This window comes from Mus caroli, unplaced genomic scaffold (assembly GCF_978045245.1).
Source record: "Mus caroli unplaced genomic scaffold, Mus_caroli_1 scaffold_13, whole genome shotgun sequence".
In the NCBI taxonomy this organism is placed as follows: domain Eukaryota; kingdom Metazoa; phylum Chordata; class Mammalia; order Rodentia; family Muridae; genus Mus; species Mus caroli.
Genome location: NW_028227268.1, coordinates 57,725,672 through 57,847,567, shown reverse-complemented (window position 1 = coordinate 57,847,567; position 121,896 = coordinate 57,725,672). Strand labels below are relative to the sequence as shown.

Here is a 121,896-nt window from a genome sequence, read left to right as displayed (position 1 = left end):
GGGGTGGATACAGAAGGGTCAGGGAGATGAGTGACACTGAGGTGCATGAATGGGAAATTCACAAAGAATCAATACAAAGTCTGTAAGAATTCCACCCTCCTCTCTTAATCCATGAGATTCAGGTGACCCCACTTTTTAGCTTGGGGGACCTAGGACGTGAGAATGAACTTGTGCATGCTTCTCCAGAGCTCTGAGAAGCTCATTCACTGACAGCCAACAGTGGGGTTTCTGCTGAGACCCTTAGGAGTGAATTCACTTGTGTTGGAATGGTGACATTTTACTGATGTTATCCATGACTTTGTAATTATGCATGAGTTGAACAACAGCCCCCAATGTACGGGAAGAACAATGTGAGAGAAGGCAGAGCCACCCCACAGAGAAAAAGCAGTTCTCATCTGAACCAGGTTTGGGGACCTCTGTCTGGTCCAAAGATCATCCATTAGCACCATAGCTCCTCCGTGGGATCACACATTCTCCAATGGGGAAAAAAAAAAAAAAGACAGATGGAAATATCCTTGAGTGAGAAAAGCAGACATGAAAATCTATGCCTTAGGGATGCTGTGTACGTCTGACAGGCCACCTTAATCCCCAATTTACTCCACGCATTCTTCAGTTGGAACTGTTGCCAGACTGATGAATACAGAAGCTGGAAAGGGAAGCACACCTGTATGTGCCTGTGTGTATTTCAATAGGGATGTTAATGAAGTTTGTGTGTCTATATCACAAAGTGTTCATTGTGTGCACAGGCAGCGGCTTTGGAGGTGGGTAAGTCAAAGTCTGATACTGGGCTCTGCTAGTTTATAAGTTACGTCACCCTTGACAATTTACTCAGCCTCTCTCAGCCTCAGTTTCTTCATCTGCAAGATGGGGATCACAGTGGTAACCCCTTCTCCAGCTGCTGAAAGGAGAACAGGAAGTGACATGTATAAAGAACATCACACCCAGGCATATTATCTGGTCAAGGAAAAAAATGTTTACATCTCGTTAAAATAAACATTTTATTTAAAAATATATGCATTTTTTTTTTAAAAAAAGACACATGCCAACTTTGGTATTTCAGCCATTGCTCCTTTGCTCTCCCAGTGAGCCACATTTCTCTCAGATTATACTGAGCAAAGGAGACCAATATGAAAACACCACCACGCAGAGGCTGAGAGAACCATGCTTGTTTCCCTGTTCTTCCCAGAACACTGCTTCGTGTTCCAGTGAGAGTTGCTCTTTCAGAAGCCCTTTGCCCTTGGCCCTTTTGACAAGGTCTTTGGAACAGAGAGCCCTTGGAGCAGTGTGGGGTTTGCTCCTTTGGAAAACTTTTAAAAGAGTGTTTCTGGATCCCCTTGCTGTGCACCTTTGCACGTGAGGCCATCTAAACCATTCAGGGGAAGCGTGGCCTCCTGATGCCCATCATGGGACCCAGAGCCCTGCAGGGGGTTACTTGTGGGGGAACCATCGATTCCTTATGATCAGAAGGGAGCTCGTTCATGCTCATCGAATCCAGGGGATCCTAGAACAATATCCCTGCCAGGCAGCAACAAAGGTCTTCTCAAATTCCTTCCTGTCTTGAACCCATTTCCTTACAGATTCTCCTCTCCTAGTGAGAGCCTCTGGACACACCTGACCATGTCCTCAGCACAATGGGACTGTCTCTTCCATGTCTGTTGACGTCTTCTGTCTAGAAGTCTCAGAAGCATCTGCCTCTGAACCTACACTACTGTCCTGTGACCCTGGGAGAAGAGACAAGTTTGTATGCTAGTAGCTTTACATGGAAAAAAAAAAAAAAAGCAAAACCAAAAACTCCAGTTTCTGGAAAAATCAAGAGCCCTTTATCACTGCTAAGACAATTTGAGGGCAAAGAGCCAAGAGAGTCTCAGAGGGTCTCAGCATTCTTGCTTAGAGGAGCTGCAATCCCTCAGATGGTCAGGTGCTCTGTGGCACTCACCAAGGGGCCAAGCCCTGGGTAGTACAGGTCACGTGGGAGTTTTCGGCTTTATTAGCTCTAGGAAAGCTGATTGAACATAAAATAGATAGCTTTGGAGAAGAATTGTTTTAAAAGCTTGGGGTAGATTTTAGTTGTTCTTGTCCCCAGCTAATATTTGTGAAAGGCACAGGCTGCAGGTCTATAGGACTCTTTCGCTAGAGGATGTGTTGAGGCTCCTGATTGAAGAGGGAATCACTCCATTGCTCAGAATGGCTGCTGTCTTCCACTCTTGTCTTTTATGTTTTGCACTATGGCGTCATAGCTGAACCAAGAGTTTCATGGGTCAAGAAGTTGGGTCATGATTTTCTTTTCTCCTTCCTTTGCTTCCCTGCCTCCTTCCTTTCTCCTTCTCTCTCTCCTTCATTCCCTCTCTCTTCCTTCCTTGCTTCTTTCCTTCCTCTGTCCCCTCCTTCTCCTCCTCTCCCATCTGCTTACTCCCTCCTCTTCCCTCCCTCCTTCTCCTCCTTTCTTCTTCACTTTTCCCCCTCAATCCCATTGTCTTGATAACACTGTTAGGACACAGGCATAATTACTGAACCCTAGTTTACTAGAAGAACTTGCATGGGGAGAATTTTAGCTCCTTTAGATCTAGAAGGACCTGTTGTCCTGAAGCTACAGTAGGAATGGCTGCCAAAACTGAGCTTACCATGGGGATATTACAGACCTCCTAACTATGTGGTAACTTGAGGCTCTAGAAACATTGCTAAACCCAAGGGTGACCATCTCTGCACACCTCTTAGCTTGTCACATTGTCACCACAAGAGGACTTGACTGATTAATAAAAAGAACTTAACAACCACAATAGGAGACAGCTGAAGGCACGTATTTGATCGGTCTTCATCAATCTTCTCACAGCTATCTCCAATCTGCTACCTGTGCTGTGAAGACAGGGTATATGCACATGGCCTGGGGAGATTGCAGGAGCAAGCTGAGGCCAAGTATCCAGGGACCCATTCTAGCTGTACTGGCTTGCACTAGCAAACCAGAGCCATCTTCCCTTTCGTCTAGTGTGAAGTGTGTGTGTGTCAGTTTGAATACTATTTTAAAAAGTTCCCCACAGTCTAACTAAAAAACAGAGCTGTCTAACCAATCTCCCAGACAGGGATACCCAAAGGGAAAATTATCAGCACTCAGATGAGGGTCTCAGAGGCAGGACACTGTGTGGATTTGTTTTCCAAAGAAGCAAGAAGGGGATAACATACATGGTTCAGCCAAAGCCTAAAAAAAAAAAAAAAAAATGTACAGAGCAGGAAGCTTCATCCAGACTTAAATGCAACATCAGCATCGGAGGTCAAACCAGTGTTTGGAATGTGGCAATAAGGTTCCTCCCCCAGCTTCATCTTCATGCTAAGCTTTATCTCTGGATCTGTGGTTCTGATTGCATACAAACACGAGGGAAAGTGTATCACACAGAGCCTTTAAAGCACAATGCAGATCAAGGAATGTCAGAACAAAGTTCATACTCCCTTTAGACTCTTCTGTAAGAGAAGGCCCTAGCCTTGGCAGCCACGGGATGGTAAAGCCACTCTGTCCCATCACATGCGAACTCATTGCCAGGCTTTGTCCTCTCAAATCCATACTCATTGTCAGGAGGAGCTTGTTCCCCTGCAGCACGTGGCTGTGAGCATTGAGTTGGAGTCCTAAGTCCTATACAGAGAGGCAACATGGAGTCTGGTTGATCAATCAGCAACTCATAGTGAGAAAAGGCTACGCATCATTCACAGCGGACTGAGGGTCAGAGGCCCTCTGAATGCCACCTTTCAGATATGTGCGCACACACATAGTTGTACACATATGTGTATGTGTGTATATACATACTCCATACGCACATGTATAGAACTACATGTGTGTACACATCTGTGTTTCCTTCCTAAGATCTGGTGGCTTCCAGAGGAGCAGTCACCAAAAACACTCAGTGTTCAAACTTTTTTTTTTTTACAAGTTGACAATGGAATGATTTCTAAATCTTTGGTTTATCAAAAAAAAAAAAAAAGTCTTCTCAAAAATTCACAACATTGTTGATTATTTTCTCTATAAGTGCACAGTGAACTTTTTTTTTTTTTTTTACAAAAGAATAAAACAGTGCCTTGGTGACTTAAATTAAAACAAAACAAAACAAAACAACAGCAACAGCTACTTTCTACAGCATGCAACATTGTAATACTTGAATTGGCGCCACAGCAAGCCTCTGAGAGACTTGGCCAATCTGTGTTGTCTTCCTCAGTCCCCAACGCCTTCACCAAACACAGGGCAACAAGAACTCCTCAAGACTGTGGTCCTTCATGCTCCTGTTGTTTACAGTGCGCAATTGTGTTCTCGTTCGGAAAACTACTGAAACATTCTCTACTATACATGGCGCCCTGATTTATCTTCACTCTGTAATGATTTCCAATTTCTCCAGAGCAACACAAACCAAAGATTGACCATAAATCAAACAAGAATTAAAACAAAAACAAAAACAAAAAAACTTTGTGACCAATGGGCCACATCCCCAGTTTCTTCCTAAAGAAATTCTTGTAAATTCTGTTTTCAGCCAATGCACATGTGAAGAAAGAGTTTGGCAAGAGAATTTGGACTTTTAATGTTCTTAAAAAAATGGCTTTTATGGGAGTATGGTAGCTTGTTAGAACTGAAACCTCTCCTTTGAGAGAGAGAGAGAGAGAATTAAAAACAAAAGAGTCATAAAGGATTGATATCTTGAAAGAAAAGTACTGAGAGAAAGATGAACTGAGGTGAATTCCCTCTACCTACAATAAGAAAAGAAAAATAAAAAAAGAAGAAAAAGAAGTTGGCCCTGTGTGTTACTCCTGTAATAGCAATTCATGGTTCTTTCTTTCCCGGAATGTTAAATGACATTGTTCTCTAATTCTAACTTGTCCCAGTACGGCTCCCTGGGCCTCCAGTTGCCTTTCTGATCATCTAGCTCTAGTCTCTGGAACTAGAGGTAGTAGTATTTGAGAGCCTCAGGAGTCTCCATCCATGGCATGAAGTTTCTGTGGTTCAAGTTCTCACCTGCTATGCTTTGCTGATGCACATAGAGGTGGCAGAGAAAAACTGGACTACTGGCTAAAAAGCACCGTGTTCTGGGTGGATTCTCTGGACAAAACTAGTTAGTTGTCGCCAGTGATCACCAGTCCAGTGGGACCATTTGGGAGTCGAGGGACATTGAGTTGCTTTTGCTTTCCTGGGAATTGATTGGTCTGTCCCTCTGACCTTTCTGATTATTCTGTCTTAAGGACTCTATTGGGTGAGACAGGCCCTGATCTTCTGAATGACAGACGATGAACACACGGGAGGCTGCCTCAAGCACAGGATGGCTATCCCGCACCCCCGGCAGAGGCTCTGTTCACCTTCCACAGAACATTTAGTAAATTCATAACAAAAGCTAATGGGGTCAGCCTCTGTCCCAGTATTGCCTGAGACAAACTGTGAGCAAAAAGAAAACCAAATAACAAAAATAACCCCCCCCAAAACTGGTATGAGATAAGGCAGCGAAAAAACACTTTTGGCATTCTTATTCTGACAAAGCACATTTTTTGAATGCATCGCTGAAGTTATTAACAGTTACTGAATGCTGGTAGATATTACATTAGACATATTTTAATAGCTGACTTCTGTTTGTTTTGGTTAGTTGTCACAAAAACCTCCATTGCTGTTTTTTTTTCCTCCCCATTTTCCCCCCTTCATCTTTTGGAACACACATTTCTGGTAGTGTGCTTTCCTCCTTGGAATTCCCGCTGAGCTCTCGTAGCTCTTGTACCTCGGGTGTTTACCACTGCTGTAAGTGGAGATCCATAGGGGAATTCAGATTGAGATCTGTAACATCCAGAAAATCGATGTTGAAAATGCTGGGCCCACTGGAGGTGAGGTTGCTGAAGCCTGGCGTGGAACTAGGTGGAGTGAGGTCCAGCCATTCCATTGTTTCCCAAGGAGATTCCGTGAAGCTCAGCTGCAGACCACTGCTGTCCACGGAAGGAGGTGACAACTGTGCATGCATCGGGGATAGGGGCCCAGGCAAGAGCTCGTGAGCACTGAAGAGATCTTCCGCAGCCTTCCCTGGGAAGCCATCCATGATGCTGTCAAAAGGAGGCTCCTCGCTTCCGATTTTGAGGAGGGTAACATCGCTCACCTTTCCGATGGGGCTGTGAGAATTCAATAAGACTTCCAGGTGTTCGTCACTGTCGTTGGCGTAGTGATCAAAGGCCATCTGGCCTCCCGAAGATGCCTGCTCAAAGGAAGCCGAGGGCTTCGGGGGGATGGCAGTTGGGCTGCAGGAAGGCCCAGGGATCTTTGGAATTTTCTGAAGACATGAATGATCTTCCCTGGCATCAGCTGGCATTTCTGTTGGCAAAGCACAGTGTGAATTGTGAAGTCACCTGAAACTGACCCTACATGATGGAATAAATGAGTTGCTCGAAGGAAAGCAGAGAAGATGATCATACGTCCCTGCTCAGCACTTAGCCCTGGGCTTGCCCCTACCTGCTCTTTCTCTCCATTTCCTTTCCTAAGGTTTCCCAAAATACCCCGTGCCTTGGGACCTCTACTTTGTTATTTTCAAACTCTTCTCAGCTGGCTTCTTGGCTCCATTCCCTTCCACTAGCTGTCATTGGAGGGCCTTGTATCTCTGGCATACTCTCTGTTGGGCAGTAAATGAAGGATGAGTGTCATCTCACAACTATTTTCCTATTGATACACCCTTCTCATCACTCCTTGGTGATTTTTTAGGACAGCCTGTCCCCCTACTTTAGGCCTGCTGATCACACTTCCGCTGCTTCTGGAAACAGTCCCCCAGCTCACAGCCACTCTGCCAGGTCAGTGTTTCTTACTTCTTTAAGACCATAGCATCCTTAAAAAATCACACATTACTCATGCTGGCTTCTCAGTTCCCTGTCCTTCCCATCTCCTCCAGTGATGCCAGCATCTCTGCTCTGTGGTATACTGTGAGCCTTGTCTTTGCATAGCACATCCTTCTAAGAGCTCTGTCATAAGCAGAATGTCCCATTTTCTGTCCTTCCCCTTTCTCCTCTCTAGATCATGTATGGAGTATTTCAGGGCAATTATTTCTAAGGTATTCTTAGACATCTCACCCACTGGCTGTTGATTGATCATTGCATCTCAGTATCTCCCACATCACTTCTTTCTTGCTCTGGATCATATTCTCTGATCTGCTGTTGCAGTTATTTCTACCTTTTGCCCTTCCCTTCTAGATTAACAACACTCTCCACCCTGATAAGCTCCCATCTACTTTATCTTAGCCTACCCCAATTGCATTTAATTGGTCTAATTGAATTTAATTCTACCTTACAAACTTGCATTTCTCTAGAAAACTCAACTCATTCATGACTAACTCATGGCTCTTCTTTCCTAAACTCCCCCACAGACCCTTCTGTGTCCTCACTATTTGGCATCCTTGCCTCATTCTCAGCAGAAAAGGAGGAGGAGCATCAGGTATGAACAGTCATCTTCCATGATAAAATTTAAATACACACCTGCACCTGTACCCTTCCCTTTTACCCTCCTTTATGTTAAGGTAAGAAACACCCATTCTCTCGGTCACTGTCTGTCTTGATGAACACACTACACTCCAGAGAAATGAGGAGTTATCTGGTGGAGAACTGAGCTCAACATGATGCCTGGCATTCCATCTATGTTAAACTTCAAATGCTGTTGATTAAGGGTTCAGCCCCGGGTTCTCATTTGACCTTCACACATGCTCCCTCGGATTCACATATGAGGCACACATTCCGTAATGTTTCTTAAATAAATAAATGACTGGGTTTAGGAACACACTGGTCGCTTTTATTTCTAAGTTGAGGAACATTTAAGCGTGAATGGAGTATCCAGAGGGAGAGATGGCTGATTGAGTTTGAGTAGCGGGCACAATCCTTTCACTATCTTCTTGTTTGTTTCCTTTTCTTTTTGTGGAATTAGAAGAGCAGAAAAATGATGTAGGGACAGAGCACACTTTCGGGGAGGCAGGAATGGGTTGAAAGGAAACATGCAGAGCATCCTCAGGATAAAGGTGGCAAGGAAGCATCCTCTGTGCTTCTCCCCTCTGCTAACAAAGCACACCTGAAGCCCAGAGGAACTGGTGCTACTAGCAGACCACCTGGTGTACCTGACCCAGTGTGCCCCTGACCTTGGTCATAAGAGGCCATGTTCTAGAGCATGCATGAGTGTGGACAATAGGCAAGGCAGTCGCTCACCTCCACTTTCAATGAGGACATCCAGGAGTTCGTCCATCTGCTGACTCCGAGTCATTTGCTATTGCAAATTAGCCAAAAAGAGAGCAGAGAGGTTAGAAGGCAATGCTTACTTCTGGGTGGAGACACTAGAAGCAGCCCTGCTTGCTTAAAGATTCAAAACACTTGCTTAAAGGCCCTAGAAACAGAATTAGGCTTGCTTAAGGATTCAACGCAGCAGAGTAAAATTGAGCATAACATAAAACCCTGTAAACTTACTCTTTTAAAGTATATGTTCACCTGTTAACACAATCGTCAACGCTATGTATCCACAGAGCTCTTTTAATATGAGGAACTAAACTCTACACCCATTAAACAATACCCTTCAATACCCTTCTGCCAACACCAGCAGTCACGATTCTCCTTCATGCCTCTATGAATTTGACTCTTCTTGGTCTTGGAGCAAATGGTAGTCAAGTGTGTGAATCTACCACATTTGGATTTTCATTTACCTGTTGGACACTTGGGATGTTTCTACTTCTGGCTGAAGTGGATAATATTGCTATGAGATTAGTTAGACTGGCTAAAGGACTTTGGTCTGTGTTGACCCAATCTGTGTTTGATTAAATTGCACACAGACAATCCACTGAGCTAGATAACCCAACCCATCAAACGAGAGTGAGAAGAACAAAACAGTGATTCTCGTCTCATGATTCAGGTCAGGTGGCTGGAAGTCTCCATCCCAGGACCAGGCATCTTGATACACACCATAGAACCCTTTCTCACTTTGGAAGCAACCCGTGTCTACCTCTGTTTGGCTACCATGGATGTGGCCCAGGAAGTGGGCTTCAATATTCTTGGTTCCTCTTGCATAATCTGTGAGTCTGCCCTCACCTCTACTCATCTGAACTGTCAAGCATAGTCAACATCTCCTGAGCTTTTCAGAAGTGAGAAAGCCTACATGGAATGGCATCTTTTTATACCAAAGGAGACCTTATTGCCTTGGTTTTGATTTCAGGAGACCAGATATGAGGCAGTACCTGACACAGATGCTCTTTTCTGAGTTGGGTACATAGCTAAGGTTATTTGATATCACATGGAAGCTCAAACTTCTTGAACTACTCATCTTTCAGTATCTTTAGGGGCTTATGTCCAGGAGCCCTCACCCTTGGGTTCCAAAATCTTCAGGTGCTTGTCTATTCTCTAAAATGATTTAGTAATCACATAAAACCTACATATGTCTCCATGCCTTGCACATTGTCTCTGGAGTTTGCTACCTAGTACAATGTAAATACTATGGAAGTAGCTACTGCCATGTGTGGCTTGGGGATCAGGGACAAGAAGAAGGGAGGTATGCTCAATACAGATGGAACAGTCACATGCCTAACATAGTATGTGAGACTTGACTCCTGCTGCTCTAATACACATACTGGAGAGACAGAAGATCTGTGAAATGATCAGAGGTAGATTCAAGACAAGACAGACAGTCCTTTCATCTAGATGGGTTCCACACCACTTTGGGCATGCAGCCAGTTCAAGGCTTGCTTGTGGAAACTTTCAGGACGTATTTCTCTAATATGTGCAAGCCATAGCTGGTAGGATGCAGATGCAGAGGGCTGACTATATAAAAACACTCATGTTTTTCTTTCTCTTACATTTTAAAATTCTAAAGTTTTTTAAGCACAAATATAAGTGTTGGAGTCAGTGAACCTCCTTGAATCTACTACTCAGACTCAACAGCCATCAACATCTTGCCAAGGTCATCGAGTTTTAAAGCTAAGGAGATGAGAACATAGAATATTGAGAACTGCTCTCATAGTTGAGCACCTATCGTGACCAAACATTGAGGTAAATACTAGATTACCCATAATCCTCACAGAGTAAATACCTTTCTTTTCTTGAAGAGAAGTTCAGTGTATATGCAACCTTAGTGACAGTGGCAGGTGACAAAGTTGGCACTAAGGCCAGGCCTTGTGAATGTCTGCTCTGCCTATTTTCCCTATATTGCTCAGCTGTTCCAAGAGTCCCTCAGCTTACCATGGAGTTTCAGCCAGATAAAGACACCCTAAACTAATACACACATAACCCACTCCCCATCCTAGTTCAGCAACACAGCCTGCCGCAGAGCACCTGCTTCTCTTGTGATTGGTCCATCAATTAGGAACTGTGGCACACTGTGCCTTGGTCAACACACACAACACTGTCCCATGCACAATGAGCTCACAATAAAGCCCAAGTTCAAAATACAATTTGGACTGAATGTACCCCATTTTATAATAAATATCATGAAGTAGAAAAGTCATTATGAGAGCCATCCCAACTTGGAATTATTTGCACATGCATACAACACTCATATGGACCCATTTAGCTAACTCTATTTGGGAGGCACCCAGCTCAATCGATATCAGAATCCACAAAACATAACAAATGCTCAGTACTATGGAGTTCTTTCCACTGAGTCCATTTATTGAACCAGATAGAACGAACCACGTGGTTACCTGCTTCACTGCATCTTCATAGGATGGGGGCTGGGTGATCTCTGAAACTGCTGAACTTGACTTAGAAAAAGTTGGAGATGGAATTGAAAACGTTGGCCCCACCTTGTCAGAAGATTGTAAACCAGTCATCTGCAAGTGGATACAATTCAGAGGACAACATTCAATCTATAGGCCCTAAGGGACAATGCTTGTTATAGAGACCACATGCTACATTAAGACAAATGCCAAGGTCTAATAATGTAAGCCTGAGATGAGAAAATAACAAGCAACACTAATAGGTCAACACCAGTTCATGCCACTGTGAATTTATCGTTTATGGAATTTTAGCATGGAACTCAGAGATTTATTTTCTTCTCTAAGGTGTACCCTCTTAATTTCTGTTCTCTCTCTCTCTCTCTCTCTCTCTCTCTCTCTCTCTCTCTCTCTCTCTTCTTTCTTTCTTTCTTTCTTTCTTTCTTAAACTTTGATTTGATTTGATTTGATTTGATTTGATTTGAGATAGGGTCTCACCATGTAACTCTGGCTGTTCTAGAACTCACTATGTAGACCAGATTGGCCTTAAAGCCTCCCAGAGACCTACCTGCCTTTGCCTCCTGGGTGCTGAGATTGAAGGTGTGTGCCTCTGCACCTAGCAGATGCATCCTTTCCGGATGAAGAAGGGGCAAACTCAGGCATTTTCAGACTAGTTAATTCCTTGGGCCAATTCATTCCAAACTGGCTCATTTTTCAACAATTACCATGAGGGTGGTCTTCCTTGGGTGCCCAGTCTGTGAGAGCTTTTACCCCTTTTCTGACTCCAGGCACATGGCTCAGTTACACCTTGTCTACATTTTGCCTTTCACTCTTTGCTTTGGGAACTCCCCACATCCTGACTCTAATCCTTTCACCAGCTTATGAACACCAACTTTTATATCCTCTATGGAGACTCAGCTCTGGACCCCAGATTCTCATTTCTTTACATGAATCTATCATGTACTCACCTCTGTCTCCAACACTATTCTCTCCCCAGCCCCTGTTTCAATCCATACCCTCACAGAAACCGGTTTATTGTCAACTTCTCGGGCACTGACCTTTGGATGAATACCTGGGCTTTTGGGACAAGGGTTGAGCCCAGCACTGTGACTGCTGTCTGCTTGGGTACCAGAGAAAGGCTGATGGAGGCTGGAAGCTGGGGTAGAGAAGCTAGAAGAATGGCCTTCGTGTGCCCCTGAGTTCTGTAGAAAGGAACATGTAACAAATTAAAGAGCCAGCAGCATACTTGAATGTGGCTTTAGCTGACACCTCTGGCCTCTGTCTTTGCCCCCAAGTTTCTGATATTTACAAAGCAGATTCTATTAGCAGATGACCTATCTAATATATCATCTATGGGTTACAAACTTCTTATAGCTCTCACGTATTCACAGCATAGACTCTGCACATCTCACCTGTGTAAGCGTTCAAGGCCCTCTACGACTATAGACATTACCTAGTTCTAGGAACCTAAATTCTCCTCTTGTAACCATGCCTTCTGCAGTCTGCCTACTTATGTTTGTTCACATGGAATGCCTGTTCTCTATTTAGATTCCTAAGACTCCTCAGCTTCATGAACAAAAGACAAGTCTACTAAAATCTTGACACAGCCTTCTCCTTTGTTGTACTACTTGTGAAGTGCAAGCTGTTCACAAAGCCTTCTAGGACCCTATTGGCTCTATCCCATCAATCTCTCTCCTACCCATGTATTTTATGTTGTGCGATGTCATGACATATATCAGTCATGTTATTTGTTCCTCATGAAATTGCTATTGTCCTATAGAGCCTTTGTAAACATGAAATTACTGCATGATCTTATTCTTCCTCAACAGCACTGATATTCTCAAAATGGAAAATCATGGCCCAAGCCATGTCCCAAGGGCTATTTTTACCTTTGTTGCCTAGGACACCGTGAATGCAATAGATGTTTGTGAATGGTGTTGATAGCTATTTTAGTCCCCATTCCTCCCAGTATGTCTTCATGGGAGTGGGCACCACTGGTGCGAATGTTGTTGTTCAGGTAGGTTTGTGAAAGTGTGTTCTTATTACCTCTAGTCAGGCTTCACACTCTCTAGGGTAGAAACATTTTATTATGGACTTTAAAGTCAACAAATCCTGGGATTCTAAGCAGCAAGTTCAGTCTTCCTGGATCTCACTTTTCTCCATGGCAAATAAGAACACTAACCTGGAGCCATAGGATTGCTGTGAGCGTGGACAAGACAGTTTCTGTTCATGACTCTTTTTTTAAAAAAAATAATTATTATTAATTTTATGTATGTAAATACACTGTAGCTGTCTTCAGACATGCCAGTAGAGGGCACCCCATCCTATTACAGATGGTTGTGAGGCACGATGTGGTTGCTGGGAACTGAACTCAGGACCTCTGGAAGAGCAGTTAGTGCCCTTAACTGCTGAGCCATTTCTCTGACCCCTGTTCGTGACTATTAATACTTGGTACTTGGCACGTCCTTAATGTGGATTGTCTTAGATTTTATAGTCTTTGACAATGTGGTTTTCTTCTTCGAATTGTCATCTATATACTTTCTTAATAACCCATTGGTTTTGTGAACAAAGGGGGAGTCTTAGCTGGTCATGTTGGGTGTAGTCTTTGACCTGTTATCCTCACCTGTCTCCTGAAGCACTTCCCTTATTCTGTCCCAGCCACTCACTGCCTTTTACTTGGATCCTTCTGTATCCTACATGTTCTAACCCTGGGACCTTTCACTGATGCCTTCCCCATGCCACCATCCCAAATACTAACAATGTTTCCTCTATCTTTTTCAAGGTTTCACTTCAATATTCCTGAGCCCATTAGTGGAGACTGTAAACTTCCAGCCTTCTCACACAAACCAGCCCCTCTCTGCCCTCACCACAAAATGGATCATCTATTTCCTCGACACTTGTCACCTGTTCTCCCCCAGGAGTATAGAGTGGCTAGAGTGTGGCACACATTAGGTCTTAATAAACATTTGAGAAGAATGTAAGAGAATGACAAGAACTTTCCCACACACAGTCTGTCTCTCCACTCCCCTAAATGTGATGTTAGGATACAGCTTAATTAGCCTCAAACTCATAGCAATCCCCTGCCTCAGCTTCCAGAATGCTGAAATTCCAAGCCAGTACCATTAACTTCCTTTTGGCTTTCTTGATAGAATGATTTGGGCTGTGACAAGAATTGATATCAATTAGTGGTCCAAACAATAGCAGATCATTGCTTGGGGCCTGATAAAGTTTATATTGGAAAGTTATACATTGTTGCAAGCTTTATGTTACAAGAGTAAAGTTGAGGCGTTTGGCACAGAAGCTATGATTTCCAGACAGACATTTGCCTTCCAAGCCTTTTATAGAGTAAGTTTGCCAACTGGTGATGCAAAGGCTGGCAGTGAAGGCTCAAGGTCAGTAGAGTCAGTGAGATGCTGCCTAGGTTCTCTACACCCTACCTAGCTCTTTAGTGGTGGGAATTAATCCTCTGCCTCCTGAAAGAGGCACTGCTGGGTGAGGCTATAGGAGCTTACCTGTGCGCACCCTTGGCTGCTGCTGGGTGAAGAGACCCCATGGTTGTCTCTCTGAGCTCCCGACGAGGAAGCCAGGAAGTAATGGTTGTTGGGTGATGGAGGCAGGCTGATGTGCTGTGGGCTCTTCAGGGCCCCCAGGGGCGAGTGCTGAGGGGAGCACTGGGGGCTGAGAAACGTGGACGAGAGTACATGGGTTTGACCTGAGGACTCCACACAGTGAGGCAGCAGCTGAGCGGTCTCACAAGCCGGAGGGGGACTGTCAGAGCTGTGGCCCTGTCCCTTCCCAGACGCCTGCTGGGCTGCGAAGGGGCAGCTGGAGACATCTTCCTGTTTGATGGTGGTGGCCAAGAAGGGCAGTGGCTTCTGGTCGCTGCAGCTGCTCTTCTGCTTCTGCAGTTGCATTCTCAGCTCTTCCACCTGCCGCTGCTCTTGCCGCAGCTTCCAGGTGAGCTGGTTGATCACTTTCTGCTTCTCCACCAGCATCTTGTCCTTCTCAGAGTCTAGCCCGTCAGGCTCGGAGGGGCCCGAGCCCCCATTCAGGCTGCTCAGCAGACTCTCGTCCGTGCAGGCGGGCACCGGAGATGCGTGCAGGCCGAAGCCAGGTGACGCATCGGTGAAGGTGTCTGGCAGGGACCCTGCAGCGGACAAGTCAGATGAGGCAGGGGAGATAGGGGGGCTGGAGCTTGTGCTGCCAAAGTGGTAGAAGCCTGTCGGGGAGGACTGATAACTGGGCAAGGTGTTGGGCGTGACAGGAAAGGTGACAGTTGTGATGTCCCCAAAGTTGGGCACAGGGTTGCCAGCACAGTCCTGGAAGGGACGAAGCCGGTCCACCAGCGCCGTCTTGGTGCCTGACACTGGCAAGCCCCGGATTCGAAGCTGTTGTCTTAACTCTGACACCTACAGGAATGAGGGGTCCGTTAGTGTCCTGAGCTGTGACACTGTATTTATATCTGTTATTCAGGGAGCTTTGAGACACACTTATGGAACTTAACAATATGCATCTACTTCTCTTTTAATAGTTCTATGTAATTTCTCTCCTGCCTTTGATTTAAACCAATTTTACACAATTTTAACAACTCTTAAAAAGAAAAAACTTTATCACCTCATAAGTCCATCATAACGTAAAAATATCATGAATTCAAAAACACAGGAAAAACACCTAACTTGTGGAACAAGCCAGCTGAGCTTTGAGGCCTGCCCAGGGCACCAGCCATCCCCAGAGGCCATTCCTGCTGCCCAACAGAAAAACCAACAGCTATCATTAGTTCACGAGTCAAAAATCAGTACAAATATGATGTGTACGCAACATACATCATTTCACAACACTGTACATAGAAAATAAACACACGCAGAGCCACTGTAGTGAAGACCATCTGTGCCTGGTTTTTCATGACCACAGTCAAGGGACAGGCTTTTCTTAACCTAATGGTCAGGTCCCCTAACCCACAGCTCTCCAGCCCCATCGCAGCCTGCTTCAGGCCTGCAGGAGAATGGTGTCTTCCTGGGTCTAGATATATAAGTCTAACAGTAATCTACAACAATTAGCAGGCATTCTGGCTTCTTCTACCTCATGTTCCTCCCCAAATCTAAACGCATAGCTGCTCACTGAAGGGCTTGATAGAAAACAGATTGTGGACCTTTCTGGAGTTTGGCTGCAGTAGGTCTGGGATGGAGACCAGGATCTTCCATTTATACAAATCCCAGGGAGACTTTTATGTCACTGGTCTCAGACCAGACTTTGGGAGCAAGACTTTATATGAGGAAGGGGGGCATGAGGAAAATTATGCACATGTATATGCAAATGTGTATCTGTTCAGGAGATGAAACCCAGGGCCTTGCCAACGGTAGACCAGTTGTCTACTCTTGAGTTATCCTCCAATTCCTCTGCTTCTGGGGTTTGGGTTTTGTCTTCATTTTATCTGGCTGGTCTCTGACTCTCAGTCCTCTGGCCCCACCTCCTCAGTAATGGGGGTTAAAGATGTACCTCACCATTTTGTATGGTAGATATATGTTGGGTCCATTAATCTTCATGACAGGGTGGATAGAAATTGCATATTCCTGCTCTTAGCTTCATGATCCTCCATGCTCTCTCTTTGAAGTGGGATATTAATCCCTGCCTTATACATTTTTGCAAGGACATATACAGACTTATAAAAGCACTTGGAATAGTGCCTGAAGAATGGTTGTGCAACATAAGGCCATTATTATTATACTGACACACATGTAGTTAATTAATTGCCACATTTTTATGATGTCCACAAGTTGTAAACTATGAAATATACACAAGCATGTGAACTGGTTAAATAAAAATTACTGCAAACGATGAGGTGTCAAAGATCCACTAAAATTAAAGCTATGAAAGTTTGTTGACCTTTTGTGAAGAATAATTGTATATAGTTTATTGTTAACTGAAAGAACAACATTTGAGATGATACTATTTTAAATAAATTAAATAATGCATGCATACATTTAAACTTATATTGCCTTATAAAATTATCTAGTGACTATATGTTAGAATGTTGGCTAGTGCATTATTTATTGAATTTCCTAAATAGTCCATATAGACACATTACTTCTATGATTAAGGCAGGAAACATATTAAACACCTAAGCTCCAATGATTCCATAAAGCAGAAGAATACATAGGGAAAACTTCCTATAGAGACAGAGCTCTTGAGCATAGAAAGCAAATGAAGTAATCATAAAAATATCCACAACCAAAATTTAAACCAAAATAAAAAAGCAAACCAAAATGCAAATTCTAATAGCAATCCTTGGAAAGAAATCCATGGCAGCATAAAGAATAAGTTGCCAAAAATGAGAACACATCAAGTGTGCCTATAATTATAAAGGGGGTGGTGCTGGAAGAGTGACTCAGCATGTTAGAACACGAGTTGCTTTTGCAGAGCGCCCAGGTTTGATTCCCAGCACCCACATGGCAGTTCAAAACCACCCATAACTCGAGTGTCAGGGGATCAGACACTCTCTTCTGATCTCTGTGTTCACCTAGCATGCACATGGTACACAGATATGAACGAGGGTGAAACATTCATACAAATAAAACAAACAAAAACAAACAAAACGTATCAACAACAAAAAGCTGAGAAAAAAATAGGTAAGGCATCTGACCCAGCTCTTTATAAACAAAACACAGTTTTTAAAAGTCCCATATTACATGTGCATGGTCATTAGTATTGTAAGGAATAATGCAATTAAAATAAAAGATATTTTTTGATTCACCCAATAACAGGTAAATGAGTTGGAGGGTTTGTGTGCAAGCGAATCAGCAATGAGATAAACTTGCAATAAGTGAACTGAGGGACTTAACTGTACTCCTGTTTAAGGTAAGTCTTTGCAAACAGCAGCCCAGCAAGGTCTGCGAGCTGGTGAGAAGTGCACTCTCTCTCCTCCTGTGTCACTGAGCTGGGGGGGCTGCCTCTCAATGTGCACTGGGACACACGTGGGCAGGTTCACTTTGGAGTGGAGCTGCTTTAACACGTGGTTCTACAGCAGATTGTTCAGGAGGGAGAAATTTGGCCACATCCTTCAAGATCTGTAAGTAATATTAATATGGTGGGGGGCTTGGTGTTTTTGTTTTGTTTTGTTTTTAAGACAGCGTTTCTCTATGGAGCTCTGGCTGTCCTGGTACTTGATTTTTAGACCATGTTGGCCTTCAACTTACTTAGACCTGCCTGCTTCTGCTTCCTGTGTGCTGGGACTAAGGGCAAGCAACACCACGTCTGGCTTAAAAAAATATTAGTGTTTTTTTTTTTTAAATCAGAAATTTAACGAGTGTATAGCTATTTGAGAGAAATAATCAGAGAGGATAATAGATGTATGTACAGAGTCCACTGATACCCTATCCTGAATAGAAACACATTTGGCAGCAAGTTCCATGTCCAGGAGTGGAATGTTAGATAGGCGATAGGGTGACTTGCTGTTATTAAAAATATAACTTTTATTGAATATTAAAAGTTTTGGAAAATATTCATGGTGTGTTAGTAAAGCATGTCAGAAATTTATGGGCAGCATAATTATTTAAAAGTAGTTGTTGTCAAGCAAAATGTGTTCACATGCATTTCAGACTGGAAGAAACATAACGTCATATTTTCTCTGGCTCTTGTCTACTAAAATGCCATTTACATTGCTATACAGGATCACGTTTCAACTTAAAAATGTCACTTTCCAACAACAAGGAGGTCTGAGGAAGCACCACAGCCGCTCTTGCTGGCAGCCAGCGTGCTGCCTCTCTGCAGAGTCTGGCTGGACAATTTTTTTTTCTTCCTTTCAAATTTCCTGGTTTGAAAAGTGCAAGATAGCAACTCATTATTGTTTTAATTTTGAGTTACTTAAAATTAATGAGTTCTACACTTATTTTTAGAATCTGTTCTTTGCACCGAATAATTTAGGCTACATTATTAAATAATGCAGATCACAGTCTAAAATAAAATGAATACTTGTTGAGTTCAATTCCCTTACAATGTCAGATCACTAGGCCATGTGGACTTGCTTAAGATGAAGGCTTGTGCACACCTCTCCTCTGCACTCACTAGTGGTCTAATTATTGATAGCTTTAAGATCAATTATTATGGAAGAATTCTAATATACTCAAAAGGAGATAGAAAACCACAAACAACCTTTATATCGTCAAACAACCTCAGTAATTGTCAACTGATGCTGATCTTTCTTCCTTTTCTACTTCTCTTAAATTGTTTTGAGGCCAATTATATGATTTAATTGGTACACAGCTTTGTATCTACTTCCAAAAGAAAGGGACTCTTAAACACAGAAACAATAGCACTATATACCTCACCATAGAATGGACAGTTTCTTTTCCTTTTCCTTTTCCTTTTCCTTTTCCTTTTCCTTTTCCTTTTCCTTTTCCTTTTCCTTTTCCTTTTCCTTTTCCTTTTCCTTTTCCTTTTCCTTTTCCTTTTCCTTTTCCTTTCCCTTTCCCTTTCCCTTTTCCCTTTCCCTTTCCCTTTCCCTTTCCCTTTCCCTTTCCCTTTCCCTTTCCCTTTCCCTTTCCCTTTCCCTTTCCCTTTCCCTTTCCCTTTCCCTTTCCCTTTCCCTTTCCTTTCCTTTCCTTTCCTTTCCTTTCCTTTCCTTTCCTTTCCTTTCCTTTCCTTTTCTTTTCCCTTCTTTTCTTTTCTTTCTTTTTATTTTGAGTAGCCTTGGCTGTCCTGGAACTCACTCTGTAGACCAGGTTGGTCTTGAACTCAGAGATCTGCCTGCCTCTGCCTCCCAAGTGCTGGGATTAAAGGCATGTGCCACCACTGCCCGGCTTCTTAATTTTCATCAAATACTTTCCCCAGTTTTCAAAATTCTTGGTTCCTTCCCCTACTCTCCCTCACATTCAATCATTTAGAAATAGAATTTTTAAAAGTCATTGTTCTACAATATGAACCAACCAGTACCCCCAGAGCTCATGTCTCTAGCTGCACATGTAGCCGAGGATGGCCTAATAGGCCATCAATGGGAGGAGAGGCCCTTGGTTTTCTGAAGATTCTATGCTCCAGTATAAGGGAATGCCAGGTCCAGGAAGCAGGAGTGGGTGGGTTGGGAAGCAGTGGGTGGGGGGAGGGTATAGGAGCCTATCAGAGAGGAAACTAGGAAAGGGGATAGCATTTGAAATGTAAATGAAGAAAATATCTAATTAAAAAAGATTATTGTTCTATGAAATCTCTCATTCTCTCTCTCTCTCTCTCTCTCTCTCTCTCTCTCTCTCTCTCTCTCTCTCTCTCTCTGTATGCTGGAGGCAACCTCAAAGATGTTTTTCTTGTCTGTCTGTCTGTCTGTCTGTCTCTCCCCTCTCTGAGGCAGGGTCTGTCATTGTCCTGGAGATCACACAATTGGGTTAGACTTGTTGGCCAGAGAGCACCAGAGATCCCTCTGTGTCTGCCTCCCTGGTGCTGGGGTCACTGGTGGTCCTGGGGATCAAACTCAGGTCCTGGTGCTTCTGTGGCAAGCACTTTATCCACAAGGCTATAATCTCCCCAATTCTGATATCTCCGTAAGGAGAAACCCAATTTCTCTCAGTGCTCTTCACTTTTACACTGTGAAACATTTACTAGAGAACCACCATCTCTCCTGTATTGCCTTCCTGATCATTTCAAGGGAGGATCACCTTCGTAAATCCCCCATTCCATCCTTCCACAGAGGCGAGTGCACCTTTATTCTCTGTCTCACCTCCTCCCACTTCTTTCCTTCCCATGCATTTGTTTTTCTCTCCTGCGATCTCATTCACTTTCCTAGTGTCGGCTTTGCTCACTTTGCCAAGGATTCTAGTTCCTGACCCCACAGCCTGCAGCATAGCTGACCTGAGTGAGGTTAATGTGTTTCGTATCCTAGAAAGGGGCTAGGTTTGCTCTTGGTAGATGTTCAGTATCCCCAACCAGAATAAACCTGTCTCTGATCCTTCTTCAACCCTGCAATTCTGCTCTTGGTATAACATTCCCGGGATTCAGAGCCATGTCTTCTCACACACCAACTGAGAGGCCTCATCCGGTCAAGCTTCCTCCCTTCAGCCTTTCTTTCTCTTCTCATCTTTCACAGTAATGGCAAAGCCTTTGCCATCGGCCACTTAAACTAGAGCCCCATTCATCATTTATAAATTGACTAACTTGCTTGTCATTGCACCTCTTCAAGTCTCTGACTTTTAATTTTTAATTTTTAAAAACTAAGCTGATAAGATTAACCTTACCAGATAGAAATATGCATTGAGTGGCTAGTTTTTAAAAAAATGCTAGCTACCTTCACTAAGACCACCATGTTCTTGACCTGTCCTAATTATGAGATTGCTACCAATCAATGATTCTGATTTTGGGCACACAGAGGGAGCCAGCTTTGGGAACTCTCCTTTGCTTAATGGCATCAGAAGTTCTAGACTGTGTTTTCTCTGGTGCTTTTCAGCTGTTAAACAAGTACTTTCTATGGTCCTTCTGGGATGGTCCTGATAACTTCTATTCTGGCTCTATGCCTATTCAAGTGTGAGTTAAGACAAGTCATTAGGTATCTGAGCCATCTCAGCTGGCTTATTTCACTTAGTATAATGCTTTCAAGATAAAATGTCATCTTTTATCTCTGTAGATTTATGACTCGGGGAATGGAAGGACTGACCTCATTGCTCCAAAGGGTATTTTTTTTTTTTTATAAATTTGGCATCTTTGTGTAGGTGTTTAGATGCCAGACAAAAACAAGCCTCGCGGGACCTGTAGAAGAAATAGAGGAACTTTTGATATCAGACTTATCTCATTGGTTCTTGGCAGCCATGGAATATTCTTCAATTTGGAATAACTGCTATCCCCTACCCCACAAAAATCAAATTAAGGGTGGGATATAGAAATGGGGGGTAATAGTGAAGACTGATACTGGAGAAATGGCCAGGATTGGCTCAGTGAAGCCTATGAGGATCTTTAAGGATACATGATTTTAAAGAAAAAAGGTTACAAGATGGTTTTTGGAGAGCAGTAGGTAGTGTGGGAACCAGACAAACAAGGGCCATCTGATGAGTGTGTGGAGAAGGTTCATACACGGCAGAGACCGTATCCATCCCGCTCTGTCTCCATACGGACACTGGGCAGAAGGGGAACATGTCGATCGATCTTGAGGAGTGCTTTGAAACATACCAGGTTCAAGTAGAAACCCAGTGTCATTTGAGTGAATATAGATCCCTGTGATCTGTAATAAGTTGCTGGCGTGTATATTCCATCTAATAAGCTGTTACATCAGGGCAGAAGTTCCCAGATTTGGGGACAGAGGAGGAAATTGTTTAAAACTATATTGACAGGGGGTTGCTAGCATTGTTTCTTATTCAGCGAGGAGCAAGATACTCATGTAACAATTGGATAAGAGAATGCAAACCACTCAACTTCCCTCAGTACAGTCAGCACTTCCTCACGGGAAGCTGACTTTAAAACTAAAAAATGTTAGGAAGAAATATAGGCACATTAGCTATATGGATTGTTCTGTGGTACATGAAAAGCAATCCCCATGGTTTCTGGTTTGCCCTGTTTCACCGGAGGTTGCCAACAATTCACCAAGAAATTTACCATTGCTTTCGGACATTCTGGAAGCTTTATAAGCTGCACACCTTCCCTCTGTGTTAAGCTCTACTCCAACTTAATCCATTTATGCTAATGAGAAATCTCAGGTGCAGCAGAAAAGAACAGATGGCTCAATCAGCCTGGGGAGGCCGAGGCAGGACCTGTAGGTTTGAGTTTGGCCATTGCGCTGTAAATTCTGTGACACCCATGGGTCTTTCTCACACCTTCTCCCTCGTCTATGTTTTACTCAAGAAAATTAAGTCACATTGTTTACCTTGAGATCATCCAGGTTGGGTGGGAGGGGGCCTGGCTTGAGAGAAGAAACACCAGTTTGTCCAGAAATGCTATTTTTGACAGGGGAAAGAGGGGTATTGCTCAGTGGTGTTGAGGAAGGATTCGGATTTCTGGCCATCTGTTCATTTGGTTCTCTGAAAAACAAAAGGCACATGCAATACAATACAATACAATACAATACAATACAATACAATACAACACAACACAACACAACACAATACAATACAATCCGACCTATGTGGGTGGAGCTTGGGACAAGTCACAGAGTAATTGCCTACAGGGGTCAGTGAGGTAACAAATCAGTAGAAGAGGACAGGAGATCTAGACAGTGATCTAGACAGAATATGCAGAAAATTCCCAGCTTCCTTCCCAGGACACTGATTGGTGTGATGGAGTCTGAGGCTTCGGGAAGCATGCAGGTCCACCCATGACCTAGCTGAAGTGAAGGCAGGTGAAATAATTCTTGTGTTAACTGTATGGGTGAGGATGCCAATCATGTAGAATATGAATAGGGACTGGCAATACAGGCACACAGCTGGGTTCAGGGGCCAGTCTCAAAAGCTGACACGTAGCTCTTTAGCAGTGACCTCAAACTGCCAGCAAAGTCAATTCTGTATTCTTAGACATTCTACAGTTTAGTTTGGGAACACTATGAGTTTCCCTTTCCTCTAAAGAACATTGATTTATTTGCTTCCTCTCAGCCTGCCTTTACTTCAGCTAGGTCATGGATGGACCTGCATGCGTCCCTAGGCGTCAGACTCCATCATGCCATTCAGTGTCCTGCGAAGGAAGCTGCATATGCTGTCTAGATCATGTTATTGATTTCCCTCTCCCATCCTCTTCTACTGATTTGTTACCTCACTGACCCCTGTAGGCAATTACTCTGTGACTTGTCCCAAGCTCCACCCACATAGGTCGGATTGTATTGTATTGTATTGTATTGTATTGTATTGTGTTGTGTTGTGTTGTGTTGTGTTGTGTTGTGTTGTATTGTATTGTATTGTATTGTGTTGTGTTGTGTTGTGTTGTATTGTATTGTGTTGTGTTGTGTTGTGTTGTGTTGTATTGTATTGTATTGTATTGTATTGTGTTGTGTTGTATTGTATTGTATTGTGTTGTGTTGTGTTGTGTTGTATTGTATTGTATTGTATTGTATTGTGTTGTGTTGTGTTGTATTGTGTTGTGTTGTGTTGTGTTGTATTGTATTGTGTTGTGTTGTGTTGTATTGTATTGTGTTGTGTTGTGTTGTATTGTATTGTATTGTATTGTATTGTATTGTATTGCATTGCATTGCATTGCATTGCATTGCATTGCGTTGCGTTGCGTTGCGTTGCGTTGCGTTGCGTTGCGTTGCGTTGCGTTGCGTTGCGTTGCGTTGCGTTGCGTTGCGTTGCGTTGCATTGCATTGTATTGTATTGTATTGTATTGTATTGTATTGTATTGTATTGTGTTGCATGCATGGTTTCTAAAGGGAGTCAGAGGCCAAACAGAAGGACATGATGTAACACAGGACACACTGGTCCCAAGCATCTGACCTCTCAGACCTTAGACAGAGACGTCATCCTCTGCCTCTGTCCAGAAGTCCTGACCCCAGCTCAAGGCACTCACTTGAGGTGTGTTTGGTGCATCCCAGGGTAGCTGAACCGCTGCTGCTGCTGCTGCTGTTGCTGCTGTTGCTGCTGCTGTTGCTGCTGCTGGCTGAGGATCTGTAGCTGCAGGAATAGCTGCTGTTGCTGGAGGAGCCGAGCATAGGCAGAGTCCATGGGTGGGGGAGACTTCTCTGCCTTCTGGTCTGGGGGGATGTACTGATGGTATTTGAGCTTTTTCACCTTTGGTTTGGGGTCTTTGGGCTTTTTGTGACGGTTCTTACTGTCACCCAAAGACTTGGACTGCAAAGAGAAGGGAGAGATGGCCTGTGTTGTAGGTGATGGTTAGAAGATTTTTTTTCTCAAATTCTGGGAATACAGTAAGGCACAGCACTCATGTATCAGATGGACAGATGTTACAAATCACCACCCTCACGGCACATAGGCACCTTACACCTTACTGGGATCTTGGAGCTTTCCTGGAGTGGAGTTCAATAGAAGCTTATGTTTCAGTAGCTTATATAAAAACCTATAGATATCTTAGCACTCTGGTGTGGGGGTCACTCATGAGAGTGTATGTAAGCAAGCACTTCAAGTTAAACATATGGTAAGTTGACTTGCTAACCAGGAGAACTTAGATAAAATTAACATTTGTATCTGCAGACCCAGAATATGGTTCTCAAACTGAAATACACCTGGAGATTTGCCTTCACTCACATTCAAAACTACCCATATCTAGCAGGAAGTCACACCCTCTGAAATACTGATTCCTTACTGTGGGGAGGGCTACCTACACCCCACACCCTTTCCAGGAGTCACTAACCATTATACTATCATCTGCATACCATGAGGGAGTAAGGGCACAACTCTGGGAAATTAAGATAAGTGTTTGAATATCAATATGATATAAGTTTACTATATATAAGTTTCATCCCATACAAGATGAAAAAATTTGTTTGCATCTTAGTGTTCAGCATAAAGATCATAAAAAGGTGTAGGCTTAGGGGATAAGAGCACTTGCTGCCAAGCCTTGAGTGAACAGCTGACTTTCATTAGTTGTCTTTTAGCCCCCACACATATGCTGTGAAATGCATGCATGTGCTGTCGTATGTGTATACTTCCATGTACACACACACACACTTTTTTTTTTTAAGATCATAAAAGTAACAAGGGTCCTTTAGAAGGATAATTCTATACATAAACTTCTCTGGGAATCAAAGGGCCCTTATATATGAAGAAACTATAAGTCAATTGTCATGGAGTAGTAAAATAAAATCCAAATCAGATTTTATCAAAGGTGGTTCAAAGGAAGAGCATGGGCATCAAATTGGAAGGAAAGCGCAGTACCACCATTGTACGGAAGAGGGAGCTCCCGAATAACTGGCAGGCACCGTCTCCAGGGCAGCCTCCAGACTACAACTTCAAGAGCACTTTTGGGTGTGACCTCCAGCACTCCAGCATTCCGTCTTTACTGACTTGGGCACCTTGTAAGCTGCAGGAGCGTTTGTTTTCTGAATCTTCCTCTCTGAGACTAATGAGTAATGGTTGGGAATATTTCTGTGAGCATGGTGGTTTTATTTCATTCTACTCATTAATCGATTGGCCTTCTGGTTAATTACTCATACTTCTGTCTTGGGTGAGTTTCTGCAGGGTCTGGTGATAGGTAGGGACTGTTGCTGACTCAAGGGTGCTGAAGATGCCTTTGTTCCCCTATATTGCCTTAGTGCAGGCACCAGGAACATTCCAGGAGATAGTGTGTAACAAAGGTTATTGACATGACACACCTGTACGGTTTCACTCTTTTTGTGAGCACAGGGGATACTTGCTCTCTATTTGCATGTTTTTTTTCTCTTTACAACTCACAGGACATAGAAGATGCACACATGCATTTTCCTAAGGGTGGACCAGGGATGGATCCACTGTGGCATTGAAGTCCCAGGCTGTAGGACTCATCAGCTGGAAAAAGGAATGGGGGAATCCTATGCCTAGAAACTCCAAGACTTTCGAATGCAGCACTGATTCAAATCTGTACACACACACACACACACACACACACACACACACACACACGCACACACACACACACACACCTACCTTTACCAAATTACAGGAGATAAGTTCTTTATCACAGTATCCAGGTCTCTTAACCACCTACACAACCTCCTGCTCCCTTCTCAAGCTTGCTGCTGCCGGCAACAATGTTGCTGTCTGACTCCAGTTCACTTTCAAAGCTGGTTCCATCTTGGGAAGTTTGTATGCCCTCCTTACTCAACATGTTAAGGGTGCAGGGCAGTGGTCACATCCCTAATGATGGAGTGAGGAACAGCGGAATCTAATCTCCAATTCCCCTGCCTAAGCAGGAGAGCCTCTTTTATTATTGATGTAAAATGCAAGGGGCATTTTTGTACTTTCACACTTTTGTGTGAACATTATCTTCTATCCAGTCCCATAAAATCCCCACTGTTCCCAAGGGAATGCCTTGCCACCAAGCAATCACTTCCCACTTTCCCCTCTTCATAGCTGCCAATCTTGTAAAACATGCTTATTATGGACATTTGTATCCATGAAACCCTGTTGAATGTATTTTGGACATTTGTATACATGAAACCAAGTTGAACATATTCTGTGTCTGTCTTCTCAAACTTGACATGATGTTTTCAAGGTTAGTTCATGTTGTGGCAGTGTCAATACGGCATTACATTAATGGCAGGAGTCAATATGGCATCCCTTTTTTTCTATGACTAAATAATATTCAGTGACCTAGCTCCACCATGACTTTATTCATCCATCAGTTGGTGGGCATTTGGGTTGGTTTGAACTTGGAAATATGGCAAATAGTGTTGCTGTGAAGACTTTGTGGAGAATTATTAGTTCTTTCAGGTGTCTAGCTAGGAGTGGAGTTGCTGGACCACATGGTAAATCTATTCTTAATTCACTGAGGAGATGACAAACCTTTCCACAGCAGTTTGAACATTTCACATTCAGACCTGCAGTGTGTGGGGCTTCCAACTTTCTTACATCTTTTTAGGCATTTGTTGTTGCCATGTTTTGATGGATAATATTCTAGTGCACATGAAATGATATTTCATTGGACTTTAACTTTGCACCTACCCAACGACTAACCACAGTAAGATTGTTTTCATGTGCTTCTTGGAAACTCCTATATTTCTAGAGGGATATCTGTCCAAACCTTTGCACATCTTTCATACTTACATAAGACACTGTGATGGTTCATGATGGTCTGAAAACCCAGCTAGACTATAGAGGGTGCGATGATGTTCTTCCTGGCTTATGCATGACCTCTGGGAGATTTTTAGGTATTTTCCTCTTCTATAGGATTTTTATGGCTTCTGAGAATAATCTGTGAAGTCTCTCTTCAGCCTTATAAAAATCATATTGTGCCAATTGGGTTGAGTGGTTCTATTCAACTCAGCAGTTTCCTTCTAAGAAGCCTTCTAGATCAGTGATTCTCAACCTGTGTGATGTGCCCCTTTGGGGGTCCAGTGTCATATCCTGCATATCAGATGTTTACATTATAATTTGTAACAGTAGAGAAATTAAAGGTATGAAGTGGCAATGAAATAATTTTATGATTGAGGTAATCACAACATGAGGAACTGAATTTAAGGCTCTCAGTACTGGGAAGGTTGAGAACCACTGCTAGATGAACATAAAGTGTTGCATCTTCAACAGCTGGGGTTTAGGTAGTGATCATTCAGAGGCTCTGGGCAGTCACCTATAAACAAGCAGCTCAGTGGACCAGTGGAGTTTGTATGGGTATGAATTTTTCAACTGTCTGTCATTCTGTTCTTCCTTCGGGATCCTAGCACATCTTTGTGGTATGGGGAGGTTGACAGCTTTACTAATTTAAATTATGCAAAACTTAAGTATTCAATTAGCAGAGCTACTATAATTCTGCTTTAGAGACATCTTTACCAATAATGGGAACCTTCTCCATCCAATGTGCATCTAATAGATGATAAAACTATTATCATGTCATTGACTATTACTTTAATTTATGACCTAAAAAATTCCCAGAAGAACTGTGTCACCAGGTACTAAAGGTAGCAAAAGAATTGAAAAGAAAAGTGTTCCTAACTGAATCCAATAGATGTTAGCTAGTGCAGAGTAATATAATAAAGCCAAATGACTGCAATGTCTAATTAGGAGACAGTTCTCTGCGAATGGCTGGATGTAATGCTGGGAAAATTAAGTATGAAATACAGTAGTCACTGCTGGCTGTCTCCTGTGGGCATAACTCCTCCCACGCTCCTTTCCCCCATTGCATTAGAGCTCTTGCAATACCCACAGCTTCAGTCTTGCTCCTGTCACATAAATACAACTGCTCTGGATGTGTTTTATGATCCTTACAAGTCCCATGCGCATTGCAGCCAGCTGTATCTTTCTTCACGGTGAACCTGGAAAATCTTCATTTTTCTATTTTGTGTGGTGTAGCCCAGACTGACCACGAACTCACTGACTTCTATTTTTTCCCTTCTGGGTGCTAGGATGACAGGCATGTACCACCTTGTCAGGCTCATGAAATCCAAGCCACAGTCATGCTGGCTGAGTTATATTCCCAATATCGACAGGCTTCCCTGGTACTGAGAGTATGTGCATGGATGACACGTGCCACTTTGTGGCTTTTCTAGTTGCCTGAACCTGTGTCTGCTTTCATGTAAGTCTCCTCATGCCAACAGAACCACCTGGAAAAGCTCTGCTTCGAATGGCTTCAGGGAGCCTAGCCTCAGACACAGGTTGGGGCCTAGACCAGTCCATACCTTTACAGCAGTGTGCACAGGAATCGGGGTGCTGAGGGGGCCGAGAACCTGCTTCCCAGAGTCCGGCTGGTTGCCTGTCTGGGAGGCTGCATCATTCTTGTCACTTTCTGAGCCAGGAGTGAGATCCTAAAATGCAAATTGTAGTGTTACCAAGGCACAAGAATAGAGCTGCTGCATCATTCAGCTGAAGCCCTCTTACGTTCACACCAGCTTCCTGTCCTGGTATTATCAGGGGCTCCCTATAGGAGGGCATTCCAATATGTCACCCACTTCAGGGCAACCTCTGAGAAATAAAGCGAAAATGTCAGTACCAATTCCAGAAGATGGAATGTACTTCTGGTTTGATCTGAGCAAATTAGGACATCTGGTCACCCTGAAGGGGAGCTCTACATAATAATCGAGAAAGAAAGGAAATGGGGAGAGTGGGAGCAGAAGTTCTGAGAAAAAAAAGAGAACAAGCAAAATGAGGGGAAAGGGCATGTGTGCACAAGTATGAATAATGCCTGTGGAGGTGTTCTAGTGTATGTGTAAAGAGAGAACTACATGTGTCTCATTGTGTAGGAGTGTTTGTATGTGTGCATGTGTGTATATGGATAGAACTATGAATATGAGTGTCAGAGTGTAGGAATATGTGTGAGTATATGCATGTGTATTTGTAAACATTCATGCTTCTTTGTTGACCATATATGTGAGTATGCATGTGCACACATGTTTGTGTATATATGCATGTACATGCCTTTGTTAATATACACAGTGACATATATATGCATATATATGTGTATATATATATGCAGTAATAAGTATGAGTACCTTCCTGGGCATGTGCACACATGTATGTGTACATGTATGTTGATTATATGTGTATACATGCATTTCATACATGTACATGTATATGTGTATGTATGTGTCAGTTATATATGTTTATGAATGTTCACACTGGTACATATACATGTTAGAATATGTGTATATGAGTACATACCTTATGTAAATGTGTCCCTATGCATATATGTTTATATGCATCTTTATATCAGTGTATATGTATAGAAGGTATATATAAAAGGAGAAGAAGTGCCAGAATACAGGAACAAAATAGTATGTGTGTTTTACATGTGTATTAGATTCATGTATTTGCACATGTAGGGTCACATATGTCTTTATGAGAGGTAGGCTTCTGTCTGCTGAGGGTTCCATGAAAAGAATAATTCTCTTCTTTTCCTTTCCTACATTTCTATGCTATGACTCAATAAAAGGGCAGGGGTCCTCACACCCCTCCTGGGGGGGCCAGAACTGAGCTTCACAGTTCTCCTCTGAACCCCTAAACCCCACCATCTATCACAAACCTATGGGTTTGTGAAAGCTGCTCGTCTCTCAGAGCCTCAGTGTTCTAGCCTTTCAGACACAATTGCTGAGAGAAAAGACAAAAAGCAGCCCCTGCATTTGCAGTGCTTGGCCCCTTCTTCCCCCTCTGCTTGGGTTAAGCAGAAAAGAACTTGTCTTTTCCTCACAACCATTCTTAAACCAGAAGCCAAGGGGTTTGCTGTCAGAAGAATATGTGCAAGTGGTCTGACAGCCCGTTTGATGTTATCAAAGATGTCTGACTGCAAAGCTCAGCATGGGTGTGCAAGGGAAGAGAGATGCTTTGATTAGGGACTCCTGCAGGAGGAGTGCACATTCAGCCTGCTCTCACGCCTGCCTCCTCCTCCCACTTCACATTTCCTTCTTGGCAGCTTGAAGTGTGCTGTGATGGGGTAGAGATAGGGATGACAGTGACCAGTAACCATCATGGTTCCAGGAAACTGGACCTTGAATAAACATCACTGTAGCTTCCTCTCATCTGGATGGATGTTCCAGTAGGAAAATAATTTCAAATACAAGTTGAGCATCCATAATCCAATATTCCAACATCCGAAATTCAAAACTTTTTGAGTCTGATAAGAAGCCATGAGAAGAAAAGGCCACAGCACAGAACTTAGCTTCATACACACACACACACCACACACATATATAAAACATTACATTTAGGCTATGAGTATATATGCATATCTAAGATACAAGCGAATTCTGTGTTTTGATGTGGATTCTATCCTCAAAACATATGCATCATGAATAGATTCAAATACGCTCTAAATCTAAACACTTCTGGTCCCCAGAAGTAGATATTTTATTCCACTGTCTGTGGGACAATCTCTTGGTGGTCAGGAAGACTGAAGTCTTCCAGAAGAGAAGGGAGTGGCCTAGAGGCTTCCTTCTAGAGAAGAGTGTTGCAAAACCAGGGTGGAAAGCACTTCCATATCATTATTCCTCCTTTTCCCACTCTGTGCACTGACATCTCTTAGGGATCTTATGTTGCCATCTTGTGGCTTTGGGAGATAGAGATAGTGACATTCTGTGTGATCCTAGAATTCACCCAGACATTTAGACTCATAAAGTGATAGCTTTTTCTCCATGGTCCTCAGCTTCAGTGGTACTTACTCTGCAGGACCAGGGAATCTCGGGGGAGGTGTGAAGTGTATAATGTAGCTCGGGGTCCAGTGTGAGCATCAGGACAGTGTGAGCATCAGGGCAGTGTGAGCATCCAGGCAGTGTGAGCATCCAGGCAGTGTGAGCATCCAGGCAGTGTGAGCATCAGGGCAGTGTGAGCATCAGGACAGTGTGAGCATCCAGGCAGTGTGAGCATCAGGGCAGGTGAGCATCAGGGAAGTGTGAGCATCATGGCAGTGTGAGCATCCAGGCAGTGTGAGCATCAGGACAGTGTGATCATCAGGGCAGTGTGAGCATCATGGCAGTGTGAGCATCCAGGCAGTGTGAGCATCAGGGCAGTGTGAGCATCAGGACAGTGTGAGCATCCAGGCAGTGTGAGCATCAGGGCAGTGTGAGCATCAGGACAGTGTGAGCATCCAGGCAGTGTGAGCATCAGGGCAGTGTGAGCATCAGGACAGTGTGAGCATCATGGCAGTGTGAGCATCCAGGCAGTGTGAGCATCAGGACAGTGTGAGCGTCAGGGCAGTGTGAGCATCCAGGCAGTGTGAGCATCCAGGCAGTGTGAGCATCAGGGCAGTGTGAGCATCAGGGCAGGGTGAGCATCCAGGCAGTATGAGCATCCAGGCAGTGTGAGCATCAGGACAGTGTGAGCATCATGGCAGTGTGAGCATCCAGGCAGTGTGAGCATCAGGGCAGTGTGAGTGTCAGGGCAGTGTGAGCATTGGGGCAGTGTGAGCATGGGGCAATCTGAGTATCAGGGCAGTGTGAGCATCAGGGCAGTGTGAGCATCAGGGCAGTGTGAGCATCAGGGCAGTGTGAGCATCAGGGCAGTGTGAGCATCAGGACAGGAGATGTGGTTTATTAAACTCATCATTATTCTTTATAAGTCTGCTTCATAATTTTAGTATCAATTCCTTGCTTTCATATACATGTAGCTTTTTTTTAGAAGGAATGAGGACTAAGCTGTAGTTGTACTGTGTGCTAGCTTTGGGCCAACGTGGTAGATACCTGTTAAAGATGGAAGTAACAGTTGCCTCCTGCTTTACTGAGAGCACCTCTTTCTCCCACCCTCACCCCAGGCCCTCTGATGAGTTTGAGATCAGTCCTGCCAGGAAAGTCTTGGCTAAGTGTGGGATCTCACTGAGTCAACTTACCTTATTCCTGAGACAGAGGCATATCTACTTGCTCACAAGGTAACTGGAAAGCTAACATTGTGAGGAGTTTTCAATGTTTCTAAGACCCACAAGTCCCTGTGCTGAATAGGTTGAGAAGAGACACCAAGAAACTACATCACCAGGTAAGCTGTTGGTGGTGGCATACACTGTAAACCCATCACTCAGCCTGAGCCAAGGGTTGAGCTTGAGACCAGGCTATTCTATATAGTGAGACACAGTCTCATGGTAAAACCAGCAGCAGACAGAGTGAGGGGCTGTAAGCAACACCAGCTACAGCAGTGACGATGTGAAATGTAAGACGGTCAGGCAGGCCAGTCTGTTTTACCTGGATTGTGTCCAGAGGACCAGCCAGAGGAGCCTCAGTGGATTTGATGTCTGGGGTGGATCCTGTAGAGCCCTGGGGGTCCTCGCTCCGAGCCTGATCTGGAGAGAGCCCATCTCTACTACTGTCATCCTCAAAGGCGAATGCATCTGCTGCTTTGGAGAGGCTCACCTCAGTACCTGAGTGAGAGAAAACCAAGGTGGAATCAATGACTTGGAGTGTCCCAGTGCTGTTCAGAAATGCTGCTAAGTGAAGTGTCGCCCCTATGCTAGAACACACATTTTGCTCCCCCAGTGCAGCACAAGTTCAGGGAAGAGTGAGAATATATTTTAAACGATCAAATTTTCTACACAAGAACTTCAAAGCGTATCATCATTCACTAAACTTTATTTCCAGGCTGAGTCATTTCTCAGCGCTTTCTATGGAACCTGTGTCCTTTTGAAAATAAATCAGGAAAAGGGAAAGGAATGGACGTGCTGTGAAGCCACGGGAAGATAATGCAGAGTGACTGCCCCTCTCCTTTGGGCTTTCCAGCACGAGAGAGAATCAACATGACAGACTGCCAGTTGCTTCATCTTCAAAGATAAAACAGGGCACATGGCACAAAATGTTTAGCAGACTTCGCTAATAAGGAGAAGGGAGGCCAGCTACTAAGTTTAAATTCCTAGATGTCAGATTTCGCTAACGTCACCGGTGTTCACGTCCGAGTGGACACTCAACCAAAGCGTGGCTAATTAGAAAAACCAAAAAAAAAAAAAAATGTATCTCGGAAACTTCAACCTGACTCTCATTTTCTCAGTACATGGATTATATTTTCATGTCTAATATCTTGTGTCTTTGTAAGTCCTTCCACAGCTCCTACCATCCCCCAGATGCTTCCTCTGTCCCCTGGGTGGTCTTCTAGGGCAACAGAGACATTGTGCTGCAAATAGAGGCCATTAGATCAGATGGGGCTATAACATTATCCTTACCCGCTTCTCACATTTAACACCACCCATCCCCCCTCCCCCCCTGTCTAGTTTATTGTCCAAGACAGTACACAATGTGCCAAAGCCACAGAGCTCTCCTGACCCCATTCTAAGCACAGCCCTTTCAAAGGAATTTCAGCATTATCGGGAGTCTTTCCAGTCCCCATTCTGCAATCACAATCACAAGAACTTTTGACTCTTACTAGGTATAGATAAGAGACAGGAGCTCTCACCGTGCCCATGGCGAAGGCTGTGAAGAGTTGGGAGAAATGGAACAAATGTGGTTTGGGGCTTGTCATCGCCACCACTGCTGGCATGTGTCACAGCCTCTCATGTGGACATCCGAGTGTCAAATCAGGAAAGAGGCCAGGCAAGGACACAGCAAGTGGAAACTTGAGTGATTAGCTCAGTGGGAAGCCCGCTAACCAGCTTAGATGCTGGGACATCTGCTCTATGGGTCATGTGTAGAAGTCATTATTGCTGTTATAACTATCAAAGAGGAAGTTCGTGATAAAAATGTATGTAGCGGGCTGGTGAGATGGCTCAGTGGGTAAGAGCACCCGACTGCTCTTCCGAAGGTCCAGAGTTCAAATCCCAGCAACCACATGGTGGCTCACAACCATCCGTAACGAGATCTGGCGCCCTCTTCTGGAGTGTCTGAAGACAGCTACAGTGTGCTTATGTATAATAAATAAATAAATCTTTAAAAAAAATGTATGTAGCATAAAAATACCTAATGTACATATTTCACCTCACAGTGGAAGTCAGTGGTCTCTTTTAGATTTAACTTTATGGATTCAGAAAGATAAATGCAAAAAATGAAGTTTTAAATAGATTGGACTGGGTAAAGCATACTAATCAAGAGTTGGGGGTATAGCTCAGTGATAGTGTACTGGCCTAGAATGTAGAAAGCCATGGGTTCAGTTCCCAACACTGAAAATCATATTTTACTCCATTCCCCTCCCCTCCCCCCCACGACTATCCTCATTTAAAAAATAATTGTATAGTGTTCCATTGTATTAGTGGGAACACTTAAAAGTCATACTTGTACTTTGAGGCATGTGTATATGTGTATATGTGCATTCTAGGAATTGGAGATTAAATCTAGGTAGGGTCTTTGTGCATGCTAGGAAATTGTTCTACCATTAAATAATAACCCCAACCCATTCTTACATATTTTAGCACACACACACAAAATATCCGGTGCCAAATCGTTGTCCCTGGAAACACATACACAGACTACCACAGACTGAGCAGATTCTATGTGTATACATATTTGAATACAATTAGTGAAAAAAGAGGTCATGGATTTGAAGGAGGCTGGGGAAGGGTTTGGAGGGAGGAAAAGGAAGAAAGAAATATAATTAAATCTCCTCAAAAATAAAATAAGAATAGGAAATGTTAAGAAAGCACAGAGAATTAACAGAAACCATTTATTGACCTAAATAAGTAAGCGTTAGTAGTTTTTCATCATTGTGTCAGAAAACTGTTCTCCTTCGGTTAGAAAGACTCACTGGATAGGGGCCAACCTCTTCACTGAAACCCAGTGTCTCTCTTCTGTCTCTTAGACTCTTCTCCCAAACACCCGCTCCCCCATTCAGGAATCTGGAGTTAGTTCATACACTGTTTTCAGAACAATCTAAGCTCTGCGGTCTCTGCGAGTCAGGTTCCTACATCAAGACTGACTTTGGACATTTTCCTTTCTCAGGAGAACCGACGCCTGAGACCTCCTAGAGAAGCTCCTCCTGGCTGTTTCCGAGAACGTATGGATATGTTGCCGACTCAGCCCATTCAAAAACATCATTGGACTTTTAGTCACAAGTAATGCCTATATTTAGTTTTTATCCCTGTTGAAATCCACCTGGGAGACCACAGCATGCCTCTGAGGTCTGCTGGCTCACGCCCTGAGCCGATGCTGCACACCTGCATGTGATCCTACCAGCCCCTCAGGAGCACCGTATTCTCTGCCCACCAGAACACCCCGAGAAGCTCATTGTCTCATGGCTCTTCCCATTTCTTTCATGATGAAGGGATTGGGTCTTCTTTATGTGGTCTAATGTTTCATGTGACAAAGAGGTGTCCATAACTTAACTAGAATATGGCATCCCGAATGTGCAAAAATTAGGGAGAAATGAACTGAATTGTGAAATTGTCCCACATTCTAACATGTGGATAGGAACGTTAGAAGAATCAGGAAGAAAGAAGAAGAATGGTGGGTGTTTTGTTTTGTTTTGCTTTGTTTTTGTTTCGTATCCTACAATGATGCAATTATGTGTAATGGAAGGAATAGAAGAGGAGGAGGAAGAAGAGAAGGAGAAGGAAGAGGAGGACAAACGGAGCATGAGAGACAGAGAGACCGAGAGAGGGGGAAGGGGAGGGGGAGGGGGAGGGGGGAAGAGGAAGGGAGAGGAGGGCGCAGATTTCTCTAACAGAGCCAACTAGAATAAAGCAGGTTTGTGAGCTTTCAAACAGCCATGGGGAGCCAAGCATTTTCTCCACTCTGGCTGGTGAGGATATGGAAAGTTCTGTTTTCTGCAACTGTTTCATGACAGAACTGGGAGCCTTTGGACCCCCAGAGTCACTTTACAGAAGAAGGTGGCTAAACCAACCACCCTCCCTGTTAGCCATAAAGCCCTTGGGAGGAGCCACTTGTTATTTAAGGGAGAATCGTCAGCCTGCCTCGGGTGGAGGGTGGAGAACACACTAGAGAAGCAAAGGATCTGCCTCGGTACACATACACTGAAGATGCCCCCATTGACCTGATGCACTGCCCACTGGCAAGTGGTGACCTCAAGCCAGGTCACTAGAATAAGGGAATAGATGGTATCAACTTGCTGTCTATAGGTTCCACATTCTTGGCATTGACTGGGACCGACAAAATTGCTTCTGTTCTGAACATCTACAGGCATTGTTTTTGCTATTACCCCTTACCCCTTGCAGTACATATAGCATTACACAGTGTTTGTGTGGAATTAAGCACGGCAGCTAGTAGATAGGTGATTGACATAAAGGGAGAATGAGTGTGGATCATGTGCAAACAGTATTTCGTTTCACAGGAGGGACTTGAGAATCCCGAGCATGTCATTGTGAGGGACCCTGGCATTAAGCCCCTGTGGATATGGAGGAACAACTTTCTGTAATCGGTTCTATTTTTTCCCTTAAAGTCTGAAGGGAGCAGGTCCTCAGCTATTTCTTCCACTTGCACCTTTCACACTTCAAGAGGGGTAGAGGTGATCAGATAAGATATGGTAAAGAGGTTGAAAGTCGGGAGAGAGGTGGTGTGTGTATCTCCCTGGGATAATAAGAGAATCTGTCAAAGAAATGTGGCCTGGAGAGTGTCCACAGCAGTTACACAGAAGAGCTGGTGATGCAAAGTTGTCTAAGAACTCCCGGAGAGGAGGGGGGCTTGGGTGGAACCTGAAATGACTGTCAGCTATGGGCAGGACAACAGAAGGGTGCAGGGACTTGGATGGTGGTGGAGAGAGGAAGAGACCCAAGAGGGACCGATAAACAGAATTGGTGTAGTGAGGGAAAAAAGAAACTCTACCAGCTAGAGGAGAGAATTATTCTAGAATCCACATCCTACACCATCAACTCAGAGTTTCCCTGCTGAAGCCACAAGTCACAAGTACATGAAACAGAGCACGCAGAACTTGTTCACATCCACACAAAGGAGCAGGGTGAGTGCCACCGCCCCAGATGTGATGGATGCCTGGTACCCAGACAATATGATGTGGCCAGCTCAGATTCTGCCAACAGGTACATTTGAGGACCACTAAGGACTGTGCCATCATATGGACCACCCCAGTTCCATCACCTTCAGGGTTGCAAGTTGTTTGGGTTTGTTACTCTCTGGGCAGAAGAGGAAGGGAGGGACAGGGAGCCTTCACACAGCAATTCTTCAGGCTTACAGAGGAATCCCTCAGAGCTGCTGCTGCCACCGCCACCACCACCTTACTTTCACAAGATGCTTAAGGCCCTCATGGGTTCTAGAGTTGGAAACACTTGGGGCACTTTGCTTTTCTTGGTTCTATTACTTCAGAGGGTCTCAGTTTCCCCCTCTATAAAGTGGGAATAATGAATGGACCTACCACTCTAGGTTTCAGGAAATAATATCCCCCCAGCACCGAGTCACGACCTGACGTGAACTGTTCAATCATGTCTAGCTGCTCTGGTGGCTGATACTGTTTTTGTTTAGAAGCATCTGCCATTCTCAAGTTTACCATTATCAAAAACAAAAGGACCACCCAGGAAGCAGTTTATTTTGTGGTCAGCCTCTTAAAGGCCCAGTGCAACTCCATGGTGAGGAACACTCTTTTGTCCAGAGAGGCTCTTATTTTCTGGGAAAATAAGGAGTCAGCTTTCCTAGGGTAAGGAGAAACTCTGTTCAGGACAGGCCACCCTCTTTGCTGGTTCAAGCCACGCTGATGCAGAGAGGGACACAGGTCACCTTCTGGTCACCTTATCTGTATCCCTGTGGAACATTCACATCGATTGCACTGCATTGTGACCCTGGGCCTCTGCTCCAATCTCCCACGACAAGAGGCTGGCTGGGAGCTGCTGGAGAGCAGAGTGCTGGCTATTGTCCCTCCAGACACGTCAGGCAGTGTGATGACAAGGACCTGCTCTGAGAAGCCCTGACATCATCCTCTGGCTATGCCCACAGGACTGGCTCTTGGCACTGGCCCCTTGGGACCTCAACTCCCCCATTCCCTGGAAGCGATTAGATGAATGAGTCAGCTGTACTTTCCTGTGTACGCACGTTTAACATTCCAAGATTAAATGAGATAATTGGAGGCCTGGTTACTCTCTCCCTAGAACCTGTACCCAGGGCTATGAAGGAAGGGTGGGGCGCAATGGGAGAGGGCACCACCTGATGTTCTACCTCCAAGTTAGTGTCCTGAAGGGCAGGGGAGCTGTTTTTATTTGGGGACAGACTGACTGACCATCCCTAACATCCTCCAGAATGAAAATGAAGCAATATCTGTTTTCCAAGGGCGAGTGCCACAGGTCATTCCCATAGATGTAGATATTGTTTAATCTTGCCTGTTGTCAAGGAGACTTGATGAGATCCACCATATACTATCGTCTATGGCCTGGTGGTTCCTCTACTTGAGAGAACTCAACTTCTCTCAAAGGACATCAGTAGTCTTCATTATAAAATGGATGTGAACTGGTACCCAGGGTTCCCTTTCCTCAGACCCGTGACACCTCTGAAACTCCTCTTGTATCTCTTGATCGGATCTTCATAAATCAGGAGAAGTGCTAGCTTCTATGTATATGTATTACATGTCAGCTCTAGAGGTCAAATACTAGAGTCAAAGAATATTATTCAGTATGAACATGATATACTCCCCTGGTCTCCTTCTTCCCTTATGGGACAGCACTCAATGTCCCTGTGTCACCTGTCAATACCTCCTGCTACCCCACAGGGATCTTGCAAGATATCCCAAACTCCAACTGCCCATCTCTCAGCAGTACTGAGGTGGGTTCTGCAGCACTGATGGTGTTCAGGTCACCAGGCAGCCCTGCAGAATCGGAGGGCCACTTTCTTCCCTCAGCACCCACCCTTTCTCCCCCAATCTGCCAGCTCCTCCATTTTAGAATCCTACCCTAGTTTTCCCAGAGTTTTTCTTCAGAAAAGCATTTGACATAAATGCCATGGTGGATTTCTTTCCCCTAAGGATCGTTTGTACTTTGGAAGTGATTTCTCATTGTGGAATGGTAGAATTTTGTCCGTGAGAAAGTAAGGCATGCCAAGGCAAACAACCCTACTATCTGGCACAGGGCCATTGTTATTGTATATCTGCCTTTAAAATGCATGATCAGTGTCAAAACTCCTTGGTCTCTGAACATGGACCGGGTTCTGAGCGAGCTAAAGAGGTTGACTTTGAGGTAAAGCCTGTAGGTCACAGAACAAGATATGTTGAATAAAGAGGCCTTCAGATACATGACAGCTGGAAATGGATGGCCTTGGTGGGTCACACATTGGTTTCTATATTTAAAGGTTGTGGTGGTAAGATGAATTTATTTTTGACAACAGAGCTACATATTCTAAAACATTGGTTGAATGGAAACTGAAGTGCTGACTTAGATGGAAAACCTGGTCCAGTCCAAAGACAAGGTTAGAAACCTTTCAGTTGTAGCTGGAGTCCAGGGTCCTCCTACTCTTTGAGGAATCCAGTTGGGTTTGGTTTGCCTCAAGCCAGGAGTCAAACCTATGGACAAAACCCTGCTTCCTCTGGAGCTAAGAGATACTAGCATCCTGTGAAGAAAGTGTTTAATGATCATGTGATTAGAAACTATTAACATGTGAGAAGAACCCAGGGCTCTCAGTACTGAGGAACATCTGAGTAATAACGACCACTCATAAACATAACAAGGCCATTCTGCATTCTGTAGAGAAGTTATCAGTCCCATAAATATCATGTTGGTTATAAGCCATGTCCTGACATGATGAAGTTTTTCACAAAAGGATGATAGGCAATCAGATGTCCTCTGAGTGGTAGCCGCAAGAGCCTGAGCTTTGTATTCCTGTACAGTACGCCATTCCAGAGAGATGAGAATGAGACCAGGTGGAGTCTCTAAAACCATATTCAGAGAAGACACTCACAAGTCAGACAGGGGATCAGTAGCTGGCACCCAATAAGAAAGAAAAGTCTGTGGTAGGAAAAGCCCAGGCGGGAAGGCTCACTGTCAAAATGTCCTTGCTTGTGTTAAGAAAGGTTCTAGATCATTCTATCTTAGGCTTTGATTAATCCTGGAGGGAGGGAGACAACATCCCAGTAGGCCTCTCAAGTCTGGGAGGAACATAGAAACACAGCTGGAGAGAGAACCACAATGTATAAACACAACTGGAACGGCACGTGCACGAAGAAGAGGAAATACACAGAGGCTGTGGGGCTGACAGAAAACACCACACAAGCTCATCCCCGCCTCGCCACAAAAGGAATGTGGTCCCTAGGAGTAATGGGCCAGAAAATGGGCTGGGTCATCTCTGCTTCTGTGAGGGCTCTAGCTGCTATTTCTACAGCTGGACTCCAGGCAGTCTTGTGATATTTCCTAGTGTATGGCCATTTGATTGTGAGACCCATAAGCTCAGAAGGGGGCACAGGGATGGAGGGACACATGCTCTATTGTCTGCTGGCACCCTCTTCTGGGATTTTCTTAAACTAAAACAAATGTATCTGTAGCTGTCTTCTTCAGCTATCCCTTGTTTATTCTGCACAGATTTCCTACCATACAACAGTCCCGAGTTTATCTCTCTGCTCTTTCTATGCATTGCTTGCCATACTCTGAACTGCTAACACACTTAGCAGCTTTGACTATGATAGTTAACACACTTGCAAGTTCTGATCATTGATGGAGTGTTTCCAGTGGAGTCTAGCACATTAGAGAAGAGAGTCAATAGCTATTAGGAAGAAATGCATGCATGGAAAGACAATCTTATGTAGTCTGTCAGTTTAGATTCCCATATGTGTTGAAGATTTGCTTGTGAGTGCTTTCTTCTGAACTAAGAGCCACCAGAGGGTGATGCTGAGTGTCTGGTTTTGCATTACTGATGGGCCCCTCACATTCAGAAGTTAAAACAAGAATTTGTCTCTTTCCCCACCTCACTTCTCCACTGTATTCCTGCCTTAATGAGCAGTGACATCATTAATTTTGCTCAAGAGAGAAACCCATGTGTCACAGGGTAATCAATGAGCATTCAATGCTGGCCGTATCAGACTCTCTTTTCATATACTCAAATACAGGACTTATTTCCAGCTCATCAGCTCTTATCAAACAAGCCTATCAGTCTTCCAATGGAGTTCTGACCTTCCCCTGTCTCTCACAAGCCCACTTCACACCAAAGATATGATCCAGTCTGCAAACACAACCTGATCCTGCACACACACACACACACACACACACACACACACACACACACACTCACTCACTCGTGGCTCACCAGAACCAAACTTCCTGTGCTAACCATTACCTTTTATTTTAATCCCTCAAAGATTATGTTTCTCACCTGGACAGTAGTGGCATACACCTTTAATTCTAGCACTCAGGAGACAGAGACAGGTGGATTTCTGAGTTCAAGGGCAACCTGATCTACAGAGCAAGTTCTAGCACAGCTACACAGGACTGTTCAGGGCTACACAGAGAAACCCTGTCTTAAAAAAAAAAAAAAAAAAAAAAAAGCTAAGATGGTTAGATAGATGGATAGATGGATAGATGGATGGATAGATAGATAGATAGATAGATAGATAGATAGATAGATAGATGGTAGATAGGTGATAGTTAGGTGATAGATAGTAAATAGATAAACAAAAATAAACAGAAAAAATACGTCTTCTCTAGTTAGAGAATTTTAAAAATGGTTCTATCAGTGTGCTTAATTGAGAAGAACTAAGGTTTGAGACTCCTCTGCTTGGAAGTCACACTATAGGCTGCTTTTGGAATTTAACCAACTTTTCTTCCATTACTGTCCCTGGCTCCCTTCCTTCAGGACTCAGTTGGGACTCAGTGTAAGTTATTGGTGGGCTCCTGATGATTGTTAAGTAAGTCTTCAGCATCTAGCTATTTTTTGTGGTGTGTGTGTGTGTGTGCTTGTTGTGTACATGTGTGGAGTGTGTGAGTTCAGAGGAGCTATCAGCATTGATTCTTCATCCATCACCTTGTACCTTATATTTTGAGGCAGGGTCTCTCACTGAAACGGGAGCTTGCTGATTTGGCTAGACCTACTGGCTAGTGAGCTTCAGGGATCCTCTTGTCCCTCCTTCTCCAGTGCTATAGATGGATATATCTATATGGATGCTGGTTTTCATGTTTGTGCAGCCAGGGTTTTTCCCAACAGAGCCATTTCCCTAGCCCTGACCTCATTCTTTACATCAATCATTTGTGTCTACCTGCAACAAACAACCTTAAGACACAGTGATTACTGCAGTAGAGAGATTTACAGATGAGGCTGTTGAGCCTCTGTGAGATGAAGGGACAGCATCTACAGGGTCACAGAGGTCAGGTTCAAAGCCAAGCTGTTGCATCCCAAAGCTCTGCTTTGTGGTGGTCATGGGTCCAACTCAGTGCCAGGGCACTGGCCTTAGCATCTGCGAGGCCCTGGATTGGACTCCTGCAAGAGCAACGTCCCTAGAGAGCAAACCAAAAATCACATCTCCAGCTCTCCTCAGACAGCTTCTCAGCAAGCAAAACTTGAGGCAAATTGGATTCAAGTAAAGATGTGGAGCCAACGGATCTTAAGAGTAGAATCATAAACTTCTCTTTTATAAGAAAAGAACCAGACTGCCTTCTAGTGAATGTAAAGGAAAGTGGAAGAGACAATACCCTGAATACAGTAATTAACAGTTAATTAACTTGAAAGTAAAGAGTCCAGGTTGAGAGATAGAACCACAGCAGTCAATACCACATACTGCTGGAGACCCATGGACTTTGAAGTGCAGGAGGAGAAGGAGAATTTCCAGCATGCGGTAAATCATACAACCAATATAAGATATAAGTTTGAATACACACATAACTATGAGTGTCACCATAGAAAGTCATTAAAGAACAACTCTCGAGACAGAGACCAGGCTTTGAGGACATGAACAGGGAGCACTCATGCAACTGATCGTGGGACCACCCTTAACACTTTCCCATCACTCAGACAATTTCAAAGGTAATTATCAACTATTTTGTGACATGTATAAGGATAAATCCCCCACGACTAATGACAATTTGACATCACGATAATGCAAAAGCTGTAGGCTTTCAGGAGGAACTTGACTGACAAATTTGAATTTTCATCTTTTCCTGGGCCAGCTATACCCTCTTCAATTCTCTTGGTCTTCTGGTGGCAACTGTAGTCAGCCACATTGTCACAGCTCGAAAGAAACCCCGCTCCATAATGTTGTGAGGGTGGGATGCTCTAGGCTGGGATGTGCAGGTGTAGTGAACATATTTTCAGTTTGGGACCCGTCTATTTGCATATGACCTCACCGTACCTCAAGGAGCCTTTGCGTGGTTTTGACGTTTAAATCTGGCCAGTATGTTGGAATGAAAACAGTGGAGAACAACATTATTCATGAATGCCATGACAGGATAGCTATTTATCAAAGGCTATGTTCCCCTTTCCATAGTGTGGAGTTTCTGCTGGGAAACAGATGTAGCTCAGTCAGGGGGCCTTTCTCAGCCTGCATGCTGGTCTCACAGCGAGCACAGTGTAAGCAAGGTTTCATTTTTAGATTTCACTTGCTAGATCCAGAGGGTGACAAAGCGCTACACTACACTTCTAAAGAAAGTTTTACTGGAATGCAGCCATGCCCATTTGTTTACTTATTGCCATGGTTACACCCCCACTACAAGGGTGAGTGGAGCAACGGTTGTGACAGACTGAGCTTATAGTTTACTCTCTGGCCCTTTAAGAAAATGAGCCATCCTGCTTGGAGGATGGTGGGGTAGTGGAGGACGATAGGGCCACAGGAGTAAGGAGAAATTAACAAATGCCGTGACACACCAAGTAATGTCAATATTGGCGCAAATGCATAAGATCCTAACGATTTCTAAAAACAGAAACACCAAAGGTGGCTTCCAGGAGTGTTAGGGTGATTCAGAAAGAAAGCAATACCAGGTGACTATGTCACAGGCAGAAACGCTCTGGGCATGTCACTGGTCACTGTCACTTCCCACCCTTTGCAAGCAATTTACTCTGTATCCTCTTCAAATTACCCTTAGGGAAGAACATGTTCTTATTGTCTATACCAAAAGCACCTGTCATAGAGAAAAGTGGTTGACTAGAGACTTCCAGCTAACAGAGAAACAGAATGAAAACTTGTGGGCATCAAGCTGTGGTAATGCAGATAAACATACTGCAGATGGCATGATGTGTTGTGACACTTATCAACCGGGGTCTTGTACAGCCCAGTCTGGTCTCATGTTCGCTACCTCTGGCTCCTATGAAGACCTGTCGACCTCTCTGCAATAATAAGATTCTGCTAAGCAAGAGACACATGATTATTCAATTGCCTTAAATGTCATTATTTATTGTGCATATATGAATTATATAGGTTTTATATGCCATATACATAATTTTATACACAAGATATGCATTTCTCTGGCCCATTTAAAAAAGAGCCATCCTGATAGATCTATATATGTAGTAAAATTTTATTTTTTTATTTTTGTTTAACATCTGAAATTTTTTTATCAAATTAATAATTTTATATTGGTATTGTTAAATGAAGTACAAGAACTATTGAAATGGTAGTTTGCATGGATAGCTTTAAGGTGCCATTGCTTGTATAATACATAGGTTTTCAACTACCAGCCAATGCACAAAAATGGAGCAGGGAATATGCTTTGTTTGTAGACATAGACATTTCTACTTACACAAGGTAAACGGAGAAATGTATTGGAACTATTAAGAAAATCTTCAATGATGCTAAGAAATGTGTAAAATGTATGTTTCCAGTGTCACATTGATTGGAAGGACCTGACTTATAACTTTGTTGTGGGAAGTAGAAGGTTTGGATAAATGGAAAGGGACTTTGTGTTTCTGAGTTGGGGAAATCCATATGCTTTGAACATATGAATTCACTGTTAATGAACCTGTTAACACTGCATTCCCAAGCACATTTTGACAGGAGCAAAAGTAAACATATGAAAAAACTGTCCCCAGGTTTTATCTCTAGCACACTTCTGTAAGCAGCCAGGATACAACAGACCATCAGACCAATGTAAAGAAGGTTGTGACGTTAAATGTCAGAGCAAACTGTAAAACACATCACAAAATTCTGGACAAAGCAAAATGACACGTGCCTCTTAATCCAAGCCCTGAAATCTTTGCAGAGGCATTTAGATTTTAAATGTGAAAACGGGAGACTTGACATGTATAATCGATGATATAAAAAAGTCTATATTCTTGATCTAGGAAATATTTTCAACGGAAACAAGTTTAGGAACTATGAAGAAAAGGATAAAAAGATGACAGAGAAACCTGAAAGCACTGTGTGTAAAATCAAGATGCATGAGGGCAACGGCCTGGTAAAATGTCTGCCACACTAATGATAGCTGTGGGGTTGTTTGTTTGTGTGTATAATTATGAGATACACAGAGAAACACAGGCACCAGGAAGAACAGAGAGAAGGCTACCAGCAGGCAACACATACTTGCAGGGGAAGCTGCAAAGTCAGTATGAGGCAAAAGTGCAGACTGAAAATCTTTGGCCTCTAATAGAGAAATAAGTGGCAGTTTTATAGTCGTGGAATAGAGTGTTCTAGAGAGGATGAGAGATGCTGAACAGCATTCTCCTACTCCTTTCCTGTCTGATGAAGTAGTGATGGAGAGCATGCACTCCTGAGAACCGTAGGTCATGTTCAAAGGCAGCGTGGAGGCAGCATGTGAGGAGGATAGCCAGTCACTGGGAGGTGTCTAATGGGCATTGGAGGAGTTGCCAGTGACTCTCCTGGAGTTCATATTTCCACAGTTACACACTCCTTAGACAGCATCCACACTGTCTCTGCATAGATGGCTAAGACCAAGGTGTAGACCGACTCAAGGGTAATCAGAATAAATAGAGTTAGAGTAAGATGTCCTGGTACGTACTTCTGATAACATATTGAAACTCTTAAACATCTGTTTGTAAATAATACCTTCTAAGTGTTCTGAGGAGCTGCCTGCGGGTCTAACTGAAAAAGAAAAGGTGATTTGCCTATGGGAATGTCTGTCTCCTCTCTCCACTCTCCTCTACTTACCCAAGCCCAACTTAGAGCATCTCTTACATGAACTCTGTACTTGCAGGCTGCTCAGATCCACCTGAGGTCAGTTGGTCAAACGGTTTAAGGAATGAGCTAAGGTCTTTTTTGAGGGGACTCATCGGTGAGTGTACCGTCTTGTCTCTGAGTGTTTGGCCTGAGGATTGTCAGTTTCACATGGATCTTAATGTGAGCTTTGCCTGAGAAAGCCTGGATGCTGTCATCTCCATCTCTACCGCCAAATAGCTATTTGCATTGTACCAGGTGGTACTCTACACAACACATTTCACTCATTAATTAATTTGGTTTGTAGATCAGACTTGAAGCCCAGATTGGCCTAGAACTGACTATAGATCCCAGGCTGGCCTTGTCATCATGGTAATCCTCCTGTCTCAGCCTTTCAAGTGCTGGGTTTATAGGTGTGAGCCATCATTGCTGACTCCTTTCCTCTCCCCCCTGCCCTCCTGCCTCTATAACAGGAAGCAGAAGACAGCAGTGGACCTCTGAGTGTGGGATATCTGCTTGGGGAGCAACCCGTGTTATATGGGTCTTCCAGTGAGATGCTCAGAACAAAGTCCCCGGATTGTCAGAGCTGTGGCTGCTCTGGGGTTCACAAGTGTGGGACAGCATGCCTCCCTTCCCCCAACCCAAACTACCTTTTATAGCCTCTTTCACGGAAGAATCCATAGGCAGAATGTTCTTCTCCACCAGTTCCAAGGGCCCTGGGCGGAGAGCAATCTTCACATTGAGGTCATCTGCAAGGCGGGCTCTTTTGAGCTTCATCTGAGCAGTTGGAATGGACCTTTCTGCCGTGGAGGCTGCAAGGTTGAAACAGACAGGATCCCTCCCTTTTAGAATCCGATGTCATTTTTGTTCGGTTTGGTTTTTTGGCTGCTGGTTAGAAAACACTGTGTCACACCATGCTCTACCATTTTGATAATTTTTCAATGTGAGCATCATCACTTCACAGGGATTAGCACCAGAGAGCAGACACTTCCAAATAAAGGCAAATGAAGACGCACAGGAAAACTGGAGAAACTTGCCTTGAGAGGATTTGTTTAAAAAAAAAAATGCAATTTGGCAATTTTGTAAGCAAGCAGTCCATGGGTCCCTGTGGCTTCTTTGACCTTAGGTTCCTGACTTTTGAGAGCAACTGGCACAGGCTGGGTTTGCAGTAAACAAGATCTCCTGGTAATAGTTAGTGTAGGGGGAGTGTATAACCATCTAGGGGTTTTAGATTTGTCATGATGGTGATACTAAGAGGCAAATGCTCAGATCTGTTGTAAAAGCCACCCCCCCCCCCAATGTCTTTGAAGTTGGATCTACTTCTTTTCTGGACAAGTATCTTTTCATTCTGATCCTTAGAGTCAACTCCTGATCCCTTCTGCCCTTGGGGCATACTATGCCCACCTTTGCAATAAGTTTCCAATTTCCTGTCCCCACCTGAATTGAGGGAGAGAGAGAGAGAGACAGAGAGAAACAGACAGAGACAGACAGATAGAGACAGACAGAGACAGACAGAGAGACAGATCAAGACAGAGACACAGAGAAAGAGGTCATTTGCATCTTAGTGGGTCTTTGTTACTCTCGGACTCCTGGGAGCTAATTCCTAATTTCTGTCTGGAAGACTGGAATTTCTTCTGTCCATGGAAGAGACAAGTTCCAGAATGAAGGGCTGCTGTGGCTGAGCACCTGATACGACTGATAATGACGAAAGAAACAAGTCCTTTAAAGTCCTTTAAAGTCAGGCAAACACTGCATTGCTGATCTACACCCCACCCTCCTAGGCTTTCTTGACTATAGCACCTCTGTGCACCCCAGTACCATAAATGCCAAGGGTAGGCAATGAGAAAATGAACCAAGCTGGGAGCTGCCTGCGAGGCGTCAGTTTTTCTGAGTTATTTGTTTTTATTGTGAGATCTATACTTTTTCTTCCCAGAACTGGACCACAAACGCACATATTAACATGTTTAGTTTGACTTCCCAGAATTTGTCTATAAAAACTGTTTTCTTTCCTGCTGTTTTGACTAAACATCCTCTAAGCTTTTTCTCATTAAGTCATTATCCCTCCGAGCACTTGCTCTGGTTGCTATGTGATATCACACTCAGCAGAGGATCCCCAATTGACTTGGGGGATCGCCTATTGCTGGACATTTTACCAGTTTCAAAGTTTCCCCTCCCAATAACTCTCTGCTAAACACCACTGTCTACCAACCTTTACCAAGGAGTTTGACACACTCTGCCAAACTGCACCGCAGCAACAATGACTCAGCAGCACCGTCCCAGTAGAGCACAAATGCCTGCATCTCATGCATTCTGGTTGTGTGTAACATTTATTTTTATTTGCTAACTTGACCATCGGAAGGCCTGTATCTCATTTGAAATGGCATTTCTTGGGCTATTTGTATAGCTGTAATTTGGTGCTGACACAGCCCTGGTTCCCAGCGTCTTCATAGATGTCACCGTGAAGAAGGCAAGAATTCTGTCACGTATGCCTGAGAGCCCTTAGAACTCTTGACAGCCTTTCCTCTGGGTTCTGTGCCATCTACTTTCTGTCTTACAGTGTCTCACTGAATTCCATGGCTGGAGAAAAGCCAGTAAGCTAGGAGAGTCAGAGAGCATGCTGACCAATGGGGAAAGACTCACAACTTCTACCCCATTTCAGGGCCTTTCCTGCCCTGTAAAGCTGGAATGCCGTCTTGGAAGGAAATCTGCATTCTGGAGAGAGCACACTGCTGCTGGGTGCACACTGCACCTCCACCTTAAATGTCCTTCCTTCTTCCTGGGCTTGCTCCATGCTTCCTATCCACGGTCCTTGCTTTCCCTTTCCCAGGTTATTCTGAGCCAGATGTCTCCCTTCCCTGGCCTCCCCTGTATTTTCAGAATACCATGCACTTTCTCTCTTCTGCTGGGTTCTGGATGCTGATGCTCGTGCCCACCTCCTCTGTTACCCTGGGGAGTTCTCTAAGGTTAGAAACCCATGTCTTATTCATCTCTGCACCCACAAAGTCAGCCAGCCGCCACCAGCACAGTACTTTCTCACTGAGTAAATACTTCACAGAAAATGTCAGAACAGAAGCTGAACATCTCTGAAGCTGGACCCCAGGGGTTGGAGGATTCCTACTGCAGGAATGGCATCTCCTTCCCTCGGGTGTCCGGTGATGGTGACAACTAGGCATTTGCTTTGTTTCCCTTTCACGAACAGGGTCACAGCACCCAGGGTAGAACATCGTGGATCAGCATTGACTTGTCTGAGATCCTTATTTCCTACACTCTAGGGCACAGGGCAGAATCAAACTGCAACTCAATGACTATAGGGACAGCTAGATGATACCCTTTGTGTCTACAGAGGACACTCTATATGTGCACAGTGAGATCACAGTGGAATCACCTGGCCTTTGAGCAGTGCTCCTCAACCTGTGGGGGTCAGATATCCTGCATGTCAGATATTTCCATTACAATACATAACAGTAGCAAAATTACAGTTATGGAGTAGCAATGAAGTAACTTTATGGTTGGGGGTCACCACAGCATGAGGAACTGTACTACATGGTCACAGCATTGGAAGTTTGAGAACCACTGCCTTAGAGTCAGGTCAGAATGGCCCAGGTGAGTCTGGAGCCCAAATCTGAAATAAATGTGTGTCTTCCTCATGGTTGAGAATGACTGGAGGATTGCTCAAAATAGCCTAGTGAGAAGCTCGGGTGTGTGCATGCGTGTGCATATGCATGTGCGTGTGCGTGTATGTTTTAGAAAGATTTTTATTTTATTTCATTAATTTATTTTTGGAGAGGCTTTTTGTTGTTGGTGGTGGTGGTGCTTTTGCTTTGTCTTTGTGTGTGTGTGTGTGTGTGTGTTTGAGCCAGGGTTTCTCTGTGTAGCCCTGGCTATCCTGAAACTCACCAGGGTGGCCTCAAAATCAGAGATCCATCTGACTCTGTGTCCCAAGTGCCAGGATTAAAGGTGTGTGTCCACTGCCGGGCTTAGGGGAGGTTTTTAAAGGGGCGTAGCAAGTACAGAGACAGGAAACTACAAAAATGGCCTCCCACTAGGCAGGTATCTCTTAGTTTATGGTTTACACAGCCTTACCTTGGAGAATGTGCATATTAACCAGGCTGGCACGGTCGGACCTGTTTCTGCCCTTGCGCCTCAGGGAATCTTCAGTCTGAAGAGCAAATACACAGAGAGTCACCTAGTTTAAACTTTCAAAAAGTCTCATTTTCTCTCAAAAGGAAAGTTGTACTCTTTGAATGACAAATGGTTTTTGCAAAGAAACACAGAATCTTAGTATGGGAAAGAACAGCAGAGGGCTAAAAAGCCTGGTCCCAAGTCAATGACTATAAATACAAAGGCATTCTAGAGATGTTTTGCTATAATTGATCATATTGCCTCTTAAAATAATCTCAAAAGCAACCAAGGTCAGAGATGAAATATTATAAACACGCTCTCCGATCTGAATTCACACAGCCCTTGCCTGTTCCCTCTGATGTGGCCAAGTGTTAAACCTGCAAATTCAGGCTTTGGAAGGAACCTGGGGAGGGATGGTTTGCCACATCACATTGTCACAGAGGAGCTGTCTAAAAGGGATGAGAGGCTGTGAATTCCTAAGTCCAGGTTCTTCCCTCTCCCTATTCATGCTCTCCTAGTACTGAGGAGTCTGTCTGTTGTTCAGTACTCTGCAGCGCTAGGCACCACAGCCACTCACAAGCAACCTGGAAGAACTGCAAAATCTTGCTCTTCCCATCTCTCCACAGCCAGGCTACACAGCTGCAACTAACAGGCAAGATGTCTTTCCCCATCTCTCTGGAGGTGCAGACGGCTGCTACATCATGTTTCTATCGCTGAGAACATCAGGTATAGAAACCTATTTATTATAAAGGTGCCTAATGAGTCTGTCAACTTGCCCTTGACGTGAAAAAACAAACAAACAAACAAACAAAAAACAAAATAAAAAAACCAACAACAAAACAACCTGTTGCCTAAATGAGAAAATTAATGAACATCAATCCTTTGTGTTGCCCAAATAAACCCCACCCCCAGCCTTCAGCTTCCTATGGCACACACTTATGAAAACCTGACTTCTGCTAAGAAGGACTATACTGAAAAATAGTGAGAAGACTGCCTTTCCTTCTCTTCTTAAGGATGTTTTGACCTCTAGTGTATTGCAGAGAGAATAGCTTGTGTATCGTATGGATGTATCATCTGTCAATTAAAAAGTCTATGGCCTATGGCTTAAGCAGGAAATAGATGGTAGGACATCCTGGGAGAGAAAGTATTCTGGGATGGAGCCAGATGTGGGAAGATGCACCCAAGAAGATGTAACGGGAAGATGTAAGGAGATAGGTAGCCAAGTGGTACCTGAGCACAGGTAACCAGTCATGTGGCAGAATGTAGGTTAAAATAAGTGGATTACCCTAAGTTATGATTCTAGTCAGAGAAGAGCCTAGCTATATGGCCAATATGTATTTGTAAATATATTTTGAATCTGAGTCTTATATCTGAGAGCATGGAGCTGGAAGGCAGAACTGGAAAAGTAACCTCAACCTTATATCTTTGGTGATTGTTCTCTGATATAAATGGTTAAAAAAAACTGTTTTTTTTTTCTTAAGGTGACAACTGTCAGTCTTCATGAAAGCTCACGTGTTAGATGTCATTTTCACAGGCGTCATGGGAATGAGAGTCCATATTGGTGTGAGGACAGGAATGTGGCCATTTGGAGCTCGTTGTACACACTGAAGCCTAAGTTTTAGTGTTCATACCAACAGCCTGTCGCCTGCTTTCAGAAAAGGCAGTTTGCAAAACTTACCTTGGCACTATCCAATTGTTTTCTCGGGTCATGGAATTCAGTTGGACCTTTCAGTGCTGCAACAGAAAGATAAAGAGGTGAGCAGAGGCTGGCTGAAGGCACGGTCAGTATTGCAGGGTGGCTGTGTGCTTGCTGAGCTATGCACAGTCTGGACGTGAGGGCCCCCATCAGGCCACAAGCAACAAAGAGGAAAGGCCTGGAGGTCACAGCTGCCGAGAAGCCACAAGAGACAGAGGAAGGCAGAACTCAAGCCTAATCCAGGAGGAGCAGCAGAGGCAGGCGTTGCGACAGGAGAAGTGGTGTAGGCAGGCCATGCCAAGTTCTGAGGAACCCGGGTGGAGGATACTCTACCACTAGCTTACAGGGGACAGGAAGTGAGGTAACTCACATCCTCGTTGACTTTACTGTACCCTTAGTTCTAAAAGCTTGGTGGATGGTTGTAGTCTGGGGTGCATGGGGCACACTGGAGGCAGAGACTGTACTTTTGATATAGGGTGTAGTTGACCAGGAGCAGCTAGTCCAAGGAGGGTATTGAGTGAGATGCAGAGATTCAGATAGGAGGACTGGAAGGTTCCATGGAAACCGTGAACTCTAATCCCAACCCTAAACGAAGTGTGGAAACCCAGGTGCACAAAAATGGATTGACTTCTCCAGGGGCACAGAGTTAGGTCCTAGGTCTTCTGATTCCCTTGTCTTTTTCCAGGCATGGTGTCCCAACTATTCTCTGTCCGTGGACACAGGCCTCCCTGACAATCATGCCTAGCAGCAAAGAGCAGCACAGAACTGACAGCCTGCGCTGGTTAGCATGTCTACTCCTTCCTCTGTGCCCTCCCATCTTTCCTTGAAGCCCCTCTTCACTATGTTCCCATAAACCCAGTGTAGCAAAAGTGCAGAACATTCTTCCACACGAGCCTGCATTTTATGTTGGCTTCCAGGGGAACCATCTCAGTTGGGAGCCATGGACAATCAGGTTTCATTGCAAGTGAAGAGGTTGAACAGAATTGCATTGGGTTTTTTTTTTTTCTTTTAACATCAATTGTAAGTCTGGATATGTTTATGATAATAGCCAGATTCTACAAATACTCTAGCAAGTGTCTACTCTTACACCACAGGCAAGAAAGCTGTCTTCAAAATCTTGAATTAGTTTCCTGGCAAGGTCAGTGTGTGTGTGTGTGTGTGTGTGTGTGTGTGTGTGTGTGCGCGCATGACTGTGTATGTGTGTGTGTGTGCACGTGCATGCATGTGTGCACGGGTGTCTGTACCCATAACTGCACATTCAGCCCTGAAGACTGCATGAAATGAAGCCCAGCTCCTCTGCGACCTGGTGGAGGTCAAGCTGACATGACCTGGTAGGTACCATCGTGGTGCTTGGTTACAGTACGTTCTATGTTAACGAAGCACGCTCTATCAACCTCTCTGCCTCACTCCCACATTAACAATGCTGGTAAAAAGTCATGCCCAAATTGTCCCTGGTGGCTGCTTTGTACCCAATTTTGTTGATATTATTTCTTCTCACTTTGATTTGGAGCTAGAGGCTTTTTCTCAGTGGAAAGGGAATGAAAACTTAGCTGACTATAGCATTCCACCGTGGCCTGGACATTGACTATCTAGCTTCTGTTTGTCAGTTTCAGTTGTAAGTGGGCCTCCTTGCCATACTTTATTGTAGGCACCCATCTCTTCCTCACCTTTTCCCAGCCAAGTGATTCTGAGAAACAAATGTGTATCACTGCTGTGGTTGATGCATTTTCTTTGACAGGAATCTAGGTACCTTTGCGAGGGAGTCTTGCCTTTTCTCACATTTGATCCCTGGACATTTACGCTGGCCATGTCTGGAGAGGTTCTCCCCCACCAGGCTGCCAGGTCACAAGGTCTACTTAGGTCCCTGTAATGGGTAAGCTCTGCACCCATAGGCCTTTACCTCTGTCCTCTCAACTGGTGTTCATGGAGTTAAGCATGCCATGTTAGACATGGCTAAGTGACTTTCATCGGCAGTAAAGGAACTGATTCTGAAATCATCTTCACTAAATAATCAGGAACAATAAGTTGTTTTTCCTGGAGGGGTTCCCTAAAGGGCACAGCATGGCAGCCTTCTGATATCACCCACATTCTAAGCAAAATGTGTTTTGTTTTGTTTTTTAAATTCATTTTGTTACTATCGTGTGTGCATTTGTATGTATTCCATGCCCGTGGAGGCACGTATCCTGAGGCACAAGTGTGGAAGTCAGAAGGCAACATTGTGGGGTCAGCTGTCTCTCTCCACCATTGTGTGAGCTCTGGGCATTAGACCCATGTTGTCAGATTTGTGAAGAAAATGCCTGTAGTCACTGTGCCTTCTTGCTGGTCTGCTCAGTTGGTTCTAATTGGGTTTGAGACCTGAGAGGGAATTTCCTGACTCTGCATCCTTGAGATTCTTCAGGTCTCACTTGGAGAGATTGTCACTTCCTTGAAAAGCACTGCCATTTCCTGGTTTGGCTTTACAAAGCAACACGTGTTGCTACCTCTCTGGTGGAGTGACTGACACAGTTTAGTTCTCTGATGTTTGGAACTGGGAAAATTTTCCGGAGCCTTCTACCATAGGGTAGAAAGCTATGCTTGAGGTCCTGGGAAGAATACAAAGAGGTCTGCATGCTGCCCCCATCAATAGATGCTCTCCTCTGAGTTTGCCATGGGGGGTGGGTGTGCTATGGGGCACCGGCTTGAGGTCACATTGTGGAAAGCTCCCCTGCGGTGGCTCTGGGGTCGGGGTTCGCCTTCTTTGTGACTCCAGAGAATGTGGGCTCTAGCCATTTCCCCTGCAGGCCTCCAAAAGCCATAATGCCTCCCTCGGTTGATTTTTTTTTTTTAAATACACAAAGGACCACTTCTCCTGCCAGCCCAGGGAGTATCAAATGGCAAAATTTCGTATTTAAAGGACACTGACATTTAAGATGGAAAAGGAATTTGGGTTTCTAAATTAAAAAAATAAGTCCATGTGATTTCAAATTAGAATTCGACTATAAATCCAGTCAGCCACACATCTGACTTGTTCCCCCTGGAGGAAGATTAATCGCTCCTCGCAGGGGAATTCACGTTCTCGCCTCAGCCTTAGTCGCAGGCCATTCCTATTTCTGTCCCTACAGCTCCAGCTAATTTGGGTCAGCTGTGTGGATAAACATTCGCCTAGATAAGAACAGGCCTCCTGCAGTCTTTCTGTTCCACTCTGACTTCAGGCCTCCAAAGAGATGCAATGAAGAAAAAAGAGGCCCGGGATTCTGAGAACTCATTTCCAGACTGAGGAGGGCTGTTTTGCACAGGGCGGGGCTCTGGTGTTGATTGACAGTCCAGTAGGCAAGTGGCTAACTCTCCTCTAGGGAATTTCTCAAAACCAGGCCCAAGGAAAACTCCTAGTACTTTATATTACTCCACTGAATAGAGAAAGAGGCAGATGATGCCAAGGGCTACATTGGGTTGCGCCTCAGTTCTATGTGCAGGCCCTGGGACTAGCAATTACCAGCATCATTTGGGAGACTGTTAGAAACGTTCCAGCCCTCCTACCTCTGAACCACAGCCTGTACAATTCTAGGGGTGAAGCATAGAAACATGGATTTGAACAAATCCCCCACATGGTGTGGATGCCCAGGTTTAAGAACATCGGTGAAGCTTGTAAGGCCAGTACAACCTCCTATGGAAGGTCTCAACGAAGCAGTGAGCTCTGAAGAGAAGCGCTGGATGGGGATTGTCAGGGGCTGATTTTCAGTACTGTTAAAAAAAAAAATGAAGGAAGAGGCAGAGTCCACCCCTAGAAAGGATGCTCAGGTGAATAACACCGCCTCTCAGGTCATTGCTGCCTGGAGTCATAGCAATGTATAAAAATGCTAGCTCCTGTGAAAAAGCATTTGCTCATTTATTACTTGAAATTAGAGATATGAATTAATAATATTTATTAGGGTTTTTAAATTTTATGTGTATGGATGTTTTGCCTGGATATATGCCTGTGCACCATGTGTATGCCTGGTGCTTGTAGAGGCCAGAAAAGGGCATTAGATTCCCTGGAACTGGAGTTACAGAGGATTGTGCACTATCATATGGGTGCTGGGAATTGAACCTAGGTCCTCTGGAAGAGTAGCCCAGTGCCTCTTAGCTGCTGAACCAATCTCCAGCCCTTTACTGGAGAGTTCTCCTTGGGGAAGAGACAGTTATTTCAAACATGAGACTCACAATGCTGTATGATTAAAGGTATCCTGGGCACCTGAGAATTTAGGAACTATTTAACTGAAGCGTCTCCTCGTTAGTTTAACCTTGGACTAATCCAGTAGATTTTTTTTTGCACCTTTGGCTTCCCACTTACAAAATGGACTTCAAAGTGTTTGCTCACTCTGCTTTGCTTTGAAAGGACCTTGAGGATGCTCCCCTGAGCAATCAGGTCACAGGCTACATGTGGATGATAACTTGGAAATTATTTTTCTATCAACTAACTATCTGCCATCTCTATCTATCTCTCTATCTCTATTTCTATATCTCTCTTGGGGGGGGGACACTTGGTAATAAATTGCTTATTCTGTGCCCAAATTTTAGTCTTAAGTGTTTGAAAACTATCTTTGCTCAGTGTAGCTGGGGGCATTTAATATCTGGCTTATACATGTATAGAGTCTGACCCAACATGAAATACTTTGGAATTTCTTCCCTACTGGATATAAAAACAAATTCAAAGTCAGTCTCTAAGTAGACTGGTTTTCTACTTTTTAAGAAACAGGCAACTGGAAAATTGAAGGAGAGGTAAAAGACAAAAGAGAAGTCAGAATTGGTCCAGCTTGGCATGAGAGTTCAGGGTACCTTTCCCTAGTTCTGGGAGGGTAGAGAGATGTTAGGGAGAAAGGAAGAGGCAGACAGATTAATCCCCTTGTGCCGTGTTCTGCTCAGGCAGCCAGTAGTGTGTGGTAGGTGGTGTGGAGGGAGAAGCCAAGTCAGCTGATGCACTGAGAAAAGGCAGAGACTCTATCCAGTGGATGTCTCAAAACTATGGTGAATCTGCAAGGGGAGTGGGTGTGGGGAGGGCCCATCATTCTTCTGGCTATTCAGGAGTGCCACAGAGTTCAGGGGTTTACCAAGGCTTTGCAGTAAGTATGTGGCTGATGTAGCTTGGATTAGTCTGCAAAACAAATAAAGGCAGCACCATTCATAGACAGCTCCTTGTACCTTGAAATTCATTTACATTGATCAGATCACTGGACTTAAGCTGCCCAGAAACCCCACTCAAGGCAGAGATGGCTTTATCTGAAACTGTGGACACAGAATGAACTCTTTGGTCCCCAGGTCCTCTAAAACCCATTCCAGTTCCTTTCCTCTTCTCTTCCATTCCAGGAAGACAGCTGTATTCTGTACTCGCTGAGCTTGCTCCCAATAGATGCTCCTTAGTAACAGAGAAAGAGGGAACATTCAGGTTCCTCCTTCAAATCCCCAGGTACTCACACTCATTCTGGGTTCTACAGTTTCCCCATGTTATCAATAGAAACAGTTGAATGAGGGCTGTTTGGAGCTCCCTATAGACTGCAAGTCCATTGACTCAGAAACTGTGCCTGATTCCCATGCGTATGCCCTACCTATAGCCTTACTCCTAATAGATACTCATAGATCTAGGGACATTTTAATGTATCTAATTCTGAAGGCTGAGAATCTTTTATCCGAGGGATTTGGAAGGGGTCAGAATGAGATGGAGCCACTGAAGCCATTGAATCAGACTGGAGCAAACCCAAGCCAGACCAAATCCTAGCACAGAGATGGGAGTAGAGCATGAAATTCCATATCTAGCACTGAAATGATTGACAACTGCCAGCTGATAGGAGACGGGGAGATGGTTTTCTCTAAGACTGTAGCCCCTTGGTAAGTCAGAAATGCTCCGCTGGAAGCCTACCCATCCAAGAATGTGTGAACATCACAAATTGGTCTTTATGGGTTTAAATGAAACAACAAGAAGTTGGCTAGGGAAGCTGGGGTGTTTCTGGGAAGAGTTGGAAGAGGGAAAGTGATTACAAACAAAACTCTTGATGCAACCACCAAAGGAATAATAAAATGTTTAAAAATACAAGAGTATCAGCCATGGGCGAGTGATGCTCAGGGTGAGAAGTATCGGGAGGAAATGGATGTGAAAACGATGAGTACCACTCTCCTTTGATGTTTCCAAGGAAATAGGGACCCTGCTCTTGAGCATCAGGCCAGTGAAGACATCTTTCCAAACCTAAGCTTCCATGGAGAATCAGGCAGTTCATTGTGAGATAAGTCTAAATAATAAAGCTTTGAGTTCATGGCTGTTGGAAAGTATGCGCTTCACAACTCACTCTGAAAGCCAACTTAGGGTGTGGCTCAGCCTCCCAGTCGGAGCCAAAGAACACCTTTCTCATTACTTAAGTTCTTCTAAGGGTCTATATCAGCCTAAGAAGACATCTGCCTTCACTTTTATTCAAAAGTTGGTATGTTTAATTTCACTCAATGCACCAGAAGAGCGAGAAACCTAAACTCATACAAACAGGGACAAAGTGGATGCCTTTTAAAGTGACTTGAGGGATTGGAAAACAAACAAACCAAAAAACAAACAAAAAAAACCCCAAAAAACCAAAAAACCAAAAAAACCCATGTTGTTGCTATTGGTGTGGATTGTTTGTTACTCAGCAGTGACCTCAAAGCCTGACTGCCCAGTGCATGGCCATGAAAAGGAGGAAGGGCATTGAGTCCTGTTGGGCTAGGTGGGCTCAAAAACTGGAAGGTACATCTCAGCTCATTGGGGTCAGAGAGGAGAAACCGTAGAGTTTAATCATCACTTTGAGAAAAAGTGGGATCTGACAGAGACAGAGGCTAGGTGGTGGAGTTTGTCATTCATAGTTGGTCTCACAGCAACATATCTCATTGGGACCATGAATCATCCTTAACTTTTCCCAGAGAGTCTTCACAGTACTTGGGACAGGGGCCGGGGTCTTTTTTTGTGTGTGTGTGAGAAGTGGCTGCTATGTCATGAGCTATACTTCAGCTTTCTACTTGAATATTTTGGACACAATGACTTAAGTTCTTACAAATGTAAAGTGATTTCTCTTAGACATGTGAGGAAAAGGGTTTGTGTGGGGGCCTAGTATGTGCAGGCACCGGACATCACAGGTTCTGACCTCGACTCTGCCATATTAAGAAAGGGTTGGGCATTTCTGTAGTGGCCAGACTCCGGAGACTACCAAATGTAAAAACAAAAACCAAACAAACAAAAGCAACCAACCAACCAACCAACCAAACAAACAAAACAACAAAACAACATCAACAACAAACAAACAAACAACAACAATTCCAACCAACCAACCAAAACCCCAGAAGACATTCTGCCAAAGCATGGCAGGTGCTCCCCTTAACCTTGTATGTGACAATTTAGAACACCCCACTAACTTGGCCATTTGTTATGTGTGTAGACAATTTATAGTAAGTTGTAAAGCTTTCAGAGAGAGTTAAAGTTATTTTGCATCACAGACAAGGTGAGGTTTTACAAATAATCTAATTTTATATATACTAAAAGTCTTGCAAGTTAAGATAAGAGGGACCTGGGACACATTGGATTAGCCCTGGGATATCTGGAAACTCTTTTAGGCCTTTGACTTCATCTTTATGAGTGTTGACTAGAAATAAGAATTTGACCACTATGAGTACTTTAAACCTCTGCTGAAGAAAACTGCCCTACTGAAGAGTCCTAGAGGCTTCTGAGAGAGACGAGGAGAGGCCCAGGAAGTGGGTACAAACCATCAACACTGTCTTGGCTAGCAAATATGTATATGATTTTCTTAAAATTGAAAAACCTTAGGAAAAAAATCACAGTATTAGCAGATCTTTGAGGACTGTTAGCTTTTTGTCTTTCCATTTTCTCCCCTTCCAATCTTCTTTCTTAAAAACAAACAAACAAACAAAAACCTAAAACAATAGAATAAATTCTACTTGTGGCAGACCGTAGGACCCCACTGAATCAGTTACTGCCACCCTTTCCCTAGCATTCTGTATCTCTCCAAGGACCATCTTGCTCATATTGTGTGCTTCCCTGTGCCTGGCCCTGGACTCTGTACACAGTTAATAACACAGTACATTAAATTAGACTGAATTCCGGAGACTCCAAGCCTCGTGAATCCTCTCTTCTCGCCATCATTTTCCTTTAGGCTGTGCCCTTGGTGCACTGCATGGTACCTCAGTGTCCTATTCTGAGTCTGAGCCCACCATCAGGGGAAGAGATCTGGCTTTTTCTGGGGAAAGCTAAGAGGAACAGGTCCATCCACACAGGGTCTTCAGTGTGTGCCAGACACCTGCACACTTTCCTACATCAGGAGCTCTGTCCTTAGAAACTCTTATTGGGAGGAGGTAGCTACAAACTATAAACCTTTTATCATTTGGCTGAGATTCAAACTCAATGTTTCATGCTTTGTAGGGCTTCCCAGCTGCCCTGAAATTGTCTCGATGATGCAATGGACTAGTCACAAATTCTCTGCAAACATTTTAAAAGTATTTTGTTGATACCTACACTATTTCAGCCGGAAACTTCTAAGAAGAAAACATCACATCTCCGTTTTGTGCCTCCTCAGGAAGAGATGCTTGACTTATGTACCCGACATGAGAGGTGTGGCTTACACTACATCTCAGGGGTCATCTCTGTCTTTGCCTGTAACTGTTCACTTATTCTGTGATATAACGCCACAGACCCCCAAAGTATTTTCATCCAAATGCCAGCTGTGAAATCCAGGCTCAGCATTCAGGCATGTGCAGTGATTTTCTTTTAAGTCAGTGGTGAGACCTCAAATGGACTAAAAGGTTCAGGTGTGTACGTGTTCCATCTGCCCTTGCAAAATGGAGGGAAGGGGGACAGTGCTGAGGATGCAGGCTATGATCTTTGAGAGTTTGGACTTCTCTGCCATGACCAGTCTCAGATCCCTGTCTTTCATCTTTCTCACTTCAGGGGGGCTGACCAGGCTAAAAAAACCTGGCATGAATTTGCTGCCTTCGTCACCCGCAGAGCAGTGTTGCAGAAACAGTATTGAGACTACAGGGCCATCTGTCCCTTCGGTGCGCAGGAAAAACCCTAAAAAGCTTTGCTCCAAAGCTCCCTGCTGTTCGCCATTGGCAGGCTTAGCTATTAAGAAGGCTACTTTCAAATTGCAGATGCAAAAGGCTTAAAGATTCTCAGTTCCAGGCTTTAGTATTTATCTGTGGTAATCGCTGTCTGTCAACAATAAAACCGGGATGCCCATGTGTTCAACTCCGAAGCATGGTGGGACAGTATTGTGCCACAATCCAAATTTCTGCAGGTATCATTATGAATATTGATTTTTAATTTTATTTGGAGAGTTAATAGGACCTAGAAGAATTTGAATTTGAATTTAATGGGGCCAGGGTACCCTTCCATATACTTTCCTAGATAACCAAGATTTAGTGTTAGTTTTTAGAAATTTCAAATTATCTCCTAAAACCAATGATAATCCCCTTTTGACTCACTTTTTTGGGGGGGAAGTAGTTCAATATACTGCTTATGCTAGAACAGTATTACACTGAATCTTCTATAAAGGAAATAGTTGACAATATTCAAATAATGGTGGACTTAAATAGCTGAACCCAAATAAAAAAGATGAATACATGCACACACACACACACACACACAGAGAGAGAGAGAGAGGGAGGGGAGAGAGAGAGAGAGAGAGAGAGAGAGAGAGAGAGAGAGAGAGAGAGTGAGAGGGCACTTGGTACTTCTAGAAGAACCAATTTCAAAAGTAGAAGAGCCAGGGAAGCCCAACAGAAACTGAATTTATCCTGAGAGTAAATCTACCATATTGGAATCTTAGGAATAACCTCTGTGTAGATAAAGACAGTTGGGCAAAACATTCACTGTCTACATTTTGGCAAAAACAGATTCTGAGGGGTCTTGGGTGAGAGATGCGCTGACTTAAGCGTATTGATCTGTAGTCATTTCCTATCTCCTGGCTATCACAATGCTGACCAAATGAGGAAGAGCTGCGGGTACTCACGTGGTGTTAAGCCTTGGTTAGCCAGCTGCTCCTGGGTCCTTCTCTGTTGAAGCCGTAACTGTAAGACTTGGAAAAGGAAGCACAAGCCTGTGAGTTGGGCACGAAGGAATACGGTCACGTGTTTTCATCACACCTTCCTAGCCCTTCTGGTTTAACACATAGCTTTGAAGGTTATTGTGAAGTACACTTCATATCTGTGCCAGTCAAAGAGAGGCGTGAGAGGAGCAGGATGCTGTTGGTGCTATGAATCTACAGAAGCTGGAATCCCGGGCTCCTTTGAAGAGACTGTTATTTCCCCAGCACGGTATTTCCCTCTCTCTACTGCACTTTATGCTCTCTATGCTATCTGGGTGGAAGCCCACGATGGAAAAGGGGGAGACAAAGCAAAGAAAACATCAGCTGTGAAGACCCGTTAGGACCCAGATCACATCTCTACCCCTTAATGGATGTGCACCTGGGCATGACGCATAATCTCCTGTATCTACAGATTTCCCATTTGTTACAGGAGTCACACCTACCTGTCCAAGTTGCTATAAAGCCTGGTAAAATAAACGTATGCATACAGCTTAGCAGAGTGCTTGTCAGCAATGCCACCATTAGATGCTAACACTAGGAGAATCTGGAATTCTTATGGAAATTTAAAGGCTATTGCAATTGTGCTTCTCTTAGGAAAAAACACTACAACCTACCCAAGCCTTATATTATGCCCATGCATTAGATATTCATAACACAAAGATTATGCATAAAACACATACTTGCAACTGTCACCACTGAGTAGTACGGGGTTGTTAAAGTGTGAGTAGATAATTTACAATTTCCTCCACTCTGTCCCCCACACAAACTCTGCCTTCGGAATTTCAGCTTTCCCATCATGAATAGTCTATTCTCTCAGGAAGATTCTGGTTTTCCATTATGGTCCTTGGCTTAAGTTGTTGGGAATAAATTCCCATCACTGTGACAAATACCTGACATATACCCTACAGAGAGGAAGGATGTGTTTTGGGTTGAACATTCAGAAGTTAAGTCAATAGTAAACATGCAAACAATTAAAACAGTAATAAAAAATTACTCAATAATTTAAAAGGCACACATACACACACCATACACATACACACACATACACCATATATGCATTCACACACATCACACACACCATATACACACATCATCATCACACATGCATGCATACGCATACCACACACACACATGTACATACATGTTGCACACACATAGACATACACACACCATACACACATAACACAATGCACACACACACACACACATACCAAACACATACACATGCACACACACATCATAATACATGTATACTCATGCCACACAGACATGTACACACACATGTGCACACATGCACACACACACACACCCTGAAAAATAGCAAATATTAAGCATATTACAGAGGGTACCAGAGCTTGGAGAAACAACTTGACTTTAGGTTCCTACTCTGGAGGCTTAGGCTTGAAGGTGGCCATCATGAGAAAATGACAATTACAGACAACAAACTCCAGAATCAAATCAAAGTGCAGACTTCTGGTCAGAGGCATGAGGGGCAGTGGCCTGCTAAGTGCTGCTGATGGCCAGTGGGAGATGGGGAAATTAAGCAAGAGAACAGTAAGAGCGAGGGTGGTGGTGGAGCCCTAGCTCCTGAGCGTCTCCCATCCATTCCCCCTCCGTTTCCCACTGATTCCTATGACTTTAGTGGAACAGACTCTCCACACATGGGCAAGAGTCAGCTTCTTGCCTCTCTGTGGATTAATTGTCTGCTACAATAAATGCAGAAAAAAACTGCATTTCCAGAGGATTGTGACAGACTTCAGGGTTACATAGTATATGGCTTGTCCTTGGAGAACCATTTAAGCTTCCTCTATACACAAAGAAACAAGGCATTTTAACTGATGCTAAGTGGAAAAGGCAACATAAAATAAACCCAGATGGTGATCTGGGGATGATCCTCGTGTTGGGATTCCCAGACAAGGCTTTTAAAGGGGTGATTTTTTTCAACCATGTTCAATAAAGGTAAAGAAGCAATGTTGAAATAAGAGAAAGGATGGATAATATGAGCAACAATCTACAACATACAAAGAAACAAAGGTCAGCAAATACCCAAGGGCCCAGTAAGCTTGGAGGCACAGCCAACTGGAGGAAAGCAGGTGGGGTCAAGTGAGCAGATCCTCAGGGGCGAGCCCAAACAGCTGAGACTGGGGAATTAAGAGTGCCCAAGGATGAGCAGAAGAAGAGAGGAAGGAGGAGCAGCTCAGCTAGGGAGGCAATGTCGACTTGAATAGCCACAGGCTTCTCATCAGAACCCCAGGAAGATGGAAGATCAAAACAAAATCCAGAAGCTCTCAGCCTGAGCAGAAAGCACCCTGCAGGAAGAGGAGTGGAGTGAGTGATTTCCAAGAAAGGAAAATGACGTCATCAGCTGTCATCAGCTACTAGCTCAAGCCACTTCAAGAATTGAATATGGAAATTAATGCTGGAAAGAAACCTAGATATTCAGGAGTAACAATATCAAAGCGCTGGTGATCCAGATAAACGTTTCAGACTTACCCCCTTTCTTATTCATTTGAAAAACACAGGACAGGAGAGAAAGACTGCACTGCCTGGTGGGGTTCCAGAGGCACATGGATGCCATGTAGACCCACTGTAGCAGGAAATCTCTGTTCTCCTTTGGGTCTTGAGCTTCCCACAAAGGACCTAGGGCCAAGGTCAGGTCTGTGGCCTGAGTGCTTGGGAGGAGGTAGGCAGTTAGAAAGTAGAGCCTAGTGAGGAAGTCAGGGTGCTGGGGTTGTGACCTTGGGCCTCTGGTCCCTTCTGTCTCTTCTTGCTTTCTGTTATTTGAGATGTGATTTCCTCCTACCTCCAGCCCCTGTCACATTCCTGTCATGCTATGCTACCTCCACACAGGCTGGAAGCAACAGGGTCAATGGATCATGCAGGTTCTAGGAAGAGAATAGACTCCAGCAAATTGTCTTCTGACCTTCACGCGCGCACATACAAGACAAATAAAGGGCCCACCCCTCCCTCTCTGCATGCATACAAAACAAATAAAGAAATGTAACCAAAACATTTTTAAATATGGCATTTTAAGATTATAAAAGACAGTCATTAGTAGAACATAGCAACATGAGTGTGTTGTCTCTCGGCATTTGAATATGCTAGATGAAAATTAAAAAACTCCGCAACAGCTCAGAGGGGTTGAACACTGCATGTGGGCTTATCTGAGCTGACTTCCATCTTGATGTAGTTGCAGAGCTCCTCCCAAGAACGGCACGACACGCTTTGGAAGTGCATGTGGTACATCACAGAGCCATCCTAGGCAAGAAGCCCCACCAGCCTCTGAAGCTCACTCAATGTGTGTGCTCTCTGATCAGACTGGAATTAACTAGCAGTCAGGAGCAATATGATACAAAGGAAAACATTTGACTGTACACTTAAATAATTCACAGGCCAAAGGGGGGAGGGGAAGATCACAAGGAAAATTAAAAGTATTTTCATCTGAATAACAATCAGTAGAGGATATAATTTATGGAAAACAGCAACCCCCATGGTCTGGTGGGGGGGTGTGTGTTGGGGGGGGGAGAAACTCAGCTTGATATGCTCATGTGGGAAAAGAAGAAGGGCTGGAGGTCAGGGACCTATGATTCTACCCATTCTACCTTAAGAAGGATAGAACAAGGAGGATGCCCCAAATAATACAATAATATTAGAGATTAAAGGAGTGTAGTGGTTTGAATAAAAATGGCCCATGGGCTCAGATATTTGCATGCTCAGTCCCCAGTTGCTAGCACTGTTTGGGAAGGAATAGGAGGCACTGCCTTACTGAAGGAGGTGAGTCACTGGGAGTGGGCTTGGAGGTTTTCAAAAGCCCACACCACACCCAGTCACTGTTTCTCTGTTTCCATCTCTGTCTCTGCCTCTCTGCCTCTCTCTCTCTCTCTGCCTCTCTCTCTCTCTCTCTCTCTCTCTCTCTCTCTCTCTCTCTCTTTCTCTCTCTCTGTGTGTGTGTCTATAACTGTCTCTGTCTTTCTCCCTCTCTCCTTCCCACCCACCCCACCTGCATGTTTCCCTGTGGATCAAGATGTAAAGCTCCCAGCTACTGTTCAGCACCCTGTCTGCTTGCTGGCTCCTTGCTATGGTACCAATGATCTAACTAATCCTCTGAAACTGTAAGCAAGCCCTACAATTAAGCGCTTTTCTTACAGAAGAGTTTCCTCAGCCATGGCCTCTCTTCCAGGCAGTAGAACAATGACCAAGACAAGCAGAAATCTTTAAAAGAGAAAACACATACATAGCAGAGAAACCTAGCAAAGCTAAAAGCAGGTCCCAAGAACCGGTTAATGAAATCAGCCAACTTCTGTCTAGACTGGTGAAGAAAAGGAAGCCAGGTAAAATGGATCTATAATGTTAAAAATAAAAACTGCAATGTAACTACATATCATAGACATTAGGAAGATAATAAGAGACTATCATTAAAGATTTGTGCTAATAATTTTAGCAATTAAATAAATGGACAAATTTCTTAAAAACTACAGCTTATCAAAACTGATAGACACCAAATTTCTGAATAATATATTTTAAATAAATCACAGTGATTATCAAAACTTTACCCACTCTGCATACTGATAAACACCTCTAGGCCTATAGCATTTTGATGGTGACTTTTTTCAAATGTTGCTATAAGAATACATTATTTGAGGGGCTGGAGAGAGAGCTTTGTAGTTAAGAGCACTTATTGCTCTGGTAGGACCTCTGGGTTTGGATCTCAGAACAATATGGTGGCCCACAACCTCTAACTCCAGTTTCTGGAGATATGATGTCCTCCTATGACTTCTACATGCATGTGGTACACACACACACACACACACACACCCCACAATTAAGTTAAATAGTAAATACATTTTAAATGAATAGATTATTTTCCAAGTTATCCATCAGATAACCTCTACATTCTACTCATTCCTGCAACTGGAAATCAGAGCACTTCCTGCTCTTGTAGGGCCCCTGGGTTTCGAATATTTTGTCTTTTAACATCATGGATTTTAACCTAACAAAGAAGAGCATTGAGTGCTCCTTGTTAAGATCAACATGTTCGAAGGCTGTTTCAGTTCTCTAAACATTAAGCTATTCTGACTGGGTTTCAGTTCAGTGAAGACAACAGACTAGAAACAGAAGAGAAAAATCTAGAAAAGGAAGCAGCAATAGTTGGTGGGCAGAAGGAGAGAATATAGTTTACTCTGTCTAAAGACAGTTAGTGTGAGGTCCTGTGAGATCCTGTAGGGATTTGGGGGTTCCTTGATAGAAGCAACTGGAGCCTTTCCCTTGGGCATGGGCCATGTGGACCACATCAGATTCCCAAACAGAGCAAAGGCCTCCAGACTTTAAAAGCACCAATGCAGAAATCTGAAAAACCAAGAATTCTGAGAATGTGCATTAGCGCTATCATAGAATTGATAGAGAAATTTGAAAAAAAATGTGATGGGTTTAGTTTTAGGCAATTTGAGTTTTGGAGTTTTAGACAACTTGAGCCTTGTATAAATCATAAACAAGGCACCTTACTGCCACTTGCAGAGCTTGAGAAAGTTCGGTGGTCAAGGCTAGGGCACTGACTTTGGGTATCATCTTGGGATAGGCTGCAACATAAACCTTTCAGTTGAATTCCAAAAGGAATAGGGATAGATAACCCAAGGAAAGAGAGACTAGGAAGAAAATAGTGATAAAAGTGTATTGTAAATAAAGAAAAGATGCTTTCAAACAAAGCCCAGAGTAAAAGTTGACTCGCTGCATCTGTTACAATATGCAACATTGTAACAGTTGACACAGTTCATTTCCATTTGCAAAATTGCAGGTTTATTTTTTAACCACTCATGAAGACTGAAAGCACTGACCAATTAAAACAGTATTTGATTGCTTACTGAGTGGCAGGTACTGGTTACTGTTAGCACACAGAATAAGACAGGTGGCTGCTAGTCTCATGGCTTGAACACACTAGTTGGAGAGATAAGTTCAGTTTTCCTGAATAGAAGATCGTTTTATCCCGACCCTTTTCTTTTGCTTTCTCTAAGTATTGTCCTTATTTTGAAGTATTTTTCCTCGAAGAGTTTGGTTTTGAAAGTTCTGTAAATGCTCTGAAACTACGAAGTTGTGTGTGTGTGTGTGTGTGTGTGTGTGAGAGAGAGAGAGAGAGAGAGAGAGAGAGAGAGAGAGAGAGAGAGAGAGAGGGAGAGGGAGAGGGAGAGGGAGAGGGAGAGGGAGAGGGAGAGGGAGAGGGAGAGAGAGAGAATATAGTTCTGCTGATGGGTTTATGAATTCTGTCAGATTTTTGATTTAAATGTTACTAATCACTAATTCAGACCTAGCTCACACCTCCTGTGATCACCAGCATGCTGTCTACTGGTAGTGTCAACACAATGTTATGGAGTTATCATAAGGCTCAATTTACATAGGATTGCTTTGTGCAGTGTACTTCAGTCCTCCTCCTCCTCCTTCTCCTCTTCCTTCTTCTCCTCTTCCTTCTTCTCCTCTTCCTCCTCCTCTCCCTCCCCCTCCCCCCTCCCCCTCCCCATGTTTGATTGCTCCTCCACCCACCCACTCACAGTCTCTACACTGATTCTATCTCTACCAATCTGTCTCCTCTGAAGTCTAATGCCACAGATACAGCCTTACCCGGCCTTATGGTGACCTACCACATGGAGCTGGGAAGGCTCATTGAGGCTGTAACTCTCTAATTTATCACAAAACATTTAATTGTGTGGTTAGCAAACCATACAACTGATGTTTACTCAACACTTTTCTGTGTTCACTGAGTTGCAGTGCCTTCTTCACTTGTGAAAGCTTTAACACCAGCCAGGAGCTGCTTCTAGGAGTTAAACTCTAGTGTGAGCTGACTTAAGTCTTGTACCTCATCTTCGTTTTAAGTGGCAAAAGTACTAAATGCTTTCGGTTTTCAGGTGGTGAGCTAAACATGTACTTATACTTATTCCTGTAAATAATAGAATTGAGAGAAAAGTCTATGTTGACCCTGGAAAACAAAGGAATCTTAACTCATAGGAAGTAACCCATGGAATACAAAGGAGTAGGAGGAGGAGAAAGAGGAAGAGGAGAAGAAGGAACAAAGAAACAAAAGAAAGTCATGGGCTCAGGATCTTCTACTATAAAGATGGGTCTGGCCAGGGCTAACAGGGCATCTAGTTGAGGTACCAGAGAAGGCCAGCCTCTACTATGGGTATGCTCCTGTTTGTATCAGATAAGGGGTTGGGCACAGGGGCCTGAACCATTCTTAGAATTGTGAGGATCACATTTGGTGTCTTGGGAGACACAGCTGGGTCGCAGATGATTGCTAATACCCTCTGGGGTCATGAATCCTTCATTGCCTGTGCACACCTCTCTCGTGACTCTTCCTGTTTCTCCTTATAGTCCTCCAGGCATCACAATGAGTCCTCCCATTGACTGTGTCTTTTTTCTGCATGCTATGATTGCCTGTGCCCATGGCAGTCTAATACAAATAGAGGGCACAATTTGAGCCTACAGCTGAGGATGGCCTAATCTGGAGGAATGTCAGTATTTACCAAAGTGAAGAATCATACGGAAGAACAGATGGAAGAGTCCTTTTCCAGAGACAGACAAGAGGGCTCTCATCAACAGAAAAATGATAGGCCAGTTGCCTCACAACCACCAGGGTTACTACTGTCAATAAAATAGAGGGAGTGGTGGCAAGGGGAAGATGGGACTCCCAGGCACTGCTAGTGTGACTGTGAAATTGGGCAGCTGCTGCGGAAAACATCAAAGCCTCAAATACATAGTGAACATATGGTCCAGAAAGACTAATTCGGGTCATTTACTCACAAGAATCCAAAGCAGGGATTTAAACAGATTCTTTTACATCCATGTACATAGCAGAACTAGTCACAATAATCCGGAGAGTGGATATCCAACACGCCTACTGCATATCAGTGGAAAAACCAATTGGCATGGTTTTTGCAATCAGACACGAGGAAAGAAAGGGAATTCTGACACATGATAAACCATCAGGACATTATCCTAAGTGAGATGAGCCCATGCCCACAGGTCAAACAGTTTATGATTCCACTTTGTAAATGGTTGATTTATATACAGACTGGAGTCAGGACCCACAGAATTATTATTATTACTATTATTATTATTATTATTTTTTTTTTTAACAAACACGCAGGTGGTGGCTGTACTTAGGCTACTCTGTTGTATGCTTCAACATTTTCTGTTATGTGTTTTTATTAGAATTAACATGTTTGAGTGAAATTTAAATAAAGCTCAAAGCAAGGTTTAGTTATAAAAATTAACTTGGGCTGGAGAGATGGCTCTGCTAATATGGCTAAGAGAACCTGCTGCTTTTCTGAAGGACCTGAGCTGGGTTCCCAGAACCCACCCTGTGTACACAGCTCCATGTAATGGCCAACTCCAGAGAATCAGATGCTCTCTTCTGACCTTCTTGGGTACATGTTCTCTCTCTCTCTCTCTCTCTCTCTCTCTCTCTCTCTCTCTCTCTCTCTCTCTCTCTCACACACACACACACACACACACACAATTAAAATGAAAAATGAAATAACTCTTTTAAAGACATGTTCCATACACAGGCTGGACTCAGGCCTACCTGCATGTATGTAACAGATGTGCAGCTTGGTCTCCACGTGGGTCCTGAACAACTGGAGCAGCCACTATCCCAAAAGCTGTTGCCTGCATGTGGGATATGTTTTTCTAGCTAGGATGCCTTGTCTGGCCTCAGTGAGAGAGGAAACACCTAGTCTCAAAGAGACTTGAAGTGCCAGATACCCACAAGTCCCACACTCACTCAGAGGACAAGGATCCTGGGAGGGGATGATGGGGAGGGGTCAGTGAACAGGGTATAAAGTGAATAAGTTATAAAACAAACAAAAAGAGATGGTCCAGGTCCTGGACCCTTTAGACTCCAGAAATGTGGGAAATGAACTTCTTTCTGTGGTTCGTTTAACACCTTGTGGTGTTTTATTACAGCAGTCCCAAGGACTAAGACATCATTGTCAGCTTAGAGATGTCACGTTAATAGGTGGCTTGTGAGGCTTTAAGCTTATATGTGATAAATGTAGTGAGCTCCACGAGTTCTCCTGCATTTTCTGCTTTTTATTAGTAAGATATCACAATGTTTTTCCATGTTGTTTGAAACCCTCTAAAGCACACTACTGTAATAGTGACGGCATGTTTTTCTCCCTTCTTTTACTTTCTGGCTATCATGTAAGTTGTTGAATTGCTATTACAAATATTTAGTTCATTCCCAAGCTTTCTTTGTTTGTTTATTTATTTATTTAATTGATTTTTAGGTTAGCACACAAAGTAGTGGTTTTCATTTCATCCTCTCATTTTTCAAAAGGTATGAAAAGGTTTGGTTAGATTAAAAACAAACAAAACAAAACAAAACAAAAACTACAAGAAATAAAATTAATAATTTACATAATAAAATTAGTAAAAGAAGAGGGATTTCAATTGTTGAGCTTTGTGCACAATCTGTGCTTCTAGATTTCCGAATGAATGCTGCAGAGAAAACTCACACTGTTTATCATTAACATGGGGGTGGAGCTTCTTTGGAGTTAGGCTGCTGCCTGCCAGCTCTTCCATCTTTTGGTGGTGCTGACTGCGGTTAAAACCAGGGCCTGATGCACTGACTGCTTTCTCCAGCACTTTAAAGTATTTATAGGGATGAACCTAGAACTGGAGTGATTTGGTCACAGAAAATGCAAAATTTGAAATCTTTTGGGTGGTAGATCTTGCTGAAGGTGGTTCTGATTTTCTTTCTACTACAGTGTGTGCCTGGTCCTCGCTGGTCTGTTGTCTTTCTTTCTTTCTTTCTTTCTTTCTTTCTTTCTTTCTTTCTTTCTTTCTTTCTTTCTTTCTTTCTTTCTTTCTTTCTTTTCCTTTCCTTTCCTTCCTTCTTTTCCTTTCCTTTCCTTCCTTCCTTTCATTCTTTTGTTCTTTTGTTCTTCCTTCTTTCCTTCCTCACTTCCTTTCTCTTCCTTTCTTTCTTTCTTTCTTTTCCTTTCCTTTCCTTCCTTCTTTTCCTTTCCTTCCTTCCTTTCATTCTTTTGTTCTTTTGTTCTTCCTTCTTTCCTTCCTCACTTCCTTTCTCTTCCTTTCTTTCTCTCTTTCCCTTCCTTCCTTTCTCTCTCTTTCTTTCTTTCTTCCTTTCTCTTCCTTCCTTTCTTCTCCTTCTTCCATTCTTCCTTCCTTCTTTCCTTCCTTTCTCTCTCTTTCTCTTTCTCTCTCTCTCTCTCTCTCTCTCTCTCTCTCTCTCTCTCTCTCTCTCTCTCTCTCTCTCCCTTCCTTTCTTTCCTTCTCTCTCCTCTCATTGAGCCACTATGGTCCTCTGAGGGTAAAGAATTGGCAGCTCACTCCCTCTCATCTCCAGCCTAGGGCCACACCCAGGATAAGCATGCCAGGGCCATCTCTCTGCCCCTGTGTGACTTCTCCTCCAGGTTTAGCAAAGCTGGGAGTCTGGAGGTCAAACATCAGCTGGGTTACATCTCGTCCAGTGTCTGTGTCACGTGGCCTGAGTCACTTTGCAGAGCTCTGAAGCTTGAAGCAGAAACTGTGCCACCCCAAGCCCGTGCTGGCTGGTGACATTGCCTTTGCCACTGGGCACAGCAATTGCTTAGCCCTATTCCTGGGAGACTTTTTGTTCTCCAAGTCTTCCCTTCAGCTTGCTGTGGCCACTGGTGACCCTCGAGATCCTGGCAAGCCCTGGATGATCCACTGCAGCTAAAAATACCCTCAACAGAGGGTTGCTTTTTGGCTCATCATTTTCTCCACTTCTGAAAACAGCAGGTGTTTGTAGATCTATCAGCTAAGCTGTACTGGTTTTAAGTAGCTAAGGGGAGAGAGGAATTCTTGGCGTTTTACCCTTGTTATCCCTGTGCTTTATTGAGAGCTTTATCTGATGATGATGATAAATGTTGTTTTTGTTGTTGTTGTTGTTGGTGGTGGTGTGTGTGTGTGTGTGTGTGTGTGTGTGTGTGTGTGCATGCACGCATGCACATGTGTGTACTGAATACACATGCTTGGTTGCTTACTGGAGTTTGAAACAAGACCTGGTGCTTGCTAGGCAAGAGCTTATGTGGAGCTCTCCTATGTGGGAGTCATTCTTTCTCAGCTTCTAGAACCAAAGCAATTTGCCGTCTACTTCTGCACTGTCATTAGACTTGGGAGTCACATGTAAGGCTCAAATTGCTCTTTATTCGGAATTCAAGGGATCACTACATCTCTCTGTCAATCTTGTTTTAATGCAATAGTGGTTATTAATAGATTATCCAGACTGCTGGGATATATTTCATGTCTGGTAGGAAGGATCTTAAATTATAATTTCCTTAAAGATTTATTTATTTATTATATGTAAGTATACTGTAGCTGTCTTCAGACATTCCAGAAGAAGGCATCAGGTCTCATTACGGATGGTTGTGAGCCACCATGTGGTTGCTGGGATTTGAACTCAGGACCGTTGGAAGAGTAGTCAGTGCTTTTACCCACTGAGCCATCTCGCCAGCCCTATAATTTCCTTAAACATGTTTTTTTCTTGGTGAGAAGTATTTTGTCGGAATGTTTCCAAATGATCTTCAGGACAGAGTGGTGGGCTCTAGCACTGCAAGCACCTATGTCCCCAAAGCAGGGGAGCCATTTTAACTTAATGGTTTTTCATCAAAGAAGAGGTATCAATCCTGTTGGGTCAAAGGGACAGCTTCTTGCTGAATGACAATTAAGTGAGGTATATACACATGCAGGTCCAATACTTCTGGAGGGTAGAACTGGACTCTTGCATGCAGCTGGGGCAGGAGTGGGAGAGCAAAGTCAATAAGCCTGAAGTTGTGATCTAAGAGATGACCTTTGCCTCTTCCCAGGAGGAAGAAGGGCCAGATGCCATTGTGTTGTCTCTTGAGGGTTTCAGTCAGAGAGAAATATCGGGAGCGATGGGCATTGTGACATTTTTCCTATCACATAAACTCACCCCTCTTCTATGTGCCAGATTCTGCTGGACAGGCTGCTCTTGTGGCCGAAGGGAAGCGGCATGATGGTGTAAACGCAATGGACTGGAAGGTCACACCTACTTGCACTTGGCTAGCTTAGAGAGAACAACAGCATCTTTGGGTTTTAATATTCTCGTCTTTAGAGCAGCATGACTAATAGAAGAAACGGTAATGGTATGGGACCAATGAGTTAACCTTTTCCTGAACTCTGCCAAGTTAACAAATACCTTATGTTAATAACATGACTTCACTAGTTCAGTAGGATAATTTTATAAACTGGCACACACAGGTCTGAGGCAGGAGGATTGAGATTTTTGAGGCCAGCCTGGTCGATATAGTGAGACCTTGTTTCAAAATGTGGTTACAGAAGAAAAACTCCCTGATTGTTTCTAGTTAGGAACGGATACCTCGGGTCACATTGGGGATACTAGCCAAGGTCTTTCAAAAGAAGCTTGCTTCTTAGACAGGGCCCTGGCCAAAGGCTGCTGTGCCTGGAAGGGGGCACACCATTCTAAGAAGCAGAAACAGAAGGCACAAGGCACGGGTAACTCAGCTCACATATCGGGCTGGGAAGGCAGAAGGTGGGTGAAGAGACTGAACTGGCTCACAGTCTTGCCGCTCCCATCCATTTCTCCTTCTTCCTGTCTTTCTGATGATGATGACTTCTAGAAAGGAAGTTAAAGGGACTAGTCATCCCCAAGAATGGGGAAACCTCAGTTTCGGGGAAAGAAGTTGGATATAAACTACCTTTATGCAATCACCGTGTGGGAATGGGTGTTCTCACCCCACATCACAGCTCCTGAGCCCCGGAGGTTATCAGCAGCTCAGCTGAGGCTGTGAAAGTTCAGAAAGGACGAATTCCCTAGTGGGATTTTGGATATTTAAATGTGACCTTGTGGGTAGAAGTCTCAAACAGAACTATTTGGATGTGAAAACATGAACTGTGACCATACTATACTTTGTGTGTGTGTGTGTGCTTAAGATTCTCCTTATTTTATGATTATGTTTGATATTCTGCATGTGTATATGTGTACTGCACCCTCAGAGGCCATAAGAGGGCATCAGAGCCCCTGGAGTTAAAACAGTTATGATCCACCACATGGATGCTGGGAGCTGAACTCCACGGCCCTCCTGTTTTCTGTAAGAGCAGCAATCTCTCTAGCCCCACAATTTGTGTTTTAATTTAGCTCCCCATGCCGGGATATAACTCTTTTTAAATATAGAATCAGGTGCCCATAGAACATTCGGCAAGTTTCATGCTACCTGCCGGGTTGGCAACTCAGCTTGAGAACACTTGGCTCTGAATCACTGCCTTCAGTGTCCCCATGGCAACAATCAAAGAGGATGCCATTCTCTGTGGAGCCCATAGGCATCCAAATAGCTGTTTTGAGGAACACAGGTGATGCCCTCCTCTCCGCCCCCTGACTCCCAGTCGCTGATAAAGACACAAGGCTCCTGAGTGATCAGGTTGTGCAGTGTTACACTGAGTGGTTGCTATGGATTTGGTGAGAAGTGTTGCTTTTCTGAGGACTGGAAAACACTTTATGTTCCAAGCCCATGCTCTCCCTCATTCCTGACAGAGTGGAAAATGTGCTTCCATGGCTGAAATGTTCTTCTTGAGTCTAGCCCAAAGATGACATTTTTAGGAAAGTTTGAGAAGAATCCTGTAGCTGTTACTGAGTCACGGTAGAGTGGAAATGGATCCTGGCTATTTAAAGAGTTCTGTGCTACTGTTTGAAAATGTCACATTGCTAGGGAACAGGGAAGGAACGGAAAACTTTCCACTTGCTATCAACAAAGAAAGATTGTTACCAAAAAGCCAAACAATGGGCTTAAGTCTGTTACCTGCCTGACAGGAGGAGGAAGCTATGTCTCAATAAATGTGATGCTCTTGTGGGGCGGTGGCTCATCTTGGAGTCCAGCATGGGCATCTCTGGAAGCTGTTCTTGCTATGACCTCAAAAAGCTCTCTCTGCCTCATTGGTCCCCAGTTGCAATTCTACTGAAGGAAGAGGTGAGGTGAGAACACACCAGCATTTCCCAGCTTACCTTGGACCCCAACGAACGTGGCAAGTGTCCCTCGAACCCTTCCTGTAGAAGGCTTGGGGCTGAATGAGAACATGCTTTGAAGAACATGCAGATATAGAAATAGAAATACTTGCAGGGATGTAGCTCAGTGGTAGGATGCTTACCTAACATTCACAGGCCTTGACCTCCATTCCTGGCCCTATGAATATATGCATATGTAAGCATATAAATATTTAAATAAGAGAAAATATTGTGTACAAAATGGAACTGTGAGATTTAGTTGGTCCTAGAGATGCAAACTGGTCTATCCCTGAGCTATATCTTCACCTAAGATGTGTTTTGAAAATACTTAGTGTCTTGCTCTTTAACCTACAAAGGTGCCACTTCTTGTGTGGATGCATATGCCTTTAGTGACCTCTTAGAAGTTCTTTGGATTCCAATTCTTGTCTCTTTTATTATAGATCTACTTTCTTTCTCCAATAAGTAAAGATGTAGCATTCTGTAGCCACAGAGGACACTGCTAAAGAAAAGTGGCTTTGCTAACTTGATAAACAGTGATGGTATTTTATTGCAGTGACTTTAATCAGTTAAATATATTTTCATGTCTGTTAATCATTTGTATTTTTTCCATGTTGGCAATTGGACCAATAACATTCTTGGCATAATATTTTTGGGGGATATTTTTTGTATAGATTTGGGGAAGCTATTTATACTTGAAGTACACTAGGCATAGTCATCTATGTTGTAAATTTCCCTTGGTTTCCAGTTTGTCTTTCAATTTCCTTCGTGATGATCTAGGGCATTTAGCATTTCTGTATGCAGTCCTTTAAGAACTCTTTTATGAAGGACTGGAGAGATGGTCTGACAGCTAGGAGCAGCAGCTGCTCTGGTAGAGGACCTGCGTTCAGTGCACAGCACCCTCCTGGGGTGACCCAACCTCCAGGGGACCCAAAGCCACCTTCTAGCCTCTGTGGGCTCCACACACGCAAGGAATTTATAGATACATAAGTAAGAAATACAATAAAATTTTAAGAATAAAGAAATTCTTCATGGTTTCTACATTTGGTATAGACTCAGAGAGATCTCCATTTCTGGTGGCTGTACATCACTTGTGTGTTCATATTCGTATTTACCTTTGTATGTGTGTGTATACAGTGATTGTATACGTGTGTGCATGTGTGTGTAGTGTATGTGTGCATGCTTGTATGCACATGGGCAGATGTCAACTTTGCTTATGTTCCTCTGTTACTCTCTGAGCTATTTACTTATTTATTTATTTATTTATTTATTTATTTATTTATTTATTTATTTATTTTGAGATGAGACCTCTCACTGACCCTGAGATCAGCAACTCATCTAGACTGGCTGGCTACTGAGATCCAGTGATCAGCCTCCCCAGCTCTAGGATGGCAAGGGCGCACCGCTTTGCATGAGGAAGTGTACCTGGACACTGAGGATGCAATCTCAGAGTGTGCCAACCACCTTACTGACTTAGCCATCTCCCTAATCTTACATTTTCATGGCTTTGTTTCCTCTATTTGACTTTCAACGTGTCTGGAATTAATTTTAGTATAGTGTTATAAAAAGGCTCTATTTTTAAACATTAATTTAATTTTAGATATCAAGTGTATCATATTCAATAACCTCAATCTTTTTCTTTCTTTCTTCATATTCTCACCTTAGTGTTTAGTTTTCTTTGATGCAAACCAAATTTATATCTGATTTAAATGTATACTATACGCTAGGGTGTATGTCCTTCTACTGACTGGACCTCCATTTCCCCACTGCAGTTATGCAGCTATACTTTCAAAGTCCTAAGTCATTTGGCAACTAGTTCTTTCGGGAGCTAGATCTCAGTGGATTAAACAATAGTGAGTAGCTTATGTCATTCCTGTAACTGAATTGACAGAAGGAAGCCTCAAATATTTACACGCCATAGGTAGATGAATTTCAGTGTGCTCTAATCTGAATACAAACCATCTGTAAACATTCCAAGGATTTAGGGAAGAGAGAGCAAAGGGAAGAACAGAGAAGGTAGGAAACACAAGCCAAGGAAAAGTTTTAACTTTTTAATTACAAGAATAAATGTGTGTGTGTGTGTGTGTGTGTGTGTGTGTGTGCGCGCGTGTGTTGCAGTGATGGTTATGGGTTTGTGTGTCCTTAATAGAAAGTAAGATGTATCAAATGAAGAGCACACCAAATCCTATCCCAGAAGGGGAATTGCAAGACAGACCAAGGGCATTGTTAGACTGGCATGTGAGGTCATACTTTCACTCCTATCACGACCTGTCTCCCCTAACAGGAAGTAGATAGCATTCTTAAAGAAAGGTTGGAGTCATACATGGCCTAACTGGTCCTAATGTATAAAGTTCAATCAGTCCCACCTCAGCCTTTAGAGTAGCCAAGAGTATAGAGTAGCCAAGAATATAGGTGTGTACCATCATGCTTAGGCTTTTGAATAAGGAAAGAGAGAAGAGGGAGGGAGGGGATGAGTAGGATTGGGGCAGGGCTTGTGAACTACATTATACAGACTAGGTCTCTTCTGTCCCAGATCACTGAAATGGAGCTGAGGGGCCGTGGGAAAGAGAGGAAGTGCTGAAGTCACTCAGGTGACTGTTGCTTAGCTATGATGAAGGATGGTCAGCTGCCACAATAAGACTTAACAGTTGCCATCTTGTTGGTCATTTGAAGCTTGCCAGATCTGTCGGGCACAGATGTGGTAATGAGCTTTCATCCAAAATGAACCACCCAGATTTCTGTCCTAATATGCTCACCCTCAACTTTCTCTTGGTTCTGAAATAGGCGAGACAACTTTACTCTTTCTGTGTGTCCAGACTGCAACTCCGCTCTGTTTATTCACAAAGCTCCTTTATTGGAAATTCATCTCTATAATTTTGTTTGATTTTGACAAAAGGAAGAAAAGAGAACGGACTTTTTGCCTCGACAGCAAGACTTCTCTGTGAGGTTTTCAGAATGACTGGCTGTTTGTTCAACTGTTTAGATAAAATTGGAAGCAGCAAGCACTGTGAGAATAACTTATATAAGCATGGGTTTACTAGCAACCCGTGGCTCAATTTTGGCTGTGAGGACAGCACTGGGAGGTCTAACAGAAGCCAGGAAGCCTGTGTGCTGTCATTCAAGATGGAGACAGATGTCTTTCTCCATGTAGTATGGCAGAGCAAGTATGTCTCCAGACAAGGATACAAGGTATCTCTGTGTTTCCACTATGACACCAGGTGCCTCTGTGTTCCTCAATACTTATTGTCCATTTCTTTTTCTATTGTGCTTCATGATTCTACAAAGCTTCATCATTGCAATAATCACTAACATTCCTAGAATCTGTTTCTTTCCCCAAATAAATTACCATTGCTAAGAGCATCACTTTTGTCCAACCCCTCCCATGCTGCCATGGATACGCTGCTTCCTCAGCACCATCATAGTACTCATATCTGTCCATGTTATTTTCATTTCCCCCAACACAATTGCCCTCCATGTGTGTGTTATGAATTCTCCTTGCCTTTGCTTGGAAGGCTCATGCAACTTTACCTATTATAGCCTCCATGGCCTCTGAAGATGCTCATCACCTCCAGGGAAACACCCAAATACTCGGTCTGACAAGATACACATGTTTCATGACTTACCGATTAATTTATGCTGAGAGTTCACCAAAGCTATGGCATAATTTACAATTCTCTCTCATGTGACATATTATCTCATGAACAAAGGAAACATAACAATCATGAAATATAGGGTGACTGACCAGTAGAGGTTGTGTGAGAATTCCATACCCACCATTCACAAAGCCACTTCCCACTCTTACTTTCCAATATTCCACAAATAGCAGTTCTGCCTTTTCCTTGCCAATATAGAAAGAGCAAGCCTGCTTTCCAGATGTTACTAAATAAACCTAAACACTTCAGTAACCCCTCACAATACTAATAAAGACATAAGCCTCTCTGGAGTCCAGCCTCCTTACCTAGGAGCTTGTAGTCACGGGGCCTTTCGATTTCTTGTTTTCTCTCCTTTTTAGACATGATCTTACTATCTGACCCAGTCTGGCCCAGAGCCTGTATGGAGTCCAGCTGCCTTCAGACATGTCTTCTTCCCTCCTCAGTCTGGGATTATATAGGTGTGTGTTACTGTATCTAACGGTAAATGTTTGTGAATTTTACTAAAATCTTACACGAATAGGAAAGCAGCAGGTTATGGATGGAAATGGGAGAGCCGGGGGGCAGGGGTTGTATGTTTTTGAGGCTGTAGGTTTAAAAATGAGTTGTGCCGGGCGTGGTGGCGCACGCCTTTAATCCCAGCACTCGGGAGGCAGAGGCAGGCGGATTTCTGAGTTCGAGGCCAGCCTGGTCTACAAAGTGAGTGCCAGGACAGCCAGGGCTACACAGAGAAACCCTGTCTCGAAAAACGAAAAAAAAAAAATGAGTTGTACTGCTTTCTTTCATTATGTGAGCCCTCTTATAAGTTGACTGCACACCAGAGCAGGCCTCGCTCCCCGGACTGGCTTGACAAATACACAGGGAACTTGGTGAGGAAAGAAATAATAATAAATAATAATAATAAATAATGCAAACAAGAATACAAAGAGAAGAGGAGGAGGAGCAGGGGGAAAGGAAGAGGGGGAAGAAACAGAAGGAGCTTGGTTGGAAAAGAAATAATAATAATAATAATAACAACAACAATAATAATAAATCTCAAAATTGCAAGGGAAGTGAGAATAAAGTGGGGTGGGAGGGGTAGGTGGAGTGGGAGGGATGGAAAGAGTTTGAGGGGGTGAATATGCTCAAAACATATTTTATAGAATTCTCAAAGAATCAACAAAAATATTGCCAAATATAAGATGCACATGCATTTAATTTCTTCTATGAAAATAAGCAGAATATATAATAGCAGTGGTTAGAAGTCCCCAAGTCCTGTTTGCTTCAACATATCATCAAGATGTGATTCAACATATCATCATGTGACAGACAGTTCAGGAGACCAGTCCCCATCCTTCCCTCCCACCTCACCAGCTTCGGTTTTCCTGGTAGAAGGAGAGAGATGAGCTTGCCTGCTCCAGGGCTCCTTGGAGAGCTGGTGTTTCATGACTCTTGGCTTTGCTTTTGACAAACGTCTATCTTTATAAGCCTCTAAATCTGGAGCTCTGAGATTTTCCTTAATCTCCAGCGTTTTCTACCACGAGATTATTTTATTTCTTGTAACTGTTCTTAGTGTTACAGGCAAAGGCCAAGTCAAGCCTGGGAGATTTAACTTCAGGGCTTTCCTGTGGCCTCTAAGGGGCCAGTCATGAAAGCCAGGTCTCAAGGACCCGGCAGAGAACAGGCCAAACTAGGGATCACACGTTCCTGACCTCAGCTCCCTCAACCACAAAGAATCTTTAAAACTTCTGTGCTCTTTGCTGTTCTTTCTAGGGACTGAGGATGAGAAAACACACATTGTTAGGTGAGGACAGCGTTAGGGCCAAGGTGATTCAAGATGGGTCTCTGCCAAGGACAGAAAGTCTGAGCCTTAAACACTTTCGAGAGTAAAGCTGTTGTGTGGCACAGGAAATGATTTTTTTTTTTTACTTTTTTATTTATGTGTCTGTTGAAGTGTGTGCCATGTGTATTGGTGGCTAAGGAGACCACAAGATGAGGCCAGGTCCCCTGGAACTGGAGCCACAGGTGGTTGTGAGCTATCCAACCTGGGTACAGGGTTTGAACCCTGGTACTCTGAAATAGCAGCAAATGCCTTTGGCCACTGAATCATCATCCCAGTGACCCCAGACAGAGAATTCTTGACCAACAGAAGAATGTATATAAAATCTGCATTTTGGATTAGCATGGCACATCCTGGCCAGGGCTGGCTTCCTGAGCATAGGATCTATGCTGTCATGGGTTCCATTTTTAGAAGGCCCCTGACTTAGTTTATGGCCACACCATCACCATCTAAAAATTCTTAATTGTTTTTTGAACAAAGGCCTGGTACTATCATTTTCCACTGAGACTCACAACATAAATCTTATCTTAGTTGGCCTGGCTTAGGGAAAGGATCCTATGGGCGGTGGTGAGACATGAGGCTGGCGAGGACCTGAGATGCTCTTCTCAAGCACTTACAATTATTCCTGCAGAGTAAGATAGGAACATTGGTATTTTTCTGGATGACTAATACAATGCAGACATGATCGAGACCCAAGGCTCATTTGGAGACTGTCACGATTCATAGAGAAATCATGGAAATCCACTTGGGAATGGAAAAAAAGAGAATGGATACGCAGAAAAAAGAGCAAAAAGCACTTACGTTGACTGAATGACAAATTAGGAAAAGGTGGATGGAGAGGAAAGGTGTGAAGCAGAAAAAGAGACAGAGACAGCCAGACAGACAGAAATCAAACCAACATGTCTTCTCTGAGAGACTTTTAAAAGATTTACTGTTATGTTTTCAAGTGGTTTGTGTGTGTGTGTGTGTGTGTGTGTGTGTGTGTGTGTGTGTAGTGGGGTATGCTAAGGGCAGTAGGGGCAGAAAGCATTTCCTGTGTAGTTCTGATGGATCCCTTGGTGGCCTTTCTTCCTGGCCAGAGTTTGTTTCAAGGCTGGCTAGCCACCCAGCCAGACTGGGTTTACCTGGGAAGTTTGGAAATGTAACCAGAAGTCTGATGACAGCCTCTGCCACATGAACTGAGCAAGGCTGGGGTTGGTCAGCACTGGGTGGGAAGGGATCCAGAGTGGACAAACACTTCTAGAGGAAGTGTCCAGCCTCCAGTCCCAGCATCTCTTTGCTCAAGTCCTGGCACTCTCCTTGAGTTTCACAGGGCACACTAGCACAGCCTGGCTAGCAGTCTGCTGCTAAACAGCTTTTAAAAATTTCGATTATTTGATTTTCTTTCCTTTTCTCACAAACATCCCCAGTGTTAGTAACAAAGAGAGGCACTGGTGGCAGAAACCATGGATATCACCAACGGCTATTTTGAGATCTGCTTTTATTTGATCTAATTTCTGTCCCTCTTGAGATGGTGTCTAATTCTGTGACCCATGTGGGGCTTAAACTTGTGATCCCCCTGCCTCAGACTATCCTGAGTGCTGGGATAGGGGCATGCCCTATCATGCATGCAAGGCTCTCATCATCTTCTAGATTTTGTCCCATTTTTTTCAATGACTCCTCCAGAGTTTTAAAAGGTGGCCAAACTGTGCATAACCGACACAGGTCACCAGACACTGGCATGCTTAGGAGCCTGGGTGAAGCAAGACATAAAAAGCAGCTCAAGTTACTACTGACAATGCCACACTCTATATGGCACACTGGAAAGTCACAAACCCTTGACATGGCAGAGGAACGACAGAGAAGAGGCAGACAGCTGAAGACACTATCCCCTCAAGGACAGTCATGACCACAGCTAACTGAGTCCTTGGCCGTCTCCTTTGTGCTAATGTTGACCCGGGACGAGCTAGATGCACCCTCACATTCTCCTGCCCATGGCATTGCTGCTGTCTTCCAGGGCACTTTTGGGAAGGCTGCTGGCTGATGGATGGGTGAGTCCCTGGGTAGACAGAGCGAGAGTGGTATTGGTGGCTTTAGAGCTGACACAGGCACATGTCATACCTAGCACTCTCCATTGCTCTTCTTATGGGAGGATCTCCCCCATCAAAACCCACCCTCTACCTGGTGTTATCTAACACTAGGAAAAAGCCTTTGTGCTACCTGAGGGTCTCCCATGTTCCTATTTGGGGCATAAAGATATATTGCTCAGAACAGTGAAAGTGGGGTAGCCCATACAAAGCCAGGGAGCTGGAATGGATAGGTTATAGATTGATTACCTGTTTCAATCCCAGACATGCTTACTACCCACAAGCCTGAGAGAAACGGTATCTTTGTGTCTAGGCTGATCCCAGCCTGCTTGTTACCTCCAGGCGCCAGACACCAGTAACTGTTCCCTGCAAGACTTTGGATTGCCTGCTTGTTGCACAGTGGGACTCAGGGGGTGCGGCTGGGCTTAGTGGCTGGCATAGGCAGGCACATGTTCACAGAAAGGGTAAGGCCACGTGCGTGCTGTCCTTTCCTGAGCCTCAGGGGTGCCCTGACTCTCTGCCTCCTTTCAGGAGATTGGGAGACATTGCTTAGGCGGGCTTCTAGCTCAGGCATCTGGAGGATCGACACAAACAGAATACCAACAGAGTGTGGCCTTCGATCCTCAAGCCGTTACTTCAATGACCTAGCCTCACGCGAAGGCTCAAGTTGTTTCAAAGAGATGTCTGTTCACACAAACACTGCGAAGCTGTTCTTTCCCCTAAGCACCACACTCTCGGTTTGTCAAAACATTTGAAGAAGACTAATTCATGCCTCAAAAGGAATTCTCTCTCACTCACAAAGCTGCCAGGTCTGTGAGCTTACGACTTTCATGTTAAAATATGTCAAGGCATTAGCGGGAGGAGGAGAGCCTCGGCAGAGACTCAGAAGCATATGAGTCTGTTGTTGGAGGTGGCGAGAGTTGCAGTGTGTGCCTTCAGTACGGAGAAGAAAGTCCAGTGGTTTGGGATTCTGGCTCCTGCCCACTCTGGCCGGTGTGGGTGCCTATGGAATCACAGGGAATGTGGGAAGCCTGGGTTCTGAAGCCAAGGACATGCATGCGCAAGTCCAAGCTTTTCTATTTACAGGCCGTAGGGTCTGTCCCTGCTTTAGTTTCACCTAAGAATCTGGGAACACACTGTCAGTCCCTCCTTATAGGATGGTGTGAGGGTTAATAAGGTTAAACGTTTGCAGCAGGATCCAGCAAACATTGAGGACCCCATAACCCTCAGGGTGGTGTAGGCTCTAGGTCCCACTGTCACCTGGAATCTCTGCCCAGGAGAACTGCTCAGCGGCGGGGCAGGTTTTTTTTTTTTTTTTTTTTTTTTTTTTTTTTGTCCATTGCCAACAGGTTCTGAAGTACAGAACAGAAACTCGGCAAGTGACATAAACAATTTCAAACAATAATTTCGGAAGACAAATTGCTCCATTTGGGCACCAAGATTCCTCCGCGGAGGCTTTCCCCGCTTGTTTATGTATGCTGTGGCGCTGAGCCATGAGTGAATTAGGCAGACAGCATGCACACGCTCCAGAGAGAACAGCAGGAAGGGTGGGGTAGCAGGGGTGGGGGGGAACCTCTTGGTTGACCTGCTTTCCTTGAAAGCTATTGCTGAGGGAGGTCCTCTAGCAAAGGGACTCTGACTTATGTCTCATATCTATTCGTTCATAGAGAAGTCACATGATTTGGTGCCGGGAGATAAGCATTCAAGTCCAGCTCCACTATGCGTTGCTTGTGTGAATTTGGACAGATCACAGACACCTTTCTGACTTTCATTTTCCATCCCTAGGGAGATAAAATCATCATACTCATGGTATAGGTAATGAGGGCGATCAGATCGCTTTCATCCTGTTAAACAAAAAGTCAAACAGTATAAACAAATAAACAGGAGAGAGACTAACATAGAAAGTTGTCAGGAGAAAATTGGGAATAAGAGGGAATTAGAAATTGGAACAAGGTATGGTTTGTAAGGGCAAAGACATTCTCTTTAAAGGAAGAGGAGGTTCCTCTTTTCCGAGTGGCTGTGGTCCCTGGACACAGATTGTAGTTTTCCCAAAACCTCGCGTTCACAAGGCTGAGGAAATGACTTGGTCTGTAAAGCACACACCTGAAGACCAGGACTCCGATCCCCTGTCCCCTGCACCGTGTGAAAGGACAGGCAAGGCCAGTTTCCACAAGAGACCCCCTTTTAAAAGAAAGGTGGAGAGTGAGTTGGGTGCCCAACCTGAATTGGGGTTGTGTTCTGTGTGCAATTTTGAAATCTTCTATTTAGACTCTAAGCATTTTTATGCCATTATTCTTTGTATTTAATGTGTAAGTGGCAAGGCACTATATATAATTTTCAGTCTATTTGGATAATTCCCTTTTGTTAGCTCAAAAATTTCCCACAGTTTTTTTTTTCTGCAGAACATATAGATATAAATCTTTAATCCTCTCATGTTATAGATTAATTTGTTATATGTTACACATATATGATGCATATGCTATATACATATATATGTGTGTGCACATATATAGGAATATAAAATTTCTAATATAGAAAAATATAACAACTTAATAGATATTACATTTTATGGTATTTTAAGAGAAGAAAAGGTGGCTCTACTGTTTAAACCCCAGGCTTTGAAGAAAACAGATGACTTCAGATCATTTTCTAATTAGAGTATTTTGTGGTGACAGGATCTACCACACACAGGACAGCAGAACCCTTGCCAAAGACAGCCAAGCATCCCTCTGCTGCTATCATGTTATCCGGTTCTCCCCCGGTCATTGCTGAGTTACATTCTTTGGATTCCCCACCCCAGCTTCTAATGTACCTCCCCAGCCATGAACCTATGGTAGCTACGTGGTAGAACCCCAGCCATGGTAGCTACGTGGTAGAAGGCTTGAAGCTGAGGCTGGATTGGATGCCAGGTATCACTGCCTCTCTGCCTCTGCTTCTCCCATGTGTTGTTTCTCAGCCGGCCTTATGGAAAGCTGGGAGACAGCTTTCTTTCTTTCTACTGCATGACCTTAGACTTGCCTTCACACTATGGAGCCCTGCTCTCCTCAACCGCATAGCCAGCCTTGTGTTCAGATGTGGTGAGAAGATAACAAAAGGATCTATTGACAAGCCTTAGTTTTGGTAAAGGAGGAGCAGATGAATGCATCATAGAAAGAGAAGGTATTAGCTCCCTATGCTTAAAACGCGATTCTTCTGGAGAGAGCTCTTCTCTCTGGCTCTATTTTTAGCCATAAGATTATTTTCAATTACAGTACAAGAGGCTCAGACTCTTAGCAGTGCCTGAGAAAGAGCCTTTGTGAATACCAAGAGCCAGTAGTGAACTTGTCAGAACCCATACCAGGCCTAGATCTCTCTAAAGCTGCACAAACTGGATCTAGGATAAGGCCACCCACCCCTGCCATGGAGGTGGAACAGAAAAAAAAAAAAACTCTCTCTCCAAACACTTGTTTGAAAGAGAGAGAATGAGTGGTCAAAAGTGCCTGATAGGATAAAGTACAAATCCCACGATGACACAGAAGTATCTTCATGTCTCTCATGAGTGATCAGAGGAATTACTAAGGGAGGACTGTCACAGAGCTGCCATCACTCACATGCAAGATAATCATAGTTCTATAATGACATCTAATAATTTGAATACATTGTAAGTTAACATGCTATATAACGGTGGTCAACATATAAAACCACTGCTTGTGCGTGTGACATCGTTGCGGCTCACGGAGTGTGGATTTACAGCCTTGCTTTGGTACTTTTTATATGTTCTCTCACTACTGCCTCCTGAAATCCTCAGTGAGGAGGGATCTTGGTTCCCACATTTACAAATGGAAGTGGAGAGAATGGGCCCCTGAAGATACACAGCCTCGTTCACGAAGACACTGGTACCTAGAGCTTTAATCTAAGCTCCACAGGCTGTAGTAGCATTGGCTTAAATTTAAATTTTAAATTCAGAAATTTCATCACAGAGCGGTATCCACTTATGTATAGCACATAAATGCTCCCTCAGAGCCTGAGAGCTCTGATAGTGGTGGACCCTGTATTTTCTGTGTTTTCGCTATGCAAGTGTATTTATCGTAAAATTTAACTACAAGTTAGGCACAGAAAGATATTAACAATATCTCACTAAAATAAAAAGATTACAGTGTACTAAAGGCTACTTAGAGAGCATGTAGCTTTTTTCTTAATTTCTGGAGTTTGACCTTTTCAGTTCATCCTGGCTAACTGAAACTGGCGAAAGCAAGATGCTGGGTAACGGGTGGGAAAGAGGAATAGTAATTAATAGGAATAGTAATTAATAGGAATAGTAATTAATAGGAATAGTAATTAATAGGAATAGTAATTAATAGGAATAGTAATTAATAGTAGGGACTGAGTGAGTTCAGTCTCTCTGGGTTGCTCTGTGAGGTTGGCAGGAATTTGAGGACATATGCATTTTCCAGGTACCCAGCCAGTCCCTCATCACTTTGCTTCTGAAAGACAGCGAATGTCCGCCCTCCCTCGTCCATCTCTCTAAGGCCTAAGGATAAAGCAACAGATAGAACCCAGGACCACATTATTGCTGTATGCTACAGAAGGCATACAAGGCACTCAAGAAACGCCCCGAATAAACAGTGCGGAAAGGACAACTGAAGTCACACGGACATACTTGTGGCTTTGCTTTGATGATTGACTTGTGTTAAGAGTATTTCAACTTTTTAAAGGAATTTCTCTGCCTTTTGTCTTTTGATACCTATGGTTAATTAGTGAGTCTAATAATTAGCATTTATTAACATTTATATGTATGTATTAAACATATATCCTATATCTATGTCACCTAATTCTCTTAAAAAATTTTAAGCCTTTTAAAGCCAGGGGCTTAAAATATATAATCAAACTAATTATATTATTTATATCTTATAAAATCGTACTTGAAGTTTTATCAACATGGTTAAGGATTTGTAGACGTATAGTATTTCCAGCCTCTGCTAAGATAGGATATTCTCCTTACATTTTAGGCAAAGTTGGAAATTATGTGAACTTAAGTACATTTTCATCTTAAGAAATGCAAATGGAGAAGACCTTCCTCTGCCGGAGTCCTGGTGTCCTTCTAAATAATGCGACACACATTCTTTCCCCTTTTATATCTTTTTAACACATAATTGAAAAATGTAAATAAAAGTATGCTGCCCGATCATGTCATAATCTGTTTTTAAAATTCAGAATCTTGGGCTGTAGAGATGGCCCAGAGGCTAAGAGCACGCTGTGTTCTTGCAGGGGACCTCGTTTGAGTCTCAGAACCCACATGGTACTTCACAAGCATCTACAACTCCAGCTGCAGAGGGTCTGATGCCCTATTCTGGTCTCCACAGGCACCAGGCACATACCTGCTGGATATACATAGGAACAGACAAAGCACTCATGCATAGAAAATAATTAAATCTAATTTTTTTTTCAAAAAAATTGTGAGTCTTGGGTATCTTTCTGTATCACCTCACATGTTTTTTAAAATCATGTTCTGTTTTGGATTATAGTATGAATTTAACATAATTTAAGTAAACATCTCTGTAGGTGATTGTTTATGTAGATATCATCTTTCTAAGTCTGAACAATAGAAACCCTGTTGTTTGTTTGTTTGAGACAGGGTCTGGTCTCCCTATATAGCCCAGGATTGGATTGAAGTATTGATCTTCTTGAGTGCTGGGATTCTAAATATGAATTTCCATATCTAACTTATAAACTATGATGCAATGAGATATCTAAATAGGTGTGTCAACACTTAGGATACTAAGGCAGGATTTCAAGACATGGGTCAATCTAGGTTAAACAGAATACTGTCTCAAAAATAGAGTTCCAGGACAGCCAGGGCTATACAGAGAAACCCTGTCTCGAAAAACCAAAAAGAAAAAAAAAAAAAAAAAAAAACCAACTAAAAAAACTAAACAACCCCACCCACCCAAACAAGGCCAAAACCCTTGAGCATATTTGTGGATTTGCATGGGACTGCATCCTTAGCTGTCCCAAGCCACATGCCCCTGGGCCAGGGAGTGGGTATAAAGTTGGTGTCTTTCAAGTGTTTTCAAGTGTTGACCATTTTCCCTTAATTCTTTCTCTGTGTTGTTTGCTTTAAATCTTATTTTTAATAGAAATATTTGTAATAATTTTGTCTTGAAAATGTTTTCCAGAACTATGTTTTTCAAGTTACTATTTGACTTCAGTTTCTTTGGGTGATTTTTTTTTCAAGTAAAGTTTTTCATTTTTAAGCAGCTAGTACATCCATTTTTGTTTCTTCTTTGGCTGGGGAAGCAAGCATGAGAAAGCTGTACCATGCCAAGATTATAAAGCTGCTCTCTGCTGTCTCCTCTATAATATTCTACAGACTTCATTTATTCGAATTTATTTTAAAGTTCATGAATATCAATTTTCCCAACAGACTTTCATGACTATGAAGAGCTATTAACATACAGACACATCTATACTATCTGTCTGTCTGTCTGTCTATCTATGTATCTATCTATCTCTATGTATGTATATATAGATATAGAGAGAGTACATGTGTGTATGCAGGTGTGTAAGATCATATGTGACCCTAATAACTTTTTTCTATTTTACTCTGAATCTTAATTAATAAATGGCTCTTACATGTCTATGTGTAATGTCTTAGACTAGGTCTCTTTGAATTATTTTATTGGCTTTCAAATTTTTCTTGATATTGCTTTTGACACAAAATCATATTTACTAATCAAGTTGTATGAAAATCCAGAGATAAAGTGTACCATGAATAACTTAACACTAAAACAAGAAGCCTTATTAGTAACTATTTTCTGGGGATAATAGTAACTGAGACTATATTTGGAAGGTTTACTGGTTCCGGGGGGTGTGTGTGTGTGTGTGTATTTGTTTGTTTACACATGTATGTGCTCATGTTTGTATATTTGTATATAATGTGTGTGTATACACAGATGGGAAGCAGAAGGGGAAGATAACATTACCTCTATTCGGTGGGACACACAGATTCCTAGCTGGTTTCCAGGTCATTTGATACCCTGAGTCTCAGCCTCTGCATCTATAACTGGGGAGAATCACTCCCGACTCAAGAAGCTTTGCCACGCCTCAGATGAGGTCAGAGATAAGTTCATAGATAATAGGTCCAGAAACTCCTAGCCCTCTTTGATAAATTCTCACTTGTGTTTGGTAGCAAGTGCTTCCTAGATAGTAGACAATGTAGGGCTTTCCAAATAAACTCTTCTTCACTTTCCTATTCTTCCTCTACTGAAAAGACACAAAAGTCTAAGTGAATACCAGCTGCTACTGGAAAAGAACACATGACAGTGCACTTCTCCTGCAGGCAACATTTATCACCCGTGGAAGTAGGCGGGGGTTGATCTAGGTGTGAAAAGGCCAGTTACCATTGTGGATGACAAAACTCAAGTCCATTCTTCCCACACTCAGGCACTTATCTAATGACTTACCAGGACAACCAAGGTAAGAAAAAGAAGCATTTTTTTTCCCTAAAGGGTTTCATAGAGTTATGTATCATGATTTTCAGAGTAGTGTTATATATGCATAAAATCAAAACTGAGTTTGCCAAGACAAGTGATTAGTAAATTGCCACACACCTGCCTTTGGCGTACGGCGTCTTAAAGCAGAATTACCCTTCTGTGGAATAGCCAGAAATATCTACAACAGCACGCTAAACAATAGAAAGGCTTAAACTGACCCTCAGAGCATAACCTTGACAAATTTCTGGAAGGCCTTTCAAGGAGGTTGCTGATCAGTTCATGCCGAACAACACTTTCTGTGTTTAACTGTTTTTGTTTTGTTTTGTTTTGTTTTGCTTTGCTTTGCTTTGCTTTTGTTTTTCTGAGCTTCACTGAAACTTCTGGAACATTTCCTTGTACCTAAAACCTTGCCCAAAGCCATGTAGATGCCAAGGCTCACTGGCTCCCTAAAGGGCGTGTGCTTCTAGAAACATCGAACAGGACAGTTTTCAGTCTACTTTCATCCTGTCAGATCATCTGTATAATGGAGATGGACCAGGAAGTCCATTCTTGAAGAAATAGTGGATGCCTTTGTGCCAATAGACAAGGGTCCCTGGAGGGAGCTGTAGCAGAGGCTATAAACCTTATCTGTGTGTTCATCCAACAGGGCACCAGAGAGTGCTGGTTAAGACACAGCATCTGAGAGCAGTGGGTCCATTTACCCTTGCAACACACACCAAGCATCACTAATCCCTACTCGGAAGATGACCCAGTAAAATATATTTTACAATATTACAAGGTTTTCATTTACTTTGAATCGACAGCTTGTCATAGGGAGGTAACAAGGCTGACTGTAGCTCAGAGATAAACTACTGCACCCGCGTCCTCCAGGAGGAGAGTGAAAGAATTTATCCTCTCTCATCTACAGGAGAAAAGAAAGATATTGTTCTCCCTTCAAAGACTCCAGAAAGCATTTGGAGGCATTCTGGGGAAAAAAACCAGGACAGCAACAAACCTTATTTATTGTAGATTTCTGGGGATAAAGGATACGTCTTGTTTGAACAAAATTTGGCAAACTCTCTGTTTTGTCTAAGAATAGTGATCCACATCTGGTTAAGTAAAACTTGATTTATTAGCAATTCTGGGAAAAAAAAAAGATAACCACTACCTGCTTAATAAAGCAGAAAAATCTAAGAGCTTAAAGTATAAGGTTGCAAAGCCATTTGGCTAATGCCTGTTGTTATTGTTGTTAATCCTATTTATGTCCATCAGAATCTTTTAACTACTTCAGGTTTCTGTCTTGTGGAACTCACATGCCAGTGTGTCAAGCAAGCCATTGCCACGAGGGGAGTAAGATTTCTCCCTGTAAAATGAGTTCTTAGGAACTGTCAGAGATCTTTCTCCCATAGAGCCCTGCCGGCTGCAAAGACCATGAGTCATTTTGCCAACATGCAAATGGAGGCCCAAAGAGCAAAGCTAGTTTTCCCAAGGTCACGCTGTCAGGGAAGATATAGTAGCACCCACGTGGCTCTGCCTCCAGGACGGAAGGAGTCATAATTCTGCAGATGCCTGCAGAACGAACCTGCTGGTCTTTCATCCGCACCTGGATGGAGATGCCAGGTGCCTGCTCACCACCTGTCAGGGAGCTTGTTGTGGGTAAATTGCATCTGCTCTTATTCAGGTTAAACTCCTCTTAAACATGTCATATTTTAACCCTGGGACATAGAACTTGGCTTCTGCCCTGTATTTAGGTTTTCTTCAAATTAATCTACTGTGGATTAAAGACCACTGAAACAAACTCAATACAATGTGATATAGTCTTTTTCTCTGTCATATAATGTAGCAGACAAAATGAACGCTGTTTGCTCTTGCTTTAAAAACAAAAAATACCCACTCCTACTCCCTTCCACCCCTCATAGTGCTGGGGACTGAATTTGGAGCCCTCTGCATGCTAGACAAGTACTCTCACACAGGCACCATCTTCAGTCTCCCCTCTCCCCCAAACACTTTTTTTTTGGTTTTACGAGACAGGGTTTCTCTGTATAGCCCTGGCTGTCCTGGAGCTCACTTTGTAGACCAGGCTGGCCTCGAACTCAGAAATCCACCTGCCTCTGCCTCCCGAGTGCTGGGATTAAAGGCGTGCGCCACCACGCCCGGCCCCAAACACTTTTTTGTTTGTTTCAGAGAATCAGAGGTTACAACTCAATCACAATGCCTGGTGTGTGGTATACAGCCACACATTACCATCTGCCCATAAGTGATTTCACTTAGTGAATCTGACGAGAGCAATTATGCACATAACCACCTCCAAACTCCAGAGTAGACCCCACTTTCTGACTTCAGAACATGCCCCTCCTAGTCTCGTCCACTTTGATATCCCTTTTTACATTATGAATCTCTACACACTGCCCTCCTTTGGGACGTAACTATTGCTTGCGTGTGAAGAGCTGGCTGAAATTCTCAAGGGTCTACTCATCTCTCTCTACATCCTCCTTTAAGTTAATTTCAACACATACCCATGTACCTAAAAAAGATGGCCTTTTATTGATTTTTGAACAATCTTAGCTGGGGAATACAACACATATTTATTTCTGAAGTCCCAAGGATCCAACCCCGAGTCTCCTAAGCACATACTGTATTCCTGAGGGACATCCAGCTCTGAGCACATGTTTTGTGGGTTCCCTTTCTATGCCACGCCCTGGCCTAGGTGGTAGAGAGTAAAAAGCTGTAAACAAAAAGCAGATAAGAATTTTTCTTATACACATAGAATAATAATATACCAGTACATAAGTAAAATGTTTAGTCTGTGCAAAGGTTTGGAGTAGATAGGAGATAAAAATAGGGAAGGAAGAAGGGCCGGGCTTTTGCATCTAACTCAGATAGGGAGAGAAAGCCCATGCTCTATGATTAAATCCACTGCTATCAGACTTGGGGACGTGACCCAAGTTTGGCCCTGAAAGTGTCTTTGCCTTTTACAAACGATTTAAAATATCACTGGACATGGAGGCACATGTCTCTAATCACAGCACCAGGAGGCTGAGGCAGGCGTATCACCCATCCTGGGCTACGTAGTAGGTTATAGGCTAGCCTGGCCTAGAGAGTGACCTGGTCTCGAAATTAATTAATTAATTAAAAGATGAATTAAGATACCTATTTTAAAAATTGAAATACATTAATTGTTTAAAGCCCAGTAATTCATTACAGTCTCTTATGACAATGCTTTAGTGTTTAAATTTTAACACTTGTACTGTTTAAAATTTCACAAAAATAGTGAAGGCCATTCAGTTGTGGGAAAAGGTAAAGTCTTCAGGCTGACAAAAGCTTCAGAGATGAATCCGTTAAGGTTTTGCACAGGACAAAAACAAGATCTGAAAAAGCCAAATTAAATCAACATCTCTATAGGTTATATGTCATAGGAAGGGCCTTATTTTAGGTTAAATTTGTTGTACCAAGCTATAAGACTAGCTAGTGGCTCAGGCAGCACAGGGATATTTTTTTTTATCATATAGTGGATATTCCTTCCCATAGTGTCTATGATGGTAAATCAGGGTCCCCGTCCCCATCTAAAGACCCCAGCTTGTAAGAGAGACAATCCAGTCTGGTTAAGGGTCTAGATTAATTAGGAACTTAGTAAATCTACTACATCACCTGCAGGACAAAGAAAAGAGGGACAGGAAGGGTCTAAAATCCCTCAAGGAGGACCTGGGCTTTCCATTGGAGAAACTACTCACATACATGGGGTGCTGGATTCCGGGCATCCACTGCCTGCCTGGATTGTCCCCAGCTTCTTTTAGCGATAGCTGTGCAGTATCAGAGTCTCCTCATTGCCAGGAAGGCAGAGGTGAACCTGTTGTCCTCCTTCCCTCTGAATCTTGGGTCTGCTCGTGGGCACCAGGGTTCCTTCTCATGCCGTCCCTACTTCACGCTGAGACTTAGCTGAGATATGTATTCTGTATTTTGGGGGGTCCAAAATCTCAAGAGGCTCATGGGATATTGGACAGGACAGCAGAGTGTTGGAAAAACAGTCCCAGGACTGTAGGTGATTGCCAAGGAAAATACGATAGGCATAGCGAAGTGCGTTTCAGAGAAAACTCCGTCCTAAATGTTGATAAATACTGAAAGCTTTATCATTGTTTGTTCAAAATTAAAACTGAACAGGGTGTTCCGTATTCCTGTTTGCTAAATCTGACAGTTCTACATTTGTGGGGAGGGCAAGGCTGGGCAATGCCAGGTACCAGAGTTAGCTTTGGTTTGGGCTGATCGAGATGGGTAACAGAGAGCCATGGGAAAAACAAAACAACACAAAACAAAACAAGGAAAGGCGTTGTTTCTTTTGAAACAAAACCCACAAAGGAACCTCTCCATTTTTCTTTTTATCTGCTTGTATTCCTGTGTGGGCCCTTGACACAGAGAATGATATGAAGAAAAAAACTTCAGAAAGTAACACCAATTACAAGAACTGGATTAAGAATGAGAAAAATGAATACTATAAAACGTGGTCTATTTAAAAATAACAACCGTATTGCGTCTAAGCAAGCTGCCGTCTACTCGCCCACCAAGGCCACACAGCCTCATCAGCTCACTTGTTCCCACATGATCTTTACACCTTCCAGTAGCCACGGACAATATCAGGGTGGCCTAAGAAACCACATCATTCCACTTGGACATCTACAAGCTAAGAAAGCAAGGTCTAGAAGGAAGCAACGGCCGATAGATGATCCCACTGCTAAAGAGCAGCTATTCGTCCTGAGCACTGCTTGGTCGGGGCTCACCAGCATGTCAATGTCCTAACTCAGTTGCTTGTGTTATCAGATTTATCTCTTCTAAGCACCATGAAGTCACCAGCATTCTCCACGTATGAGGCACGTAAGATGCAGAGAGCTATGATGCTGGCCTAGGTTAAAGGTCATATAGCCAAAACCAAAGAGGTGATGGCTGAAAACCCAGCTAGTCTGACCGAGACCCGCACATTCAGCCCATGACACCCTGCTTCTGCTAGGTAAGATTAATTTACATCACTAAACTTGTTCTCAGATGTAAACATTCTGAGTCCCAAACTTTCATGGCAGGTCAGTCAATCACAAGTCTACTTGGACAGAGGTAAGTGGGGAGTTGGTAAAACATGGTTGCTGACCACACCAGTTTCAGAAAGAGAGGAACTGTCTGGAGACTGGGGATGAGCCCTATCACAGCAAGCCCATTGCTATAATCGTAAGACAATTTACTTTCAGTTAGTTTTGAAACATTAATTTTAAAATCATACTACCAGGATCTATTATTGAAGTGAATATTCACTGCTATATAGGAAGTTTTAGAGTTGGCAGCTAGAATCCCTCAAGAAAGAAATTGGGGTGACTGAGAGGGAGGGAGTGTGGGAGGGAGAGAGAGAGCTATCAAGGTGAACAAGAGACCTTCCTCATTCATTGTTAGACAAAAAGTGAAGCAAAGTCACCTAGGCAGAGGCAGTTAATACAAGGCCAGGCAGGGCCTCAGGGCCACATGTCCACCGTGGTCACTCTGTCCAGGAAGTGTAACCAGTAGCCATCAACTGATTTACAATTTTACAATAATGTTTTTCTTTCTCTTGTGTAAGATTATCAAGCACAACACCTAAGATACGCAACTGGCTTTGTCTGTCATAGATTCCAGTACCCTCACCTTTTAAATCAAAGCTTAAATTAGGCTTCCTACTTCTGTATTATGCTTTGACAAACTACCTTCCTTATGACACAAATGCCTGAAAAACGTGGGATAGGTGCCCGGCAGTGGTGGCACACACCTTTAATCCCAGCACTTGGAAAGCAGAGGCAGGTGGATTTCGAGGCCAGTTTGGTCTACAGAGTGAGTTCTAGGACAGCCAGGACTACACAGAGAAACCCTGTCTCAAAAAAAAAAAAAAAAAAAAAAAAAAAGTGGGGTTGGACTTCTTCAAAGCTCCAGGATAAAGATTCGCAGGGTCCAGGTAGAGATCTCAGGCCTGCACAATCCACTGAGTTAGGGGTTAAAATAGTGCAAGCAGTCTTCCCTCTCCACCATATTTCAGCTGAGGAATTCCTTGATAAGTCTGTTTTGCAAGCCCACTATCAAGAACATCACCAAATCGTTTTAGAAATGATCCAGCAGTCTCTCCCTGTCCCTCCCTCCACCCCATTAAACTGCACGGGAGCAGTTGAAATAAACTCAGCTTTATGCAAAAACAAAAATGACATCCTTGCTCCCTCAGAAAGGTGGCAGTATTGCCTTGTGGTTTTGAGCAAATTACCAAGCACGTGAGGTCTCTGATGAACAAACTAACCATCTCACCTCAACATGGAAAGGGCAAATGTGCATGGCTGACCCTGGTGGCTAGTGGTTAGGAGACACACCCCAGGCCTCAGAGGCACTGTGGCTCCTGGCCACTTCAGCTCTTAAGTTTTCAACTTGCCTCACTAAACAATCCTTCGAGAAATCCCCAGAGTGTCCCATCCACACCTAAGGATCAGGAACAACTGAGGTGGTTACAGAGGCTCCTTATGGCCCATCACCCACTGTGCACAATTTCTGAGCCACTCATTTTAAGACAAACACTTGAGTAGCTCCCTCAGAAGGACCAAGGGAAGTGACAGAGTGAGTGGCACCAGCATCCAGCCGGCACCTGTTACATGGAAGGCTCACACCAGAGCTATCCACCAAAATGTTCGTTCTTAGAAGGTGCCCTGCCATCATTGAATGGTCCTGTTACCACCGTTATAAAAGCAAGAGCGGGCAAAGCTAGGTAGCCCTTCCAGGATGCTAACGAGGGAACACAATCCTGCGTCTTCTGTAGGCCCCCACATACCCTTTCCTTATACTCACCTCTCCTGAGTGTCCCTCCAGAAGTTTCTCTGTGTGCCACTAACACAACAATTTTAGGGAAAATTGTCCATTTATAAATATCAGATGGTTTGGGAAAAAATATTTGTGGCGCTGGTTTTTTCCCCCACGGTGATGTCATTTAAAAATTCTTGGTGTGCTCCAAATTCGCTATTTTTACTTCCTCCAAGTGACTTTTTTGGGAAATACATTTGTTTGGATTAGCTACATGTTAAGTGACCCCTAGACGTCTCACAGTCCTAGGCACATTGTCTCAGCGGTTGTAACTGATAACGTGCCCGCTCTATAACTTCAGATCCTGGAGTTGCCCATTTCAACACAGTTCCTTTTGGATCGTCCCCTCAAAAATGTCTATTTACCGATAAAGGAAAATATAGTAAAATAAAATAAACCATTGGATTATTCGTAAACAAAACTCAAACTTAACACAGGTCAAAGGGAAGACATTTGAAGGCATTCAATCAAACACAGTGTTCATTTTGGGGAAACAGAGGGAAGGCCGCCACCTCAGGCCTGAAGCATTCATTGTAAAGCAGTTGAGTGGTAGAGATGAAAAGTTTAAGGAGTGCTGAACGCCTTACTCTACCTGATCGGAACTTCCTTCTAATCAGCAAAGAGTGTTCAGACCCCAGGAGTGTCATGGTGAGTCTCAGCAAGCCGCTGGTCGCTGGCCAGGCGCCCCGCTTTCCACCAGAAACTGGCTCCCGGGAGCCCAGAGACAGCAGCTAACAACCCAGAATTCATCCAACTCTTGGGGAGCTCCCTTGGGTAGGAGGACGCACAGTGGCCGCCAGTGTCCCCAGAAAACTGGCGCCTCCCCCCTCGCCGCTCGCGAGGCTAATTAACTCCCAGCAGGCAGGACCCTCCTCCTCTGAGGGTGGCCGGGAACAGCCGCATCCTAGGCGTTCCTGGCTGATGTCATAGGCTGCCAGCGGTTGCAGAGTACCGCCACCACGCCTTTATGAAGGTCCCAAGTTTGCTATCTGATCCTCTTTACTACTGACAGGAGATCAGCCAATCAGGAGCGGCGAGAGGGGCCTGGGGACCAGACGCGGCCCCAGGAGTCTTAACAGCCGGCTCTTAACTCTTTGCAGAATAGTACGCCAAGGCTGCTTGCCCAGGCGGGAGTCTCTGCACTGACACCCCTAAATCGGATGCCCGAAGGCTGCAGGCGGCGCCCGGCGTGCAGGTGGCGCCCGGCGACGGTAGGAGTGTATCCGCTTGTCCTAGGTGTGCATGTCCCTGGTGTCCCCAGCTTACTCTGCAGGGCTCGGGAAGGTACATCTCCAGAACGTGCTGGAGCCTGGGCCAAGAAGCGGGGTTGGCTTGCAACTCCCGGGAGCACCCGCTTCCCCTCTGTATCCAAGCGGTGGTGCTTCAGGAGACCGATGCCTGGAGCAGCTATCGCTACTGAGCGGCTGAAGAAGTGGCAGAAAGTCTTTCCCTGTGGTTGGATGCTCTCTTTGGAAACACAAAAAGTTTGTGTCTGGGGACTGAGCCCGGAGTGCGATTGGTGCAAAAGTCGAGTGTACTATTGAGCACTCAACAGGGTAGGATTCGGTGGCCTGGGCAAGCCAGATCAGAAAGGTGCAGAGGTTTTTCACGTCCCTTTCATAGTGGGAAAGGGACCCAAAGAGGCGCTTACAATGCACATCTCTGGGGTGACAGGATCCCACGTGCATCATTAAGTACAACAAATATTCTAAGACGAAGATTTAGATAGTTGAAAAAAAACATTGAACTGCATACATACAACACACTATTTGCAACTTTATATGCACGTGAGCTCCCAGATACAATTCTTTACATCTCCCCTTTTGTCTCGAAGCTGTGAATTCTTGAAGGGAATGACAATGACAGGTGGAGGCCTAACGTAACAATATCTGTTAGGGACTAATCTCTGCCCTGATCCGGGGGTCTTTTGCCTCTATCAACTGTTGCTGAAGACACCCTAGGGTGCCCAAACCTTCCTTTTCCCCATTCTCTGGGTTGCACCAATGCACTTGAATCTTGGAATCCGTTTTCTGAGCTAGGTAATGCTCCTCCTCATTAAATCAGAGAGGAGGTGGAGCCCTGCTACTCAACTTCCTCTTGTGAATAGGGTTGGGCAGCACAAGCCTACAACAGGCTGCCTCCTGTGGTAGCCTGGCAGTGGTTGTGCATTCCACAAGCAGTGCTGAACTGGGCTGTTCCTGTGGGAACAGATCACAACCGCTTTAATGGCTTACATCAATCCCAATTCATTACCTTGCAGGTTTGAAGGCTGGGAGTCAGAAACTGGTCTCACTGAGTTAAAAAAAAAAAAAAATCAAGGTGTTGGCAGAACTGTGTTCTCTTCTGGAAGCTCATGAAGAGAATCCATTTCCTTTCCCTTTCCAGCTACTAGAGGCCACCCATGTTCCTTGGCTTCCAGCCTGTTCTTCCATCTTCCAAAACAGAAATTGTGGGTCAAGTTCTTATTACATCTTATCAGTCTAGCTCCTCCCTCCCCACCTTCTGCATCTCTCTCTGAGTTAACCTTACTGTAAGGAAAAACTCTGTCAGGCTATCTGATTATGAATCCTTATTCCCACTTGCTATGCAATGTAACATAATTGCAGATGCCTGAACTTAGAAGTGAAGGGGAAGATGTTGTATTGTGTGTTACATAGAGACGGTCTCTCGTCCCAGCTTCTCTTTCTTGTAGTTAAACCCCACAATCCAATTCATCAATGAAGAGAAACACAACAGAGGAAGGACTGGGAGGGGGCAGGCCCGCATGTCTAGAACAGCCCTATGTGGGGTTGAGATGCATGGGGCAGGGGTTACTCCAGAGAAAAGAGGTAGCAGGATAAGGGACATCACAAAATTATCCCATGGAGGAAATTCTGTGAAACATGAAAAAGAAAGAATAGAAGGAAAGACCCAAAGGAATTTTTACACTGAAGACAGCAAGGCTGAGGAGATGCCCACTACAACTTAGTGGGACTTTCTTTATTCAGTAGGAGTTGTGATAAAATCAGCTGAAGGATCTAACCAAGGGTCTTCCTGACCCAGAGGGATGGAGAGGGTTGGAGTGTGTGCTTGTGGACAGGACCACAGACCATCTTTTGCTGGCTTTCTTTTATCATTGTTTAGTGAGATGAGGTCTCCCTGCCCTAGGATTTCTTTTTTTTTTTTTTAGTTTTCATCTCAAAAGGAGTTTATTCATTAATCCTTAAAGTAATATTTTAACTAATTCTTTAAGAATTTCATATTATCAATTTGGATCATATTCATGCTCCCTCCCCCAACCCAATTCAGATCTCTCTCCTTGCCTCCCTACCCATCCATCTCTGAGCTGTCCTTGTGGTATTGTCTTCCTCCTCCTCCCCCTCTTCTTCCTCCCCCTCCTCTCCCTCCCCCTCCTCTTCCTCCTCCCTCCTCATCCTCCCTCTCTTCCTTCTTACCCCCTCCTCCTCCCCCTCCTCTTCCCCCTCCTCCTCCCCCTCCTCCTTCCCCTTTTGCATTATTTAACCTCATTGTGTTAGGTTTGTGTTGTTTAGCTGCTCTTGTGAGTGGAGCCTGTTCAGGTTGACCACAGTCTTGCCTCGGCCTCTGGAGTGCTAGAATTAAAAGAGTAGAGCAGCATGCCCCCTTTCTTATTTTCTCTTCCTGACTTTCTTCCTTCCTCTTTCTCCCATCTCTCTGTCTCTCGGTCTCACCCCACCCCCAGCAGCTCCATGGATGAGTTGGGAAACCCTGATAACCACAGTTCTCCTCGATTTTTTCCCATCAGAGAATAGAGCAGCTGACTTCTGCCCTCTGGGATTTCTAGCCCTTATGGCTTTGGGATATCTATGGATATAAATATGTGCGTTATAGAGGCTCATCCTTTGCCCTCTGTGCTCAAATATTTTTATGACTTTTTTTTTTTTTTGGTGGAATTTGGACAGGCTGTTCCCCCAGGAGAATGGAATCTCAGACAGCTGCTGTCAGAGTGTAGCCTAGCAATGTAGCAATGGCTGCCGCTACGATCTTACTCCTCCATGATGATTCTTCAGTATGTTTCCCTTTTGCTATGGCACTTTGCTTCAATTTATTTTACTTTACTGCTAGTCAATTAAAAAAAAACTGTGTCGCAAATTATAGTAACATGGCATGTAAAGACGTGGACTAATGGAGCCCACATGCAAGGATGCTCTCTCAAGATTGTAAATTCTTATATAGGGGTGAAAAGAATACATTATGTACCTATAAGGTAGAACTAACAATCTCTATTGCTAAACTGAGAGTGAGGATGCTTGCCTGTAAGCCCAGAACAGGGGAGGTAGAGACAGGAGGACCGGGAATTCTCTGTCATCCTCAGCTAGAGAGGAAATTCCAGACCAAGGCCTGGGGAGACCCTGTCTAAAAATTAAAATAAAACAAAGAAAAGAAAAAGTCTAAACAGCAGCAGCAGCAGCAGCAGCAGCAGCAACAGCAGCAGCAGCAGCAGCAACAACAACAACAATAACAACAAAATTCATTGTCCTTTATAGACGCTTGCTTGCCCCTGAGACTTCAGGACAATGTACTCATGGGTCTGTGGTGCTACAGGTAAAGACCATCATTGCAATAGACCATTCCATTTTTACCAAAACAAACAAACAAACAAACAAACATCATTGTTACCTAAAACCATACTCTATTCATACTAGTGCCATCTGGCATTCTCAGCAGGCCAGCACATGGTTAAGGGGAGGTAATACTATATAAGGGGACATGGAAGTCATTGCTGGCTCACCTTAGAGCTCTGTCCTCCATAGCTGTGCTTCTCAGCATGAAGGTTAACATGGGAATGGTTGTGTTCATAGGCCTGAGCCCAGAGCATGGCTCAGGAGAGTCAGCTTGAGTTCGGATCCCTTAGAGGCTTCCTTCCCTGAGTGCAACATGAGGTCAGATAGTGGGTCACAGGCAAGTGCAGCGTGGTCAGCTCTCCTGGGTAGGTCCGGGACCTGCGTGCCTTTGTGGAGGAGGCTCCGTCTTAGCGTGGTAGCTGGAAACTCGGCTGAATCAGGTTTCACAGTGATCTGGAAGAGTCCTTGGTTTGGATCTCTCCTGCCGTCTACAGTCTCTCTTCTTCCTTTCACATATCTGACCACTTCTTCTCCCTTCACACACTCTGAGAACGCATTCTAGGATCTGTCTGTGTCACCAAGGTAAGTAACATGCCTGTCAGGCAGATTTGCAAACTCAATTAACTTCAGTGGGAGGAGAGTAAGAAAAACAAACAGACAGACAAACAAGAACATAGAGGTGAAGGGTAGCATACAACAGATGGAACACCTGGTTGTTTGTGTGGTCCCAGGCTCTCTGTGGCCACTTGGGAGGAAATACAGATCTATACCACCCTGCTCCGCAATGGCTCAGAGAATCGGAAATCCAGGGTGTAAGACACATTGGGGTTTTGAAAACACAGTTAGCAGTAAATAGCAACAAAGTGTGTCCTAATATATGATTGGTTGGACTGTGGGGAAGTTAGGTTGTTTAAAAAGTAAATATGATGTTTAGCAAAAGAGCGCCTGCCTTGGCGGAATAATGCCCCATGATGACCCCCACCAACTGCTGCATGGAAGGCATGGTCCCTTCACTGCCATCCTCCAACAGTGGAGCAGAAGTAGCCAGGTATAAATGCTTGCTAACTGTCTCCTCTTCCCGATCTAGGAGAATCCTCTCAGCCATTAGCTCCTCGAAGCACTTCTGGGGCCTGTGCAGGAGGAGGTGAGCTCCAGTCTCTCAGCTGCATTAACTTCTGGTTAAGAGAACGTGAAGACGTGCTCATTGCTCCGCGTGAGCCCATTTCTCATCTTCAGGCTGACTTCAGGCTGAGAGGGAATTTCATGGCACTGTTTGCTGCCTCAGGGCTGCAAGTTAACTTGTCACTTCTAAGAAACCCCTCAAACTCTGGTCAGGCAGGGGAAATATGTATTGAGTCACTTCCTGAAGGAATGCACTCTCAGATACTAGCTTATTTCAATTCCAGGAATATTTATCTGGCACCCAATGTGTTCTAGCAGCGGAGGGAATATAAAAATGGAGCTGATAGAGACTTGGATCTCGATGAGCTCAGACTACAATGGGTCCCACACAGGCTCCCAACAAACCTGAATGGGGTCATTACTCCACAGCGCTAGTTAATGTCTTGATGTCTCAGGTGGAAGTCATGACAGGCACAGCTAATAGAACCTGCCCTCTTTCCTGAAATTGAATATAAAAGAACCTTTGCCTAATTTAAACAGAGACTTCAATTTAAACAAATGTTAAAATAAAAGGTTTTAGTTGAGAGAATCTGTCACAAACCTTTCTTTTCCTGCCTGCCAGAAACATTCCTCATCCTGAGTCCCTCCATGGAGGACATTCAACTTGAGGCCAAGTTGAAGCCATTGGGTGGGAGGGTGATGTTACCAGCTTGAAAGGTCTTGGGCCCTGCTTCCCCCGCCCCACGTTGTCTTTCTGTGTCCTTGCTAGTACTTTGAGTTGAGACCACACACTAGTAGAGAATTTTCTGGCCGCTTTTGAATCAATCTCAGCCCTTGGTCCAGCCCCCTTTGTGTTTAGGTTACAGAGCTTGGAGGTTTTGTTCAACCTACTTTGCACTGAAGCACTACAATGAGAATGCCCTTTAGGGTCAAGGTATGTCTAGAGAGACTCCCCTAGTGCCAAGTACTCTTTGTCTCACAGCAAATGGAAGATGGAGAAGCCCAGAGCAGTGATTATACCTCTGTCATTTACATGTGACTCTTACGCTACAATGTGTTCAACTATTTTTTTTTTCAGTGGCGGTGGGGGTTTGGACAAAACCAAGATTAACTCCTTTTTAGAATGTGACAGAGTGACCTATGAGGACAGGTTTATTTTGCTCACAAGGGACTCAGGGCATCCTGGCAGGGAAGCTGTGATGGCTCGCTTGAGTGAGTGTGAGTGAGATAGTCACAGTGCCCCTCAGTTGGGAAGCAGAGGGAGACAATTGCAGATTTTTAGCTTGCTTTCATCTTTCATGTCCCTAGCTTATTGTCTTACTAGAATAGGTGAGGTCTTATTGGAGGAGGGGTCTCACTGGAGGTGGGCTTTGAGGTTTCAAAAGCCCATGTCAGGCCCAGTGTTACTCTCTCTCTCTGCCTCCTGCCTTTGGATAAGGATATAAAGCTCTCTGACCGTGTGCTTCCTGCCATGATTATCATGGACACCTCTAAAACTGTAAGTAAGCCTTCCATTAAATGTTTTCTTTTATAAGATTTGCCTTGGTCCTCATGTCTATTCACAGCAATAGAACAGTAGCTAAGACCTGGGCATATACCAACTGAAAGTTTACTCAAACAAACCTGGTCATCAATCCGAGGTGTTTCATGCAGAGCTTACCCGTGTTAAGTCACACCACAGCCTTGGTACTGAACATGCATGCAAGCTTTGTACTGCACATATCCCTATCATAGGGTTCCAGGGAATACTGCCTGAAATGTCTCCTCTCACATTCAAGATTTCTATGTGTATGACCTGCAGAGATTTTTTTTTTTACTCTGACTATGCAGGTTTCTGCTCTGATGGAAGTATAATGGTTTAGATACAGAAGACAAAGATTTAAAGTAATTTTCTACCATCGTTCCTCAGCACGTATTAAATTAGTAGATCTTTAGACTAAATGCTATTAGTTTGATTTGAAAATTACATTTGAGCTGCTCATTTGAGTGCCATTAAAAGGAATTCAGTGAGTTCTGACGTTGCACTAAGATGCAATTTCCAAAGTCTTCTGAAATGGCCATAAACAAGTGTCTGCCTTTTTTTTTTTTTTTTTTACTATGTACTCATGAGAAATGGCTCTTTCAGTATTAATAACTATAAAAACAAAACACTTGGTAAATTTTAAAAATCACTGAAGACTACTATGTCCTGCAGTATCAAATATTCAGAGAAAGTTTAATTCTGTATATAAAAATAAGCAATTCATCTCTATAATTCATCTATAAAAATTATTTCATCCTTAGTAAATGCTAACATTACACACACACACTCACACATATACACACATACATATACCAAAGATTTTTAAAACATCCTTATAAAACTTATTTTTAGTAAATGTTTGACTTATAGGCTTATTTCATTTACTGATATAGCTGGGTTCATATAAAGATTTCCCATGTAAAATGGTAGGTCAAAAGATCTTGCATTAGGCCAATGTATTCAAGTTTTTTTCTACTTAGATTTCCTGAAAGTTCTTTGAAAACCCAAGTTTAAATTCAACCTTACCTTACTCTGTCCATCATTCCTTGAGAACCTCCTCCTGTCCTTCCCTGTGTCTCCTGCCCTTTCACTATCAGAAACTAGCCCACTGCCCACATGTGAGCCCCCTTCTGTCATTACTCCATCACAAAGCCCCACCCACGTGTTGGGGTGATATTATTATGCACAGAGTAAATGTTGTCTTCGTATTATTCAAATGATGGTTTCTATGCCTGCAGAGTTGAGTGTAGACTGGACTTTGGTATTATTATTCATATGGCTACATCTTGTAAACACTCCCTCTCTAACATTCTGATTGGTTTATTAAAGAGCTGATAGCCTATACCAAAGGCAGGAAGTGGAGGTTGGTTTGTAGATGCAGCAGACAGATGGTTTTTGTTGGTGTGAAATATCTGGGGTCTGTGACCACAATCTGCACTTCCCAAAGATGATGAAACCATTTCTAAAGACCTGGGCGTCTGCTATTCCCATCAGCTTTTCTCTTTCTTCCTTTTTTTCCCTTTTCTCTTCTTCCTCTTCCTCCTCTTCCTTCTTATCCTTCTTTTTTTGTGATATGTAACTGGTCACATCATGTTTCTTGACTCCTGAATTTCACTAGCCTGCCATCTTCCCCACTCCCCAAATAACAAAATGGAGGACCATGTGTCTTTTCCCTCTATCAGGTGACCTCACAAATCATATAAACATTACCTCATTAACCCAGGATGCTTACTATGGCTAAGGCATGGCTGAACACCTCACACAGTGCCTGTACAGCTGGGGTTGGAGGCTAGCAGCAGATCAAGGCACAGCCACAGCTTGCCAAGCCACTTCCTCATATCACCTCACTTCTCCAAGGATTTGTGTTTTCTGTCCAAAGCGACACTGTCTGGGACGGGGATCTGCCTTAGGACCGACAGGATCCATCAAGGGAGTTCAAACATATTCTCTCAAACCTACCTCTCTCACTGAAAAGTTAGTACATTTTAAGTGCAACTGTCTGAAAGGGAAAAAGGAAAAAACAAAACAAAACCAAAAACAAACAAACAAAAAAAAACAACAACAAAAGACCAAACCAAACAAACTCAAGTGCAGTTAAAACCAGTTACAATAACAGCAAGGAAATTCGTGGTGGGAGGCTTGTTTACCAAGATACCCCCAGGAAGCTGGTCTCAGGAACCCCGTGTTCAGTCAAAGAAAACTTTTTAAAGTGTCTAAATTCAGCAAACAGCCAAGAGATGTTCCCATTGAGCCTGAAATCAACGGAGTGACTTTTTATGAAACTGGCTTGGGCAGTGTCCTGCGTTACGGGAATTCGCCAGGCACCCTACCCTGACCCTGAACCTCTGTGCTCAGGCTGTTCCGCTGCCCTGCCTCACTTCCCAAGGATTCTCCTGGCTTGCAATTGCTGGTTTCATCCTTTGCTCCAACGTCAGGTTCACATGTTTTTTGTTGTTGTTGTTTTTGTTTCTGTTTTGTTTTTTCCACTTTGCAACTCACACTCTCAAGTGTTGTTGCTTCCTTTATGAGTCTCAATAAAAGCCCGTGAGAGAATACTGTGCAAAAAGCTTATGTTCTTCTTAGAGGTGGGGTTGCTGATTCTAGTGGCCCCTTCCTAGTCAGAGGCAGAGCTGAGACCCAGGCTGGGGTCCATGGTCTTCTGTGAAACCACTCTTTCCCCAGGTTCGTTTGTCTCTAACTTGGCGGGTGAAAGAAGCCTCCCAGCAGCTTTCTGGATGTCCACACGCCCTGCAGAACCGCTGCCCACGGGAGACAGGTGTTTCCTTTATCCCCTTGGGTGGCCAGCGTTCATGTCAGGAAAATTAAACAGCCCTAAGTTGTTTTCTGGCTCGCGTAGCCTTTTCTCAAAGTTCATTGCCAATTCCTGTTGGCTTGGGGTGGGGATGGGGGCTTCTGGAAGGCTCTTTATTATGAACTGACCTTAGTACCGACCCATTCTCTGGGGGGAAAAAAGAGAGAGATTTTGTTACATTATCATGTAAAACTGAAGAACGTAAGTGTATATATGAGACTTTCAAGACAGGAGTCTAGGAAATCCTGACGTGTTTGACAAGAACATTGTTTAAAATGGTCAGAGAAGACGCAGTACAATTTACATGACTGAAGATGGGCCTGGTTTGGAAGGAGGGTTGAGACCTCCAGCCACTCTGGTGGTATTATGATCCCTCCTCTTACACAGGGGCTATACTATCGTGGAGAGTAGTCAGAGCAAACATGGGTTTTGGAATCAAAGGCACAAACAGTTCCTTGACTGTATCTTCTATTGCCTGTGTGACTGTGGGGTAAGTTATTTACCCTCTCTGTTAGGTGTATCTCTGTTGCCTCTGTGTTGGAGGGAATTCGAAAGATACATACATGAAAAGCACCTTGGACAGAGACTGATGCGTGGCAAACGGAAGTCAGGGTGCTGACAAGAGTGCAGATGATGGTGACAGCGAGTCCCATTGCTAGGACCAAAGCATTCATCTGCAGGTTGCTCCAGTGCACGGAAGCACTTTGTGCATTTTAGAGTGTTCTGTTAACACAGAGACACATCCTTGCAAAGAACTCTCTACCTGTGGCTGCTGTGGTCTTCCTGCAGGTGTGTGGGAAGGGGTGTGGCCAGGGAAGCTGCGCAGAGCCCAGGTAGTCGTCATCATCATCATCAGCAGCAGCAGCAGCAGCAGCATTATCATCAGCAGCAGCAGTAGCAGCGGCAGCATCATTATCATCATCATCAGCAGCAGCAGCAGCATCATTATCATCATCATCATCATCATCAGCAGCAGCAGCATCATTATCATCATCATCAGCAGCAGCAGCAGTGGCAGCAGCTTTCTCCTCCTCTTCTTCTTTTTCTTCTTCCTCCTCCTCCTCTTCTTCCTCCTCCTACACCTCCTCTACCTCTTTTAATTTTAATGAACATTCCCAGGGAAGATAATGTAATGAAATGCCCTTGTTTTAATTGTAATATCTGGAGCAACTCCAGTCACATCCGAGGAACTGACCCTCAGGAAGGGTTGTGGTTTGTCCTATTTGGAAAGAAAAATACCATTGAGATAGTTTGCTAGGTTAAAAATCTGTAAATCTAAAATTTAAAACTCTGAGGGGAGTCCTCTCCCCTCTCTCTCTCCATAATTTGGTCTTGTTGAAGGTTTGAAGATGGACATAAAGCAATACCTTCCAGGGAGACAGAGACAGGGATTGAAAGCTAGTGTGTTGTCAAAGTTTTCTGAGGTTGGGAGTGTAGCTCAATGGTAGAGTGATTGCCTAGCACACAGGGCCCGGGGTTTCATCCCAGTACTGCCAAAGCCCAGTTCTTGAATGTGACCGGTGGCACATGCATTTATGAACACATGCTTAGCCATTCATACATATCTAACCATTAGCTGACACTGAGTGGTTCTGTGTGCTTGGTATTTGAATGGTTGAAGTATCTCACTTGATATTCACCATTTGGGAAGTAGGCACAATTTCTATTCTCCTACAGATGGGGAAGCTGATGCTTAGAGGGAAAAAATGACCTTAAAATAAGACCATTAGGCTGTCTATACTAACACTAAATCTCAGGGTCATCCCAAGAGCTTGGAGGGCCTGCATCTTTTGATGCTTTCCACATAGTATCTGGCATCTGAGGAGACTCAAAGTAGTCAGTGAGGCTAAGTAGGTCGGATAGGCCCCTGCTCTTTGCTCTGTTTCTCTGTGTGGCCTGCTCTCCATGAACTGCCCCTGGCGTGGGTTTGCCAGATACGTAGATAAGACTAGAGTGTCAGCTGTTTGGCTTGCATGGTTGCACAGGGCTTCCTTGTGTGTTGATAAAGTTCCTTTGCCAGGCTCAAATAATGGTACCAAGGGGGTGTGCCAGCACTTGCCTACTGAGATAGGCGTTACCTGGTTATGGTCAGTGAGAAATGTACAGCAGGCTGCATTCAGGAGGTCTCTGAAAGACTGAAGCTGAGACAAGTTTATTGTAAGCACTTGGACTTTTTAATACCCTCATCTGAAACAGAACATAATGGCTATTGCCAGGATCAATACAATGGTACTTTTCAGGATATAATGATGTTTGCAAGACTATACAAGGTACACACGATTAATGTTTAAGACCAATTGTCCTGATATGTTTCTGCTTCCTTGGCTTCTTGGGAATGCAGAGAAACACAAACCAGCCTAATGCTCCATTGCCTGAGGGAGTGCCTTGGTTTCTTGGGAACCAAAAGGCACTCAGTGCTCCAGGAGCCATGGACTCTAACCTGAAAAACCTATGACACATGCCTCTCAGGGCAACTAGACCAGGCCAACTCCATAATTCCCTGCACTTAACATGCTGTTTCAGTGACTCAAAGTTTTATATAGATATGAGTCCTATAAAAAAACTATTCCTCCAAAGCCCTCAGATTTTTAAGGGATAGCCCTATTTAGGGAAATGACAGTGTGTGACAAATGTCATCTGATTGCTAAGTGACAGGGCTGGATTCTGGGCTCAGGTACATCTGAATGACAAAGTTTTCCTTCCTTCCTTCCTTCCTTCCTTCCTTCCTTCCTTCCTTCCTTCCTTCCTTCCTTCCTTCCTTCCTTCCTTCCCTCCCTCCCTTCCTCCCTCCCTCCCTCCTTCCCTCCGTCTCTCTCTCTCTTTCTTTCTTTTTTTTTTTTTTCCGATACAGGGTTTCTCTGGATAGCCCTGGCTGTCCTGGAACTTACTTTGTAGACCAGGCTGGCCTCGAACTCAGAATCTGCCTGCCTCTGCCTCCCAAGTGCTGGGATTAAAGGCATGCGCCATCACTGCCCGGCTCCTTTCTTTTAAAGATATTGCTGATTGGTTCTTATATATAAATGTTATGAAACCAGGCAATTTCCTCAACCCTCAAATTTTCAAGTCTTTTATGTGTAGGGGACCAAATAAGCATTGTATAACTTTTTCCACTTTTGACAAGAGTCTACTTCTGGCTCACCTTGTGTAAGAATATGAATGTAATAGTCTGTGCAGGTTTACTTTTGGGCCACTGGAACTTCTCAGAAGTGGATTAACGATTTGGGTTAATGTGAGGACACTAGTCACGAAGGTGTAGGTCTTGGCACTAATGGCATTCAAAAATAGCTCCATATCTCTCAAGATGGAAATGACACCACATCTGGGGACATCCTGATGTCTGACAGAGCAGGGGTGGGGGGAGGAAGAGAGAGAGAGGGGAAGAGAAAGAGAGAGGCATATTCATGACTATGGAATTAAGAAACGAACGATGCTGTTTGTTTATTAAGATGATAACTCATTTGAACATCACACAGAGCAAACCCCCTTTAGGCAGATAATAAGCACGGCGTGTTCTTTATGATAGAGCAGCCATAAAACTAGAAGACTTTACTCTTTGTTATTTATTGGGTCAACCGGACAAATCATTTTTCTACATGCCAGGCTTGGAAAATTCTTCTATTTTTCTGTCTCCGTCTTATAAATAAAAACAGCATAGAGCTGATAAATTTATCTTAATGCGTTCTGTACTGTAAAATCAACATGAGTTGGCCTTGGCATAGAGGCTTTTGGTCCGAGGGTGGATGGCATGCATATGTTCTTATTTTTCCATTACTTTTTTTTTTTTTTTGCTCAGGGCAATGGCAGAAAAAAAATGTTTTAGGATGCATATCCTAAATCCATTTATTTCTCGTTGACCACCATATTAGACTGTGGGCCTCAGCATGTTCTTCTCATCTGGATGCTATAACCCCTGTCTACCTAATCTCCTGATGTCTCACCTTATCCCTCTAAAGCCCACTCTCCGTGAAGCCACCAGTGGCCTGTTCAGAGGAAGATAGCTCATGTTGGCTCAGAGCTTGCTTAGTGCTCTCCCTCAATGTCCCTAGGATCAAACCTAGCCCCTGCTGTGGCCCATCTGACCCCCTCCTGGCAGCTTCTCCTATAGCTTCTGGTTCTTCCTGCTTCTTTTTCCATTCAGCTCTTCTCCTCAGCAGCTACTGGGGAAGAGTGGCCAAACACGATGACCTCATTAGCAGGCTCATTTGCCCTTTGCTTTCTGGATGTGCCCAATTAATAGGAGGTTCTGGCAGGCATTGGAGGGAGGTACAGAGTGAGGTTCCCAGCCCAACTGCAGCCTTCTTCTGATCGCTAGTCCCTCCTCTTCTTGCTGTTCTCCTCATGGTTGGGATGTCCTGTCAATCTAGCCCCTGGAAGTACTCAACATGACTCTGTGGGGTCCTCATCCCACCTACATCTTTGCAATTATCGCTTTTATCCAAATTGCCTCCAGTTTTCCAAGTGTCTATTGCTCCTTACTGGCCTTAAAGTTTCTCCTATGTGGCACCTGCACACCTACCACCAGCCTTGCTCTCAGCTTGCCTGCTGTCTTGCAGTCACATGCACATCCTAGGAGCACTTAGGCTGCTGCATGTAGGACACAGCCTCCTTAACCCCCTAAACTCTTCACCTGCCTGAACTTCACTTTCCTGAGTTTTCTCTGACATCCCTATCTTAGGAAGGTTGCTTCCTCCTACCAGACCCTGACTTCCTTCAAGCTCCAGGATTAGCTGGATCTGTCTTGTTTAGTTATCTTCTTAGGTGTCTGTTTTTCTAGCCCCATCTCTGAAATGTGAGCAGGATATTTAAGTATGTGGCCTGTTCCTTTGTCACCTCTGTGCTCAGAATCAGGTCTTGCACATGGCAGCTGCTTAGTAACTATTTGCTAAGAATTAATTGAGTGAATCTAGTTGGACCATCTCATTTACAGGTGAGGATGTTGGGAGCAGTGAAGATAGACTGAATTTCCCAGGAACTCATAGAGTGATGCACCAGGGTACTTGGACCCATCAGCACTTCCCAACCTTTCTATTGGTTTGTGCCTTGTCCTTTCTTAGGACAAGGTCTCCTTTCTTCCCTGAGTATGCATCTTATCACAGAGAACAATTTAAGCCATGACATGGACTTTCTTATTCATATTGTCCTAATCTATTATTCTTTCCCCATTCACCTCCCCCTCTTCTTCCTCCTGTCTTCATATCTCATTGTAGCCATGAGACACCGATTATGAGTTAATTTTTACCACTAGAAAGAAGACATCAAAGCAGGAAGAAGCTCAAGGAAGACAGAGCATTGATCATTACAATGGTAATTAATAGTCCTCGATTGAGGGTTACACTTTGAGATCATGCTTCACCGGTAACTGTATATTCTTCATACCCATCCTATGGTCTAGATATTATGCTATTACAGAGGAAGAGTTGACATTCAAGGAGGCTGGGAGGGTGCTTGAGCTATTAAGAATGTAGAGTAGATGTTGACATGGGTGTCACTCTAAACTCACCTACTACCTTCCTCCCCAAATTTATTGAAGCTTCTGCTAAGTGAAGGCAGGAGATGTAGTTGAAACAAAGTCAAAGGGGAGAGACTGAACAGCGCTACTCCTGTTTGGATAATCAGATGTGGGTAGAAGAAGGGAGTCTATGGATCAGAGGTCACAAAATAATCAATTGAAAGCTAAGAAGCAGAAAGAAGGTCTTATATCCTATATTGATCTGCTTTTCATTGCTTCAAGAGAGTACCCATGGCAGGTTAACTATATATAACAAGGAAGTCTACTTACTTCATGATTCTGAGCATTCAGAGACTGATGGCCAGACTGGTCCAGTTTTGGGGAAGATCCCACGCAGGTGACAATGACAGGAACATGTGTGGGGACAAATGGTCATCCCCAATCATGAGAGTAAAGTAAGACTGGAGAAAAGCACTCCCTGTGATTTCCAGCCCCTCCCATTAGACTCCCGTTTCCAAGTGTCCCATGAGTTCTGCTATGACCCTACTGAGGACCAAGCTTCTAGTACATTCCAGTGCAGGATCCAACAACATTCAAGCAGCATCTTAAGACAGAGATTGGAGGCTGAGGCTCATAGGAAAGATGGAGCTTTCTGAACCTTTCTCCATATTTTCAAATGTCTTTGGAAATAGTTTGGAGAAGTATACTTGATGGCCAAGGGGATTCTTAACTTAGCAGCAGAAGGAGACACTGACTTGGTTCTATCGACATTCTCCTGAAGCATGGTGATTTGGTCATGGTAATGGGCAAGAATGTCTGGCTCAGAGGAGAGAGCCAACCCAAGGGTTTGATGACCATTGGCTACCAATCAGAGCAATCAGGCCATTGGCAGTGGCCTCTTACCTGCAGACCAAGGTTTGGTGTTTACTGGGTTCTTTTGACTGGTGCCATCTGCAGAGGACATCTTTTTGTCCAGACGAGTTTCTCTTGATTGCAGAAGATAAATGGAAGGAATGGCTGCGCTGCTCAACCAGGCAGGTAAGGAGTTGTGAAGAACTTAATCTCTATACTGTATTTCAAAGAAATCTCAACTTATCAGTATGCAGAGTCCATTGTGCAATTGATACTAACAAAAACTACATCTGCATTTTCCTAGGTCTACTTTTGAGCAGCCCAACGTTTTCTTCATAATATTTACTTCTGGGTAAATAGAAATTCTCTAATTCTGATACAAAACAGAAAGATCAGAGAAAGAAAATAAATAGATGACGTGGCTGTTTAAAGATAATGCACAATGTTTTCTAGCAGCGTAAATATTTGATTGTAAAACTTTCAATATGTTGTGTCTGTTAACTCATAATGTACAACATTTATATAACTTATCCAGCCCAAGTGGGCTTGGGTCACTAAGGAGGACAGAGGGAAGGCCAGCCTGGCAGGAGGCCAAATTCCCATCACAGCACACCCAATGGCTGACCCCAGATGCTCTAACTGTTCCATCTGGAACTCTTTGGCCAGGATCTAGAGACAGACAAAATCAGAGGGTTAAATGGGGCCCTTGTGTATATAAAATTTGATTTTGAACATTTTGCTGTTTCCAACCTAGGGCCTTGGTATGCTAATCAAACATTCTGAGTTATACCCCCAGCTCTTGGTGTTTTGAGGTGAGCCTCACTCATGATCTTCCTGCCTCTACCTCCTTTCGTGCTAGGATCACAGACACTCCCAACCAAACCTTTGTGCTGTTAATTCCTGTTAAACTGTTGGATGCTCAGTTTGACTGGTCCTCTGACATGACTTATCAACTTTTGTGTTTAGTGTGACAGGTTAGATGGTGTTTCTGGATCACCATGGAGGATTGACTCTGAAATTCCACCCAACTCATGGACTCCTTGTCTCTCTACACACTTAATTGTGTGATCAGGGTTAGCTTTACAGTCAAGTGGCCTGAATGTGGGAGACCTTTTACATTTTTGCTGTGTGTGTGTGTGTGTGTGTGTGTGTGTATGCACGTACGCAGATATGCTCACCTCTGTAGGCAGTTGTGGAGGGCAAAAGTTGATGATGCTTTTTTTTCTCAATCATTTATCTATTCCTTTTGAGAAGGTCCATCATTGACCTGTAGTTTGCTCAGCCAGTGACTCAGGTTCCTAGCCCTTTCCTAATCTCTCAGCCTTGGTCTTGTCACCTGTAACAAGGGATAAACACAACACAATGAACCTCACCCTTCTTCTAGGTAGTGGTGAGTGATGGGTACAGTCTATGAGGACACCAACCCTGAGCAGACACCAGATCCATTGGTGGCTTGCCTTCCAGCCTCCAGTTTTGAGTCCGGTGAAGACTGGGGATGAATTCACTGGGAGGTGTGTTGGCTGGACGGGTTGTTCTGCCCATGCTCAGCAACCTGTGAACCTGTCTGCAGGGCCTCTCGGAAGGATGGACGGTTTTCAGACCTTGCCCATGCTGCAGGTGGTTCTGCTGAGCCTTGGATGAGTCTTGATCACAGACGTATATTTCAGCTTCAGCAAGACAAGTGGAAGAGGAAGCCCGGCCAACAGTCACACTGGTCCACTCTTCTTTTGAAGAAATGGGAAGATCTGAGGGAAGAACAGTGTTTATTGCATGAATCTAAACTCCATTTTTTCCCCTGTTGCTGTGATGAAATTCTCAGACCAAAGTGACTTAGAATGGGTTTATTCCAGCTTCCATTGAGAGTTGCAAAGCATGATGGGAAGTAAAAGGCAGTAGGAGTTCGAAGCATCTGGTCACATATCATTTGTACAGAAGGAAAGGATAGTGAATGCAGACAGCCTGATGTCCAGCTCTCACAGAGGAAGATCTTAGCTATGCAATTCACCAGTAACAGTGGCCAAGTCTTTCCATCTCAATTAACAGTATCAGCACCATCCCCGCTTCCACACACAAGCCTGCACTGCACGTGGTCTCACAGTGCTTCTAGATTCTGTCCGATTGGCAACATGAACTGCCGAATCCATTAACAATAACGTGGAAGTGATGTGTGGATGGATTCTTGCCAACTTTGAAAATGACAAGATAAAAGATGTATTCTTGCTATTACCCTGAGTGACTGTGAGGATCAAAGCCTGAAACCAGGGGAACAATGAAAAGCATTAACGTCCCAGTTTCAGAGAGAGTGGCCATGAGTTTTTACCTCTTTGTAGGTGACCTGTTATCTAACCGGTCTGACTCAGGGCACATTTCAAGTCTCTTTTGAAGTTTGTTGATTGAATGGGTGAGCCTCCAGTGTGTGTGTGTGTGTGTGTGTGTGTGTGTGTGTGTGTGTTGCTTTTATTTTCATCTTTATGTGGAGGCTGTGTGATGGGTATGAGAATTCTTAGTCTTTTCAAAGCTTGCTCCTGCCATTTTGAGACTCAGAATTCCCGAATCCCGCTGAGTAGCGACTATTAAAGCTACCGTCGGGTAGAAGCCTGTTCTGCTCCCCGCTTGGCATCTCATCTCTGGTGATAGAATTCCTGAGAAGAAAGGCACATAGTAGACATTTAGACATCGTGTACTCCAGATTTAGAAACAGCAAAATAAAATAAAATTAAATCAACCCATGATAAGGACCTGCTGAGTTAATTAACCAAGAAGAAAGTAGTTTGGGCAATTGGTGTGATTAGAGCATGAACTATCTGGCCATTCATCTGTGTCACTCAGAGATGACTGGCAGCACACACGCCCACACATAGTCACAGTGTCAGAAGAGCCTTGCTTATCTGCTACTTCGCAAATCTTTCCTGTCCTTCCTGTTTTATGGACCAGTGTAAAAGTAGTCATGGAATTCAGAGGTCTCTGATGTAATTAATTTTATTATTCCTTGTATTCCCCTGCACCTGGATTTAGAGCTGAGAAAGACTCCATCACAAGCACATTTCCACTCATTGTCTCACACACTAAACATTCAGTGTCTCATACATGAAAAATGGAGAAAACTGACACTCTACAAAACACAGCCTAATGGGAAATTGCACTGCAGAACACTGAGTTATGAAAGCAAAGGGAAATGTTTTCAGATTTTGGACATATTGATGTGAATAGGTGAACTATATGCCATATATATATATATATATATATATATATATATATGAACCCTGGTGTTAACATATTTTCCATTTTCTACGGCTACTGAAAATGTAACACCTTTTCAACTTGGTGGAATATCACCACGGAATTGGCGGAGATTGTTTTCTTTTTGGTAGACTATAAAATGATGGTCAATATTACACTTAACAGTAATATGAGGTAAAGCATTGGAGCCAAACTGTGTTTGTTTATCAAATAAGAGTGCACAGTAGAGATTACCTGGGACTTCAGAGATGACTCAGTGGTTAACTGTATGTGCTCCTTTGGTGGAGGACCTGAGTTTGGTTCCCAGTACCCAGGTTGAGTAGTTCACAACCACCTGACACTCCAGCTTTGGGAGTTCTGATTTTCTTTTTGTCTGACCACTACACACAACTGTAGTAACACACATGTGCAAAGACAATCACAAATATACACATAATTGAAAATAAATAAATGTGTAAAATCTTTTTACAAAAGAAAAAATTTCTTGTAGACTAGGCTAGACAACATTAAAGGAAAAAGGAATAGCTTGCTGGAACTTGGGGCTTAGGGAGAGAAACTCAGGAAGAAGTGGATGGAAGGTGTGTTCGAGTTTTAGCTGAGAAAAGCACAGATGTAGACATGATATACATTTCAGAGATTTTGACCATGTAAATTTTATTGTAATGGAGAACGTGTCATGTGGCTGTGAGAAGCAGAACAGGGTGGAATCATCACAATTAATCTATGTGTTTATAGTTTAAAGTGTCTGTCTCTGGAGACAGAGTGTAGAGTTGGGGATTTCTCCATGATCCAGCAGAAACAGAGAGAAGAGCTGCATTTGGGTGTTAGAAGTAGGAAGCAGGGGAACATGAAGGCAATGACTCATGACAACTGTTAAGTTTACTATATATTTAACATTTTAATTACATGTGTGTATGTATGTATTATGTATGTATGTATGTATATGTGCAGTCCTGTGTCCTCTGAGATCAGAGGCATTGGATTCCCAAGAGCTAGAGTTACAGGTAGTTACGATCTATCCGACATGGATTCTGTGAATTGATCTTCAGACTTCTGCAGGAGCAGTGCGTGGTTTTAACTGCTGAACCATCTCTCTAGTCTTGTCTGAGTTTTTGTTGGAAGGGTCAAGAGTATTGTTTTCAGACAAACAAATTCTTGCCTATGGAATCGCCAATCCAGCCTTCCAATGAAAATTTCAAAATATGCCTGGATATTGCTCGTATTCCTCATCACTGAAGAATGGCCTGTGGCCTTCTTCATTCTTGTGCACCCTGTCTCTAGATTTGCCCACCTAGATTTGTGTGTCTTTTCTCTCTTTCTCCGTGGTCTGCTTTGCAGGTGAACAGGAAGGGAACTTAGTCTTCTCAAGCGTGCAACGTGGCCCTGTGTTACTAGGCTATGTTCATCCAAGAATGGTAGATTTTATTCTTGCATGTTCAGTGTTGCAGAGAAGTTAGAGGTTGGGGCCGTTTAAATGAGAATGCTCCCTTTATGTTCTTATATTTGCATGCTTAGTCCCTAGACAGTGAACTCCTTAAGAAGGATTAGACAGGTTAGGGGGTGTGGCCTTATTTGAGGGAGTGTGTCACTGGGGGTGGGCTTTGAGGTTTCAAAAGCCCATGCCACATCCAGTATGTCTCTGGCTGTCTACTGCTTGCAGATCAGGATGTAAAACACTGAGTTGCTGCTGCAGTGCCATGCCTGCCTGAGTACTGTTATGCTCCCCGCACTCCCCCATCCCCTAACAACTCATGATGATGAGCAATTAACCCTCAGAAACTGCAAGCAAGCCTCCAATGCTTTCTTTGGTAAGGGTTGCCTTGGTCATGGTGTCCGTTCACAGCAATAGAACAGTAACTAAGACAGGTGTAGACTTGGATTCTTTTTGTTAAATCTGTAAAGTAGCTGGATGCACATTGGAAATTTTTTCCTAAAAATTGACTATATGTATATGTATAATGTATGTGTGTGTATATATATGTGTGTGTGTGTGTATAGTGTGTGTGTGTGTGTGTGAGAGAGAGAGAGAGAGAGAGAGAGAGAGAGAGAGAAAGAGAGAGAGAGAGAGAGTGAGAGAGAGAGAGAGTGAGAGAGAGAGAGAGAGAGAGAGAGAGAGAGAGAGATTTCAGCTTATACTATATAATACTCAGTGAACACTTTCAAACTAAAAAGACTCCTACCTTTTTCCAGTTCAGGACAACTTTCTTTCAGTTCTTCAGCCATTTTTTTTTTAATATTTTGACCTCTCAGGAATTCTTGTTACATACAACACCGACATCTGGGTCGTTCTTTCTGTATTTCTCATCTTCTTAATCCTTTATCATGTTTGTCTCTTATACTCCCAGTTATGGGAAGACGTCTTGTACCATAATTAAATTATTCCATTTTATTTGAAATCCATTTGCTCTGTGCAACATTCATTTCATTTTAAAAGGTAACTGCCATTTTAAAATTGCTAATAAACATTTTCTGAAGCCATTCCTGCCTTTATTAGACATATTTTATAAATGTGGACTCATCCTTAATAGTCGTGAGTATGTTTCAGAGAGATCAGGTTGCCCACAATTGTTCCAATAACTGCTATTGAAATAATGGGCCATTCCCATCCACTAATAGATCAGGTTCCTTTTGAAGACTGTTGAGTATTTTGGCCTTATTGCTGCCTCACCCATGATCATTCTTATAGATAAATACTTGTCCAGTATTGGGAGATGAGATGTGTTCTGCAATGGTCTGGTTTTCATTACTATAATGAAAAATTCCCAGGGAGCATAACATTATAAAGAAGGATGGCTTATATAGTTCAGAGTTCTAGAGACCTAAGAGCCCTATCAGCTTCACTCTGGTGAGGACCTCATGGCAGATGGCAGAATTGTGGGCAAGAATGCCAATCAGGAACTTTTCTAAGTCTTCATAGAACAGTGTGGAGTGTGGGACTGAAATTGCTTCTTATGTGTCAACTTGTATGGTTGGTTGGTATGAGAGGCTCTATGCTCCAGGGCTAATGAGTCCAGTTCCATGGTGCAAAAGGATGGAACCCCTATAGCCATATCTTCAGAATCCACCCCCTTGAGGTTTTTCTATACAGAGAATGAATGAGAGAATGGAGCAGAGAGAAAAATCCAGTGCAGATGAGAATGAAGGTCAGAGACTGGGGACTAAGCCTTCAGAGAAGACAAGCATATGGGCACCCTTACATAAGGAACAAAGCACGTTGCCCCCACCCCACCCCACCCCTGTATTGCCTGGGTCCCAGTTACACAATCTTAGTGAGCTGTGAAAGTGTGGTTCTGGGGCTCTTCACATATACAACCACAAAACTAGTTCCTTTAATTCCTCTGACACAGCCACGGTTGATTCAATTGTTCATTCTGTTCCTTCCTAATTACATAAAATTTATCTCGCTAAATCAAAAGGGCCACTGGGTGGTACTGATTCAGTTTTCCCAAAAGAATTATAATTCAGGCAGGCTTCTTGATTATGTTTAAAATTGGGCAAACAATTGACCTTTAAGTAATTGATGTGTTGGAGTTATGTGAGAACATTTGTAGCAAAACACTGCCTTTAGGATGGCTACATAAATATTTGTGTCTCAGACTTACCCTTGGCTCAGTTTGTGATCACAGAGGTTTTCTGAGGCCGTGCTGTGTGTGATAAGGTTGTGTGATTAACAACCCTGGCTAGGGTCTGTAACTGGGGCACCGAGGAGTTCAAAGGTAATGAATTACAGCCTCTGCTCTCAAGCAAGTGGTATGAGCTCGGAGAAGGTACTTTCCTTCCTTGAGCCCCAGTCTCCTTGCCTATAAAATATGATTACTAAACCCTGCCTGCCTATTTTCAAATTTCACCGACGATCCTGAAAAAGAAAGTTTAACATCATGCTAACAGGAAGTCCTAGGTCTCTGTTAACATAAAAACATGGCTTCTCCCTGGTCTGGCTCTTACAGACAGGAGGGCTCTCCTCTTTGTACATGGGCATCTTTGGTCTACCTTATACCCAAGGCTGTGCTCTAGGAAA

The 121,896-nt window shown here is 43.6% G+C and overlaps 1 protein-coding gene across 3 annotated transcripts; it reads right to left on the bottom strand.

Annotated features, from left to right (window-relative positions):
* Positions 1-985: 985 nt before the first annotated feature.
* On the bottom strand, positions 986-99,227 carry Myocd (myocardin). Of its 3 annotated transcripts, none has more exons than XM_029483384.2 (15): positions 98,891-98,913; positions 62,381-62,446; positions 57,455-57,498; positions 52,371-52,426; positions 50,654-50,729; positions 47,221-47,382; positions 32,866-33,041; positions 28,885-29,010; positions 24,126-24,406; positions 22,498-22,651; positions 14,180-15,076; positions 11,726-11,869; positions 10,656-10,784; positions 8,182-8,239; positions 986-6,316 (listed from the first exon to the last, which is right to left on the bottom strand). In XM_029483384.2, the coding sequence occupies exons 5-15, from the start codon at positions 50,667-50,669 to the stop codon at positions 5,745-5,747; spliced, it is 2,715 nt and encodes a 904-aa protein (XP_029339244.1). In that variant the 5' UTR covers positions 50,670-50,729; positions 52,371-52,426; positions 57,455-57,498; positions 62,381-62,446; positions 98,891-98,913; the 3' UTR covers positions 986-5,744. The 3 variants fall into 3 exon arrangements, with proteins under 3 accessions (XP_029339244.1, XP_085686045.1, XP_021032053.1); XM_085829919.1 differs by lacking the exon at positions 57,455-57,498 and adding an exon at positions 57,546-57,759 and having other exon boundaries at positions 98,891-98,904; XM_021176394.3 differs by lacking the exon at positions 57,455-57,498 and having other exon boundaries at positions 98,891-99,227.
* Positions 99,228-121,896: the final 22,669 nt, after the last annotated feature.

What these genes read in the sequence shown, in the direction of transcription:
- Myocd (XM_085829919.1), bottom strand. Translation starts at nt 57,705, where the DNA reads ATGGAAGAGAAGAGGAAAGGAACTGGAATGGGTTTTAGAGGACCTGGG. An exon ending in GTCCTCTGGACACAATCCAG is followed by an intron (nt 29,011 to 32,865) that starts GTAAAACAGACT and finishes TTTGCATTTTAG; the next exon opens with GATCTCACTCCTGGCTCAGA. An exon ending in GCAGCCAAGGGTGCGCACAG is followed by an intron (nt 11,870 to 14,179) that starts GTAAGCTCCTAT and finishes TCCTTTCTACAG; the next exon opens with AACTCAGGGGCACACGAAGG.